The sequence below is a fragment of the Aulonocara sp. 'chitande type north' Nkhata Bay genome, linkage group LG4 (genome assembly GCF_057382095.1).
Source record: "Aulonocara sp. 'chitande type north' Nkhata Bay isolate Kocher_YH1m ecotype deep benthic linkage group LG4, A_spYH_male_GT1.1, whole genome shotgun sequence".
Taxonomy (NCBI): Eukaryota; Metazoa; Chordata; class Actinopteri; order Cichliformes; family Cichlidae; genus Aulonocara; species Aulonocara sp. 'chitande type north' Nkhata Bay.
Genome location: NC_141347.1, coordinates 26,439,671 through 26,583,849, shown reverse-complemented (window position 1 = coordinate 26,583,849; position 144,179 = coordinate 26,439,671). Strand labels below are relative to the sequence as shown.

The window sequence follows — 144,179 nt, the reverse complement described above, 5'->3', positions numbered from 1 at the left end:
ATCGTTTTTGAAGGATGGGTTAAACCTTGAAAAAACTATGGTGCTACTGAGAGTACAGGTACAGGTATGAAAAGGCACCGAATATTTGTAAAAAGAATCTGTATCTCAATTATCTTAACAAACATGTGTCTGAAACTACTAGTGAACAGGTGATAAGCAAAACCTCAATACTGAAAGTACAACATATTTCATTAATATGACTGTTACATGGCACTACCTCCTTAGAAGGTACATACTGGGCAAAGGATATTGAGATCATAATTACTGCAGGACAACTTCCTTTTCTTAGCTGTAGAAAATTACTATGCTGAAAAAACCATTACTTCTTTATAACAAATTATAAGGAGTACTAATATGCCTGTCATCAAGCAACCAGCTATTGGGGAGCATGTGTGCATTTAAAGTAAAGTAGTACCAAATCTTCTTATGTCTTTTTTTATATAGGCTGGCACACATGGTCTTTCATATTATCTTTTTCTCGTGACTACATGCTGGAAAATAGTAATTACTGGGACTCTTTTGTATCCCTGTTGTCCTGCCCAGCTCTCTGCATGGCATATAGAAGAATCTGCATAATGTTTAATTAGAGTGCTGGTGTTCAGAGCTGAGACTCCGTCAGGGAATTGAAGCTGAGCAGAGGACCAGGGGCCCTCAGAGCCATCCTGATTCTGCAATCTACTGCCTAATTTGCCGTTATTCACTTGGTGCTGAGCTTTAGCCCTGAAGTCCAGAATGGCCTAACATTACTGCACCAATCTCTCCCTTAAATTTGGCTTTGCAAGGTGAATTGGACACCTTCTTTCTAGAGGCACTGTACATATAAAAATGGTTTATATTTAACTATATTGGTCATTTTGGTAGTTTGCAAAATAGAGATAAACCACCTTAATAATATATATTAAAATCGTATAGTGAACCAAACGCCACGCTCTGGACCAAATTTTGTGATCCTCTACATAGTTCGGCTCCAGTGTCCTGCAGTTTTTTGGTGTTTCTTTCCATTTTCTTCTTATTTCAGTATTTCTATTTACAGTGTGTTGGTGCACATACTAAAGTATGGAATTAAAATCTGCATGACTGGACCCTGGCAAGTGTTTTATTTATTGCTGTGATGTTGTTCAGAAAGAGTCTGTCTTAGCTGCTAAATGTTTTCATGATGAATGCCAGCTTGCTAACCCGAATGACCTCAAACATTTGTATAACAGTAGTTCATCCGACGCTAGAGGAGCAACTGTGAATATAAATATGAATACAGGAAAAAAATACTTCCAGTGTGATTTATTTTATTAAAATCTTTCTAGATAAATGGTTTCTAATGGTTATGATCATGCTTAGACAAATGATTGATTTTAAGATATGTTCCTGATAAATGCTTTTCCTAGTCCAGCAAAATACAAAAGATCAACATAATAATAACAATCAACATCCCTGACCAAATTAAACATGATCTCAAAATGAATTGCCACAGTGCAAGATTCATGTGTGTGCCCACTGTGCACCTTCTTGTTGTTGGACTCTGCGGTTCCTCACCTCCAAATATAAAAATCACATCAACACATATACTCGATAACATCTTCTATTGCGGAAAATATGCCGAGAATAATTTGTCAAACCACTTGACCTCTGTAGTTTTGTACGCTCCTGTGGTGCCTGCTGTGATACACTCAGGTCCAGTCTCAGCTGGGGTCTCACAGCTTGCTTGTGGGGTATAGATCTGTTCTGCTCTCCAAGGATCCCGTTAACATGGCTGACCTCTGCCTCCGCAGGTTGTGTGCTCTTAGAGATTTCTGCCTGGGACTGTCTGGTTGCACTTTCAGGAACTACTCAGGAGAGCTCTCTCTGTTGTGACCCCATCTTAATTGAATTGCCTAAATGTCTGTATCCACAGAGGCTGCTGAAGACAAATTCTAATACTTAGAATATAGTGTATCCTGATTATATTAAGTCAGATCATGATGCCAAGTCATAGATTTGCCAGTTTTATATATTAAAATTAATCATCTGGATGCTAATAAAGGTAATTAGCATCTGACATACTGAGGTAATTAGTATGAAGCAATAGGTTGGTTGGTTCATTTGTCGTGTTTACTTATGGTCTATGATTAGCCATTTTAAGGGTGCGGGTGATGTATTATAGCTGTGCAATCCAGTCATTAATAATGAATATGTCTCACCTTAGCAAAAAATGCTCATGATCTGCAATGCGATAGAATCCACCGAATGTTTCTAAAACTTTAAAATGAAATCCCATGTAAATCATCCAACTCTGAAAAACGCTGTAGGCATTACTACCTCTGTTCTCATAATCGCTTTTAATGTAACGATTAAACTGTGATGTGTTTGCTTCATTTTAAATAAAACAGAGCAAAGACACACCAAAGGTCTAATGTTAACTGTATTAATTATGTAATAATTAAAGTGTTAGATCTATCCCCATCAGTGCTCAATTTAAGATAAACACCTGGTTTATCCTTGATTATCTTCTAATAAGAAATTAATTAATGTTTTTCAGAGACACAAAACAGGAGCACAGGGTCCCTTAATTATAATCTACCAGTTGGCTGTGACAATCTCAAAAAACATCTTTACAACACAGTGTCTTCATCATCAAAACCAAGAAGAAACAACAAGAGACATAGCAAAATACTATACATAAAAAGCAAACACAAGAGGCTCCAAGGAGAGGCATTATAATGGTACCTACTGTGACAGATGAGTACATTGTTCCTACCGAGACAGAATTCGTTCAAACACTTTACTGTATTTTTTCCTCTCTGCCCTCAGTAAGTCTCCGGAGTCCAGGTGTCGCCTGTGGGTGTATAAGTATGTGTATGATTTTTTGTTTGTTGAAAGTATTATTTTTTTTTCTTCTTGTGTAATTATATGGCACACTTTGCAGAATGGTGCTGCTGCTCCAGCTGACCAATCAATGAGTAATGAGAGGCCCAGAGACCTGTAAGAGATTGACTGCAACCACAACCCCTTCCTCTTATTCAGATCTTAATCACAGTGGTCCCCTAGGATCCCGTGATGCATGCCTGGAAATGTTTGGACCTGTTTGACTCAATGTGGGTATGAACTGCCCAGACCTCATCCTTCTTTCCACTCTTTGCTGTCCCCCTCTCTCCTCCCCCTCCAGTGCTTGATGGAAGTAGGAGGATGGAATTGAAGCCAAGAGCTGGACTGTAGTATACCTGAGGGGGGCAAAGCGGTTCTTTAAATGGAGAAGTGAAAAGGCTCATGAATAGCATTTTAACCTGCGGACAAAGTCTGCAGGTTAAAATGTCCACTTTGACAGGGTCACGGTCAAATCAAGAATGGAGGAGAGATTCAGTGAAATCCTTAATTAAATCCACTGGTATCTACAGGCAGCCTAATTAAATCAGGGCAATAGTTTAATTGCATTTTCAAAAGGCTTTTCATTTGATTTCGTCTTCTTGAAGCCGAAAGAGAGTAGACTGTAAATTCTCTTCCATTCCGTCACTTCTTATTTATGATTAATATTCAGTGTTGGTTCTCCTCATGCTTTAAATCGCTTTGGTCATTACGGCACACCCACACACATAGAAAACCTTAACGGTGCTGTCAAGCAATCATGGGATTTCCATCGGACTATTTAATAGCCAATATAAACAATGGAAATTTGAAGCACTATGATAAAATATGTCACTGTCAGTGCTGTCAGTCCCCAGCTCTGCTGCTGATGTGGTTCATTTCGAAGCATGGGGAGAGCTGGTGGTGGAAAATGTGTGGCTCTTTGCCTATAGAAGGTCAGTTCATTTTAAAATCATAATATGTTTTAGACTTGAAATCTTACCAGAGTTACAGCACACATCTGTTGAGGGTGGACAAATAAAAGACTGGGAGATAAGGATAAAGAGAGAAGACACTGTAAAAGTTGCTTTAAGTGTTCAAGAAAAATTAAAAGGTATGAAATATTCAACAGTTAAGGACCGCAGGCAGTTTTATTACACAGACTTAGACACCTGGTTCCTGAAAATAGAGTGAGAAAGAAGAGAGAGAGAGAGATGATTGAAAGGCAGAGGGGGAAGGGGTGAATAGAGTGTGTTGCAATGAGCCAGTCCCTCAGGAGCACATTAAGTGAACAGTTCTTTGGTGTAGGTGTGTAATGTCCCTTTGTAAAACCTGCCCTTGCTTCTATAGCAACACGCCTCTGTGGCTCGATGCACCAACGTGTGAACTCGGCTTTGCACGCTTTCTGATGGACACCATCCTCAAGTGTTCCCACACTCCTTAACAGAAATAACACTCTACTCCATTGTGCTTGTGCTGCTGCCGCCGCACTGTTGTCACTTCATTCTGACACTAGAAGTGCTTATGCAAGAGCTAATTTGTAAGTTTTTTGGTTTTGTTTTTTTGTTTTTTTACTCATGCTGATTCATTTGTGCGCATTTACAGTTGCAGCCATAGAAAAAAAAACAGCTCTTCTAGAAACAAACAAGATCTCTACAGTATTATAATAAACGTTTTCCTCTCAGCCAGCAGAAGGATGATTTAAAGGTCTGTAAAATAAACTATGACCTCTATTGGCAACCAGCATTATTAGAGCTCATCTTCTCCTACACAGTCAACACGCCTCCCTCCCCCCACATGTTCATTCTCCTCAGTCCACCATGGTCTATAACTGAAACAAACAACAAACCCATATATTCACAGAAAGATGAATAAGGTGGCTAATTAGACCAGAGATCCAACAGAAATAGCTTGTACATAGGTAATACATCATGATGTAAAATACAAAACACTGCAATAATAATACTGCTGCGTCATTTGCTTTTTTTGTGCCTAAGCAAAGGGCTTTTCAGCCTTTGTGGCTGAAATGTTAAAGCAGATGTTAAAGCACTATTTACTTGATTGTAGTGCTTTTCTGACGATATTTTGCAATTGAAACGAGAGTAAAGTTGACAGCTAATCAGGACTTTCATTTTCCAAGAAATGTTATCAGCTGGATAGTAGCTAGGTAATTTTTTTTTGAACCAGAGATCATGGCCCTAAAAGGAATGATCAATGAGTCAGTTGTATTGATCAAAAGCCATTTAATCTGCTTTGTGGATATGTTTTGGTGCTGCTGTGAAAATATGACTGCACTGTTTGCACTAACCTTCATTAAAATGTGTCACCCTTCGGTGAGTTAAAGCTGCAGTAGGCAGAAATCTAGACCAAAAAAATCTAAAATTGAAAATAGACAACCCTCCTACATCTCTCCCCTCGCTTATCTAAGGTCCTCCTACTAGAAAGGTTTAAAATACACTTAAAGTAAGTCAGTGCTGATTTTTGGCTTCACACAGGACTATAACCCCAGGTGAGCCTCTTTTGTTTAACCCATTGTGCCAGTACATCTTACTTCCTATGTGAACTTTTACATTTCACATAAAGTTAGGGTGACCATATTTTGATTTCCAAAAAAGAGGACACTTGGCTCAGTCATGAAGAACTTGCTTAAAGAAACATATTTAACATATTTAAACGATTCCTTCTCTGTGTGGTTAATGGATTGTGAAATAAAATAGGTCATACAGGCTTTTGCAAGTCAACAAGTGCAAAAAAATAACTTAAAAGCCTCTGGAATTAAATAATGGTACAGAAAAAATGCCTCATCTGCATAAGAAACATTACCAGTACTGGGTTGGTACGAGGGAAATTTCTTTTGCAGTTCGTCTGAAAACATGGACTTGCGCTTTGGGATCTTTTAAACATCATTAGGCGTGTTGCTGCACGCTGTCTGTCCCGTCTGTGAGCGCAGAGCAAGCACTCACAAAGCAGCAGTTTGGGGATGATGTCACACACATGGGTGCTCTGTCGGAATATAGGAAAACCCGGACATTTTTATCAATCTCGAAAATCCCCCCGGACACCGTGGACAGAAGAGGACATGTCCGGGGAAAAGAGGACGGTTGGTCACCCTACATAAAGTCCAAGGAACAGAGACTGACCAAAGAACAGCTCGAGTTCCCCGAAATTACAGTTTGATGATAGATTATCATTTAGGTTTCTTTATTTTTTTTGCCCAGTAATGCCAGCTTTAAGAAACCCTACAGCACACACTACTGCATTGCGAGATGACTGATCAAACATCAGCTTAGTCTATGAACTCAGCTCCCAGAACGGATACATTTTTTTTTTTTTTGCTGTGAGCTGTCACAGGAATTTCCTGAGATTCACCCATTAGACAGCTTGCATGTTTTTGTTTTTGCAGCTTGCATTTTAAATTCATGAGCTTCTTTGACTATGAAGGAAAGCTTCAGATAAAGCCACTAAACTACTTCCGCAGATTCAATAGCCATTTTAATTTAATTTACCCTAAAATATGTAATGTAAGGTAAATCTATAAGCTTTCATAACAGAAAAACTATCAAGAGGTGGCTCAGTGTAACTCCTGCTTTTTAATGCCCAATCTGGTTCAAGAAGCTTTTTAAAATTGAAATAGCACCAGGGGTTTGTCCCATTTGTGTATTTAATAACTGATATTCTTCTAAAAGCAGAATAATGCATTTGCTTGAATAGTACCTCAAAATTAAGCGGATCCTTTACGAGAATAGATTAAGTCTTCTTCGAATCCCTACTTCCATGGAAAATAAACTGGTCTGTGGCATCTGCTACCAGCCTACTTGCCAGAATTGTATCACCAGTGTCCATATGGTCACCACCACCCAGAGTCAGTCGCTTCATAACTTAGTTTTCTTAATTAAAATAAATATTTTCATTTCTCCTACTGTAATCATAATTAAATTGGAGTGAGGGAGATGATGAGACAGGACAAGCAAGAGAGAAAAAAAAGCTTATAATGAAGGAAATGTGTAAAAAGCTGAGAGGGCACTTATTGAGTGAAGTATGTGTGAAAATTGAGTCTGAAAGCTTTGTCTGTCGCTGGCAGTTGTGTTGAAAGGGAGCTTGCGTGCCATACTAATAGATTTGTCTGTTTTTTGGGGAAGATGAAAAATGCATCACGGCCAAACTACACAAAAAGTAGCAATATTATACAGCTACAAGATAGGTTTGCTCTAGCATTTTTTGGAGTATATATTCCTGCAATTTGACTGTCAGATGATATGATCCACTGCAGTTAAGTACAGTCTCGCATACACACTGACGTGAACCCATATATGCATGAACAGGCTGTAACTGCACCAGATATGAACACTGCTGGTGTCTACCCGCTGGGTTTTTGTAAAGAACAAATAGGTCAGATTAATTTCAGGGTTAAGTCTGTTTCATCCTCTTCTGCAGTAGTTTTAAGACAGCTTTGCCAAACCAGGCAAGAAATCTCCAATACCCCCTGCTGAAATGGACAGTTTTATCCTATTTTGTACATTAATGCAGGGCATAATGGAAAGTGAGATGCACTGACATGTGCATGCATGCACATTAAGAATATGATCAGACACCATCCTCCAGACAGTACAATAAAGGGCTTCAGATCAGGGTATTCTGTGGATAAAGATGTCTTCCATTATTATTATTCCTCTTGGAGAATTTCGCTACATGTTGGTTTCCTGTCAATTAAGTGTACAACAATGAAGACAAGCTCACCTCTATTGGCCTGCTGTTGCGAGCAAACTGCGTTTTTAACTTTTTTCTTTCCCAGGAATCAATTCTCAATGGTAGACTTCAGTAAGCTCATTAGGCTCTCACTAGGCACAGACTCCATTACAACTGCATAATTATCAGAGTTGTGCCTTCATCCTCGCTCTCTGAAAGAAACACCTTCATTCTGGGTCTGACAGTGATTATTGTTATGATACATCACCTGGGAACTGAGAGCAGAAATAATTCTTTGCACCACTTTGTGGGTACGTTTTCACTCACGTATAATAGATGTATTACAAAAGCACGGCCATTTCATAATCTGCTTTTGCATCTGCTTGCAGTCGTTGTGGTTATATTGTCATGCTTTCGTTGCATTTCCCTGCATTCACAAACTACAATAGATAATATCCTTTTGCAGATGCAATTTCATAGTCTACAATAGATATTTGATTTACATATGTTCCTTAGCCCTTGCATATGTAGTAACGTATAGCTGTTCACTCACGCAAAAGTGTGCATTTGTTTCTATTTCCACTGACGCTGTGTGTGCTGTGCGCAGTTTGTGCATGTGTGAATAAATGCACAGATGGGATTCGGGCGGCTAGAGCAGGAAAGGCTGCAGTGGGAGTAGCAGCCACGCTTTGCTTGTCTTTCTTTTCGCAGGCGGTGCAAAGGAAGTGTAACATGACATGAAGATAATTAAAAAAGCAGACCCATATATATTAAAAACTGAAAAGCCCATGGTAGGAGGACTAGATTGCGAATCATTAGGATTCTGTCCATGTTCTAAACTTAAACTAGGCCTTAACTAATCACCTCGAAAGGTATAGCAGCCTGGTAAGAGAGCAGATATTTCATTACTCTAGTCTGGAGGGACCGAGTACGGCCCTACCCCCCCCCCCCCCCCCCCCCCCCCAACCCTTGCTGGGTTGATCTGTACCTGCCTTAAAGAGAGCTGGACACTCCCCATGGGAGCTTAGCCTGTACTATCTTGAGTGGAAAAAGACATTTTCAGTCCAACCCACTCATGTGATGTGACTCAACAAGTACTTGAATCCTGTAGATGCTGCCTCTCCAAACATGTAATATTGAATGTTACTGCTTGCCAGGAAAATACAAAAAAATTCAATAAAAATTAATCTATCCAGGCCAGCTGCTATGAATATCAGCAGACTAAATTGCTACCAGGTAGATTTTTATTACTTTTAGGTATGAATTCGCATGAGACAGACAGAAATGTGAGCTTCAAAAAAGGTGTGAAAGCTAACACTGTAAACCAACAAGATGTATGTCTGCTGCTATAAGCTGCTGCCATCTTGCTTGCATGTAATGGACAGTAGCCTTTCCTACAAAATGGACCTTTGCTCCCATTTGTGTGTGTTTGTCCTGAAGTGGACCGTTGTGTACATGTAGCCCCTGGCCACCCCGAGAGCACAGGAATTGGCCATTATAACAGCTGTAACAACAGAGTATGTGATCTAATAGGAGCCCAGTTGTTCGGAAATGAATATGTTTCTTGAGGGGATGATTAAATGAGAACATTGCAGAGGAGGTGATAGATGAAAAAAGAGATAGAGATGTGCTGGGAAGGAGTGGGAAGCCAACAGATAGTGAGGGAGAAAGGCAGAAAGAAGTGAAAATTAGCAGGTGGGAGTAGGAGAGCTGAAATATAGAAAACGAGAGTGAGGCAGGCTGAAAGTAATAGACAGATCATGGAGGAAGAGGGAGGAAAGAAGACGAGTCTGATTGCCGGGCAGAGAAGGCATAAGAATATTAGCTGTTTCATTACACAGAGCAAGAGAGGCTGAATCTTTCCACAAAGAAAGGTTTAAGTATCTTTCATTAGAAGGCTACAGCTTCCAAACTGCTCCCAGAAAGGGCCTTTCTGTTTGGCCCTAATTTTCTTTCCCATTCACCATGAAAGCAGGGTCACAGTGGTGAACACTGTAAGAGTTTCTGTGTGTTACAGGCTATAAATGTGAAGTGTTTATGTCGGTACATTTTGGAATAAAAGATATATTATTCTGTCAAAGCAATGCAAGTGCCATTTTTCTGATTAATGCTTGAAAAATGATCCTTATGTGATGTTAAATAGGATATTGTAAGGAAATAAAGGCATGGTTTTGCCTCTGTGCGTGTATGTGTGTGCGTGTGTGTATACTTCCATGTTACTGTATCTGTGAAAGAAATCGAGTGAATGAGAGTTGCAGGTGACTTCATCAGTCAGGGAGACGGGTGGGTTCCGTCAGTGTGACGGCCTCGTCAGCGGCCCATATTAAACACATTAAACACTGGGCCGAGCTCCTCATTAATCAGCCCAGAGGGATGACAGCCAGCTCTGCTATCGGCCCTATACATCCACGCATGCCCAGGGCTGTCTGGGCTCCAGGTAATATACCCTTCCCGCAGATAACACCATGATAGATCGACTGCAGTCGTTCTGATTGGGGCTCACTAATGTAATACCACCTTGTCTGGCTTTATCAGAGAACTCCGTTGAGCAGTCATGGCAGATTGGCTTTTCAAAAGCGTCATGATTCAACTGATTTTTGACTGGAAGGGAGTGTCTGGATGTTCGTGTCAGCTGATTTAGTGTTAGACCTATAAGGTGAGACGGGTGCTTTAAAGGGACCTTCCAGTAATAATTGTCATGACTGCACGCTCGCAGAGAGAATAATGATGTCCTGTATGCAACCTGTCACATTAATTATAAGATTATTATTAACCCTTCAAGAAACCCTCTGCCGGATTGCGATTTATTCTCAGTTTCCTTCAATTAATTTGATACACAACAAAAAACATTAGGAATCATTTAACACAACGCAGTTCAAGCAACAGAAAATTGTAGTACATGTTTACTACATGTTAACTTTTGAGTCTTGCCTTTATCGGGCTTCTCCAAAAGCGGCCTGACTTTAATTGATTTGTGATTATGCCACATACCTGAGGGGCAGCTTTTAATCATCCTTGGAAGGTAATAAGAGTCTCATTCTTCTTACATACCACACACGTCAACCTGAACAGCCACCAAAGATTGGACCTCATCCATAACAATTTTGTCCTTTCTCACAGAATCCCTAGCACTACCCCAAAAAACAAAAACAAATCCATTGTCTAGGAAAGAGTCTGTTGCTGACAGCAAGCAACGTGGAAATTACACCAATAATTGCTGTAGTTGGTGTTTCAATTAGATTAATGTGGCTTTGTTAAGGGTCCTAAGAGAGGAGACGGCATAATGGTGGTGTGCGGTTAAGTTAGTTGGCATAGAAAGTGTTGTCCAGGTCCAGCTGTTGAAGGGGTTTCTTCTGCACCACTAGGTGTCTCTCTTCAGATGGGTTAGAGTCCGAGTTTGAAGCTCACAGAGTAACCGAGGGGCTGAGAGAGGTCAGACCTAGAGAAGAGGGTGGAGAAGAAAGAAGCAAGGCCAACTCTACTAGGTCCTCTGCTTCTCTTTGTGCCCTTGTTTGTACATAGACGTGACTGTTTTTCAGTTCCCTGTTGAGTAACAAAGCTTCCGCCTAGTTGTTGAACTCTTAGTTGTTTTCAGGAGCAACTCTTTAAGTGCATTCTGCTCATCTATTTGCCTCAACTCATTTGTGATGTAAAATGCAGAACGCACAACTGTCATCTATAAATTCTGCAGAGATAATATGTTGCAAAGGTCCTGGAGCCAGTGAGTAAAATGTCTCATTTTCATGTATTCATTTACTCAGGTACTTTGTATGTGTTATTTATCGCCCTTTTTCACCTCCTCGGGCCTTTCTTTCTGCTTAATGCGCATTGTCTTTCTCTCCCTCTCTGGTTTAGTTGAGATATGCTTTCCCATTGCTTTGTCTCCCCCTTCTTTTGGAGGAACTCATACATTTCCTCCATGCTCTTTGTTGCTCTTCCATTCTCTTGTATCAAATGCAGTTCTGAGTAGCAGAGGTTACATTGTTTTATGTAAGGGTCAGAAGTGCAGCAGTATGCTTGCCCATGGGCAGCTTATCTCAGCAACGCCATAAGACTGGATCCCAGCAAATCTTACTAAAACCACATAACATATTTGATGTTGGTAAAACACTTGCAGAATGAACCCGGGATAAAAACCACAGCACATAAATATCCACAGGCTTTTTATCACCTCTTTGCATATTTGGTTTGCTCTTTTCACAAATCCAAACGAACAGTATTTTATTCCCAGTGTCTGCTTTTCCTTGTGACAGCGTACAGGCCCTTCCACTGCGATTCTCCAGAACGCGTCGAGAATGTGGCCAATCAGCAGTGGGCATCATGTTGCCATAGCCTGTCTTTGCTGCTGTGGTGTGGAACAGACATGGAGCCAGTGTAATTACTTCCATTATCGCTGCCACACAACACAGCGTGACACGAGGAAGACAAGGATAGAAGTTGACTCGTAATGGGACATATGAAATCTACCTTCAACTTGGATGCGCTGGCAGACAGAGAGAGTGAGGGTGTCATATAGAGAGGTAGGGTGGTAAGGGGAAACATGATGTGAAGGGCGCTAGACGAAAACATTTTCTGGTGCGTGTGAGTTTAGCTGTCTCTCTGCTTTTTTCTTTTTCAAGTTTGCACAGAGAGCGGAGCTATGGATGCAGTTTCTTCCCTGAGCTTGTAATCAGCAGGCATGTCAGTAAACACTGTTAATAGGGGTGGACACTTTCTCCCTTCTCACCCAAGACCCCTGCAGTAGCTAATTGGGATAAATGCAACTCCATGCTTCATTTACTGTCACCCTCTTTGTTTCTTTTTGTCTTTTCCCCTCCTGTTTTCTTCCTCCCCCTTCATTTCTGCTTTAACCTCATCTTTCTCCGTGGCTCTGTCTTGTGTTGTTCTCTTCGCTTGTTAATAGCTTCCCGGCTCATTGATACCCCAGATGTTTTTTATAATCAAAACACGAGAATCTGCAGAGTGGACATGATGCCATCTCGTCCACCACGGGTGATTTGAAATGAGTCATTTGCTGCATGTGTTCAATGTTGACGGACAAAAAATGGACTGTGTAATGAATGACATATGAGCGTCTGTGAACAACTGGTAATTCAGGTCACTTGCTTCCATTTTCTATCATTATTGTAAAATACCCTGCAACCAAGACACGCTGTACCAAAAGTTCCTGCATAATACATACTTCATGTACCTCAGAGTAAAGAAATAACTATTTGATTTGATATTATTCATTATGATTTATTATTTCGCTGCTGCTTTCCACCCATACTTTGTGTATATATGATGGTGTAATGTATTCATGGGTCTTGCTGCACCATCATTGCTTTTGTGATGTAATCTCTTTTCCCTTGGCTTGGACCCCACCTGTGGGAGAAGGAGAGAGAGCTGTAAGTGCTTGTGTGATGTAAAATGCCTAATTTAGGGGGTGATTGATGGTTTAATATTGCAGCCTGCAACCTTGCTGCCCCCACCTACCCAATGAAGCTGCAGGCAGGTGTGAAGCTGTAGCACTGTGTGAGTATAATGTCACTTTCTATTCTCACATTCAAACCCAGTTGGTGGAATTAAACCAATTCTGAGTTTGTTTGTTTTGGGGTGTGTGTGTGTGTGTGTGTGTGTGTGTGTGTGTGTGTGTGTACACTGCGGGCATGCTGGAGCATTTCTTCTATCGTGGCACAGCTAAAATCCACTTAGATGTATTGACTGTGGTTTAGAGTCCGTGGTCAGTTATTGCAGCCATTTCAGCTTTCTTCATTTTAACCAACCTCCCCTCATTTCGTCTGTCTCCTCTCATTTCCCAAAGATACAGTGAATGGTCTGTGTCATTGCCATTTCCTTAATGTCATGAACACCCCCATTTTCCTTCTCTTCTTTTTTTTGTTTTCCTTTTTGTTGTCTTTGTAGTGTGGATGCATCTTGTTTGTGTAGTTTTTGTTAGAATCTGGAGTCCTACAAAAGATATACAGTGATATACTAATTTATTTCCAAACCCATTTTGATTTCTTCCAGTGAATGGATTGACTGATTGGTATTTTTTTTTACTAATCTGTATGACCATTGATGTGGTTAAAAATTAGTTATTGAGTCATTTTGATGCAAAGTGTTCTATCTTACAAATACCAGTAATCAACACTTTTAGGTCCCTGATCTCAATCAAATTTTATAGCTAAACCTAGCCTTAGTGGGGAACAGTGTAGAGTTATATAAAATGTAGTAATGACTCTGGGCTGTGTATTTTGTGACAGAATAGTTAGGGGGAAGACGAAGTATTTAGAGAAGTATTTTTTTTATAAAGCTTATAAAACAAAACAGCTATACTTTAATTAAATGTGGTGTAAATGACGTTCAGAACCCCTGCAGGGCTAGGATCTCAGCCCATAACAAACAGAACCATAATTGAAACCAGAGCTTTGTTGACCCTTTTGTAGCTTTTACAGCTCTGCATCTCTAAAGATGTCTTATCCTTCTTCTTGTTGGAAGCCTTTTAGTGAAAGACTACAATTTCTTTATTGAATGAAAATCTGAAAGGTTGCCTCCAGCTGAATGTTTCAAACTACAGTCTGCCATCTTGATTTTACGATGCTGCGAGGTCACTAGCCTCTTTATAAGCACAGGGAGGGACAACAGATTCAAAGGGATGGATTCATATCCCCTAAACGTGCATGTACTGCTGGACCAGCTTTAAAAATATAACACAAATTTTATTTATTTTACACTAGTCATATGTTCCACAGTAAGTTTTACCGAACCAGATTTTATCCGACATCCCGACTTTAGATATTACACTCAGTTTTAACGGACAAAAAGAAAATATAGAATCCATTTATGAGAGGTGAATAACTGCTGTAAAAGAAGGTGTGGGAGGAGAACAAATGAAACTTTATCCAAAAAATGGGCAATGTCAGTCTCTGCACGTCTTACTTTAAGAGAAATGGGCTAGCAAAATTTTTTACCAGATGTGGAAGAATATCTTTGCAGCAGAAGATGATTAAGTTTCTGGGGTTTCTTTTTTATATGAACCTTGTTACCAAAAAACAAAAATAAAGTTCTGTCTACCACAAAGTCATGCAAATTCCCAGGAAGAGTGGTGGGTTGCTTATTTACTCAATACTTGCTAACAAGCAAAGTTTACCAAAGCTTTTGAATGTTGTCGTGCCCACAGCGACAAGTGAGAGGTGGCAAAGGTGGTGCAGCTCGATTCAATCTTCTTATTAATGCGAAAGCGTTGTAATTGGGAAACTCTTAAAACCTTTTCCCTTCTGCATATGTTGATTTAGTTGTTCTGCCTTTCAGTCTTTCTGTAGTTTTCTTTTTTTTTCAACCAGCTCTAGTATCCAGTTAAAATGGACAATACCTGAGGAGCAAACAGAAAAATGATGATCAGTATCATTTTCAAAAGTTAGATAAAGTGCCTTTAGATCTCTGTGGATGTGTTGATCTGTATTCTATAGAGTTCTCGGTGGGGAAATGAATCATGCTATGCCTCTGAGTCATCTAGCCGTGCAGAAACTATGGTGTCATTATGTTGATATTTTGTCTACTATTAGCCACAAGGAACAACTGCTCACGCTGATATGCATAATGCCAGCCAGTGTGGACAATTGCTAAGAAATACATTGAGCATACTTTCTCTGAATTTGAAATGCAGACACGCACACACCACATGTGCATGTGTATGGACACAGTCTCAAATGGTTGTTGTGCTAATATGTTTTTAATGTCTTTGGGATGCAGTCGACATCTCTAATTTGTTTTTGTCTAAGCTGTGTGCTTATGTGGATGGGGACATCAAAGCAGTAAAAATAGCATTTCTCATTAACCACCCTTTCCCTCTCATTTATTTTCCTCGTCCTCACTTGCCAGTTTGTCCACATAAGTGTTTTTTTTTAGGGACAGCTTGTGAAGTTGTGAGGAGGAGTTGCTGAAGAAAAGATAATGGGCCGATGCTTGGTCTCCGTTTACTGTTTCCTATATTCAGTCCTCAGCAGGCTTTCATTAGAAACTCATCATCATTTGAATTTTCTACGGCAAAAACCTTGTGTGAAATCAAGTCGCATAATGTGAATGAAACATCCAATTTAGTTATTCAAATTGACAGATAGTATGAATAATGTTTGAGACAAACATTAAAAAAACATTAATTTCATTTGCACTATTGATTTCAGAAAGACCTTAACCTCTGTTCACAGTCAGAAAAACTTGGAGGGACAACATTTATTTTGCCTTATAAAGTTAAGTTCTATAGTTGGGATTCAGTTGTATCGTTATGAAAGACTGTAAATCACTTGAGTAATTCATAAGCAGAAATTAATTTCAGTCAGTTGTCCACTGTAGAACACCCTCGATCAAATAATCCAACAATGTCTCCAGCAATCGGAGCCCATCTCTTGTCTCACTTTAATCTTCAGCCTCACATTATTCTAATAAATAAATCACCATGGATGTTGCAGATCCTTGATAAATTGATGCGTCTATAAAGATGGAAGAGGCGTGGTGTGCAGCCTTGAGTTTTAAACATCATATTCTAGATTTTAACAGTAAAGGCATGTGGAAGTTTGTGAGCCATTCTTCTCCACCACCATCATCAAATATCACATTAGGGTGAGACGTTTTGGAAACATGTTGTCAGAGTTCTGCAGAGTTGGAGAATCAATGGCAAGAAGCTGTTTTGTTGGCACATGAAGGCCTTGCACTTTACTATTGTAATGCACATTTTTCACTCATTGCGATGACTAAAAGAATAGGTCGGCTTTAATATATTTCTGTGGTTAGACAGCAAATAAACAGTGGCTATTTCTCAGTCATCACCTTTTGTCCTGTGATGAGATATATCAATCCTGGAGGATATGATCTCTTTGGGCTTGAAGGTGTACCCTTTAGTTCTTTCTATCCTCTTTATTTATCCATGAAGCCAGATAACACACACCAATTAGTTCAACTGCAGGAATCTCTTAGGGACATAAAGGCTTAGATGACCTCTAATTTCCTGCTTCTTAATTCAAACAAAACTTAGGTTATTGTACTTGGCCCTAGAAATATTGTAGAAACATGGTGTCTAGACAAATACTTACTCTGGATGACATTACCTTGGCCTCCAGTAACACTGTGAGGAAACCTGGAGTCATTTTTGACCAGGATATGTCCTTCAATGTGCACTTTTTCATCTGCACAATATCTCTAAAATTAGAAGCATCCTGTCTCAGAGTGAAAAGTTCATTGTTACTTCTAGGGTGAACTATTGTAATACATTATTGTCATGCTGCTCTTAAAAGCTTTCAGTTGTTCCAGAACACTCCGGCAAGAGTACTAACTGAAACTTGAAAGAGATACCATATTTATCCAATTTTATTTTCTCTTCACTGGCTTCCTATTAAATTCAGAATTGAACCTAAGATGAATCTACCCTAATACAGAATCTCATCAAAGTGCCGTATTATTCTTACAGACATTTCTCTCTCAGACTGGTGGCTTACTTGTGGCAGCTAGAGGTTTCTCCCATCTCCCAGTCTGGATTTGGAGGTAATCGTTAGTAATTATTAAACTCTGGGGTTCTCTCCTGTAGAGTGGCCTTCGTCCTGTCTCCCTTTACTTCATTCTCTTCCCCCCCACCCCCCACCTGGTCAGCCACTTCCTGAGCCTGAATCTGCCAGAGACTTCTTCTTGTTAACCAGAGCTTTTCCCTCCCACTATTACCAAACGCTGCTCATAGGGAGTTGACGGATTGTTGGGTTTTCTCTGTAATATTGTTGGTTTTCATACTACAATATAAAACACCATGAGGCAACTCTTTTTGTGAATTGCTCTTGTATAAATAAAATAAAATTAAGCTGAATTAAAAATTTTATAAAGTCAAGAAGAATCTATCTGCTTTAACGTAGTTCTTTGTCTAGTCATTGTTGATTTTTGACAACAAAGAAAATGTTAGCTAGTGTTATAAACTGGCTAAACATAAGTGACAAGGAGGATTAGTGATAAGATAACTTATAAAACATAAAGTAACAAAGATACAAATATCAGGGATGTTTGATGCCATTTGGAATGGAGAAGGAAGAATGAACAGTTCATTTGAACTGGCTTTATATGCCAGAAGGCACCGGGGAGTTGCATTAGCTGACTACACTCCCATGTCAGCCAATTACCAGTAAGAGTAGGCTTAGTACTTTCTTGAGACAGTGGGAAGACAATTGCCCCACCCCATCCTGCCACGTAAATTCCAACTGGCTCTACTCATCCTACCAGCTCTAGCTTTCCGACCCAGCAACCATGTTTTTAGGATCAAATTAAGGTTAAGGGAAAACTACTACTACAGAAAAATGGCATTGTAGAAAAAGTTGTTTCAAAATGTTTAACTACCTCACAGAAGAGTGCACGTAGTATCCACTTCAACTGGCAGATCCATCCTTGCAGGTATTACAACAAGAAATTAGTAAACCTCAGAACAGCAAGTCCAAATCAAAGTGTTGCTCCCTGAATGAGCACCAGAGCACATGTCTAATACCACATGGCCTGCAGCTACAAACAAAAACACCACAATGCCTTGCCAAAATTCAAGCAACCAAAAAACAAAAGTGGAATTAAAGTGTGGGCATCAGCCAAAGTAATTTATTCAAAAACATCATCCAACCAAAACGTTCCCAAGATGCCAATCAAGAGGGACTCAAGCTTTAACAAAGCTCAGACCAATTCAAAGCACAAGTAATTACATCTGATCAGAAAAGGATTACTCAATAAAAAGTGATCCAAAAAAACAAACAAGAAAACAGCAGGTGTAACCATGTAATAATATCTATCTATCTATCTATCTATCTATCTATCTATCTATCTATCTATCTATCTATCTATCTATCTATCTATCTATCTATCTATCTATCTATCTATCTATCTATCTATCTATCTATCTATCTATCTATCTATCTATCTATCTATCTATCTATCTATCTATCTATCTATCTATCTATCTATCTATTGTTAAGGTTCAAAATTGAGGAGGGAGAGTACAAACCACCCTTGGTCCAGAAGGTCTTGGTCAAACAATGATTTTAATGACTACACACGTGTGGGAAGAACACTCTGTACGCCGACAGCAAGTGATCTCCAACTTAATCAAAGCATGAACAGATATTTTATAGCATCAGGGTTTGATTTACTGACGCCCCTTCATGCGTCACAGATACATTTTATACATAGATCAGATCAACACCACAATGGCTTTTAACCCAGAAGATCATCTTCTATTTTCATGGCTGGTACTTTCCGTTCTTGTCTTAAAGTAAATTGTTCCTCTTTCTTGCCGAGACAACAAGGACGGTTCCTCTTTTACCGAGACACTTTTGCAGTTACAACCAGACATGACTAATCTCTCCTCTAAATAAATTTAACTCATGTGTGTGTGTCACGACCTCACATGCTCTTTCTCAATTCACCTGTTGCACTTCTGACCTTTCACCAGACCAGAGGCTCACTGAGACTATATGTATGTCTTCTACTAAATAAATGTTTTAACCAAGAACTTCTACTAAAACCTTAATATGAAATGACCTGATATATAAGTGTTTTGTAAGCATGTACTGCAATTCCTTCTATGGCTCCAAGTCACTTGCACAATAGATTGTCCGGACATCGCGCCGAACAAAGCTTCCAACCCCCAATTAATTGACCGGGCTCCAACTCTTTAATAAGCACAGATATGCATTGTGTATAAAATAGTCATAACTGCTTAAGGCCTTCTTAAAGCTATCTGTTACATTGTTAAAGCCTCGTCTTAGCCTGCTGCTCAAAATAACTTTCACTTCTGCAAAACTCTCCAAGCCTGTTTCCTGTCCTGTTACTTTTAGCCTTTCTGAAAGACACACACTGTTCAACCCCTGAATGCAATATAAACTCCAGATTATATTATTAATGCAATGGTAATGATGACAATTATTTAACAATAGCAGTAAAATAATTTCCCTGCTCCACACTATCTATCTATCTATCTATCTATCTATCTATCTATCTATCTATCTATCTATCTATCTATCTATCTATCTATCTATCTATCTATCTATCTATCTATCTATCTATCTATCTATCTATCTATCTATCTATCTATCTATCTGTCTGTCTGTCTGTCTGTCTGTCTGTCTGTGTCTCTCTATCTTACCTCTTTTTTTCATAATCTTAATTTGCTGTAGCTCTATAGCAACATAATGAATGTTACAATATTTGCCAAATAATTAGGAAGTTCCCCAAAATGCACCTGCTCAAGGTCTATATTTGGCTGTGGATCGGAAGAAAGGTGTAAAGTTTCCTCTGTACTTATTTTGATTTTTTTTTAATTCTAGAGTTTAGCCAAGAGTGATGTTACAAACCTCTGCTGCCTTTCAGACAGCTAGAGTTTAAAGTCTAAATTTCCGCAGATTTTATTTTAACTTGATCACCTTGAACATTTTTATATAATTTAATAAGGAAAGTTGTATTATTTGTGAAATTGTTGAATTGCCCACACCTCAAGATGAATTTACACTACCTCTGGAATGAAGAAAAAGGAAGTCAGTTGAATGCTGGACTGTTGAATATAAATATATGCAAATGTTGGTTTGATTTAGTGTCTGAAAAACTGTTTATTCCTCTTGTCACAGATTCAGCCTGGTTGTGAGTGACTCAGTATGGTCAAATGTTGGAAAATAGTCAGTTCTGAAAGATGTGATCTTGGCCTAAATTTCTGAATTGGATTTGGTTACCATAGTAATGGCCACGGACTAGTCCATCCATTGAATAGTGCCAGTGGGCATGCATTTTTATGACTGTTCAGCCGGTCTGTATAGTTTTGCATGCTTTCAATCTAGCATTGCTATTCAAGGCAAACTGTTGCTCATTTTAAATCATATATCCATGCTAATGGCTGTATTATTGCAATGATTAGGTTTCAGTCAACTCTGAAGTTTCTGTAAAACAGTGTGAGATGAGTCTAACACTGATTCTAAAACAGAACAGGATAATGCTAATCATCCCCAGCCATAACTGAATACATTATTCTTAGCCACTTCATGTTGCTGTGGAAACTGTTTTAGAGTCAGTAGGTCTGCCAAGGGTGTGCAGATAAACATGTCATTGTGGGTATGTGTGTGTGCATGTTTGTATGGCTTGGCATACTATGTGTTTTATCAATTGAAATGTTGCACAACCCAGCTGCAATGCATGTTTGACAGGTTGAGTTGAAAAACAGGAACAGATTCACAGAGATTCTTGGTGGGTGAGAAATAAATGAAAAAGTAATGATGGAGAGAAACTAAAGTGACAGATGATGATGGGGGGTGTGGGGGTACACAAAGACTTGCAATGAACACACAGCCAAAGGAGGACCGTGGACAGATCTCCAGACAAGGTGGTGGGAGACAAAGACACTGAGAGAGAGAAAACAATTGTAATATGATTGTTGTGGCATGTATGTGCACTGCACGGGGGTGTCTATTAAACCATCGCTGTGAAGTTCGATGAATTGGCTCTATTAATGAAAGTGTTAGCCACTGTGTGGTCACAGATCCAGGACATACACACACAGACACACACGATGCCCACTCTTCAGGCTCATATCATTACCCATCATTACACCCCCCATTTGGCATCAGCCGGCCAGATCGATCATGGCCGATAACTCTGTCTCACTCCAAGCCGGCCTATCTATCTCTATATCACCCTCTCTCATATCTTGCTCTCTCTGTATCTCTTTTTCACACCATATCTCCTCTCTTCCTGTCTCAACCCCCTCACACAACTCTCCTGCCTACAAACTGTATCAGTTTCAAAATTGCTTAAATCGTCCGCCTACTCTATCCTCGTTACTTTTTAGCTTTGCTTTCTCTAAAGTATCTCTTCTCTTCGCCTCTGGATGAACAAATCTCACTAACTAACACTCACCAATCTCCCCCCAACTTCTCTTCAGGTTCTGAACCATATATTCCTCACTCATAGCTGTAGCTTTTACCCCTCTGACAGACATAGCAGTCACCTTGTATTTTCATTTGTCACTGACCTGCTTTCAGTCTGACTTTAGTACGCCTCTTCTTCTTCTACTGTACCCTGCCGCATCCTTTCATCTTTTTCTCAGTCTCAGTCACCCATCTTGCTTTCACTCAGGCAGCACGGTCACACCAGCTGTGTCTGCATGTGGCTCACCGTCGCTTCATCCTCTTCCTTTTCCTCCTCTTCCTCTTCTCACTCTGCATCTTCATTTTTTCTACTAAAAGTAAGTGATATTTATATCATTTATAGGCTAAAGACTAGGCTCAACAGTCACTTGGAAAACCTGGGAGATTTTTCTGTGTGTTAACATGTTTTGTAAAAAAAAAATACACAAATAACATACAGATGTAATGATGAACACTCCAAGAATAAAAAAAATAAAATATTTATTGCTCTCATTGGAAGGTTTGATAAGATTGTTGGAAAGGAGAAAAGTGATGCCCTTAGTTTTGGCTCCTTCTATTTCACTGTCCCTCTCTTTGCTTACATCTCTTCATCTAATGATGCTCTTGCTTGTGTATGCTCCACATTGATTCTAATTCAATTTGGATGGAATGGGTCTTTCAGACAATTGTCTGCAGCGATGGCCCCAGATGGATTTTTAGCTTCCTCTGCAGGCATTAGAGATTAATGGGAGGAAGGCCACACTGGACAGAAGAGAGCAACAATCAATTTCTCAATAATTCCATATTTACACATTCTCATGTAAAGAGAGTAGTAAAGAAGTGAGAAAAAAAGAGGGGGATGTGCCTCAGCAGTGGAGCACTGCTCTCGCGGGAGAAAAACGGTATTCAAAGAAGAAATTAATGCAACATTGTCACAACAAGGCGAGTCATTCTATATTTATGACCTGCCCTTCTGTGCATGTCATAAATATGCATGCGTGCGAGAAAAATCCTTTTTCATGAAACATGCTAAGAGAATTTGATAAATTGGTATTCAAGGGTGACTAACGTTAACCTATAATAACTCCAGCTTACTCTTCCCATGTATTATTTTTCTTCAATGTATTAATTTCACTGGCTATAACATGTTCATTGCTGCTTGTAGCATTTTTGTGAATCACACTTTTTGTGATTACAGCTGCAACACCTTCGTTTTCAAGCTGCATAACAAGCAGACACATACATCACATAGATTACGAAATTGGTTGTAACTTGTGTAAATGTTGGCTAAACAAATTCAAAATAAAACCCTGTCTGTAAAAGAATACGTGTTGGAAAGTCAGAGCTGTGGCTATTTGAATTCAGTCATGCACTCACATGAAGCCTTTGTTCAGTAGATTTGCTTCGACACAGTGTGTTTTCTTGACCACTGTTGTGACACTTTTGCCATAGGGAACTAAGTCCGCGTGTGTCCCTTTGTACAAATGTGCACAAGTGTGTTAGCGAGTATGTGCACTTGTCCTGAGGCATATCACTATATACTACATTTGTCTCACGTCAAAACTCTGGTGACTTGCCAGACGTGAGCTGTGTGGTGATGTCTTATAAAGCAGAGTAAAGCAGCTCAGGCTCGCAGAATAGCAGCCCTGGCCCCTTAATATCTCTGGCTGTCTGTAGTGGCTATTGTTTTCTTGCTTTCCAACTCCTTGAGCATCTGGCTGAGATGGTCTCAGGAGGCTGTGCTATAAGCCCCTGACTCGCTCCCTGCAGGCCATCTCTCTGACAGAAGATCAGACTACATCAGTATGTGTGAGAGGTACAGCGGGATCTGAGGGATGGATCCTATTTCAGCTGATCCAGCACACTGAGAGAGACTCACAAAAACGGACTTTCTGCACCTTTGTGTGTGTGCGCGTGCATACGTGTGTGTATGGACATGTGCGTTCCCAGTTGTGTGAAGTGTGTTAGATGTCAGTTCTTTAAAAGCAGTGAAAGACAGTTGAGAGAGTGTGAGAGAGAGTGAGAGAGAGAGAGAGATGGAAAATATGTTTGCCCTGTTCACACCGATCTGTTTGTGTGGGAGTGAATTAACATCTATGTGGGCTGGAAGGGAGGCTGAATATGCAAAACAGTTGGAACAAAGGCTAATAACTCTGGAGCTGCTGTGCAAAAAGATGGTACATTTCCTTGACTTTTGCGGTCGCCAAACAGGCTTCGTTTGGAGGAGGAAGATGGGTGTCTGTTATTTTTGAGTAATTCAGAAAGCATATCTGAACCAAAGGAAGGAATTTCGCGCCTCGGTGGTAATCGAGATGGTTGAATTTGAAACTACTTACCCTTCACTTCATTTTAGGACTAATTCTTTTTCAACAGAGTTCACCCGCTATCCTCTGAAATATGTTTAAGTAACATAGAGCGAATCCGAAGCTGATAAAAAGGTTTTAAATTGCAGCTTCTATTGCAAGAACTCTTCAAAGGCTAGGACAAATGAAATGAATGAAAAGGAGGTGATAACAGTTATAATTGGAAGGAATTTGATTGTGTGATGTAAATGTTTGAGGGCACAAATTATTAATTCAATTAAATAAATTAAGCAATTTGAAGGTGCAAATCACTAAACTGAGGGAATGAGAAAGGATACTGTGTGCATAATGTGTTGATACAATGTGCTAATTTAAAAGACTAATTCATGAAGAAGATAAAGCCTAAATCCCACCTGGCTGCTTAAAGCTTGATTTAAGCTTCTGCTGGACATAGATTTATGTCCTAACTTAGGTAGTAACCAGAAACTCCTTTTATCCGCTGTGTAGTTACATTTTAAGGATTGTAGAGTTAAAATTGCGGTTATGGCGCAAGTTGATGCAGACGTATAATTTGAGTGTGACAGACCATTCACTCATTGTTTTCATGTTCACTTTTTAATTGTTTTGTTATTACTGATTTATTACTGAATTATTTTCCCAGTCATTCACTTGAGGAGTGTGAATGGCATCGCTGCCATTTATGCGTGAGCACGATCTAAAAATGCCAGGGTTATGTAGCATTTTGTAACACTGCCTGTGAATGGGCATCTTTGTGTTTTTGTGCTCACGTTTGCCACACAACAGGGTGTAATAACGTGTGTGTGTGCGTGTGTGTGTGCCTTCTTTTATTTCAGTAGTGGAAGGTTGCTGGCAGTAAAGGGATTTGAAAAGTGCGATTTTGAACTTCTTCATGTTAGAAGTCAGTTTGATCAATGTCTGCTGCAGCTCTCACTTGCTTCAGGGCACAGTGAACCACTGATAGATGAATTCCTCTGTGTGAGTCCATGGACTGATGTGTAGGTGTACAGTGAGAAAAAAAGAACAAAAGCAAATCAGAGTCTAAAATTTGTGTGTCTGTGTGTGTGTGAGAGAGAGCGAGAGAGGGAGAGAGCATGTACAGATACCATAATATCTACATAGTGTATCATTTTAGCGTGGAAGAGGTGTGGGTGTTGTGTATCTGTGAACTTCTGCATCTGTGTTGCTTGCTGATTCAATCACATATTGAAAGCCTGTAATTAGTATCATCTTACTTGTAGACTTGTGGTGGCAAACAAAGAAACTGATGATTCTCTGGACTTTATCAGCCTGTACAGCGACAGTCCGCTTGGCAGTCAGGCTTCAGTGCCCAGTCTGGCCCTGGAGCCCAGTGGCGTAGCGAGGAACCCATGTACAGAAAACCTTTTAGAGCTCCAGCAATCCGATTATGGCAGCTTTTTTTCTGCAGCACTGTTGATGCTGAGATAAGTGTTCTACTGGACTCCTCAGATTAGCTGCAAAAGCACTATTTCATTAAAGCAAGAACTCGAATTTGTGAGTGGATCATTTTTGGTTTTCTTCATACATTTTCAGGAGGTTAGATGAGGTTGAAAAGCTTGCGCATATGCACACACAGAGGCACACACAAACATAAACACCGGGCATCAAAATGTGAAATAATGACGCTGGATAAAAGGTGCTGCTGACAAAGTGAGAAGTGCCTGATGAATAGGCATATTTTACACTTTAGATTTGCAGAAATAAATTTGAATTATGATTCTAGCATGCTCTATGTTGGTTTATGTGGTTTCTAAAAGACAGGTACAACTTGAAAAGCCTCCATATTTATCTCCAAGTGTTCTGGCAGAGTGTCAGTAGGATGATGGATGATGTCTTCATCGGTGGCCAATTCTCTGAAGTTGTGGTTTGAGCGCTGGACTGAAAAACAAGATTACATTTAATGGACATTCACTCCCATCCAGAATTAACTGCAGGCTAAACACATACAGCTGCTCATAACACTGCATCCAATAAACCATTTCAGCATCCAGTGTTTAAAGAAATTGCTAAGCAATGGACAGATAAATAAGATTACTTACAATGTTCACAATAAAGTCTTAAGTGAGTATTTTAACGGAACATATTCTCGACTCTCATGTGAGTGAAGTGAAATGTATTTACTAAGCATTTAAACATGTTTACTCAAAATTTTGATGCAGTATTGTAAACATGTGCCTAACAGTGCGTGGCGCAGTACACTGCAATTGTGTTTATTGTGTAGCAATATGAACTCAACCTTGTTGTAACTTTGTTCACAATGTCAAAATGTGATTTGCTAATAATTTGCTTTTTCTGCAGGATAATTTAGAGACAGTGAGGGACAGAAAATTCAAATGTAGTTACCGGAATTGATGTGTTACCTTGAACCGAGCAACTAGCAGAAAAAATTAAAAGCATGAGGAGCTGCAGTAATGGATGGGTGACAGAAAAGCTTTGTAATGTATAATTTGTTGCTTAAAAATAAGCAATAACTTATCTTGATCATTTCTGGACTCTGGGTTACTGCTTTATCCACATGATCATAAATATTCTGTAAACAATTATTAATATATTATTAAAATATTGATGGTTTATTTTTTGTTTTCCCTGCCCAATTTTCTGGGGCAACAGAATTAATCACTACACATAACTATGCACGCGTGCATGTATTTCAACTTAATAATAGTGCTTGAAGCTAGTTAAGACATTGGCATGCATAGACACTTGCAGCTCCTATCTCCATCAGAGGGTGACCTTTAGCACGGCTCGTTCCTGTATAGTTTTCCTCAGGGTGCAAGGATGTGGGCAGAGCTTGGCTATATACAGTAGGAGTACTCAGTAGGATCAATACCTCTCTCTAAAGCTGTTCCCAGACACATTTGCAGTACCTAGGGGTGGCCTTTGTGACACACAGATAAAGAGAAAACACTCCCCAGGCTGTTAGTGTCTACCGATCTCCCCCTGTCCCTGCTTTCCCTCCTCCTTTTCTTCCGCAGCATGCTCAGAGGAAGATGGATAAATCAAACTCGCTTGACAGAGAGGGAAGTATTGCTAATATTTCTATGATCCACAACAATATTGTTGTGACTTAACCTTTTCTTAAAGGGGGAAAAAAAAAATCCTACCATCCATCCACGCCAGGCTGTGCTGAGACAGCTGAAAGAGCTGGAGGGCGGGGTCCATGTATATTTACTAACTCTCTGCTCCATCCATCAAAAGACACACCATGTTGGCTCCACCTGTCTGTCATTGTCCTCTCACATTCCTTGGCAACTTCCTCTACCCCAGCCACTTCATGGTCTCATTCACTTGATATGTGCATTTTTAAGGAGAGCGCTCCTCTCTATGTCTGCACTGACTCTTTTCTGTCTCTGGTCTTTTGTTGCTGACTCCAGTCTTCCACCTTATACTGGCTTCTTCCTCCTTTTCACTCCCCTTTTCTTGCATTTTCTGAATGCTCCTGGAACTCTAGTGGTGTGTCATATGAGTGTGCTGCCCAGGAAGGTTAGAGAGGGTAATTTGAGGCTCCGAGGGTGCCGCGAGGCTTGGATTTAGTTTTGGAAGGTGTGCTGACAGTCAGCAATCCAACACTGATCACACCAAAGTCACACAGATTGGTAAGATGTGTAAAATCCTGGTGGGAAGAGGGTAAGTGTAAATGAGTTAAGGAGAGAGTGCAGAGGAAGGAGTGATTGTAGTTTTATCCACACAGACAGAGTCGACAGACATGTCACTTTCACCGTGGGCTATGTTAGCTATTGAGCTGAAGCCTATTTGCACCTGACACAATGGGAAAGCAAGTTTTCTGCCTGAATCCACATGTGCGCAGGATGGGCACTGGCTCAGTGCTACCCCTGCAGCGAGTGCAGTGTGAGCATATTTAGAAAGAAATAACTCTGATGCGGTCTGCTGTTTAAATTTGTTTAAACACAGAATATCACATCTCAGCTAAGAGCCGACACTTACTCAATTGCACAACACAAACACACCCAGAAAGAAAGAGAGTTGGAGTTGAAGTTAGAGTTTGAGTGGAGTAGACAAGCGTCTGGTATAGAAGCAGTTTTAATATGTTAGCCTGTCTCCCTGCTGGCTTCCCCTCCCCCTTTCAGGGACGGCACTAATGCCATTAAGTGTGGGACAGATCTGTTCCATGTCTGCAGGCCTGCCAGTCTACTGGTCTGCCCCGAGACCACTCTCCATCTAATCCTATCCTCTCTCTCCCTCTATCCTCCTCCTCCCCTCCACACCAGAGACAGGAAGAGGCGGCTGGGAGAAAAATCTAATAAATAAATGAGAGGATGCAAGAGGAAAAAAATATATAAATTAAGTTCTCCGTTCTCGTAAATCATGTTGCCAACTTCCAGTAGACAGGAGGGCGGAGCTTAGGGTAGAGTGAGCGAGACCATAGGTGGAAGAGTGAGTGAGAGGCAGTGAGTAAGAGAGAGGGGGAGAGACGAGCGATTGTGAAAGGGAGAGAAAGAGGTGCGGGAAGCGTTTCTATTCCACCCTCAACCTAGCCTCAGCTCTGGAGACTCGGCGGCGAGGTGTTTTTAATTGATTTTTGATTAGATAGACATGGGGGGGAGGGAGTTTGTCCATTAGCATGAGGGGAATGAACCTCTGAGAGGAAGTGAGTGAGAGAGGAAGGTACAATGAAAGAGAGGGAGAGAGAGAGGGAGTAGCTGATATAAAGGTTTGTGAAAGACACAGAGGAAAATGACAAGTCAATAAATGGATATACATATTTGATATGCACCGATGGGATGTAACTTTTTTAATTTAAACTGCTTTGCAGCTTAATTGACTAAATTATATGCTTTAATTATAACCTATTACTCAGGGATTTAAGGTTTCTACTGATACAGGAACATTTTCAGACTTCAGGAGGTCAGACGCAATAAAAATCCACTCTAGGTCACTCACGATAACGTTAAAAAAAATTCAAGTTCTTTCCCCAAGTCCCATAGAGACGTTAAGAACAATCCTGGTAGACAATAGTACTGATAATTTGAATAAATGCATTGTGTGCATCTCCAGCACTAAAAAACATCCACCTACTTTTCTACTTTTCTCAAAGTTGCATGCTTTCAGAACAGGTGTTGGAGGGTGTTAGTGGGAAAAAAGCGATGCCATTTGCCTTAACGTAACTTAGAGTACCACAAAAATATTTTTTATTTTATTTTTTTGTGAAATATATGCATATTATTACTTTTGAGTGTAGTGCGAGGATAACTCTAAACCAACCTATATTTTTCATATAAATGAACAAATTTACATGATTTTTTAATTTACCCCGTATGTTGCCTGGGCTGCATCGTCTTCACGGGCTTCATAAGCACATTTACAATTTTGATTTAAATGAACAACTTCTAATAACTTTATGTTACTACTTTTTAACGAGTCTTTCACTGTGCTTACATTCATTAATGGCCTGTACAGTATAATAATTATGTTCGGAGTCCACCATTGCACTGGGATAAAAAAACATTCACAAGGTTAACAATCCAGGGTTCCTTTATTTTTATCTAATTGAATTCAGCTTCACAGTTTACTGTTTGCTTTCTGTTTCCGAGCTGCATGCAGTTACAGATAATGTTAGCCAAACTTTTTCTAATACGAGTGCAAAGAAGCATTAAACAGGCAAAACATGCAATGGTTTATGTGTTTGAGCAATTATAGGAAATAAGCTTTTCATGTTGATTTTTAAAGATGGCTCCTAGGACAACATACTTTATACCATTTTCAACATTTAATCAATCTCTGGATTATTTTTGTTTTTGTAAGTAAAGGAACAGAAAATAGTTGCTGATTAAAAGCTGCAGGTGACAAACTGCTCTTTAAACTCCTCAGAAAAGTTAACCAAGTGTTTATTTTGCACTTCTGTTGTGTGAAAAAAGCGACTCAAGCAATGCGCGGTGTAAAATCACGCCAAGGTTCCAGTTATTATTGAATGATTTCTTTATTAAACCAAGGTTAGTTTTGTTGGGCTGTGCTGGAAACAAATAAAACAGCTCTTCTGTTCTCAGAGAAGTTTCTCCAAATCAAACAGGACTGAAGTCAGCCGCAGCAATAAATGCAGGGCTCGTCACCTATACTGGAGTCTGTGCCGCAGCTTACACATGTCTGCTGACATGAAGAGTCACTGTGAGTAAACTGCGAGGGTTTATTGCACAGAGATCATAAAAAATTGTCTCTTTCTATCTCATAGTTAGCCCTCCCTCAGTCTCAGCGCAGTTATCTGCTGATCAAATGGCATTGTTTTTGCTCACAGTAACTGTTCCACAGTTCCAATAAAGCGCTCCAAACATGTTTGGTGTGATCGCACTGTAAGTGTCCCTTTATGCCAATAGCAATCAACACAGAAACTCCTGCCTCAGTCTCTGCTAACTGAGAAGGTGCTGAAGCTAAAACCTGGCTCACTGTTTTATGCAATTGATTGTTCTTTAGCACATTTCTGCACATTTTTGCTTTTGAAATATGGACTAATAATAAAACGTTTTTGTTAACATTTGTTGTTTCTTACACATGAACCTAAAGACTATATTAAATTAAGATGCAACATACACATCAAGAGGCAAAACATATTAACTTTGATAACTTGTCTCTTGGGTACAAATCTTAATGTGCTAATTATTTTTATCCCTGAGACCATTTGCATTAATAGAATAATAACATAATTAAAAAAAATCAGCATTTATTAGTTGTTGCATTACTGTTTGTGTAATTTGGTTGTATTTTCCCCGAGCAATAAGTTTGTAATTTTATTTTATCTTGACCCCACCTACTCGTAGATAAGATGCATAAGACCCTGATGAAAACAGAAGGTAATATGCTGCAATTATTAGAAATTATTAGAAATCCAATATAAGATGGCTGTATTCCCATCAAGAAAAATGAACTACCTTCACCCTGGAAAAGGCACTGACAAATGACCTCTCACATATTGATCACTGCACACCCAGAGCCTCACGCACAGCATAATAACAACCAGCAGCGAGCGTAGCAGCGTTGATATTTGTTGTGTTGTTTTTTTGGTTTGTTTGTTTTTTTATTTCTTATTTGTCCTCGGGTTTAGTTTTAATGGCTGAGCGAACTAAGGCGAGAAACACAACACGGTATTCTCCAACCATAAATTAGATTTGCACCTCCAGCAAACTTTCACTTTGCTGCTTGGTAACTTATCTCAGTTCTCATAAGTTTTGTAGTCTCCAGACGCCCACCCCTCCCCTCCTCAGCTCTCATCCTCTTGGTCAGTGAAACCGGTCCCAGCTGCACTTAAACAGAAACCCAGAGCTGCGGACGTAGACACATTCACACACTCCCACTCCCACACCGATTCCCTCAGAGGCACATAGGGTTAGAGTAATATCCAAAGTGCAGGTGGGACTTCGCTTTTGTAGCGATGCTGAACAGAGCAGGGCCAGAGCATGAGCCAAGTAATGGAGTGATGATCACTGCAGAGATTGAACAATCAAAGTAGGGAGGCCGTTGGTGGGGGCACTCATGGACTTAGGGAACTTGCACACTAATTGTATCTTATGACTAATTGGTAAATTAGTGAAACCTATTTCAAGGCGCCAGGCTTAGCTTTGGGGGACACCCACAGCTCATTATAGACTCATATTCTGGGCAGAGGAGGAGAAAAATAAAGGAAATTATACAATTGCTCAGGTGAGAATGGCAATTAAGCAAGTGCTTAAGAAGAGCAGGAAATGAAGCCTCATACACGCATAATTTACTATACTCTCCTGTGTCTGGCCTTAAATCACCGCTGATCCAGGGCATATATTTATGATGCCACGAGGAGGGAATAAGGACTGTGTTTTTGTGTACTTGTTTTTGTTTGTGTGTATACTAACATGCAGACATGAGCATAATATAATTATGTGTAATAACTTAAGTTGTTGTTGTTTATCCTGCCGCTTTTAATCAATTAAATAAATTACAATTACATTTTTTTTAATTAATGACACTTCAATGTCCGTAAACGGCAAGTTCGCTCTCCCAGTGAAACTATGATGACCCTTCATGATCATTTTTACCACATTGTGATTTTGAACAAATTAGATTGTGTGAAGGAGAATTTCTTTTCCAAGTCCTGCAGGGACAGGACAACTTTATTAAGAGCGATATACCAGCTGATGCAATTTTCTGAAGATCTGACAACTTTTTTTCTTTCTTTTTTTTTAACATCCATGCATGTTAGATGAAATAAAGTTAATTTAAATCTCAGCTAAATGTTATCAGCCCCTGAAAATAGATGGGCATAGATGAGATCATTGGCTCTCAGGTTTGAGAATTAGCAGTCTCCTCTCCTCCCCACTTTTTTTATACTTCTTTTTTGAAGATTGGAAAATTTAACTGCAAAGTGGGTTCTAGGGAAGATTTCCACTGCTCCCACTCCTGAGAAAACTGTAAGCCAAGTAAAATCCAAAAATACACATACTGGTACTGAGGCTTAGCAACAGTTCAGCTATTAAGAACTGAAAGTAGAATTGCTAGGAAGCAGATAAAAATAATAACCGGGAGGTGAGATTTGTGTACAAGAGACTTATTTTCTGTGCCCTTAATCTAAAGGCGTACGTATCACACGATCACCCAGTGTCTGTAGAAGCTGTAGAGGTCAGAAACAGGGTTGTTCTGGTTGAATTCTTAATCTTCAGTCCTGCTCGTCTTATCCCTCTTCCTTCATTCCCTCTGTAGCATGCCTCTGTTATATCATCACTGCAAGCTGAGTGTTTGTTCACCTGGTTCTGCCTTTGCTTTATGTTCCATTGCTTCAAGACCATTTTGGGGATATGTGCAATATTTCCATAAGGAGACAACTGAGCCATCCAAAACCCTCTTACCAAGCCTCCCTAACCAATTTGCCAGGAGTAAAACTAATATTGTCTTTAATCAGATGCAATTAGGTCTGCAAGTTAAGATCTTCTCCCAATTAAAACTCATTAGGCCCATAATGTCATTAGGGGAGTCCTGAGTAACCACCACTTGCTTTGGCAGCCTACTTGTCACAAACAACAGTGCAAGTCAATAGCTTTGTACCGCATAAAATGTCCATTTCAAGACGGCACAGAATAAAGAGGCTTGAGTGGAAAGGTTCAAGTTTTGTTTGTTTTTTTCCCCATAGAGTCATTTGAAATTTAACAGGAGAAACACAAAAAATCAGCCTTAGTCTGAGATGTGGAAATGTTGAGCTGCACTCAGGAAGGCTTTCTATATATGACTACAATGTTTGATGAAGGAAAAAGAAACATGGCTGTTAGCATGTGTTCATTACATAACATTCATGACATATGAAGTAAATTGTGGGATGCTCGTGAACATTGCTTTAAAATGCCGTTTTATTGTACAACCGGGACTCTGTCGGGATTGTTTTAGACACTTATTAAGTTTACAAATGTGTGTTCCCGTTACTTTATGAAAGATGTGTCCTTTACAATCACCAAATAACTATCAAAATATATCTGCCAACTTAAGATACTGTGACTCAATACACTGCGTGTCATGTGCTGTGCTATCAAATGTAGCACATTGTTGTGAATGACAGATTTAAAATAAAAACGAGTTATTATACAGCAAATTAATTTAGAAAAATTTATTAAATAGTCACCTGTGTCTTCTGCATATGCGACCGTGTTATGTGTAATTGTCTGCATATATTTACTTGGAGAACAAGCAATCAATAATGTGGTAGACCATAACCTCCGGTAATACAACTTCAAACAAAAGCAGTAGTGAGGTCAAATTTTAAATTTTCATTACCGTCTACAAAATAAACAAAAAAATGGATTATGGCGCACAGAAACTAATAACACATAAGATAACCACAGATGCACAACAAAATGAAAATATATGAAGTAACTGATTTTCTGTTTTGCCTGAACTACCCTACATTAAGCTACTACAATATGGTGAACAAACTCAGACAGCAAAACTGCTGAAGGTATATTGAATTTGTGGGTCTTTGTCGTGCTCAAAAGCAGTTCATCATTGATTTCTGTGCACACTGCCGAAGAGTTTCTCTAAAGCCTTGAGACAGAACTACCTTGAAGTTAATGTGCTAAAGGCACACAGACACGGGATTCTTGCTAGACAGAAATTCATACTGTCTCAGGCGTTGCTTTGAAAGCTTTCCCAGTGCACTATATTCACTCAACATGTAAAGAAACAGTAAAGCATATTAAAATTCGGCAAAACTTTAAATGACCTCAGCAAGAATCCATTTTAATTCTACAGTATGTTTGTGATAAGATACAAGAGGCTGCACTGTAAAAGGGACATTTACCAATATCAGTGTGTATGGTCTGTAAAATGTCTGTGTGACACCAATCAACCGTAATTACCATAAGGGTTAGAGTTTTCCTCCTGTCTCTAATTGGCCTTTGCTGTCAATCAACAAGTGATTTCTGTTCACAATTGAACTAAGGGGAATGATAGAAGCAGCGATGGCGGGATAATTGAAAATAATTGAGCAAATTGCAGATTTGAGAAGTTGGCTTCATCAGCTCTGCGGGGGCGAAATATGAGCATGTGGAGAGAAGAGAGGTGAACAGAGGAAAAGCTAGATCTTAATGATAATGAACAAAACACTCATCTCCATTTTGTCTTCACCCCCGAGGATAGATCTGCTTATCTGAATAATCAGCCTCTATGTGTCTCAATGTCACATGCACTGGAAAGGATGAGCATCTTTGATCTCTGTATCCTGAGTTTCAGCAGCTATTCACCAGCCCCATGGCTGGCCCATGTGAGAAGTCCCTCAAACATGTGATGCAACCGTGTTGGTGGACCTTCATGTAGTTAAGTGTGTGTTTGGCATCAGTGTGTTTATTTATGGTGCACGTGCGTATATCATGCTTTTTGTCATAATTCTGTTTATCAAGTTTTTAAAGACAAATGAACAAACAATATATATATATATATATATATATATATATATATATATATATATATATATATATATATATATATATATATATATAAACAATCCTACAGAGATGCTACTAAACAGGTACATCAGGCGAGAAATGCTGTGACATCAATAACGCAATGAGACAATATTTTGCAGTTGCACAGTAGTTTGTTTTATGTAGCAAAATCCAATTCATGATTTTTTAGTCTAAAGATGTGGCAATTGTCCAATTCATCAGTTTAAATTCAGATTATAATCAACCCCAGAAGTTTCAGTTGTCCCCATTTCTGCTGAAGAAAAAGAGTCCTCCTTTTACTGATGTGGCGTCCAACTTTTTCCATATTCACAGCCTCTGAGATTAACGATTTCCGCACAGGGGATCATTTCCAACCCACTTCACCATTACGGCTTTTCTTGCTAGCATTATAAGAGACTGGAACACAGCATTTTCTCTTTAAGAGAGGCAGGAGCCTTCCCAAGCAGACATGGTTGTGGATTTGCTAAAAGATGCTGACCTATAGCTGCACTAACACATGAACATACGGCCTTCCAGAACATTTGACATTTTATGTATTCCTTCATGCCTACATGAGGTTTACAGTCTGGTGTTTGGTGATGTTTTCAGTGTGTTGAGGTTCCCTTTCCGTACTTACTATAGATATATGGAGATATGTATACTTGATATGTCAGTTTTATTCAAGGGACTTCATCCAACATGAAGTTATATTTGGGTGTATATAATATTAAAGCTGTAAATGTATACTCTCTTCTATGCAAACTTTTATTTGAGCTTCACAGTGTGTATGTATGTAGCAACATAAATCAACTTCAGTCTACTATATTTTCTTCCGTGGGTGGATTTGTATATCTGATAAAGTAGCAATACTGACAAGCTATTGGGACTAAAGGCAGCCCCTCAGTTTCAGTTGTTTGTCATCGCTTTCTTTTCTTCCTCCTACTCTCCCCATCCTCAAGAGCTGCTTACCTTCCACATCTTTCAAAAAAAAAAAACAACAACTCCATCTTGCCTGTAATTTACATTTCCATATGCTGCCAGTGGCGCCAGGGAGAGTGGATAATTGGGTTGAAAGTGGTGACGGTGAAAGCAGGATAGAAAGGGATACAGAGAAGGCCAACTGAAAAAAAAAACAAGCCATTACAGGATGGTTTCTTTTTTTTCCCCCTTCACTCGTCATTTTGCCATGCTGCTCTTAACCACTTGTGCAGCTGAAAAGATTTACCTTGGCCTTCCATTCTCTCTCATTCTGTACTCGCCTCCCCCAGAGCCTCGTTCCCTCCCTGCGTCTGCCTCATCCATATTCATCCTGCATCTCTCTCTCTCTCTCTTCCTCTTCCTCTCTCTTTCGGTCTCTCAAGCTCGCTCTCTCTTCCTCTCTCTCACTGTGTCACCCACAGCATGGCGTTAATACACCAATTAGTACTAAGAGCAGATAATGGACGATGTCATATTGCAAAAGGGAAACCGAGACACAGAGCCACAGTGAGTGAAAATTAGCAAAAGAGCAAGATTGAGAGTGTGAGTGAGAAAAGGGAAACGAGAGAGAGGGAGAGGTGGAGGTATCTTTATGGATGCAGTCTCTGGAAATGTTGAAATACTGCTTTTACAATGATCATCCCAATGGAAAGAGAGTGATAGGAAGAGCGCTCTGGTGGTCACAGGTTGCTATATAAAAGCAGAGGTGGTACACCAACGCTTTGCTGGCTCCAAATACCGATGTCTGCTTTGTTAGACTCTTAAACCCTTTTCATTGGTTTCCTCCCCTTTCAGTACTGGAAATACCATACAATTTCTTTCCTGCTATTGTGTTCATTTGTACGCCCACAGGTCTTCTACTCGACTACACTACACAGGGCACGCATGAAAGGCAGTAAAGACTTCCTCCAATAATGGTGGCTTTCTGTAGTACTATGTTTTTACTTGCCGACAATATGGCAACATGCTGAAAAGAAATGCAGGTAATATCTTGATTAATTTTCATTCATACACAAAGTGAATAGCAGTGATTTGTATGAAACGGATTAATTCTGAAGTAATGCATATCATGTTTTAATATATTGCTAAGTAGCAACCTTATCTGTACAAAAACACACACAACCATTATTCGGCTTATTATTTTATAGAGCACATTGTGAAATGTGATGTGCTTTGATAACAAGTATTGCAAAAATAAATTTTGGTTTTGTGGTTTGTGGTACAGGAGATAATTTGTCAATCAGTGGAAAACACAAAGCCGTATAACTGTGAAAATAGGAGCTATTTGCAAATAGGGTAAGGTGTTATGTAAATATGGTGCCGCACAAACACGAGCTCCGACTAGGAAGAATTGGCATTAATCAAACATGAGCTAGAACAAATTAAAGTATGCCAGCTGTATGAGTCCATTTTCTCTGCCTTTTCGGGAGAACACATGAAAACATTCAGGCAAACAGGACCACTGATGCTTTGTTGATAAAGTCTGTCTTATCGAGCAAGTCATCGCTGTATTGAGAAACTAAATGCAACATGGAACACAAATGAAGAAAAAGAATGATTATTAACAGTGACTGAGATTTTCAGTCATGGTTGAGCCTCAATGAAATTATTCAGTGCTAGAACATCCTCACACATCAGCACAAAAACCGCTACAGTGCTACACAGGCGCTCACGCTTATCTTGGATTTTCTTTCATTTTTTTTCATGAGCTCTGTGTTTTAACCACTGCCTTTATCAACACTTATCTGGATCAATTTATTTAGGTGAAAGCAGGAGAGTAATTACCATGTGCTGTCTATAAAGTGCATTTCTGAATAAAGCTGGGCTTTTGATTTGCACTCAGCTTCCTGTGTGTTTCTGAGTTGCATCTATTTGTTTGAGAGCCTCTTAAAACAACACAACCATGTGTGGAGAGACAAAAGGCAGATCATATATTTGAGCACCATGAACTTTGCACTATAATGCACTACAGTATAATGTAACTGTGTGTTCTGTTTTGAATGCACATATATTAGTTTTGTTATAAACTATTCATTGTATTTATTATGTATTTCAACACCAAACAACATCCCATCATAACTATCTAATGCACACCATTCAGTTTCTCAATCAAGAGCTTGTGTAAATCTTTGTCATTCTTTATGTTTATTTATCTTTTATATCATTTGACTTTCAGAGATCATATTATTTATGAGCAGCGCTTACGAGGCCAATCAGCACTTAATCAGAGTTACTATTGTTGTTGCTAAGAGACCAGTGTGCAGTGAACAACTGTTCAGATTTTGCAAAGCACAAAGGAAAGACTTGATGCTTCAACTTTGTCGACATTTGTTTTTTTTAGCGGTCCAGAGTGGACCAGGTGGCACGGTTTGCCTGCAGCCTAATTATACAGTGTACTGTGACTTTGCATGAATAACATCTGTTTCTGAAAAAATACTGATAAAGTGTGAGACCGCCATAGAGCACAAACTACATTATGCCCTGTGTTTATTGACACAATGAGTCAGACAGCCTGTGAAGGTCAATTGCCTAGATTTGAGAGTGGTATAACAGAGTCGGTACTGTGTAACAGAAAGCTAAGTGGCAACGGCATGTAGCGCCTATTCAATAGAGTCCAACATTAGCTACCACAATAGAAACTGCCAAAAGGATTTTCAGAGTAAAAAGAAAAATTGCAACATGCACCCCAAACTGGTGCAATTATTGCATGTGATATGGAAGTTAAATAATTTCATCTGGCACTGGAGAACTTAGCCCATGTTCACCTGGAGACAAAGAGTTCTTGGGATTAATCCAGAGTTATTACTCATGGCAAGTTCAGTCTAAAATAAAAGTCAAACAAAACTGCATTTTTAGTAGTTGGTTCAAATTTAAATCTATTTAATGGCTTTCAAGCAGACATAGCAAAACAATTTCCACTGAACACACAGACACACGCGCCAATATCCACGTAATAAAAGTGCTTTTAGTGAGGATACGTAACTTTTTTAAAACAGGTGCATTTGAATGATAATAGCAGATTAAATCGTTCAGTTTATTTAAGGACATAAATGTTAAAGCTACTTCACTGAATGCCTGTATAGTTGGACGACGGATGAGGAACTGTAAATATATCGCATGTCTGCCTCAGATTCTTATTATAATGTCTGTGGCTGTCTCCATGGGTAACAGTAAAGTAATGCTGTAATGTAATTTATGTTTTAAGGCATCATTAGGCAGTGTAGGAATGTTGCCATATAAATGTCATCGACTGCTACTGGTTTGAAGCCAGTGTTATTTTTTTAACTGGTGAGTACCATATTTATTTGGAGGATAGCTCTCACTACCCAGTCCTAGCCCTAGCTTGCTAGTTTGCTTATCAAGGTGCAGCTGTAATTCTCGGTGACCTTAAATGGGATGCTAATTTTGGCCCAAGAGAAACAGGCTTAAAAGAATAGGCCTACACTTACCGGAAAAAGTGAGCAGCTGCAACTGCTTTTAGTAGAACTACCAAGAAGCTTCAATGCCTCCACTTAGTTGCTGATTTTTTTCTTCCTTCCTTCCATACACTTTCACCCCCTTAAACCTGTACCCACCTGTGAACGTCCTGGAGAACACCTGCCAATGTACTCACTCAGAGCCGTATAACACGCTTTCTTTTTTCAACAAACTGTCTGACACCAGAAGAACCAGAAAAGCAATCTTTTGAAAAATCCATCTATTCCTGGGCAGCAGACTGCAATCTTAAAGATGTAGGTTTTTTTTAATGTTGGTGCTTTGACATTATTTAGAAACTTTTCTTTAAGTGCTTTGAAACTAATGGAAAAAATAAAAAGCCTAGATACATTTTAATACATGGTGCACATAAGTGAAGAATCTACAAGTCTTATATGAGCACAGAGAACTTGCTGTATGGTTGATTTAAATGACTCCCACACAAATGGCTGTTATCATGGCGGTTTTATTGATTAACTGTCCATACAGTATAAAATTGTTGGACTTTTAAAATAAATCTTTAACACACAGTCAACATAATGTCCTGCACTGAAGCTTCAGCTCCATCTTGACATTAGACATTTCACCTCTCTAGCAGCAAGGTTCAGTCACCTCGACTTCATGCTGACACATGGATAGAACTTTGTCTTTAATGACGTCTTTTCTATTTAAAAAACTTGGACGATTTCTAAGTGAAACACCTCTTTAAAATTAATGCAGTGAAAGCATTTCAGTGGCAGGCTAAGTAGCTGGATTAGAGCACTGGCTGTTTAATTTTAAAATACAGATGCATGCAGTTTAAAATGATGCACAAATCAGTTTACAGTGATTTGCATATTATTTCCGTATAGAAGACAAAGGCAACATATCAAATTAAATGTGAAAACTGAGAATTTTTTGGGTTTGGGTAAAAAAATAGACCAATTTTATGTCTGATGCAGCAACATCCATCCCAGTTCTTTTCTCCAAAAGTTGGGAAAGAGATGTATTTACCATTGTGATGATCATCGTCTTCATGTATGTATGTATGTATGTATGTATATATATGTATATATTGTACTATTCTTAGTTAGCGTATTGTCTGTCTTGTCTTAATGTTGGTTTAAAATGGAGCACTGTAACAAAAAATAATTTCCCCCAGGGATCAATAAAGTATTCTGATTCTGATTCTGATTCTGATTCGTTTAAGAGAACTCTGTAAGTGTTTGTACTGAGGAAGCAAATTGCAGTAGTTGTGTTACTTGTAGTTTTACAAGCAAAATGTCAGCTGCTGCAACAGTTCAACAGTCTTCTTTGTCATATTTTTTGTGTCATAATATGCCAGGTGTTATAATTGGATGAAAGGGTCATTGGGTGGAAAGCTACCGGCATACGTGCAGGATCTGGCTTGGCATTGACTTGAATGAAATAAGGAAGTCACCTGAGTAGTTGCATGTTCTACCAAAATCAGTATATATCAATCAACAGTCACGGGGCCTTTACAGATTTACAAGTTCCCCGTGCCATGTGCACTAATGCACACCCATGCCATCACAACACTGACTGCTAAACTGTACTCTGATAACAAGATGGATGGCTTCTCTCCTCTTTAACCAGGCAAATGCAGCATTCATAATGTCCAAAGCCAGTTTCCAATTTTGATCAGTCATTCCACAGCAGTTTTCTGCTTTTCCTCAGTCTTTAATGAGCTCTGGCACCGAGAAGGCAGCAGCGATTCTGGATCTTGCTTGTATTTGTGGATGTAGTTACACTCTGTTCACTGCCAGAGGTTTGAGGAAAGTGTTACTGAGCCCATAGAGTGAGCTCTGCTTTAGAATAAGCTCTGTTGTGAATGCAGACCCACTGTGAATGCCCTCCGGTACAGAGATTTATGTTACTGTTGATCATGTCATTTTCAGTTTTTTAAGTTTCAGTTTTTTTCTTATTTTCAAATTACTGATCTATTATCTCTTTAGCTTTTTCACAGAGCGGTGCACCGCTATAACCTTTGCCTGTGAAAGACTCAGCCTCTCTTATATATTCCTTTTATACCCACTTATGTTTGTGACCTATTGCTAATTAAACTAATTAATCACTTAATGTTCCACTAGGCTTTTTTTTTTAGAATTTTTCAGTCATTATACAACCAGGTCTTTGATGACCTTGCCCCAGCGTCTTTTAAACATGCTGGCATAAGACAAAACAGTCACAGCATTTTTGGAACCGTTTGTATAGTGAAATATATATCAGAGAAAGGTGGAAGGTGGTTCTGAGCAAAGTTAATGTAGGAATCAAATAGTCAGTGTCCTTTTTTTCTTGCAGGTACTTCAAGACGATTTGCTTACACTGTGTGCAATTAAGCTACACCTAATTTGCAGGGCAATTACAGATGACCATTTAGAGGACCTCTGGCGGTTCCTACAATCCACCTTGGGAAACCACGTGGGTTAGGCATCTGGAAAAAAAAAAGAAAAGAAAAGGTGCTAATGTTATACAAAAAAAGCCGTTTCATTAGTGGGCGGGCAGACGTGGTATAGACTAAATTTCCCTAACTTAGGTCGACTAAGGCTTGTTTATAAAACTGTCATGAAACTGTCTTCAAGGTACCAAACTGTATGTGAAAGCCAGTGACGAATGCGCTAGGTTGTAATTGGCCTGATGCAGAACTGCAGAGGTTGAAAATGCCGTGTGGACGGTCCTGATGAGAGTGCGCGCTGCCTGTCGACAAAGAGGGAAACTAGAGTGATCCGTTCTGTGCGTCAAGACGCACGAGATAACCGCATGTGACTTGTGTAGACTGTCCTAATTCCAACGGATGATTTTTACACTGTAGAGCTGCACGAAGTCAAGGAGTCGACAGTTCGGGGGGGGGAAGCGTGTAACAGAAACACATCAGGCATGCAAGAGTCTGGTCTGTATTACGCAGACGTTTTGCGACGGTGACACATTTGCTCAAATGCTCACCACCAAGCCAGCGGCGGACGGACAACAGAATTACAACTTAATTTTTCTTACTAATCAACTATAGTTTAACATTTCCGTCACCTTCATCGTTAAAGTGTTCCGCATGCTCTAATATTATTTTTCTACCAGGATGGTGTCGTCGCCGTTATTTATTTTGATGCCCACACGGGCGCATTTTCGTGAGAATCTGTTTTGTCCGTGAGGATTTTCCCTCCATTGGCTTTATCATATTTTTTAGTCGGGTGGATTTCCCCCCCCCTGTCTCCCGTCTTTAAGATAGCAGGCTATTAATTTTTAATTCTTATGCATCCGCACGAAGACGGCACCAGAGAGGAGAAAAAACGAGTGATAACCAGAGGGGAAGAAAAGGAGAAGGAGGCAAGTGAGGAGAGAAACGAGAATGAATGAGACACACTGAGAAAACAAGGAGAAGGAGATTGGAGGAAACAAGGTAGGATCGATGTCCAGCTTTTTTATTTTACACGTGCTCTAAATACATGTGATACGAGTGCGACAGTAATAGCATGTAATGCGCAGCAACCTGGCTTCTTCTGTGAGCCTGCGTGAGGTGTTCAGACGTGGTAATACGATTTATTTATGTAATATTTTATGTTTTGACAGGTAGCGAAGTTCATGTTTACGGTGCGTCAACAGCAGTCGCCTCATATTTAAAATGCGTGCTGGATGTTCTAAATTAGTCGCATCTGCGAGTATAACTCTCGTCTGTGGGCCTGTGCGTTGCACCGTGGCCTGGACAGTAACAGATTTTGGCAATTTTAATTAATACTTAGGGTCTGCGAGCCTGAAAGTGACAGTGTGCATGTCCTATAAAAGCGAAGAAGCTGTGAAGTGTTTTCAGTTGACATTGGGAAATCGAGGCAAATCACGACTCTTTTTAGACAAGAAAAAAAACAAGATGTTCTGGGATATTTGTGACAGAAGTGATTTTTGTAATCACTCTGTTCAGGTTTTGCTCCGCAAGTTCCTTCAATTAGAGAAGGAAATGAAGTAACCAATTGATTATTAGAGGAATGCATCAGAGCAAGTGTACAGCCTCAGTGTGAACTACTCTGTCCAACCCCCTGTCCAAGACTACATCATTAATCCTACCTTGTCAAATCATTAACTATAGGCTAGCTGTTGGGGAGTCCTTGAGTGTTTCTGGGTCTCCCAAACTATGTGAGAAGTTCTGTTAAATTTAGCCCATCTGACATTCTAATAATAGCTTGTGCACAAAATGGCAACAGAATATGTTATTATGTTATTGTCTTAATATCACCTCACTACAAACCAAGCCAGGAAGCATACTGTCATACATCCAAATTTAATCAAATGTGACCCCCTTAATATTTAGGGGTTCAAATCATGATAACCCCATTATAATGTTACTACGCTGAGCTAATTCCCAATTTAATAATAAAATCTCTAATAAAAAGGCATCAGCCGACTGTATTGCAGCTCTGATAGATGAAATCAAACCTTTTGTCTTTGTGTGTTATTATGATAAAATTGAACCTGAGGAGGCAAACAAGAAAGCCCCTGAAAACAGTTATTTTCAGTTTGTAATCCTTTCCCTCATTCTTTCCCTCATTTCACTGGGGTGCATTGTGTTTGCCCTGCCAATTCTTAGGGAAAAAATTGGCATGTCTACTATTCTGAAGGGGCTGAATGAAATTTAAATTCTTCAGGTGGTAAAACAGCAATATTGCAACTGTCTGATTGCGTTATCTGGGCATTCAAGAAGCCAGACTTGGAATTGGTTTACTGCCAAACACACTCCTCGGGAAGACAGAAGGATTTATTTCCCCCTTGTCTGTGTGTCACATCACCATCAGAAAAATTATTCCCGGCTTTCAATGGTTGAATAATAGTCATATATTAGCATGGCATTAATGATTGTCACACATTTAATAAGTCACTTATCAGAATTAGATTTACTTGAGTTTTTCGAGACTTTGAAATGTTGTGGTCAGGATTTGATCATCGTTTTATTTTATTTAAAACATCGGCTGTGAAGAAGACACTGTATACAGAACCTGGTTGATTTTTTTAAATTCTTCTATCCATTTAGGTTTAAAGTGTAGTCATTGAGTCTATATGAACATGAGAAATGCACATACTCATGTTTTCGTTTATAGCATGTATGTCTGTGCACGTGTGCGAGCGCCTGCACACATGCACAGACACGTACACTTGATCTTTTTTATAAATGGGATTAACAGTGCTAAGTTCCCAAAGCGACTACACCTTCAGATTTTTTAAATTCTTTTCATTTTGCTTTCTGCTGTTTAGATCCCTACAGCTCTTTGACAAGACTGACTAAATAACTTTGTTGATAGAAAATTAGCGGAAAGGAAAAAGAATTGATGATTTTTACAAAATAACCTGTGTTATTTCAGGACAGTTCAGCATAATTCTGTTTCACACATTAGACACATTAGAAAAATAACATTGACTGGATTTACAAAAAAATGCTGACACCTGTTCTGTCACTGTAATACTTGATTTAAAAAAAAAAAGAAGCTCTTGTCACGATTGTTAATTACTAGAAGCAATACATATTGAATGTTACATGCCAAAAAGCTGGATTGTTGATTTTGACACTGCATGGAGATTTATCCTTAACCTGTGAAAGCCAGTGACATCTTTTTCACACATAAGATGGTATGAAATGAAACTGAATGTGGCTTGTAGTAACAGTATAGCAGTACATTATTCTACAGTTTTAATGCCCTCTGGGGTAGCAAATAACATAATTCAAAATGCACGTATAATACAGATAAATACGCAATTCAATTCAATTTTCTGTTTTGCGATCAAATTGTTTTAAATGTTGGGTTCTCAGTGGGCAATTACACATGTTATTAAAATAAAAAATAAATGAATAATCACTAAAGAATAGAAGGGAGCCGTTTGCTATGAAAATCTGTTAATTAAAGCCATCCGTCAGTCAAGTCAAGACACAGAATTTCATAACATTGTGCGGCAAACACAAAAATTATTTAGCTACAAGTGCACACGATAACGCATGTAGCCATTTCTCTTTTCATTACAAAGTGAATAATTTTAATTAATTCAAATTGTTGCATATGTGGTGATGGTGTTCTAACATGCCCACTTAACAACACACACTTTACTGTGCACACATAATGCCACTATAAGCTATTTCAATCTCCAGGAGGGAATTAAAGGCAAATATTTATTCCAGTACAGAACAGAGGAACTCTACTATGGCGTTGCAGTATATTCAAATGATAAACTTAATCTCAGAATTGTCTTTTGATGATGGAAGGTTCCCAGATATGATATTGGATTAGTAAAATCCTTGCACGTACAGCAGGCCATTGAAAAAATTTATTTTCGGATATGTGCGTGGTCAATATATATAGATTTATCATAAATCTGAAGATTATTTTCCATTGTAATACATGGCTAACAAACATTTTTTTCTTAATCTGATTTCTGCATAGCACACAAAAAGCATTCAGATGAGTGATATAGCATCGTTACAGTATGAGATTAAGAAGCGCTCTTCAGCCTGTTCAATCTTATTAGGGTGGAGGTAACCAGTGAGGGTTGTGGCAGTGATGGGATCCATGCCCGTTATTATTGTCTCACGGGATGCTGCCTGGGTACCTGTGCGCCCCTTGTGAATGGGCAGGAGTATTCTTTTATTACCCTTTTTGTTATGTCCAAATTCTGCGTGTCTGTTGGGCAGTTTTTCTCTGGACTGACCCAGAAGCTCTTTATTGTGTAGTGCCAGGTAGCTTTTCCTCGCTCCTTGACTTTGTAGTTAGCAGTGTTTACCTGGCAGTGGCAGTTCTGGGGTTGTCACTAGCCTGATAAGACTTGTCCTGACAGGAAAACCATTATGATTATGACAGTTATTGTGTTTCAGTGTTTTACCACTGCTGACAAAATACACTGGAAATGGTTTTTAACAGCTTTTGTTGGACTAATTATTGCAATCAAAAATACCATATTATGTTTTCTAAGCCCATTTGGCTGTTTTCCCCTTAAATGCTAGATTACATTTTTGGAGGATAAACATGCAATAATGGATTGGATATAAAGCAGCAAAAAGAGGGAGACGGGAAAGGAAAATAGAAGGGGTGAAGAGTGGAGGTTGCACTGGCCAGGGATATATATAACGGCCAAGAAACAGTGCCTTTCTTTGCTGTGGCAATGAGGTGCAGAAGTGATGGGCATTGAATGTCCTTTGTGAGGCTACCGGGCTTTGTGCTGTGGAGTTATCGGTGATGTAGTCACGCAGCTGTGCTGCAGCCTGTTGGTTATCGGCTCTGGCGTCTCTGCTACATCTGGAGAAAGTCTGGAGGTGTGGGTTTTGAGGAGCCAATCTTACAGGAACCCCACCACACACTAATTCAATTCACTTGCTGCCAGCCTTGAGCACGTGTAGGCGCCGGCGTGGCGAAAATGAACAGGAGCAATAAGAGCACACGAACAGAAAAAAATCGATGAGGACTCTTTTTCATAAATGGAGTGGGTGTTAAATTAGCTGGATTGGTCCATGTAGCAACACATTGGATTGAGTGTCTGGTGTATTTGGGTTGTGTCTATCGACTGAGAGACGACTGGGTGTACAGCAGGGGAAAGACTCAGTGATGCTCATTCAATGTGACCAATCAGCCTCACCAGCAATTCATTCAGTTTTACACTGATTTGTCAGAGAAAATGGGATCTCTGTTTAAAACAAATGTGTCGCTGGAGTTTCAGTGACCATATTACAGTTGCTCTTTTTATTTTATGTAATTTTCTGCCTTTATTGGATATTCAGAGTTTAGATAGGTAGGCAAACATATACCCAAACTACTTGAGCTGTCCAGTCACCTTTGCTTCTAAAAAAAAATTAATGGAAAACTTTAAATCCCAGGTATCAAATCAATTTGTTTTCCAGTTTTCATTTATGAACATGCGTTTTACAGGTTTTCAAAGCCCTGTGGCAGGATATAATTTTAAAGGTACTTGAAAATAATGATCACAAATCAGTATAATTTTGCCCTGTGGGTTGTCTGGCATTTTGGAAAGTAAGTTGTGGCAGCTCTTGCCAAAGGTGTATAATGGCAATGGTGCCATTGAGATCAACTTCAGTCCTTCTGCGAACCGTGGATGCGGTCACAGAAAGCTCTATAAATGCAAATATGTGCAAGTAAACCCAAATATTTATAAAATTCTAAATGCAAATTTTCACCTAAAACTAAATACCCAAAAGGAGCATATGGGAGAAACTTTGACTAGACAAAAGGTGAAACTTTAGGTAATTGGAGTAGGTTTCCACATCTAAGCTATCCATCTGAAAAAGGAGGAGCACACAGATGAAAGGAAACAGGGATCAATTGACCTAATAGCTTGTCCAATCAATCCTTATGTTTTCTGATAGCTTGATGGAGGGTGCAGAGCGGAGTGGTGGATGAGCCCCTCTAATTGGCTTGGCCAAAATGGACAGAGCGAGAGACTGAGTGGTAATGGCAGAAGTAGTCGTCACTCCTCCTCACACCTGGTGCTCTCATTCTACCTGCGTCAATACTGACACCTTTATCCTCATTACCTTCTGCTTAGTGCCATGTCCAGACCCTTCATCTTCAATGGAACTTCATTGTTCCTTTATTATTTCTCCGTTTGCACAATCCTCTTCCTTTCTCGCTTTCTGCCACCGACCTCTCGCAGTCAATGACTGCAGGAGTTACTCGGTGTTGTCTTTGCTATACCGGCATTCTGTTGGGCACTAGAATTAGGAGAGACATGTTTATAAACAGGATCCTTGCAAGCTGTGTTCATGCGAGACACACCTGAGTCATTCCACAGAGGGACGGCCCTAGTGGGTTTGTATTTGTGTCAGCAGCACTCCCATTGGAGTATATGGTGTTGGACTGGTGTGAGCATGTTTGTGTCTGTATGTCTCTGTGTTCCGTGCTGTGAGTACTGAGAACACCAAGAAACAACATGGGACTGAGAGAAGCTGCTTGTTTTCCTGTCTGCCAAGATGGGAGCTGGAGGAAAGCAGATTGAGAAAAAAAGAAATGAGGTAGGGGAGGAGGGGAATGGGAGAAGAGATGGAGCTCCTTGAGAAAGGTATGAAAGGGCACGTATATACATAAACAGCTGCAAAAACACCCAGAGCATTTTACATGATGCCAGATAAGACGGAGAGGGGGGAAGTGCACCGTGATGGAAAAAGTCCATAAACACCTAGAGCAATGGACTTCAAGAGAGAGGTAGATGAGTGAGTGAGAGAGAGAGAGAGAGAGAGGGAGAGAGAGAGAGCATCCGAGGTGGATTAATTAAGGATTATAATTATGTTGGGACTATGCATGCCTCACCTGAGACTAGCCTGTGCTGCGCCTCTCCAATCCTCATGCCCTCTGCTCCTCTGCACATATGGACACAAACCAAAGTACTACCCACACTTGTGGTATCATAGATTCACCTCCCTGACACTGTATGCAAAAGTGAATGAGTGCAACAGCTTATTAACCTTTTTGCCGCTCTGGGTGTGTGTGTGTGTGTTTTTAATCGGCCTAGTACAATATTGTTGTTATAATGTTCCCTTTTGTACTTGTGCAGCGAACATGCCAAACTTATCTGGACAGAACGCGGCACAGTCCTGTAGGAATCGTCTTGAGGTAAAAGTGAGTTTGTGTCCAGGCAATTGTTTAAATTCCCAACAATTAGCTGATGGCACTAAAGAGCAACTACACAAGTCTCAGTTTTCACATGCTTTGCTTAAATTAGCATCTGTAAACAGTGATTGAGTATCAGTTGTTACGGTGAACAAGTTAACAAACACCTGCTTATTTACACAGCTGGTAGATGCATAACGGGAATAATTATTTGATATATTTCTGGCCACCTCGTGAAATTTACTCTCTTTCTAGCAGCTAATTGCTTCATCATGTTCATTAGCGAGCAAGGTACTTTTCTGTCTGTTGTGGTAGAAGGCAGGTAACATAAGCCGGGTCTATCAGCATGCTTTCAGAAACACCTGAGATGCATGTACATGGGGTTGATGAGAGTGATGGGAATGAACTGCAAAATCCAAGATATTTCTATGCTGATCAGCTATAGAGGCACAAGTACAGTTTCCTCTTTGCATTGCAAAGATAGTATTGAGGCTGCAATGCTCATGCCTCTGAGTGGATAAAGCTTTGTTTTTTCCACTGAAACAGTCAACAACTAGCACCCAGGTGTGGTATTAACAGAATCAATGTGAGGTAAGATGCTGCTAAAAATGACCATGCATGCTCAGCAAACCCTCTGTGGTTATATGGAGGGTTCTTTCTTTTTTTTCTTTTTTTGTCGTTGTTTCTAAAAACTACACTGCTGTGCAGCAATTTTTAGTTATCGAGTGCTTTGTTACCTTTGTCTGAAACGGGGACAAAAGAAAGTCAAACGTTTTTATGAAAAATGAAAATCTGAAGATGGGGACCGCAAGAGGTTACACTGTGGATGGTGAAGGACATGTCTGTAATTGAATAGAGTAGCTAGTCTGTCTGTCCGAATATGATTGTACTTTTAATCTAGTAACAATTACGTTCACACCGCTTGTCCTCCTGTAGTGCTTTTAGTGTATGATCACGAGCCGTACGTCACCTGACCACAATAGGACTTCGCTAAAGCACAGCTTGCCCCCTGATCAGCTCACATCCCCAAGTTGATACAGAAAAGACACACATAACACAACATAAACTGATCACCAAAGACACAAACGCACACATGCTTTCTGCAGCTGCAGAGGCATTTAGGAAACAGAATGGGAATGGATTTAATTGAGTCTTTGATCATTATAGAATTACCATGTGCCTTCTTGGCACCCTGGTTATTGTTTCATGGATTAATCATTTTCATTCAACAAATTGTGGAATCCACACAGTAAATCAGTGTTCTGCCTGCTTGACACAGATATGCAGTTAGAGCAAGGGAATTCTAATGTGCCCTTGCCCTCCAATTGGCTGCAGTCGGCCATGCGACTTGATTTATTTGACGGATTGGTTTTATTGATTTACTGAATTAATGTGGTGCCTGTTTAATCAGTGTGCTATGGAACTATGCGGAATTTGACATCTCTGTGAACTCAAATGAATTGAGTGTATAATATTGATTTGGTTATCTACAGTATTTATTCAGCCATTTGTCTAAGAGCTGATTAATTCAGTGTTTACGAAATAATTTAGGTGTGTGTTGGCTGTGCAGCTGTTTATACATGTATCTGTGTGTGTCTTTCTCTCTGTAGCAATGTTCGGAAGGTATAACTTTTCTGCAAAAGCATGCTGCCACTGAATTGTGTCTAATGACTCATCACATCAAGACTCGGCTCTTGTGCGATTAGTATTAATGCATACACACACTGCGCAGTACAGTATATGCATATATGGGGACTGTGCCACATGTGAGGTGTCCCTGTATTAGTACTGTGCTCTGTCATTGCAGATAATATATCGTAGGGCTGAAGTAAAATCATGATCATTAATATTTCAGACACTGTTGTGGTCGAGATTACATAACATGACGTAAAATGCATAACGTAATGCATTTTACCTATCCTGTAAACCGAGACTTCTCTTTCCTTTAACTGAGCTGGTGGTAATTTTAACCTGCCACAGTCCGGTGTGAATGGAATTGCACCACTGTAAATGAAAGGGGTGCACTAGATTTTTATGACGCCAAACAAAAGCGTCTTGTTATCTCAATTATCGCCTTGAGGCGACTTTTGTTGTGATGTGGCGCTATATAAATAAAATTGAATTGAATTGAATTGAATTGAATTATCATGCCTCACTATGGACAGAAGCCAAAATCGTAAATGAAAATAAAATTCAATTTAATTGCACTGGCCTAGCTGGAGCAGTGCTCAGCACCGGTGTGGTGATTGAGCAGTATCTGTCAAAGAGGGCCAGAAGAAGGAGAACAGTTCTAATTAGAGCTAACTCAGGATGGATATGGATGCTTTCTGACAGCTGTCTCATCTGATTCTGCTGCCCCATGGAAGAAGCAGTTGTTTGGAGATGTTTGTTTAGGCTCATTATGGATAAAAGTAGAAGCTTTGCACATCTATTTTCTCCCATTCTATGTCTGCTGTAATCATCAGCTTTGCTGTTACACAGATATCTCAGCTGTCAATTGGTTTCCTGTGTTTATGGAGCATCTTGTGTGCTCACAAGACATTTTGCAGTCCCAGATGTGATCCTAGAATGGATCCTGCAAGGATAAAAAACCATTTAACTGTACTGAGAAATGATCAATGATGCATTTCTGGGGCTGGGCATCAGTCTACAGTAGCACTAAAATACATGAAGGTATAAGACGCTACATGCGATCGGAGATCTATAGCTATTGTCGATTGTAGGAGAAAGTGCTAATTTATTAACGGGGGATACAGTGAACCATGCACTGTAAACTCTTACTCGATGTATTTATTCACTCATATGACATGGACCACTGCTTAGGTCATAATTACCATTCAAGTTCAGACGAATGCAGCATTCTGTATTCCACTGACATTTCTGCTGTGCATATTACACTGTATATTTAATAAGGTGTATGACTAAAATACACTGTATTAAAGAGGCTTAGGGACAAATAAGGTGGGCGTGATGGGAGGGCATTTTTATTCATTTTATAAGAAGATTCCATTATGTTTTCTATTGTTGGTGTTTCTCACAAAGAGTCATGTAATAATTATACTGTAGAGATTTCTGATGGCTGAAATTAAAAAAATAAAAGCAAACACCAGAATCAATGTAAAATACCTCTACACCTAACCTGAAGAGGTTACATGAATGCTAATAACGTGATCATAACCAAATTATTGCAGCAGTCATGTAGTCATGCTAACTGGATTATCTTAGCTAAATTGGAGCCACAGTTGAAGAATGGCTGACTTAGGTGACTGACCTCAAAATCAATCTTTTGCTTTACTTCACTATTCCTTGTTTCCATGCAAAGCAGTGGGTTTATGTACAACACCAAGGTACGGCTGGAGGTAGACAGTCAGCTGAAAAAGCACAACACGTTTCTGGGTGACAGAGAAGTGTCTTTTTGTGTTTCAAAGTAAAGTAACAAAGCCTGTGTTACAGGGCTCTGTAAACTGATCATCACAGCAAAACAGACTTGAACATTTTCCTTGTGGTGCAAAAAACATGTTTTGCTTGGCTGCTTTGCATCAAACGCATCATGCGAACATCGTCTACCGAGCAAATCGAGTTACTGCAAACCATAATCGTGCAATCACCTTGAGGTGGTTGCACATAGTAAACAGGTTATGGTTTGTATTTAAACAAACTGCTTCCCACAGATCTAGTACTTAGGGTCTCTTTTGAGCTCTTAGACTACATTTTAGACTTTCACTTTTTTCCCTCTGTAATAAGTCTGAAAGCATCTACATTAGCCTATTTTTCTCTGCTCTTTTTGTTACCCTCTACATAATTTGCTCTGCCCTCACAGACACAGACTGTTTGTCGACTAGTCTAAATTATTATGCTGCTTCAGCCCACATACATACCTGTTTGCTCACCTACCATTTGCAGTTTACAGACCTAAATGTCTGTGTGCTCACTGGTTCTCCTAATATGTGCCTGTTTGCACTCTCTTGCCCCTTCATCCTGCGCTTCATGCACCTTTGTGAATTCTGCTTCCTTTTGCGAGTGTACTAACGTTTGCCCTACACTCACCTTCTCTCCTGCTCATGTGCCCCCCTAACTCACCTTTTGATTCAAGCAGATATGGATGGAAATACAAATGACCCCTGATGAACCCAGATATTGAGCTGTTTTAAAGCCGGAGGCTTTAGACAATATCCCTTCCTTGCTCCAACATGCTAGAAAAGGAGGGGCTAGTGTTTCTCACTTTAGCTGGGTTTTATGGGATTTACGACCCTCGTCCTAGCAGACGTCTCTCCCACCACTGCCATCTCTCCCATTGGGTAGAATTAGCAGGCGAGGAAAAGAGGCAAATTAAAAGGAAGAAAACACAACATCTAATAAGCATGTTGTGAAAGCTTTCAGCAGGATATGGGCTGAGGGAGGGAGAGAGAAAGAACAGCAGTTTATAATCTTGACTCTCTTTTTGCATTTCCCTCTAATTTCCTTCTGCCCCACTGTCCCCTCCGCCCTCTGTGACTTGCTGGTGGGGCTCTCCGAGGAGATCATCTCCGAGCATGGGCAGTGTGAGACAGATGGGCGGATGATGGATCTGACGTGATAGACAGCAGGGTGATGGATGGCTGGCTGGCTGATAGGGGATTAATGCAGTGCTGGGGCCGCTGCCACACAGTGGATGGCTTAGTGATAGATAGATAAAACTGACGAGGAGATAAACAAGAGAGCACTAATCCACGCCCCCTTGATGGACAGAAAATCAAAGTGAAGGAAAAGAGCCACATAGGGAGAGGTGGACCTTTGTAGTGGCGTTGCATGGTGTAAAGCTTTCATGTGAGGGAATGTAAGTTGATGCAGGGTGAGATCAGGTAGAGCGAGGAGGAGAGTAAAGGAAGGGCACTGTGTTACAGTAGTGTGTGTAAGCAGTGTAGATATATATATATATATGGTAAATGGTAAAATGGCCTGTATTTGTATAGCGCTTTACTAGTCCCTAAGGACCCCAAAGCGCTTTACACATTCAGTCATCCACCCATTCACACACACATTCACACACTGGTGATGGAAGTAGGGCTGGGTATCGTCACTGATTTCTAGAATCGATTCGATTCCGATTCACAAGGTCCCAAATCGATTCGATCCACGATTTGATTCAATTTGATTCAATTCAATTTGAATCTGGGAAACTTTTCCTCAGACAGTCAGAAATATTATAATTCAGATCAGTACATTTACATTTATTTGTATCTATAAAAAGGAAGCTGACACTCGACAGACTTTATCAAAGGTGTAAGCATCACAGCAGATGCCTTTGTGTCAAAGTAGCTGAAGATAAAACACAGAAAAACATGAAATTGATTTTCCTGGCCTGGGATTTTATAAAAAATATTCTGCAGTACATCAAAAACAAAAGAAAACCATTAATCAACATATGAACATTACCTCTGAAGTTACAGAGGTTTTATTAGAGACACGGCTAAGCGTTTTGCATTTTGCATAATTTTAAAAAGTTCAAATTAGTTCAGAAGCCTATTGAACGGCAGAAATTAGGTTTTCTTTTCGGAAGTAAGTAAAAGAAAAACAAACAGCGGCCGACAGCGCTGTAAACAACAGTAGAATTGTGCGTAACAAGCAAGCGAATAATGCAGAAAACAGATTTTTAGATGGGAAACTGTTCTTGAAGTATACAGAGAGAGCGAGAGAGAGAGAGAGAGAGAGAGAGCTGTGCATGAAGTGTGATTTTATCATGGTGGAAGCAAAACAGCAAAAGTCAGAGGGAATTCATGACAATGTTTATGTGAAGCGTAGTTTGGATCTTCTTTTGCTGTTGGTTCGGTCAATATTGTTTGGAGAGATATAAAACCTGCAGCTTTAGAATCAGCGCAAAAGGGTGTAAACACAAAGCGTGGGCCGCCGAAACATCAGAATCAGCGAGCTGTCGGCTTTCAGCCCCGACCGTGCCCGTGCCGTCGGGTGAGAAAGGCGACATCTCACTGATTCAGATCTGTCGGCGGGTCCGCGCTTTTTAGTCAGTGCTTACGTCTTTGTGCAGAATCCGTGTTCCTGCTCTCATTTACTGTTTTAGCTGTTTGGTGGTTGTTGAAATTTTGTGAGGTTTAACCTGAGATTCTGGTGTTTGGGCAAAATAAATTTATATTAAAAAATCGATTCAGGATTTTAATGAATCGATATCACGATAATCGATTTTAATCGATAAATCGATTATCAAAACCCACCCCTAATGGTAAGCTACATTGTAGCCACAGCCACCCTCAGGCACACTGACAGAGGCCAGGCTGCCGAATACTGGCACCACCGGGCCCTCTGACCACCACCAGTAGGCAACGGGTGAATGGGCAATGGGTGCCCAAGGACACAACAACCGAGACTGTCCAAGCCAGGGCTCGAACTGGCAATCTTCCGATTACAAGGCGAACTCCCAACTCTTGAGCCACGATCGCCTCTAATATATATATTTAGAGAGCGAGAGATGTGTGTTGATATGGCGTTGCAGGTGACAGTGAGGGTTGTTGGTACACTTTTTCAAGTGATGGCGAACAGTTTGACTTCAGGATTAGGCATAGCAGCAAATTGGCCATAGTGGGATATGATGGGATGATTGGCCAGGAGAGAGTGCTGCTTGGGAATAGAAGATAACTGTGCTTGTTGTGTCTGTAGGTATTTTTTAATGCTCTTCCATCAGTGCAACAGCTTAATCTTCGGTGTAATGTACAAAAATAAAGGTTTTAGGTGTCAGATTTTAGGTCTCTGTGTTTAAGTGGTGAGTTGAAAAGGTCTGTCATGATAAAAGGATGAGGAAAAAAAGTGAGGAGAGTGGAGGAAAATCCCAGGGAGAGTACCTCTGAAAATAGGGAGCAAGCTACCTATCCTTGTGTTATTATCGAGCGCTAAGCTTTGTCTCTGTTCACCATTTCAGGGGACCCCAGGGGTTCTGGCATCGATCTAGTGTGCTTAGAATGCACTCCAGTGTCACCTATTTAAACACAGTGAGCCGCTAGCCAACAAAGACAAGCCTTTATTTATCAAGCCTCTGATTTTGGCTGCACGGATGACAACCTGATTAGCACTTAAAGGAGCTCTTAAATCTAATATTGGAATAAGTGGAAGCAATCTATACATAGAGGGAGACAACACACTTGGTCAGAGAGAGTTAGAGTGGAGGATGAACAGAGAGGTGAGTGAGTGTGTCATTCATGAGTTTAATGAAGGGACAGGGTGGGATGGACTAGATGAGGAGTGTGTGACAGAGACAAGCGAATGGGGATGAGAAAAAGAGTGTGTGCGACAGAGACCGATGGGTGAGAAGTAGAAGGAACAAGTGGATGAGAGAATGAGCATGTGATGGAGGAGTGGTGGCAAAGATTGAGGGGACCAGATGAGAGCATGAGTGGCTAGGACAATAAAGGAAAGTCAAATGAAGGGGCGAGGATATTGTGAACAAGTGAAGGCCTGAGCAAATGAACAAATTGCTAAGCAAACAAGTGGGGAGTGAGTGTGTGTTTCTGTGTGTTCATGCAAATTGTGGGGGCGTTGTTGCACATGTGCGCTTGCAGGCAAATGAATGAGTGAGGCATGATGGAAGAGACTAAGTGAGTGAGTAATGGGGGTTAGTGATGGGTGTGTTGACAGAAAGTGTCAGCTTTAACCACACTGACCTGCGAATACAGGCTGCATGCACAAGTGGCTGAATTTGAGTGCCAGCTTGGACGTGAACTGACTGTAAAATTGGATGTGAATTTCGAGTTGGATGTGGAATGAATGTAAATAGGAAAAGTAGGTGGATGGTGTTTGCACATTTATATCTATGTGTCAGGCTACTGTCGTTTCTACATCATTTTAGATGAGCCCAGGAGATGAGCATCTTTCTAGCCTCCTTGGCACAAAAGCTCAGCTACATTTGAACACCTCATTTCATCTTCTGTGTAATTATAGAAAGTGGGTTTGGGCTGTGTAATTTTTCAGGGAACCTCTTCTATCCTTGCCTCTTGTCACCCAGAGAGTACCAAAATTGAGGCTTGTATTTTTAGTTCAGCTTAAACGCCATTAAAAAATAATCTCAAGCTTCTTGGCATGCTATAACTGGGAACCATTTTGTTTCATGTAATAGACAAGTTTATTTACTCTCCTAGGGAGAGGAACACTAAGTGATGCCAGTGCTCGATTAGAGAGGAGCTGTTACTAGAGAGCAGCAAGATAATTTATTCTTGCTTTCTTTCCCTTGGGATGCCAATGGCCGATTTGCTTTCGACGCCAAGAAGTGTGTGGACGTATTTTATGTGCAACACTGTCACTGGGATGATGTTGGGACATTTGTGATTAGGCTATTGTCTGTCCAGCCTGTGCTGCACTCAAATCCTTCCCCCTCTTACCTCTTCTTCATCAGTAACCCGCCAGCAAGACAGTACTGAGTATAAAATGTCAGGAGAATTTGCGTGGTATAAATGCACATACATTGTCTGCTCTTGCTGCTCCTTCATCAGGCTTTCACTTGTTTGGCTTGCTTGTCTCTCTCACCTTCTTCATCTCGTGAACTCCCCAGCATCCTTGGCTGCAGCACTCTTTTCTGACCCTGTCGTAGTCTCCTTCAGGGTCTGTCTCTTGGTGATCAAGCTCCATTATTTATGCTATATCGTGTATCACCATCAATTCGTGCAGTGTAGCAGTGAACAATTGAGACAGATTTCCTTGACTGTCACAACAGCAGTGAGACCCGGCAGAGGTTTGGAAATGGGATTAGCCCTAAATGGAATTTAATTTACACCGTTGTTGTCTGTGGGACCTGTCTACCACTCAGACACCATGATTCACTCTGGTAGTGCTTTCTCCATTGTGTGTGTGTGTGTGTGTGTGTGTGTGTGTGTGTGTGTGTGTGTGTGTGTGTGTGAGTGAAAGATTACTGTTTTACTGCCCAATGTACACTGTAGAATTTGTAATGTGATGCACATGCGCAGCTGCTACATTTCTCCAAGGTGCTGAAATGCTATTCCTATTGTTGTGCAGTTTTGATCAGGTTTGTTAAAGAAAGTCTTACTTTAACAACTCGCAGTTGTCAGTGTTATGTCTATCAGCTTAGAGACCGAAAAATGTCTCAGTCCATAATAAGGCAGAAAATGCTTTGTTTTTTCCCGCTTGATTGATGGAAAAAGACACACCGCTTCCACAACAAACAAAATAAGATTTTTATGTCTAATTAGTGAAAAAAAAAAGAAATAATAATATCAAAATCTTACATGATTCAATTACCAGACCTTAGCCACGGCAGCTGGCAGGTCTTTGACATGAAATGTATAAGTGAATGAATGAGTAAATAGATAAAATGAATAAGAGCGAATCGAAGTGTGAATCAATGTTTATGGATCGGCATCCAAAGACCTGCTGTGCTACAGATGAAATGAATGTGGTAGCAGTTGTGTGTGTGTCAGCATATGTTTCTAAGTAAGGCAGCATCTGGGTATGAAAGCTGCAGTGATGCTTTTCAGTTGCATCAGTGTGCGTTCAGTGTGTACTGTGCATGTATGATGCATTTGTCCTTGGTACTTGAGGGGTGTGTGTGTGTGTGTGTGTGTGTGTGTGTGTGTGTGAAGGCGTGCGTGTGTGTGTGAGCAGTGTTTTTTCTTGTTTCCTGAATGGTAATGGTGGCTTCTGATGAATTCAGTTTCGTGTTTTTCTGACTTCCCAGCGCTCTTTATCCTTGCGCTTAACACAAACATAATCAATACTTGAATTAATGTGTAAGTAAAGAGTCAAAACATGTCACACTGGGCTTGGCGCAAGCTGTTGCTCTGCCCCCACCCCAGCAACCTTCAACTCAGCTGGGCTGAGCAAAGTCAAGAAGGAAGTGAGGAGAAAGAAAGAAAAACGTAAGTGTTCATAATGAACACATTATGGAAGTACATTGGAAGAATGTGTTCTGCAGTCTTTTTCTTCTTCTTTTTTTTTGCTGCTGTATTTATTTTACTAATTATTAGTCAAGAGATAATTATGACTTGCTGCATGGATGATGCCTCTTGACAAGGAAGGAAGCACTGTAGTGAATGATGTGTGCATTCAAGTGTTCAGGTGAATGTAGTGTTAGGTATGACGGGCACTGACTACAGAATGACGAGACAGGCCACAGGTGTGGGTGTCGGCTCAAGGCAGAGTGTGTGTGTGTGTGTGTGTGTGTGTGTGTGTGTGTGTGTGTGTGTGTGTGTGTGTGTGTGTGTGTGTGTGTGTGAGAGAGTGTCTGTGTGTAAGCATTAGCATTTGTGTGTTGTGTTTGCAGACAAGTGATGGGATGTGAGGCTCAAGAGGCAAAACGGTGAGTTTGTGAGTGGTGTATTCCTGTAATCTGCTCAGATCAGATCAACTAGAGCCAATAATGCCACACTGCTTTTCCTTTATCTCACACTTCTTTCTCTCTCTCGGTCTCTGTGCCTCCATCCTCTCTCTCCGTCTTTTTTCTTTTCACTGCAGTGGGAGCCAGCTTTGCTGCAGAGGGAAAGATGGGGTAAAGATGGGGGGAGAGAGAAAAGACATACTAGAAAGAGTCTGGAAGATTGATGGTGAGAAATGGAGATAGGAGGGTGACTCGGAGAACAGAGGAGGAAGGTGGACGGGATTGAACAATAAACGATTACTGCTCTGCTTGTGTGTGCTCCTGTTAGAGCCTGATACCGAATCAAACAGTGCTCTTTCTTTCTATTGACACACGCACACTCGAGCACAGCCACGCACACACAAACACACACACTGGCCACAAGCATTTGAGTTTGTTTTTGGCCAGTTCTGGGTGGTGCTTGGCAGAAGAAATTAAGCCTAACAACCGTGGCATCTGTCTCAGCAGCAGGAGAGTCCCGCCTCCCCACCCACACATGACCTGCCCTGCTTTCATTCACTGAACTGCCTGCTGCCAGCCTCAGGATGGGCTGCTGCCTCCGCCACTGCCCACTACCCCTCCCGTCATCCTCTCTCTACCCCGGCCTCTCTGTACTGCCAAGCACTCTATGCCCGCACCCATGTTTCCCCTCAAGCCACAACCAGGAGTCTAGCGATATGGTTGCTTCAAATATTCATAAAAGCCACGCTGCAACATAGAGCTATCCGCTCCCCTCCATTTTGAGAGGCAATTCTCATGACGTAGCTTCTCCTGGCCCTGAACACAGCGCTGCGAGTCAGCTACTCTACTCTGCGGTCAGTCTATATGAACAGTACAGTATATACGCTAAGTAATAACCAGTGCTTTCAAAATTCAGTCTAGTGTGTAGCTAAATATAAACATTCCTCTTTTCTCTTTCACACTATTCACTATATTAACCCTCCCCCTCTCTCAGGGATGGGCACAACCATCAGTCGCTAAAGGGGTCGTGCTACTTAAACTACACTGAAGCATAGCTACAGCCAGTGAAAGCAAAGCTATTATGCATGCAAAGAAAGATCCATTCCATACTTAGGCAAAGGCAGATTGCTGGGCCAGTGTGTAATTCATGCAAAGACTATTAGGAACAGAAATGTATTTCAGTTTTTTGTTTTGTTTTTTGGCACACATGAACACACAGGACCATAGAGTGAAGTGAGAGGCACCTTCCGGTGAAAGAAGTTCTACTATGAATCTGTTAGGAAGCCACAGGCTGGATAAACATCCATGTGGAGCAGCAGCAGATGCCTCCGTCTTCCTCTAATGCTTGCTCCCCCTTCTTCTCCTCTTTCATCACCTCACATGCTACCACCTACTCATTCCTCACGCTCTCCTTTCTGCTTCCTTTAATGAAGCCTCCCCCATCCTGCCTTTTCCTCATGCCCTCCATTTCTTTACTCACTTTCTCTATTGTTGTCTCCTCTGTCTCTGTCCCTATTTATTTTATTTCGCCTGTCTTCTCATCGTGCAGGCTTCCTGCTAGTGCAGGGCCATGCTGCTTATCCTCCTGTATTCGCTCATTGTATCTGCAGATTATTTCTCGTGGGAGCATCCTGTATGTGCTCTCCACCATACTGTTTTATCTACCTCATCAAGTGGGCTAGAGTGGATCAAGATGGGCGAGGGTTAAGACATGATGCTCTGGGTTGTGGCAAAAAGGTGCCTCATAGGGATGAGCACTATCAGTCATAGAAAGGCGTGGAAAGATGATTTCTGAACATTAAGGCATTATTTGTAAGCATGTGCCACTGTTATGATGAAGTTGTTAAGCAACAGAGTGAGTCAAACAGCAGCTGGTGAACTAAAGATAGATGAGATGGCTACTGGAACTAATGTGGCAGTTAAGTCTCAGAGCATGAGCTTGAATAATATTAGCTGTTAAGTTCTAGAGATCACCTTTATGTGATTATTTCAACTGCATTGGGTCACCCGCAAATTGGCATTGATCATTGTTGGTTGGCTAGCTTTTAATGGCTGGGCCAGTGTTTAATGTTCCTGTCAGGGAGGGGTTATCATGTAACCTGTTTCTCCTGTCTCCTGTCCTTGCAACTGCTAAATGGCAAGCCATCTTCCTAAGAGAGAAGGCGAGAGAGCATGAAAAAGAGAGCAGTGCAGCACAGACCCCTTATTAAAGCTGTCCTCGGAGGCTGCCCTCTGTCTGATTCCCCCTGTAAATCTCACCTTTAATTGGAGAGAGTACAAAAAAAGGAGGTGGCTCAATCACAAATCTGTGTCTAGAAGAATGAGTGCGGGAAGGGAGACAGGCAGAGCGTGAGACAGTCAGATAGCCGTACGTGTGAATGTAGGGATTGTGCCCAAACATAAGTCAGCTATAAATGCAGTGAGCCTTTGAGAAGTGAGATGACATATTTACATTCACCTGGGATGTAGGAGCCTGGAGGTGAAAAGATGAAAAGGTAGCATAGTAATGGAGAGAGACGGGCAGAGAGGTGTGCCAAGGGTGATGCAAGGAGAGGAGGAGAAGGACAATGGGTGAGGAAGGAAAAAGTAATGGAGGGAGACAAAATAGAAATGGCTGGCAGTGAAAGAAAGGGAAGGTGGATGCATGTGTGTGAAAGAACGAGAGAGAGAGAGAGGTAGAAAGGAGACAGGATGATTTCACCAGAGTTGTTGCCTGACTGTCCTCCCTTAATGGGGTTGCCATGACAACAGTGTATAAGAGAGTGAGGCACCAGCAGTGTGTGCGGTATGTGGATGTGTGTGCGTCTGCCCTGCTCCTTTAGTGACTGTATTTAGTATTTATTTATTTATTGTCATTGTCAAGAACAATGAAATTGCGTTTGGGGCTTCCATACAACCCAAAAAAAAAGAAGAAAATAATAAATACCCCTTAAAACCCAAGTGTACATATTTAACCCAGTGTGACTCCAATGCAATAAGACAATCCTTAGCAATAATGTTCGTAGAAATTCAGACAAAGACCTGAGAAACATGACAAAATACAACAATGCAACCCATTCAATATTATTGTACTGTGAGATATGATATCAGATATGATAGTTATCTATTTAAGAAAGAGGGGGGGGGGGGGGGGGGGCAGGAGGGGGAAGAGAATAAAGATATGATGCACCAATGCAGACCAGTTCATTGCTATTAAGAAGTTGGATATGGTTATTGTCCGTGAGAGGGGGGCAGAGAGTTCAGGAGCCTCACAGCCTGTGGATACAGGCTGTTGGCCAGTCTGGATGTTCTGGCCTGTATAGACCTGTACCTTCTCCCTGAGGGCAGCAGATGGAAAAGGTGGCGCGCAGGGTGATGTTGGTCCCGCAGGATACTGTGCACCCTCCTCAGACAGCGAGTGGGGAAGATATTACTGATCTCTGGCAGACTTGTTCCAATAATTCTGCCAGCTTCTTTCACCACCCGCTGGAGTGCTTGCTGATCGGCCTTGGTGCAGCTGGGGAACCACACTAGAAATCCATACGTCAGAACGCTGCTGATGGCACAGTTGTAGAAGTTCAACATCAGAGATCTGGGAATGTGTGCGCTCCGCAGTCTCCTCAGGTAGTAGAGGCGCTGTTGGGCCTTCCGTACAACTGAGGTGATATGGTTGCCCCAGGACAGGTCCTCGGTCACAGTTACCCCCAAGAATTTAAAACTGCTCACCCTCTCCACCGCCTCACTGCCAATGAAGAGAGGCAGATGGTTGTTATGGCCCCTCTTCCAGAAATCTACAATGATCTCCTTGGTCTTTTTGGTGTTTAAGACCAAGTTATTGTCGTGGCACCATGACTCTAGTTGTTGCACCTCTGTCCTATAGTTTGTCTCATCATTGTTGGATATAAGTCCGAGCACTGTAGTGTCATCTGCAAACTTAACAATGAGATTGGACGCGCAGGAGGAAATACAGTCATGGGTGAAGAGAGTGTATAGCAGAGGGCTCAGAACACACCCCTGAGGGGCACCGGTGTTGACCACGAGGGTGGAAGAGGTGTTCTTACCCACTCTGACACTCTGTCTACGGTTAGTGAGGAAGTCCACAATCCAGTTGCACAGAGAGGAGTTAAGTCCCAGTTGGTGGAGTTTGGGACGGAATTTGTATGGCCGGATGGTATTAAAAGCCGAGCTGTAGTCTACAAAGAGGAGCCGTGCATAGGTGTTCCTGTGTTCCAAGTGCTTCAGTAATGTGTGCAGCACTGTGGCGATCGCATCCTCGGTTGACCGGTTCTCCCTGTATGCAAACTGGTGCGACTGATTATCTGTGAAACAGTATACAATGTGATACCATAACACAAGTGCACCTTAGTCGTTTTTTTTTGTTAGAAGGTGGGTGGGAGTGTATTTTCCCTAACTGTTTATTTGCTTCTATATATTTGTTTGAATGATGAAACGAGGGAGAGAGGCGACGAGAAAGAAAGGAGAAGGTCTTCTGTTTGTGTCGCTGGCCTTACTAGCAGAGCCAAGTAGGTGTGCAGTAGCTGTCGTGCAGTGGCCATGTCACTTGTGCCGCTGGCAGCCACGCTGAATGAGGTTAGGTGATGTCACGCCAGTCAGGTGACAGTGTTTGGAGGACCCAGCTGTCACAGAGCAGAGGCGGTCCCACTGGAACGCCGATCTGTCATCATTATATTAATGACACGCGTAACACTGCGGTGTCATTCCTTACGTGCGCCAAAGCTAACGAGCAGTGCCTTAATTGTAAAATTAATTAAAAAACATTTTGATTAAAGACCAGTCTCCGCACCCAAGATGCCTCCATCTTCATCAGCTTTCATCCCCCCCCACCCTTTGAGTTTGACGCCCAGAGACGAGTTTTCTCACTTTCTTTCTCTCCGTTTCCCCCTACATTTGCATCTCTGACCTTCTTCCCTTTCATCTGTGTGCTGTTTCTCCTTCAACCTATTGCGACTCACCAACATGTTCACTAGCCCATCATTTTCTCCTCCTCTCAACATACTCATTTTCCACTATCTGTCACTCTCTTCTTTCGTTAGGCAAATTACAACTCTCTTATGTGCTCAATCTCTATCCTCATCCCTCCCTCCCTCTCCTCCTCTTTGTCTTTTCCCATCAGGCTTCCCTCTGTGCTGCTGTCTCTCTTGTTTTTCTCCCCATGTCTCCATTACTCAGTTTTACTTCCCTAGTATGCCTCCTTATATATGTTTATAATCCTTGGCGGAGTCATACAGAAAGGAAAGTTGCTTTCGTTGTCTATGCTCAGGTTTGCCTTTTAACTTTGCCCCCACTACCCTTAAGTCCTTTGTTTCCTTGGAGATTGGTCAGCTCTTTCTCCTTCTCCCCTCTTTTCCAAAGCCCAAGAGCCCCAGGAAAGAGGGAAAGAGTGATATGGTGAGTGTATGTTCTCTAACATCCCTTCTCATCTTTCCTCTCCTTGTGTTGCTCTCCATTGTTCTCTACACACTCCCCTTGTGTGGTATGAGGTCAAGTTTATCATTCTTCCACAGACTCCACAAGATTCTTGCCTTTTTCTTTCTCTTTGTGTGTGTAAGCCTCAGAACATACAATGTATTTGAGTGGAAAATTTAAAGGTGTGTGAGTAAGAATATATATCTATGGGACAGGATAATAGGCACACCATTCCTCATTAATGGTATTTGTTGCAATAATGATACTGAAAAGTAGGAGAAATTGATCATCAGTGAGCAATCAATAATGGGCTGTACCGATCAGACCAACAGTTTGTCACCATGCAGATCGACGTCCCTGTAGGACACCAGGCTCTTGGGGGGAGGGTGTTACTTCCTCACCACAGGCTGTTATGTTCATTTATTCAAGAGGAAACACAGGCACAAACAAATGCCAGTCTGATGAATGTCTGTTTTGTGCATAATTAGGTAAAGATAGCTCTTAGCCAATAGCGGAATGGATTCATGAATTAAGTCTTCCTCTGTGAATAATGTGCTCTAAACATGGGTATTGAACAGCTCAGGAAAAGCCCACAACTTTTTCATGTTCCCATGATAACTACGTAGGGAACATGAGAATGTGAGAAAGGTAAGTTTGGGAAAATCTACAGACAGAAAACAAAATCAGTTGCCTACATGGAACTGGCTTTCTCTTCTTGGCTAGCTTTTCACAAAGCACTCCTGTTGGCCCTTTTTGCAGGGCCTAGGCTGTTTTTGGAGAATAGCTGGCAGTAAAAGAAAAGATAACAAAATGACTGTAATACCGGGTGGAGTGTTACCATAGAAACACAGCGTCACAGCTCCTAAGCAGATAAGACATTCAGTGATATTCCCTTCATCGTGATTCCCACATCTGAGGATGAAGCGGGAACAGGTGTGATCAACAGCTTTCTTAAATATAACAGGGGAGGGGGTAAGGGAGTGTTTGGCACCAGGGCGGACAGTCTCTCTCTGAATTTTAAAGCTTGTTTTGTTGGAATGACAACCTTGGGGAACAAACTTGAGATAGGTACGATGCTGTGCCTGCATGTGCTAAAATGCAGAAACAGGTGATGTCAATCTAAGTACATCTGCAAAGCACATATTACATTCTAGCACAAGTTAAGGTAGTAATGGTCTCTCTAACAGTTTCTGTTACGTTCTGCATGAAGCAATTTCAAGTCAAACACCATCTGTTATTTACCACCATCTGATTAACTGTGGCCATAATTTTATTTATATTCCTTCCTGTACGCGCGATCCCTTTTACACTACTTTTTTTCTATTCATGTCTAGAGAAAAAGAGGAAATGGCAATGTTGGACAAGATGTTCAATGTGTTACTCTTCACATTCATGTCTGTGAGGGGCTGGCCCAAAGGCAGCTCACCAAACAGCTGTCTGTTAGCGCCAGCGAGTACACATTTGGACCACTCGACCTGTAACGCTGGCACAGAGGGTGGGGAATGGTGTCCAAGTCTTCCTCTCAAATCCTCAGTCCATCCTCCCATCCCTTCTCATTGTCCCCGGGGCAGCAGGCGGGCTCAGCTAAATACTGATCTGCCTGAACGGGCACAGGTGCAGCAGGGGGTCTGTTCCTCTGCCAAATTTGGTGCTTCTGTTTCCTTTTGGCTTTTGAGAGGGTGTTGCTTCACTCTCTCTCACTTCTGGAGGGATTGAAAAAGCTGCAGATGCAAGTGTTTGATCAGCCGGGCGATACAACAGGAAAGTGCATAAAGAAAACAGAGGATATTGAAACAACAGAGAAGGGAAATTTTGATGAGGATTTTGAAGGACCAGAATAAATAACAAGAGTAATGCCACTGTTTGAAAAGTGTGCAGCCCTGGGACTGAAGATGTGAAACGGTGGTCGGGTTGTATGGATGGACACTGCAGAATGCCTGCAGCTGTCCTCCGGGAGCTGTGTTTGGTGAGGATGTGTGTGCCAGGGGTATCTTTAGAGACCTGCGCTGCAGGCATCCCTTTGGGTATGCAGGAAGAGGAGGGAATAGAAGAGAGCTCTGGTTTCATGTCTCAATCAGAGAGGCTTCAGGAGTGCTTCTCAAGGCTCAAGTAGAAGCTAACGTCCATTTGTACTGTATTTAAAAGAGAATGCCTGCACTTAAGGGTTGCTGATTGCTTCATGTAGCCGAACAGAGACAGTGAACGAAAGTAGATACATGCGTAAAAGCCTTGATACACTTAGAGATGGACACATAGCACAGCAAACCACTCTCTCTCTTTCTCTCTCTCTCTCTCCCAATGCCCTTGCTTTCTCATACGCTTTATGTCTCCCAGGACAGTGCTCAGAAATCTTGAAATGAGGCCTAACCCACGAAGCAAAGAGGGAGAGTCGTTTAAGCTAAGTTAAACAAGGGCACTTAGATTTTAAAGGGCCATAATCTTCAAAAAGGAGTGCTTTAAAATCAATTGACAAGACATATAAAAGGTAAAGACAGATTGAAAGGAGCAAGATATAGTTGTTGGCAGTTAAGTGACTTATTTTTATGAATGGACATCTTTAATTGAATGTCACCCATACTTGTTGTGCGCTTGTATCTTTGCTCATGTGCAAGTGTTCTGGTTGTGTGTGTGTGTGTGTGTGTGTTTGTTGGGCAGTGCAGGTGGGCTGGATCAGCATCCAGAGTAGCACTGAGCCAGTGATTCAGTCGGCACAGTTTGGGCCAGAATCCAATCAGGGCAGACATCTGGTGACCAATCAGGGCCCTGGTTGTGATGTCACAACAAAAGAGATCTGGGTTCCATGGGAGCGGGAAATGCCATGAATCACACTGGACCTCTGTGCTGGTGGAACTGGCTAGTTGGGCTGCAGCTCAGACCATCAGGACATAGCTATGTGAACGTCAGCAGACTGGATTATGAGACATGAGTTTGGCGGACTCTGCTGCTGAGGAGGAAGCTGTTTTGGGAAGTGATGTATTTGTGCTTCTGCACTGACAAACACGCATTGTTGGCCTGTGTACAAGCTATTTTTTTGGTGGTTGAACAGCATAGTACACATGTCTTTGTCTTGTGGAGAAAATATGGCATTTCCGTCTCTGTTTCACATTGCAAATGCTGAGAGTGACACTGAAGCCCATGCACGGCCACAAGGGCAATTTACTGTAGCTGTTGTGATTGACAGATCTGTTAATTCTGAAGTGATTAATATTTCAAGACTCTTCTCCGTTTGCCCTTATAATGTTAAACAGTCTAAAAGAGCAAAAGCCACATCTCTGGCACTCAGTGAGTCACCCTGACCCAGGCATACAGTAGAAATGTTGCCAGCTTTCACACTACATGCATTTAGCAGGGAAGGGATGGCGGATGGCTGGGTGACAGAATGAAGTCACAGGAGAATGGCTGTCACTACCAAAAGGCCTTCTACAGGATCTGTAGGCAAAACAGGACAGCCTGGCAAGAGCTGGTCTCTGTGAAAGCTGACCTTAAAAACCTTCACAGCTCCAGATATTGCTGTAACACACTGGTCTGTGAATATTTTATCAACCTTTAAGCAAGCTGTAGAATGTAGCAAGTTGGCTATGATGGCACACCTAGTAATGAAGTGCTATACTGTGAAGTCAAATCTTATGTCTCTGTATATTTAAAAAAAAAAACAGGTTTAAATTGAAATGGTAGTGGACAAACTATTCTGTGGGTTGAATGCAAATCCCTCAGCTGTGATGTACACTAGGATCAGAGGCGGAATGGACTGTTGTGCATACTAAAACCAGTTAAATCCATCCGCCTTCCCACTGGTACTTATTTGATCAGTAGAGTAACCATCAAGCCCCATAGCATGGGATTTAATATCAAACACAGGATTTAAACCATGTTCAATGGGCATGACAAGGATAAACATCAGTGCAAATGTGCAGTATAGTGATGGCCTTGCCTGCAAATGGGCAGCAGGGGTGAGGCAAAGGCAGCGTCTTGACATCAGTGTATACGTAGGTAAACAGGGGAGAGCCTGCAAGCTGGACCTCACTTTATACTTCACGCAGAGGGTGTGACTGCAAAAAAAGAGGGAGAAAAAATTAGGGAACAGTAGAAAAAGAGGAGTGCGAGGTAGAGGCAATCATGCAGAGAGAGACAAATCTGAAGGCCTTGCATGGAAGTGCAGGAGGTGGGAGGTGTATCAGCTTGTGGGACTGGCTGTGTGTGAGTATTTGTGTACTATGTGCGTGTGTGTGTGTGCCTGCTCTCCACCCTGGTGACTTCAGGTGTTATCTTCTTAGCCTCCAGACGTGACAGTGAGATAATTAGAAATGTTAACACTCACTGGAGCTTGTACTCCTATGAATTCTCAGTTTCGTTCTCTCTCTCTCTTTCATTTGCTGTGGCTTTCATAAACACACACACACACACACACACACACACACACACACACACACACACACACGCATTCTCTCAGAATTATATTATCTCCCTTAGTCCAAGCATGTGTTATGAATGACACATGCAAAGCATGGCATAACTTGGCCATGTGGCAGTGGAAAGATATCTGTGGAAATAATGCCCTGAGTCCCACTCTTTGTTTATGTTTATGAAGGGAAATGCATTTTAATTTTCTTTTATGTCTTTTTCTTCATTGGGTAATAATGAATTTGGTTAATTTGAATTTTGAATGAATTTTGATGGTATTTTGATCATGTGTTAAAATGATGATAGATGATGTAATAATACAACAACAACAACAACCTTTATTTATAGAGCACATTAAAAGCCTAGGCATACCAAAGTGCTTTACAGAAAAACAATAAAATAATACAGTTAAGAGGATTAATATCAAATATAATAAGAACAGCAGACAATGTTCACAGTAGAAAGCCACTAATAAAATGGACTGCAGCACATAGATTATAGCAGACCCAGTGCCGCATGATAGAGAACACCAAGAATAAGGAATAGTAAAAAGTTAATGCAATAGGTCGCAGTTAACAGTCAGCATTTAACGGGTAGAAAAGGCAAGTTCAAAAAGATAAGTTTTAAGGCGTGCTTTAAAAGAAAAAATAGAATCAGACTCCCGAATGCCAATCGGGAGGCTGTTCCATAACTCAGGTGCAGCAAAGGCAAACGATCGATCGCCTCTAGATTTCAACCGAGATCTGGGCTGAACTAACAATAACTGCGAGGATGACCTTAAAGCCCTGGCAGGGACATAAGGGTTTAAAAAATCCCTTTTAAAACCAACAGTGATGTGGCATTAATTGCATTCGGAGTTGAATTAATCACCCTTTAATATAAGATTTAAGGATGGTAAATAGCAGATATTTTGTGTTTGCTTGAGTAGACGTAGACAATAGACATGTTTTTCTAGGCAGCCAACAAACAAAGCTCGATTTACTCAAGCAGTGGACACTGTTGAAATTCTGACAAATGTCTTGGCTCACAGAAAGGGAGAGGGATACAGAGAAAGACATGCTCACTGGAGTGTTTCACTTGGAAAAATGAAAAGTGACAGAAAGCTGACGGAGGGATGACAACCTTGTTTGTCCTTTACTGGATGATCAACATGTGTTACGTGGATATTGGTCCCAAAGGTGGACATGGGGCGGCTGATACAGATAGTTCCACGCTCCACTGGAATTCCCCTGTCTTTAAATTAGCATCCTAACTCCGCTTACTCAGCTAGCAGCGCAAGCTGTGGAGCAGTGTGTGAACACCAGTGAAAATGAAACTGCACACCGTTGACATCATTAAAGATAATCTTGGCTCATTTTGTGCTGGGACACATAATCCTAGGAAGATGCCATGCACAACAGGAGGAGCTAATTTTGTCCGAGCAAGGCACATAAATGCCTTCCTACTATCATCTCAGTTGCTCCCATCACCTTCCACACCTCTCATGCTTTGTTGGCATAATGAAGTACTATAGGTTGGTGTGCAGGAAACAGATCCCAGGTCAAGGCAAAGGCTTGTCTGGAGGCGTCTCCAGCGTGTGTCTAATTGAGCGCTGTGTAGTTAATTGTTTGTGTGTGGGAGGGGAGAAATCAATCTGTTTTCACACTGCCGTGACTTCTAGGCCCTAGGGTGAGAGACTGAAGCTGGCAGACACAGACGCACACACACATCAACAACTCTGCCAAAAAAGCCCAAAACCATGCCTTGCAAGCACAAACTTGCACATGCAGACCCAGAGCCTTCCTCTAATGGCACACGCACTCAAACACACACATGCGCATCCACTCCTTAGAGGAAGAGGATGTGCATGAAAGGTTATTGAGTCAGGGTAAAGTCAGATCCATCTATCGATTGGATGCTTGCTGCGAGAGCCAGAAACGTGAGACCTGCACAGGTCAAAGGGGCCAAGAGAAAGTGGGGATTAGACACAATAAAAAAAGAGAAGAAAAGAAGGGGAGAGAGAAGGAGAATAGAGAAACCTACAGAGCTTCACAGCTAGCATCACTCCCTCCACGCCCATCCTCTCTGAATGCAAAGCAAGCGTTCTGCTTTGGAGTATTCGTAGAAGCTCTGTTCAGCTTCATGAACATGAGAGTGAGATTTTTCTCAATTTGTACTTTTGGTCAGTGCAATATGTCAGATCAGAAAGAAGAGAATAAAGACACATAATTGTTATCTTTTTATCTACATGCATTTTAGTAAATTATTCTATGCTTAATGTATACTGTATATAAATAATTAATCCTCAGTGAGCCATGTGTCAATTAACATATAAATGCCTTCTACAAATAATGAATTAATTTGCATATTTAGCTAATCAGCTCATTTGCATGTGTTTAGTTATCTTTAAGGGTGTTTCAGTTTATGACTGAGTGCTGTTGTCAGTGAATGCCTATTTGCATTTTAAATTTTTCACTTTGTGAAAAAAAATTTTTTTTTTTTTTTTTTTTTTTTTTGGTTTCTTGTTGTTTTTTATGCTCTAGTCTTCTAAGCAGAGCAAAAGTAGACTGGTTTAGGCGACTTTGCTGCAAAATAGAATGCCACCTGAATAATTTACTTTTTCTTTCAGTAGCCTCATAGCCTACACACATCTCTTATATGAGCCACCAAAGCTCTGTCTCGCTTTGGTGAAAGCATCTGGTGGAATGTCTGCAAGTCCCCACTTGATTGGCTCAGAGTTATTTATTTTCACCCAGTCAGAATCTCTTTCATTATTTATGGGAATGAAGCAAACTGGGATATGATGATGAGATGTGAAAATAGGATGAGAACCAGTGAGGGATTCGGGAGCATGCAGGCACAAAACAGGGGGATTACGGTGTGTGGAGGGGGAGAAATGTAAGGTTGAAGGGAGATGGGTGGAAGGGGAGGGGTGATAAGGTGGATGAGTTCAAACAGTACTATACTTCACTTGGATAGCAGGCGCCATGAGATGTCTGTTGATTCATCTCCCTTTATGCGCTTGGTTCCCTTTCTCTGCCGAACCTTTTTTCCCAAACAAAAGCAGACGGAGGGAATGATTCAGAGTGACCAGATGCCTGAGACTCCCAGAACGAAAGGGCAGAAAGGTCGCATCAAACAGGAGGCTCCATAGAGCCCACCGACCAGACCGACCAGACTGTCGATGAACTGATGTACTCGGGCCTCCGGGGACAGGAAGGGATGAAGGGAAAAATGAGTGTTTGAAAAGAAAAAAAGAAACTGAGGAGAGAGACAGAGCTGACTTCTTGTGTGTGAATGTTTTTGTGTTTAGGTGTAACCATTAGCCCAGTGTCCGTAACTCAGAAATCTACCACTGCATGTGCTATGAGTGCATAGCAGCGTTTGCAGTTCTGTTGTTTGAATTGACTAGAGAAGAATGCATTTTTATTGTCATTATTCGCATGTACAATGAGATTAAAAGCAATTCCTATCCAGCACAGACATGTAAAAGAAATTAGGGGTGGATGGGGGGGGGTGTAAGGTGCACAGTTTTGCAGCGCTATGTACATATTCAAGAATAAACAAAGATTAGGAAAGGTTACGGAAACGTGTTAAATATTGCACAGTAATGATGACTGAATGCAGTGGGTTGAGGATATTTGGACAATAAGAGTAATGGTATTACACAGTGTGGATACTGAACAGTACTTTCGCTAGCATCTAATTTCTGGGTTCATGTGTGTATAGTTGCTTAGTTTCACTCCATGATTTGTAGTTGGAGAGGTGGTCTGTACAGACCCTCTGGGTACTCTCCATGCACTAATGGGTGTTCACCTGGTGTGAATTCCGGTAAATGTTTCCAGCACTGCTTTGTTGATAATTAACAGAAGCAGACAGTGTAAAGTAGCACCTGTTATGCCCGGATTGACTGAACCCCCAAGCTTTGGGCTGTTTCTCCCAGAGGTCCTGTCTAATAATCAGACCACCACCACGTTTTCCTCCTCAAGGACCTCATAGCATGAATGCATGCACTTGTCTGATTGAAAGGGAATGTGTCAGAAACATGAATGTGCCCCTTGTCTGTTTGCAGCACTTGTATTTAGCAGTGTTTCTTAAAAAATGATCACCAGTTTAGTTCTTTCAGTTTACAGGTACATATTAACTTGACATTTAGTTGAATAGGATGCATGTGTTTTTGTTTGTGCACATGCCCGTGAATGCTACTCAGTTATTCCTAAGTGGCTATGAAGACCGCTGGTGTGCTGTGTCCATGTCTTCAAATATGTGTGTGTGTGTGTGTAGACAGAGAGGTACAAAGAGATGGGGGAAAAAGAAAGAAATTGACTGACAGCCATGTTTTAAAATTGGGGCAGTCAGGCCTGCTGTGTCAGAATCTCCTGATGCCCACTCGGCACATCCCTAAGCTGGATAACCTTGGCAGGCAGATTGGGGTCAGTACTATCAAATCAGATACATCACTCATACACACACATAAACATACACTCACCCCATTCCACAATACAAATCACTCTGACATATGCATTTGGAAAAGGTAGATATGTTTGCATTGGGATAACACACACCCGCACTCTAGTCCTGTGACCCACAACAGAATAATCTCTCTGGATAACTCCAGACAGCTATGGATGGGCAAGGGAGTACAGTTCAAGTTAAATTTTGGTTTTATTTAAATTGGCATAAACTAGTTAATCTACTTCTCGGCTATCATGAGGAGAGAAAGCAGTGTGGTGATAAATGTCCAGATGTAATCATCTGAGGTTTAATTAATGTCCTCTCATTTGAAAAGCTAAAAAACACACTGAAGTGCTGCGTGTCTTTGTGTGTGTGTGTGTGTGTGTGTGTGTGTGTGTGTGTGTGTGTGTGTGTGTGTGTGTGTGTGTGTGTATGAGACTGCGAATTAGACATTAGGGCTGCTAAAAACAGCACTCTTGAGCTATTGTGTTAGAAACTCAAACCATCAGCCTGGAAAATGAATTAAAAGGTGGCTTTTTCAAAGATATTTAGAAATAGAAGTACAACGTCTCATAAGATGACTGGAAAATTGAACACAAATTTTTGTTAACTAATCACGGTACAACAATGTACAAAACAAAAATCTATAAAAACAAAATGTTGGTACTTTTCATTACTCACCCTGTGATCACAGTCCTCCACAGACTTCATTGGAAATGATTCAAATAGTTCATCTGTAACAAATAATTGCCTTTTCCCAATAAAATGCGTACATTCGTAGATTTTAGTAGGCCTTTCTGACTAACTAGCTTCATTCAACCCAAACTGATGCCCGTGTAAAGAATGTCGGTCTCTAAAGTGGCAGGTTGAAGATGTAACGGAATAATTAGTGGATAGTGCCACTGACACAAAAGATGGATACTTCCATTGTATGGGCCTCAGCAATGAGATGAAAAGAATGTCAACCTATTTTTAAATGTCACTGTCTCTTTTTGTTCTGAATCCCTGCTCTACTTTGTGCCACAGATCTAAACTGGGTCAACATCACATGTGGTGCCCCAGTGGGCTCTTCAGTGTGTGTACATGTGTGATTGTGTGCATGTGTGCGAACATGTGTGCAAGTGCTCCGAGCCCTGACTATGTGCATCTTAGCATAAACCAGCACTTGGGACGTGGTGTCTACAGTTTGCCTCGGGTGAATCCCAAAGGTAGCTAAACAGCTATGAATTCATTTTTTCCCACCTCACTTTGTGTTGTCTACACAATATCTACAAATTGTTTAAGTCTGTTATCATTGTTACTTTTAGAGAGAGCGAGCTCTGGCTAGCGATGACACTCACACTCTCAGTGTGTCTGGTTTGCATCCATAGTGTGCTTCTTCATTCCATGTGCTTTGCTGTTGTGAACTGTAGTGCAACAGTGAGACGGGGATTGCCTTGTTGGAGCTTTCAGATTAATAGGCACTGATAATAACACACACAACTCACAGCGCTTTTGTCCTTAATGAAGATGGATCTAGCTGGGCCTGGCGGTGCACAGGCACTTGGGGTGGCAACCTGCCAGTCACAGCCAAGTGACATCTGGGAACAGCTCGGTGAAAAGGGTGGGATGGAGCGTCACTAGAGAGTACAATTTCATAACATTATCATGTTATATCATAATCCATTGTTGGTGGCTCAGAAGATTAATGTCGGAGCCGGCAGTTATCACTCTTTTTGTTTAGACTTAATGGTCATAGTGAATTATTCATTTCATTTCATTGATTTGCAGTGCAACTCACGCTGACAAAGTTGACAGCGCAGGTTGACAGATAGTGAGTATATCTAATCTGACTGTGAGGTTAGGAAGAATGGGGAAGGAAAAAACCCCCCATTAGAAACAAGATAAAGTTATGTGTTGTATAAAATAAGGCTTTGCCATTTGTTTGGTGCGAAATTGACTGAATAAAGCTGAATAAATATTTTTGAAATGGTTAACATTGGTTAAGGGATGGATGCCAAACTGGGTCAAGGGTTTAATCCCCGTAAGATATTAGAGCTCATTAGACTTTGGCTGCAACCAGTATTTGTGTGAGAAGACAGGTGGGTGCTAAGGTCACTTCCTCTGGCAGCCATGGCAGGCATCACAGGGCAAGCATTGATGGGTAGTGGCATTGCCTCCTGTTGCATCAGTAATAATGAACAGTGACAAGCTCTCCACAGCCACAATAAATCACAGGCCACACTGGAGACACTGAAGACCAGGCTGGGAGCATGCTTCTCTTCAGCGCGGTGTCAGTGTTGACGAACAGACTGACTCGGTGGCTAGCAGCAGCCTATCTCTATCGCTCATTCACAGATGCTGCACTGTTATCGCACACAGTCGACCCCCTTCAGGTATTCATGTACTCTGGTTAGCATGTACAGCTGTCCCTCAGGAATATTGGACTCTTACTGACTGCTTTATAGGTACTGTGACTTTTTAAACATCTACTACTGTTGGAGAAATAATATTAATAGTCAAAGCATATACTCTAGAGATGAGGAGGTGTGTGGGTTGGGGTTTGTGGAGAGTTACATCCAAGGGCTGATACTGAAGCAGGAAATAATGTAGAGGAGTGTCTGTTGAATAAAGTGAGAATGGCTCTTTTTTTTCTCACTCCCCATTCCCTTTGCCTTTACCTCTTTGGCAGCCACACTAGCCATGTAATATCTCTCCACTGTGTTCTGCAGCTCTGCAGATTCCCTTGTCTCATTTGCATTCCCTTAAAGCACACTTCCATTAAAGTCTCCCCCTGTTTTTTGTCTCTTCCCTCTTTCCTTCTGTTTCTTCAAATAGGTCTTTCTTCACTGGGTTGCTCTTTTGGAGAGAGTCTTATTCCCTGTTGACTACACAGCCTATCCCTGCTCTCCCTGAGTCAGTAATCAAACACATTGGCCCTAATACACAGGCCATTACAAGAGCTCTGATGTTCCATCTGCACACAGACGGCACAATGGTGTCATTATATAAACAGCCCTGCTGCTGCAGCCAGCAAGATACTACCACACCAGAGCTTCGCCCTTAACTGACCTACCCCAGTAAATGGAGGTGTTGGGATGATCTGACCTGAATGTGCTTGTGTAGCTGCTGCTAGCTTAACAATATTATCCATCCTAAATTACTGCTCTCGTGTTAACATAACAGGAGGCTATCATTTCTCACTATGGTCAAGCAAGTGGGCTGCTCAGCATCAATGCAAATGCAATAAAATCAGGTTGTTGTGTAGGAATAATATCTAATGCTATTATGTTGTCGTTGCTAGCATGCTAGCTTTACCAAAAAGGATTAGGGAGATTAACGATAGGCCCAACTGGAGGATAACAATGAAGAGGTTGGGAGGGCAGCGGTTTATTCAAGGTGCTATCAGATGTTAAGTGTACCGAGCTCATATTGTACTTTGTGGAAAATGCCACAATTCTTATGAAATGAAATGAAAATTTCATGATTTCCTTTTCTTTCGAATCACTTTTTCTCAATAAAGCAAAATTCAATCCATTCAATTTAAATAGCACTAAAATTAAGAGAAACTCTTTGTCAGTACCAGATTGATATGATTGCATGTTCTCTATTAATTTTGACATGCAGATGTAACTGTTAAGTCCAACTTACCAATTGGGCTAATTTGGATAATCATTTAATCATTAAATTTGACTGTCATACCTCAGCATCTTGGAAGACAGATTTGTCAGTAGAAGTACAGACTCCCACTCAGCAAAGCTTGATTGCAGATGGTGGCGATAATGATATTTCATGGTATGTCTGGTACATTTCGAAAGGAAAAGTAGGATAATTATATTCACTTTGGCGAGTGATTAGTTTTATGGAGGTGAAGAAGTAATTAATGAATTCCATCTCATCCTAATTTATTGTTACACTTCCTTGTATGGCTCCCTCTTGCCTAACTCAAGAGAGTACAAAGGAGTATCGAGTGTGACAAAGCTTCGGCACCAATGAGTCAGAGGGAGAATTACTTAGAGGCCCCCAGGCAAAGCACAGGTTTTTGTCATTCTTTGCCATCTCATCATACTATACACAATACGGCATAGATAACCTCCGCAAATAATACTTTCCTCTGAAATGAAGTGCCTGCCTTGGACATGACTGATGCCAAACCCAAGCAGCGCAGAGTAAATACAACATGTATTTGTTTTCAATTTATTCCAATTTAATCGCATGTCTTTTTGAACTGAATTTTTACTTGATTACAAATATTTAATGCAGCAGTTTGCATCACTTTCTGATTTGTAAGTGAGTGATTGCCATTCAGTTTCGCACGCTCGGCTGTGTTGGTTGCTAGGAGGCAATCATTTCCTTCATAGCGGGAGCTTTGCTACTGAACCAACTATTTGTTGTTGAAGCATCTGAGGCATAAACATCAATCCTAATAGCACGGGAAGCGCTTGTGCTTCATCATCAGATGGAAAGACTTCTCTTTGCATGAAGAAACTGACCGTCATAATTTATGACTGTCAAATCTTTAAATCAATCACGAGTGTTTTCCCAGCTGAATAAATTTGTGTTTGTGTTATCGTGATCCCCGCGTCGCCCCCCATTGCCATGCATGATTTTGGCTTGTTCTCTCAGCATACCTCATTTTCGAATGCACTGAAATGCTAATTAAGATGTTAGGAGGTCCCAGAACACTTTATGGGTACAAGCTATTTTTGGAAACCTCAGAAAATTTGCTTTAAAAGCTGCAGCGTTTGTTCAATCGAGTTGGAAAACTTTCTGCCGAGGCGTTGGCCAGTCACACACACACACACACAGAAAGTGATTTCACTCACACTTATCATACTTGTCTCCTCCACCTTGATATCAACTTCCCTTTTGTGGGAGAAAACAGGAGAGAGAAAGCCTGAAGCTGTAGCAGCTCTGAGAGTTGCACCAGCTTTTCTAATTATGCAGCAAAAACTGTCTACGTAAACTCTTTGTTCTTCTGTCTCTTGATTCTGGTCAGGTAATGTTACTAAATGCCTCTTTCTTCTGCACAGAAATGATTTGAGTGATGGGGTTAACGTGAATGGTTCATGTGACAGACACACACAGCTTTTAACATTTCCCCCACTCTGCACTGAAAGGACTTGTGTCACCCTGTTCTTGATGAGCATGTCTGCCATAGCAAACAGATTCTAATGATCATGGTGATTATCGTAATGATCCAATAGAAGTGGATAATGAGGTTATTTGCTTTGGATCAAGGCGGCCTGTAAATTAATAGCTAAAGAAACAGAGTGTAGCATGTGAAACAAGATAGCAGATCTGTGCACTTAAATGTAAATCTGCCGCGTTTGTCTTTGTGTTAACACAAGCGATCGCCATTTGCCCGGCTTTGCTTTATTCGTCATCCTCCTCACCTTTACACCAGTGCTCTGAAATTGCCGTCCACTCTCGCTTTTTGTGGGTTCCAGTCTCACAGGGATATGATGTTCTGCTCTATTAGAAGAGAAACAGTGATGATAATAATGGTGGATGTGATCAGTGCAAAAGGGCAGGCTTTGGCCTCAGGCATGTAACATCCTCCAAGTAGGGAGAGCACAAAGAGAGAAGACACCCATCTCACACCCTCCAAAGAGTCCTAACCTTCTTTCACCCAGAGGCACGCTGACTCATAGACACAAGCAGAAGAAATACTTTCCCTTTTGCCTTTACTCGTCCATTTTTACTATTCCTTTTGCTGTTCTCACTTGGCTATTTTCAGCTGTTTCCCCTCCCATTCTCTAGAATTTATTCTCCCTGTACAGAAAGTCATCCTTCACTTCCCTTTCTCTTTTTGTTCTTTATTTGTTAGTTACTCGGTCTGTGTGATGCTTCCTCTCTTTTCATTTCTTGATCACCTCATTCCTTTGTTTTGTCATCTCTTTTTGTCTCATTTCATTCACTTTGGCCTTGCATTCTTCCTTTATTCCTTCCATTCTCCCTCCCCATCACACTGAAAATGAACATTTCATAATGCCAGCTTTCTTTTTTGTCACAAAATAAAACCAATTTATCCACCCAGCTCCCTCTCTCTCTCCTTCTCTCCCTCAATCACCAGCCTTGCCTCCCTCCTTGCTCTCTTTACCCGGCCCTCTTCAGAGACCACAGGAGAGCTATTGTTGAAAAGCACAGAAAGAAGCACAATCAAAAGAAACAGGAGAAAAGACAGATTTTTCTTACACTGAAGCACAAATGTTGGTAGGAAAAACAAATGCGTGTCATTGCAGATTGGGGATGAGGTGGGGGCTGCGGGATAGCTTGAGAGTAAATGCCGTGAGAGCTGTGGAGCTGAGTAGTACATTGCATGTCTATTGCTGTTTGTTTACTGCTCTTCTACTTTTTCTTTGTCCCTCCTGCCCTCCCTCTGAGCATGTCCTTTTCTCTCAACTGCTGATCATAGAGGGTGGTCACACAACACTCAAATTAAGGCACAAGCTGCATTAGTTCAGAGGTTGTGTGTGTGTGTCTGTGTGTTGTGCATACAGTGTATGATAGAAATAAACGCTGGTGCAAAGAACAGCTGCTGTGAATGTGCTTGCCACTCAGTTCTGCTTTTATTCTCTCTCCCTCTTTGCTATTTGCTCTCTGCATCTCTCTCTCTCTGCCTTGCTTGTACTCTGCGATATCCAACATACTAATCCATGCAGCGACACCCGGGCAGGTTGTGGGCCTGCATTGCCACTGGGGAAGAGGTTAAATATCAGAGAAGGTCACAAAGAGGCGGGGCTGGAGAGGTCGAAGGAAAAACCAAATCAGCGATGATAAAGAGAGGGGCGAAGTCGCTCACGCCCTGCCGTCTTTGCTACCAGATGAAAAGCACTGCCATGCCTGCGTGATGTTGTGTGTGTTGACATATTTAGCAGGATGAAAAGCTTTGATAAATGAAAAATGCAGGGACTTTTATAATCCCAACTGTCTGTTTTGTATTCTAAGTTCAGGTTTATAATCAAGATTAGGATTACATTTATTTTTGTACAGATATACACATAGTATGATAAAAATTTCTCTGAACTATTTGAGGATGTCACATAGTCTGCAATATGCACTAAATCTGTCATCTTAAAGATTTATCACAATCATGCATTTTTATGTTTGATCTTTTGTGTGTGATTAAGCGAGATTTATTTTCTTGCATTTGGAAAGTTTGGCTCTAGATTAGGATTCGTTTTTTTTTTTTATCTCACACAAATATGTGGAGCTAAAACTGTCACAATAGACCATCGACCACAACATTAAAACTGTTGAAAGCCAAAGTGAACGGAAAAGTTGATGCTCTACATCTGAATGTTACATTGACACATCCCAGAAAGCTAAAAAAAATTGAGCAAAGCATCCTGCTCATGGTGTTGGCACCACCAAGCTGGAAAATGCACTCATACTGCAAAAAAGTGCCTGAGGAAACCCAAGAAATACAACCAGAAAAGCCAAAGCACTGATCCCAAATCCAAACTCAACAGACCATACCATGGAGCAAAGCCATCCATGATGTCCCCAAATCTACTAGAGCCCCAATGCCACATACTGCAGACATATCTTGTATCCAGACCCTGATAAGTCACAAGTGTGTATTCTGGTGGTGTTCTTGAGTGGACTTAAATAATATTCAGCATGCGTTATGTTATGTGGCTGATTGGTAGCAAGAGTGAAGTGCTGACTGTAGGTTAGTTGAAACTGGTATAGAGCACAGAAAATGAATGGAGTCAATAAAAGCTCCATACAGTATCCCAGCGTGTGTGTGAGAGAGCATGTGTGTGTATCATGCAGTAAATGAAATAAGACAAAGCAACCGGCTCCCCACTAAAACAAACAAACACTCATACAACACAAAGAGATGTAGACCAATCTGTCTGCTCCATCAGCAAACTCAGCAGGAGCAGTGTTAGCTATAACGATACCATCTTTACTGTTCTCTGCCTTCTAGCCCCTGAAGGGGCAGAGCAGGCTCCACTGTCAAAAAATCAGAGCTCAAGTTCCAGATTGTGATTTATTTCATTAGGCAAATGAGATGTGTGAACCCCGCAGCACCGCTGACTGAGTCACCGCTTTTCACTGTCTCGATTTGTATGCACGCCTGCAAACACAAACACACGCACACATAGAGAAGACATGCATTTTTCACGTGAAAATAACTCTGTTAACAGCCCCAAAACATATGTAGCAAGTCTGATTCAATCAAGCGTCCAAACACTTGAGAGTGATGAGCTGGTAGTGGCAACAGCTGTTGCCAAGCCATCTTGCACAAAATGGCCTCCGATTTCCCAACTGATCATTCTACCTGACCACCACAGGGGGAGCCTCTCTCCTCTCCTCTCCTCTCCTCTCCTCTCCTCTCCTCTTCTCTCATTTAAATGCTGTACAGAGAAGAAAAAATAATTTCCTTTTTCTTGACGTATGCACATACAGAATTTAAAGAGGCTCCTAATTCCGTGTTTTTTCTTTCCCCTTTGCCTGCAGGTTCACCCTCAAAGTGGGTGTAAGCTGAGGAAGTGCCCCCCAACTCACCTGTGCCTGCTGACCACCTCTGACCACCTAGACCAGTTCCTTACACTTCTCGGCCTCAAGCATGGCTCTTGCAGTCTGGATCGTCTTCACTTGTGCTGTGGCTTCCAGCAACATTGCTCCATCCTCACAGGGTATGTAATATTAAAATTCTCTAGTGTTGTCTATATCATGACGAGTGCACATGTGTGCATCTGGATTCAGAATTTATGCGTTAAGATTCTGTTTTAACTCAACGAGCCAGCTTAGACTGTTTTACACACTGTAAGCTTCTGTTGGTTTCACCGTTACTTGTAGTCGGCCTGGCCTGAGGTTACTGCAAATGAGGATGCAATATTTATACATGTGATAAAGGTTGTAAGTGTATTGACTTGCTGACCAGGCTAGAAAAGCTGCACTTCATTAACTGAACTCTCTCTACAGGAGACAGAGAGAGAGAGTGTCTGAGCAAGGTGGATGTGAGAATGTCAATAAAATTTCTTGTCATCTTGATGTTAGTTGGAGCGTGGCAAGAGAATAAGGGGGAAATCCGTGCATGTAATGGTGCCATATGTGTGACCTCCTTGAATGTGCCATGTACCATAAGATGTTTCATTTTGTGTCGCATGTGCGCTAGCTGTTGTAAGCTTGGCAGCAGGTGACCTGGATGGGATGAAGTGATGCTGGAGGGTGTTGTGTATTTGTTGGAAGATATGTATGAGGGAAGGAACGGGAATTGCAGGGGTAGGCAGCGGGCCGAGGAGGGAAAGGAGGGGCTGCTGGGTGTCCTGCTAGTGGCCTGCCACACAGACAGCAGCACACCATCTGCTGTATGTTCTCCGTCAACTCTGTGCCAATGAGCCGCTGGGTGATGGACAGCCAGAATGAAGAGGAGGAGCTTAAGGACACATGGTTACCGCAGGGAGGAGCTAGCGATGAAGAAAGTGGGGAACAGTAAGGTGTGTTTTCATATTAGTGCTGATATCAATATTGGATTTAACAGTTCCCCAGTGAAAGCTATGATTGGACAGGTGTGGCTCTAATTTGAGAAGCTATTCTTTTTTCTCCTTTGGTTGCATCAGATCTGTGTGGCCCATGTTGTGTTCCATTAGGCCACTGGCATCATGTTGCTTTGTGTTTTACTTGTGGGTGTATATATTTGTATGAAAATAAGCCTCCACCTATCTGCATGACCTGGCACTTCGGGAATAGTAATAATACAGCAATAATCAGTCACAATCACTATCAGCGCACAGACAGAACATTTGGTTGGATGAAATTAAGAAGATTTTTTTTCTATTGGAATCAGGCACATTGCACATTTACATTGGCTCATGTTCACCCACACTGTTTTGGTGCACATAATTTTGGCAGTCAAATTTTGGCTGAAATTCATTCTCTCTTTTATAGTGTGACCAGAGGAGCAGGAGAGAAAAAGAAAGGAGAACAAGGGAAGTGGAATTTAAAGGAAGAGCGCAGGGTTTTGATGTGATGAGATCTGCTGAAATCCCTCTTAGACTAATCAAAGCTCATTTGGAAACCTGCATGATCATCACACATGGCTTCACAGTCTAATGTGTACTCCCTGCTCATCCTCCGTGTCCCAACTAATCTGCGATGCTTTAACCTCACTCTGCTCCTGGCTGCACATTCTAATATTTACCCTTAACACACACCCATTTATTCTACTCTGGAAGTAGCTCTTTAGTGCAAATGTTCTTAACCAGCATGAGCTTTGTACACGTACGCCTCACATAGTGAATATTTATTCCCTTAAATCACTGTGCAGTTTTTCATTTGTCTTTGAAATCCAATGGCTGCGTGAGACAAAAGACAATATTTTCATCTGTGAATACAAACTCATACTAACACAAGCAAATAAAGTCATAATCATACTGGCATATAGAAAATCCCTCCACCCCTTTGTCCCGGCAGTCTCCCTGACAGCCTGACATGCGTACCTTGACAAACAGAATGTCCCGCTGATTCCACAGAATGCTTGAGAATGTACCACCCTTCATACATAGTGCTGCTGATCTGAAAGCCCATTAGGCTTGCTTAATGTGGCAGGCATTGCAGGCAGCTGCGCTGTACGTGATGAAGCCCTGACACAGAACTTTCATTTAGCACAGTGTAAAGCGTTGCTGTGTGCATGTGTATTCGTATTTATGTGCACCAGTGGTGGCAGGAAGACCATTACAAGGCTATTTGTAGGTCCTTTCAGTCTGCAATGTGATGGGTATGAATTTGCAAGCATACAGTATAGTGCATAATGTGCCTGTATGTCCATGAGTGCATGGTGATGTGTGCATGCGAGAGTCTGTATGGATCTTTGTGTTTATGTGAGAGTGCTGACATATCCAGATAGATGTGCGTATGAGCCTTTTTGTGTGTATGTGTGCGTGTGTGTGTTTGTGTGTGCCACTCATACCAGGATGGCAGTGCCAGCTGACTGGTTGAATCTGTTCTCATCTCCCCTGTATTTAAGCCTTTGCTCTCAGATCAGTCGTGTGGAAAGGCCCCTGGTCCTTTAGTGCACACGCAGACATTTTTATCTGTCTTCCCCTCCTCTGCCTGGCTTTTTTTCTTCCCTGCCTTTTCCCCTGAACAGTAGCTATTACTTAAGGATAGGGGACTAGCTGTTTTTACACATCTTCTCAACAAAGTGCTTAGTCTCTCGACTGTTCTCCAAGGGTGACACAATGTTTGAATGGGGACTGTTCTCAGTGTATGCTTTTGCTTTCTGTAATGCAGGGCTCGGTGTTTTGTTTTGTTTTTTTTGTTCCATGGAGAGTAGGGCTGTTCGATATAACGATATATATCGGACGACGATATAAAAACATCTATTGTTTGTTTCGTGGTGTCGCAAAATAAACTGTTTACGGCAATATTTTTTCATCGTTTTGATGGTCACTGTAGTGGCTATATTAATTTCTTAAAGTTCTCTCTTTCTCTTATATTTAATATAACCACACACAAGCGCCTGTTTTTATGCGTTGTGCTTAGCAACAAGACGGTAAAGCCATCGCGTGTCCGCTTGTTTATTTTCCACATAAACCTTTCACAATAAAGCTCAAGATCCTGTTGAGACTTTTCAAAATAAACTGAATCACGTGAAAGAGTATGCAGAGTATTTACGGATGAGAAGCAAAAAAAGAGCCGTCAGGTGCTAAAAAATAAACCTTAGACTCAAATGTTAGAACAGGCTTTTCCCCGCAGCACGCGTTGTAATTAATACTTATATACGTTACAACTTATGTCTAAAAATGTATAGTTTCATACATCGTTAAAACACTCGACTCCAGGTACACGACGCCCAGCTGGAAACACTTCACGCAAGTCGAGCCGAGATTCACAGAATTTACAGAAAATGTTAAATTTTTGTGATTTATATCGTTATCAGGAGGATACATGTCTTATATGATATGGATATGAGCTTTTGGTCATATCGCACAGCCGTAATGGAGGGCTACATAAAGAATTCACTATGCTGTTGCAAGACAGATGCTTTTTTTAAAATGTCTGAGCTGACAGTTTTTTCCAGGTCCAAATGTTGCCATATCCTAAATTTAAAAGTGGGAGCAAAGATTTAAAAAAAAAAATGAGTGAGTGAGGGTCTTAAAATCCAATATTGAATTTGCACAGTTAAAGACACGTCTTTCAGTCCTGCAGAAATATTAAAATTGTAATTTTAAAACAGTGACCTACTCATAAATTCATAAGAGCTGACTCTGACAGGCTTATGCCAATAATATCTTTAGAGGAGGCAATAAAAGAGTGCTACTAACACATAGCTTTTTGTCGCCGTGTACTATCCTAAACAGCATGTAACTTTGAGGCTTCACAAGCAGCATTTTGTATTTCCTTATTCCCTTCATTTTGTTAACTCACAGCTCTACACTTTTCGCTTGAGTATATGTCAAGCAGAGCACTGAAGCTGAATTAGTTGAACTAAATCACTGAATTAGTTGATTAGATTCAGTTGCATTTAAATGAGTCCATGACGGGAACATAGTAAAGATCCTTTCCTTGTTGAAATTAATTCTGAATGCAATTAATTTGCATTCATAAATACTTTTAGAACTACAAAGGCGCTGAGAAAGTGCATCACTCACCAAAGTCAGCGCTCTACCTCAAAGATTTGAAGAAAGTGATCGACTGCTGTGACAAAAATGTATTAGCTCTTCCTTTTGCTTTACTTCAAGTGTCACTACAATTATCATAGTGGTTTGTATGTTCTTGCTCATATGTAGTACAGTACCCACTCGCTATTTTTATGGTCATATTTAAGCACTCACTGCACATTTTTGTGGATAGAGATCTGAGACATGAAATGAAGAATATATATCTGTGTGTGTGTGTGTGCGTGTGTTTAACACACTTGTTAAATAGCCTGTCAAAAAACAAAAAACATGTTTTAGAAATCTGTCAAAAACCTATATATTTACCTTTCTATTTATTTATTTATTTATTTGGCAAATAACACATTGGACATCTGTGTAAGTGTAACATTCAGTCACTAAGACAAATTTTCATCTCAGGAATGCAAATAAAAAATGGCATCTTAATCAAAAAATCATAATGTGCTTCACATTTTTTCTGCTTTTTTGTAAAACAGTAAATTTGAAAATTCATGGATAACAGCAATAATTACATTTTAGCATTAAAAATATCACTTTGATTAAAGACCTGGTGTGTAATATATATATATATATATATATATATATATATATATATATATATATATATATATACTTATTCAGCCAAGTACATTTGTTGTTTGAACTTAATTCAAAATTAGTCTCCGGTGTTACCTCAGCCACTATCCTGGCAACTTCAGCATAGTTTAATGTAGTTATTTTTTTTAAGGTGCCTCTGAACATAATTCAGACAGTGACTGATTACATGAGCAACCACACTGTAATTGGAAAAACAGAATTTCTTAGAGACAGGCATGTTGTATCCTGTCAGGTTCACATTGCTCCTGCTTGCAACACCTGGTACTTTGCAGTGATTTATTATTTGTAATTAATTCTACACGGTAACTTTGAATCTCGATCAGTCTTGTGTATTTCACATCCCCGTGTTCACATGGGAAGGATGCTCAGTAGAAGAGTACAGTTACTAACTTTGACCAATTCTCCTTTGACACAAATATTAGTTGCAGGATCACAGAGGCAGTTGACTATTGCTGGACTTAAATGACATAAATAATAAACTATAGAGACAAGTTCATTTCTAATAGCTTGGATTTTTATAGACCAAGGCCATCCAAACTGCATGTTGTGTGTTCACTGAGACAAGTAAATGCTCCCATTTTGTCTGAAAATGACCTTTGAGTATGCTTTAGCGTGGCTTTTCTCTTTCATAAAGCTGAAATCCACAGCCTTTACTGACACTAATTGCTAATCTAGTGGCTTGTGAATATTGCATATCATCTGGATTTTGCAATAAAGAGCTGCTCTAAAGCCTTTTTTCTCCCTATTCTCTCTCAGTGCCCCTTGTGTGTGTGTTTTCAAGCTTCTGTTGCTTTCTCATCTTATTTGCAACAGTCAGTTCTTCTCACTTCTCTCCTCTCATTTTCATCCAGTCTCTCAGCCCCCCCCCCCCCCCCCCCCCCAAAAACCTTAGCTATTATACCCCCTTTTTGCGCTGTGATATACTTCCTCACACACTCCCTCCTATCTCTTTCCTGGCCTCCCATTCTGTTCGCCCATCATCGTTTCTGCTCTCCTCCTTTTTAAACTCTCAGCTCTCCCCATCACTCGACCCCACTTTCTATCGAGCTTCCATCATTGAGATTAACCCCGCTGCCTCCTGCAAGCCACATTTTCCTCCTTTCCTTACCCTCTACCTCCCGTCCGTTAGCAGCGCACATCTCTTGTCGTTGTTATTTGTTTCTCTTCGCCTCTTTCTGCCTTCTGTCATATCTCGTTCGCTACCTCCCTTGCTCGCTCCCTGGTGCTGAGAGTTACTGTGCTCTTCAAAGCCCTTGGCTGAGAGCAGTAGATCACAGAGAGGCCTGTGTGAGTGAAAGGTTAATGGATGGCCTTTGAACATATATTGGGCGTTGGGGGGGGGGGGGAGAAGGAGGGACCGACGGGGCGGTGTGGCGGCGTGTTTTTTCAAACCTCACTTTGAAGATGACGCACGCCGCTCTCATGTGCTTGTGACTGTATACGGGGTTGTGCCTTTTTGTTTATTCATTCATGTTAGTGTATGTGTGTTTGCGCCCATTTTGTTTGTGTGTTTGTGTGTTTGTGTTTGCTTGTAGTCGTGTGTATGCAAGGGCATGTTAGTTTGTGTACATTGATTTGTGTACTGCAAACAAGCTTCTACATCAAGGATTGAGTACTGTGTTCCTGTTTGTGCAGTCGCGTGATAGCTGCCTCTGTTCTCTCCGGGCCGTGGTGTGTAACTTTGAGGCTTTGTAGCCGTACAGGACTGCATGTGTGTGTATGTGAGACGGCTGGTTTGTGAACATGTACAAAGGTGTGTATGTATCAAGCATGTTATGTGATTAAGAATGTGGGCATTTGCTTATCTCGTGTTCTGTGGAATGCAGAGTGATAGTTAATAGCAGCAGCTTACGGCTGGAAACCAAGAGCAGAGAGAGTAGAGAAGTGAAGAAAGACAGAGCTAGATCACAGCAGAGAGGGTGGCAATACAGTGAAAGGGAGTAAAGGAGGAGAATGGAATTGAAATGAGAAACTAGAGGTAAAGGGCTGGGAAGGAAGGTGAAGCTAAGAGGTGGGGAGAATGAGGGGAGTGTGTTGGGGACAAGTAAAGGTAAATGAGATCGTTTCCAGGTGGATGAAATTAGATGAGGGATTGAGGGATGGTGCGAGGTGAAAAAGAAAAACACAGAGAGAGGAGGAAACTCACAGTGTTACTCATTACAGTGCAAGTGAATACAATGGCCTGTAAGTGTAGGAGGAATATTTTAATTCATGCTGTAGCTATGAAAACATGAAAGTAGAGGAGCACACAAAATCCTCCGTGCTGTAGTTAACCACATAAGTATACTCGCAAACAGATCGATCACCTCATAAACATGCAGAGTGAAAATACACTCAGGCGCACACACTGTCCAAGCGTCCGGACCTTTGGCTTAGTGTATAAGGAGGTTAATTAAGTGTCTAATGCAGCAGCGGGGCCGGGCTTTGACACTCATCTTTCCTAACAGGTCTCCGGTTGCGACTTACGACTTTTTCAAATCCACACACACACACAGACTCATACTTGCACACACCTTTTTTTCTGACAGCACTCCGCACAAGCTACTCACTCCGTCTTCCCCTCTCTCCTCCACACTTTGACTTTCTTTTTTCTCATCACTTGCTTCTGCTCTTCATTTCCTCGCCAACTTCCCCGCTTTCCTCTCTCTGCTTCTCTGTCTCTACTCCATTCCTCCCTCATCCCTGTGGCTGTTTCCCTGCAGCACCAGCAGTTTTACCCCAGCACAGTGTTTATATGAATCTAGGTCTGACTCACTGTCTGCTGGCCTGCCTCCTCTGATATGTGCTGGAAACATAGAACAGAATAGAGTTGTGCTGGGCCTGTAGCACTGCTCCCTTCCCCAGGGAGATGGAGGATATTTTACACCCGGTGAATCTCCTACTTTTTAGGCAGGCTGATTTTTATTTTGGGCTATGCCGATTCCCCGTGTTGAGGCACTTTTATTGCATAATTAGGCGCCAGGGCTAGCAATGAAGTGGTTTGACAGTATGAGCACGTCCCGTCTCGCCTCCCTCCTCAAGTTTGTGTGTATGTTGTTCAGTGTCTCAGCGGTTTTTTTAACCACCCGTCTTAATATCTATGCAATGCCTGCTAGTTCCCCCCACAGCAAAGTTTGTCAACGCACAGAGCGAGAGAGAGTTCTTGAGGTTGAGGATGGATGATGGGTAGAGCTTGTGTGCATTTGCCTGCGAGAGTTTGTGTGTATGTGCTTGTCCGTAATTGCAAATGCCTGAGTGTGTGTTGTGTGAGAGTGTAAGTATCCCGTTTCCAACAGGGGCACATTTAATTCTCTTATGAATGATGTAATGTTATGGGCTATGTTGTAATTCAGTTCTGTTAGAGGACGGGGCTGCTGAGGAGAGAAGCTGTCTTATTGAGCAGATCCCAACAATAGGAGGCCTCCTCTCCCACGAATCTGTCTGCCTCATTTCTTTTATGTCACTGACCTTGTGCCTCCACAAAGAATAGTCGTTATGCTCATCTGCTGCCAGCACTTTGTTTGAAGGTTTCTATCTTTTTCCATTGTTACCCTGTCTCATTTGCTGTGCCATTCCATTTCTTCCTCCTGTGTGCTTGTGCGACTCAGCTCCATCACAGTGGATGTGTGTCATTTTGGCACTGCTTTGTGTTCTGACCTTATAGCAAGACTGGTGACTCCCTATACAGTCACTCCTCATCTCATCTCTTCTGTCTCCTTTGCCTGCAGCAGACAGGCGGAGGAGTCAGAGATGAGATAGCATCCTAGCTTTGAGGCCAGCATTTCTCCCTCCCATCCAAAGTCACACACACACATGCACACGCACTGTCCCACAAGCTCAGGCTGCCCCCACCCCTCGCACCCTCATGTTAGGCCTTTAGGTTTGTCTCAGCATGTCACTTTGTCACAACTCCTCAGCTTGAAGGCTGCCTGGATGTGACAGTTCTGGCCACATCGCCTCAGCCTGTCTGTGGTGACAGGCCATGCTCCAGTGAGTCATTACGCTAACTCGCAGTGCTAAGTGAGTCGCTAAGATGCAGCACTAAGCTGATAAGGAGCTCTAGAAATTGGTTGGGATCAGCTGGAGAGGGATCCCCATCACTGGGACCTCTCAGTTCTGTCCAATGACTGTAAAATTACTTGTTCTTCCTCGCCAGCTTTACTAAAGAACTAACCTAAAACTTATGAGGGAGTTAGCTCTTTGCGTTAGCTCTAATGCTAAGGGTATATGTAGATGTAAGGGGTGTTTTAATAATACCACTGGTATATGTGGGCAAAAATAGGAAAATGACCTATATAACAAGAAACCTCCCCACTACTGGACAAAATGTTTCCAGTTCTATGCTTCAGTGCTAGGCTAATGAGTAGTACTGGGAGACAGAGAGGCTAAAAGGGCTGATCATATCATCACAAAAAAACACTCTTCCAAAAGCACACACCACGAGCCACAGAGCTCCACAAGTATAATCTCCTGTTGTGACTCAGTCGCATACTTGCTGGATACCTCCAAGGCCAAACTTTCACAGAGAAAGACACTATAGTTTCTGTGAGAGCCTCGGTGATAATACATCCCAAGGTCAAACTGTCTGAGGTGGTGAAATGAAGATGCTTTTATGTTTGAAAGCACATCGCTGCTGATGAAGACAAATCTTTGTCTGTTCGTACAGAAAATGTAAAATCATTTTGAATGCCACCTGTTTTAGTCAGTACTGACATAACAGACCAAACATTTTCTCTTAACTTTTCTCAAGTGTTGGGCATGGCTCTGGTTGCAGGTAAGATTTTCTTATCGCTCCTCATCAGTTATATCGGATTTGCGCGCAAAGTTGTTATGTGCACTGCAGCTACAGACGTAAGATTAAGAATAGATTTAAAGACTAACAGGAGTAGAGAGCATATGAGCATGCAAAGTCTAGATTGACTTGTGCAAAATTATGTTCTTGTCTGATGGTTCAAGCATCTATCCACCCTCAGGCTTTAATTACTGTGTGAGGATAATGAGTCAAATCCAATCAGTTCTCTCTGTTGCTCTTAATTTGTATGGAGCTTCTATTTGAAGCCAACCGCTTCAGCCCTTCACACCAGCTGCCCTGGAGTGACACCAGGGCTCTGGCTGTGTGGCTGTGTGTGTGTGACCTCTGTCACTTCCACTCTGCCACATCCATGAAAATCAGCTCGTATAATTACTGAATTGGCCCTTTATTGGTATGTGTAACAATTGGTAGCATTTCTTGAGCACGGTGGCTGTTAATGCAGTTTTATACACCACAGGAGATAAGTCATAGTCTTACTGCGAGGGATTACATCCAAGTATACATATGGCTGCTGCAGAGAAAGTCACTCCATTCAGCTATTATGAGTCTGACAGACAAGACTAAATGCCCATGTGTGTTATTGTGTGTGTCTGTGTGTGCTGGCTAAAGAGACCCTGAAACCTTAATGGATTCCTGCAGAGTGAAGGACAATCATAGCCCATGGCCAGGCCAAGCTTATCCTTAGCTCATCTCATCTCAGCTCAGCTCAGAGCCAGTCACAGCTCCAGCTAGGCCTCAGGCCATCTGGCTGGCACGCTACCACATACACACACCCTCTCACACACACATAGACACTGAATCCATCCCTCAAGTTAATAAGATCCATGCTTGTTGTGAATACACCATTCAGAAATTTCTGTATGGATGCAAGATGAATCCTTCTGTATATCTAAACTTTAAAACCCACCTTAGAACTGCAACTTGTCAAAAAGTGGTTGCGTTGCTCTGAATTATGTCGGTGTGAAATATGATATATTAATGACACAAGCAGAGATTTGCAGGGGTGCTAGAAATAGGATAGTTATCTAGCTGCCACACTGAAATTTACTGGCTCATAATGGCTGTGCTCAATTAAGGCTAAATATATGCTGTAACAGCTGGGCCGGAGAAAGTTATACCTGGGAAAAAAGACAACGGATTTAGGTCCATACAACAGTCTCTGCATAAATTTGGTAATGTTTCATAATCAAGTACATATCATTGTGATTCAGCAGACTTTTGCCTAGTCATTGACTATATAAAGTGTAACTGTAAGATCTAAGTGAGATATCCCACATAATGTTTCACAATTATATAAAGCTTATGAAAGGTACATTGTTGAGCTTTGTGCAAAAAGTTCTGTGCCAATGTCTTGAGCCATTATTATTCACCTTTTTGCTACAATACAGCCTGAACTGTCTTAGGCAAGCTTTCTTGTATCTTCTTTAAGCAGTGTTCAGGAATAGTTTTCGAGGCTAGTTAAAAGAAATTCTAAGGTTTTTTGGGGATGTTTGCTGCCTTTTGTTCTGTTTTCTGTCATGATGATGCCATCCTGCTTCAATAATGTGGCGGTCTGGGCTCTGGGGAGGTCAGTCCATAATTGATAGTGTTCTGTTGTACGTTTGTATGTGTGTGTTTTTCTATCCAGATGTGTTGCCATTGCCAATCAGTTGCTTTCCAGATGGTGTTGCATGGTGATTCAAAATCTAATGGTACTTTTCATAATTTCGTCATTTTTGACAAGATTCCCAAAGCCCAACTCCATTTCGGGCAGTGGTGTCTACACTACTGCCTGAAATAGAGCTCAAAAGCCTCCATTAGCCTTCATTGTGTTTTACAGAAGGTTGTGGACACTCACTGTTGCACCTCTCTCCTGACCTTCCCTGTACATACTGATCATTCCACTGATTTTCAGTCTAGTTCTTGTGTTATGTGGCGTACCTCGCCTCTTTTCCCTGTTTTTTTTTTTCCCTTACCAACTACTTTTTGACAGGTGTCTATTGAGACCTTTCCTGATAAAGGCTTAGTGAACTGTGGATAGAGCCCAGTTAGTTAGTTCTGCCAATTCTTTTTTTTTCAATGTGGTCAAATCTTTTTAAATCAGGAGATAAGCCAAGTTGTCTGTTTTGTGTGGACTCAACACGTTCATTCTTTAGTTAGTTGTCTTTTATATGCCTATAAATTATTCATAGTGCAATATTAAGTGCCTTTACAAACAAACAAAACTAAATTCTTTGAAAAGGGTGAAGGACTAGACTGAAATTGAGAAAATAGAGTCAGTGTCCAAATTAAAAGTTTGAAATACCATCAGAAAGCCTGGTGCTCAAGACCACTTTTAACAAAATTAGAAAAAAGTCTGGCTTCTTAGAGGCAAAATATAAAGAAATGACAAGTGGCTCAAGATGTTTACACAGTACTGTAAATATATGCACTTCTTTTGAAACTCTGCTGAAGAAATAGCTTAAAGGAGATCTTCGCAGCTCAGTGGCAGTATATGGAACTGAAAAGCCAGAAATGCTGTATTTACCATTTAAATTTGCTTGGTATATAAAGTGTGGTTAATGAGTGAGCTGCTGCCTCTGGTAGGGACTAATATTCTTTGCGCCAACCTACAGTGTAAGCTGACTAAGTGTGATCACTCCTGGTGGCCCGCTTCACTTTTACTTCCCTCTTGGCTCATTGTAAGGTTATAATCACTGGCCAGCTGTACACTGCTGCGTATTCACACCACAGGGTAGTTAAGACGACAAGGCCACACACTGACACTACGCATTGTATCCCCACTGTGACACAAGAACTCTGTGTGTATGCATGGATGTGTGCAAGTGTATGTGTGCTTGAATGTGATCTTGCATACTCGTCTGCACAGTGCGTCTGCGTATGTGCTAATTTGCTTCTGTGGGTCTTGTGCGTTTGAGTGTGGACTTGTTTGTCTGGCCTCGCCTGCTGTTTGCATCTCCATGTGCTTTAATTAGTATGCGCTTTTGCATTTAGGCCTTTGTGATTTGGCACTGGCACTGTATTCTGGCGAGGCATAAAAGATTTGAAGTCTGTCTGTGCTAGTCATTCAGCCTTAATGGCGTTAGTTACACAACTGAACTGAAGTCCCTGCTGCATAAATGGGTGGCATTTAGAAATATGAGCAAGTCTGATGGCAGTGAATCATGTAGCACAGTGCTGCAGAGCATGTCTGGGATGACTGACATTGACATTGACCCAGATGGGCACTCCTTCTGAATGGACAGTGGCTGAAACTTAAGCACTGCTAGCTCAGTGTCAGAAAAGGAAAACAGCCCTGCTCTGTGGGTTTCAGCAATAAGAGTAGTGGGGGAGAGGGGCTGACTCAGTGCCCTTGTCTGCTGCTGAGCCTGTCTGGCAAGGGGAAGCGCTATATAGTGAAAGCCTTGGTTTATAAAGAAGTTGCACCCTGTTAAAGTACACCTACCGCCACTCTGTGTAGATTTCACAGGATTCCCACCATCTGGGTAATATGTATCATGTCCTCCTTACTGACACTGCAAAGGAGATCTCGGTCAAAGCCTTCTGGTCCTTCAGGACAGCGGACAGCTCCACACCTAGCTATCTCTGAAGCAGCTCCAAATCTAAGGATGCCATTTTCCCAAAAGAAGTTTTAAAGTCAGTTCAGTACCACGGATAGCAGCTCTCACAGGGCCTGGCATGAGGCTCACAAAAGGAGCGTTGGCTGTCCTTCAGTTTCACTTCCAGATCACTCACTCTACTCCTGTCTACTTCTGTTCAGTCTCTGTGCCCCTGCCTCCACCTGCACTGTAAAGGAAGCTGGCAGCCTTTTTTTTTTTTTAGGCTGAATGGAGAAGCAGTTGGAAAGGTATGCAGTTATGGAGAGAGCTGGAGAGGCAATGAGTGTCTCTCTCAGCACCTCTTTGCAGGCCTCTTTCATGCCTCTCAGCCTGGCTCAGTGATTAACCCTGAGTACCCCGCTTTCCCTGCTGACCCTTCTCCACACAGAGCCGCAGGAGTACATTGACATGCCTCTCAGACAGCTGATTACCAGCAGTGGGTGTGGAAATGGTGTACACACCAGAGTTGAAAATGCATACAGATGCTCTCTGTCTCTCTTTTTTTTTTTTTTTTTTTTACTTCTTTCACCTCTATTTCCTCTCTTGCTCAGACCTAATCCAACATTTCTGATAGGTAGAATACACTAAAAGATGCGAGAAAGTACATTGGGATGAGTATGATAAGCTGCTGTCTGGCAGTGTGTAGGAGTTTGTTAACATTTGAAACTCTCACAGTTTGTTTCACAAGTGGTGCAGTATCTCATTGCAAAAGCTGGTATGTCTCCAAATCCTTCATGCCAATATGTGGAAAGTGGTCGGCCAGGCTGTGCATCAGTAGCACTGCAAAATTACCATTCAATGAAGGCAAGTCAATAATGGCTCGTTTGCAGGAACCACTTTCATACCACCTGCTCCTGTCAAACATGCATATATGATTTACAATTACACGGAACAACGAGGTGCCTCCTAAAAGTGTATATTAAGGTTCAATGAGTTATCAATAACTTTGCCTCTCTCTCTTTCCTCTCCAGCTCTGAGCCGGTCAATGATGCCCTTCGGTTTGATGCGCCGGGAGCTGGCTTGTGAAGGCTACCCGATCGAGCTGCGTTGCCCTGGAAGTGATGTCATCATGATTGAGACGGCTAACTATGGCCGCACCGATGACAAAATCTGTGACGCAGACCCCTTTCAGATGGAGAATGTGCAGTGCTACCTGCCCGACGCCTTCAAGATAATGTCACAGAGGTGACTATTGATCTGTTTAGATCTTGTGTGTGTGTGTGTGTGTTTGTGCAGAGTAAGAGCCCGGTATTGGCAGAGGAAACAAGATTTTATTTCACAACACAGTTCCTCTAGATTTACTTGCTTTTCCTCTTCAGATGCACAATTTGGGCACCTTGTGGCAAATTGTAGATCTTTTTTGTAATAACATTAAGTAAAACCAATGTCAAACTGAGGCTTTCCTTAAATGTAATTTAATGTTTCATTTTTATTTAATTAAGAATACAAAATGACAATAATTGTAGCAGGTGGCACAATTTGGGAGGAAATTGTTATCAACTAACTATTCTTAGTGACAGCTCTTGCTAACATTATAATGAAGTTTGAGACTATACTGGTGGAATTGTTAGTAAAGTAACTTCCAACTTTAAGTACATGAAAGAAGGGGGAAAAAGCATTAATATTTGAAGGAAGTTTAGTTGTTTAATGTGTGTTTGCTCCAGGATTTTATTTACTTCTCTTCACTTAAAAATAACTAACAGGCAATTTGCCGGGGGCCACTTGAACTTGTGCATTCAAACGTTTCTTTTGGGAAACACTGAAGTCAGCATACTTGACTAATGCTGCTGTGTCTTGGCAAAACTTTTATTTGTAAGGAATTGTGTGTGTGTGTGTGTGTGTGTGTGTGTGTGTGTGTGTGTGTGTGTGTGTGTGTGTGTGTGTGTGTGTGTGTGTGCGCGTGTGTGTGCGCGTGAGTGTGCGCGTGAGTGTGTGAGTGCGCTTAGTTTCATGTATGCATGAGAATCTATATGTTTATTGCTGGAGTATTTGTAGCGCTTCCTACAGCTGCTCTCTGTGTTTGTGCTCAGCATCTGCTTCCTTTTAGCTCAGATCAATGGAAGCTCTCTTCCAGCTATCCATCACGCTTGTAATGGAGGCACAGGGTGCTAGCTTGAGCAAGGGAGGGAGGGAAGTAGTAGGGGGTGGAGGAGAAAATTGAGGGGGTAAAGGAAGAAGAAAGACTTGTAGAAATGATAGGATGATAGAGAGAGTGCAGCAGAGATTTGAGATATGAATGGAGAGAAAGAGTGTGCAGTGGGGAAATGCTCAAAGCTGGATAGAGAAGGATTATGTGGTGAGAATAACTAAGTGCACATGCGTGTGGATGTGTATCGTTTCTCCTGTGTGGATGTGTTTCTCGGTGTGTGCAACCGTGAGAAGGCATGCAGCGATGCGGTTTAGATGTAGGTATTATGTGCATATGAATGTTTTCCCTGTGCGTGTGGTGTAGAGTATCTGCCTTAGCCCCCCTCGTCCTTCCCTGTTCTCTCACCTCTAATTGCTCCCACTCACAATCCCCCAGGAGAGGAGGTCTTACGTCACTCGCCCTCTCTCTGCCTCTTCCCTCCCTCCATGCTTCTCTGTATCCTTCATCCCACTTCTCCCCCCCCCCCCCCCATTCTCCTTCCCCCTCTGTTTCCACCTCCCTTCGGGTGCAGCTGTCACATGATCTAGTCTAGTGTGAAATTACTCCCATCCCTACCGTTCCCTCTGTCTTTCAGAGCCTGAAGATATTTTTTATTTTTTTTTTGGAATACAACCCCTCCTCCCTGTCTTTCTTACAATGGCACTCATCATTATTTTTATTACTTGCTTCCTCCCTTCTCTCTCTTTTCTCGCTTCCTACCCTGCTGTCTCATCTCACAGGTGTAATAATCGTACTCAGTGTGTGGTGGTTGCGGGGTCAGACGTGTTCCCAGACCCCTGCCCAGGGACCTACAAGTACTTGGAGATCCAGTATGAGTGTGTCCCCTACAGTGAGTACTGAGACCCTGTCACACCTTTCCACCTCCCCGCCCTCCCTCACCCCATTCACCGCCCCTCCCATCCTTCCCTGTACCCTCACCTGAGCCTCTCTAGTCCTCTTCAACCCCCCCACCCCGAACCCTAAAAAAAGATGACATTCTTATACTCACTCGTGCTCACTCGCTCTCTCTGGATTTTCTCAACACAGTCAAAGCAAAACAAGACAGACAGCCATCCTCACCTGCTCTCTCTGTCTCTCTCTTCTTTCTCATACACTGCACAGGCACATACACACCCACACTCACAGAGCACTAAACCTTTTTTCTTCATCGACAGATTGACGCACCAGTAGCTGAGAGGGATTTTCACATGGGGGAAGGTGCTCCACAAACACAGGGTCCGATAAGCACTTTACGCACACCCACAGCAAACACGGGGTCAGCCCTTATTGGCAATCACAGCAGTGTAACGCACACCGCCCCACACTCATGCACTGATTAACCCAGGGGCAGGCGACTGCCTTTATCTGGTGCCAAACACCTTTGCTGTCCCTCTGATTTCCAATAAAAATTAAAATTGGGCACAGTGAGACTTTAAGGCAGGGGGTGTTGTGTGTATACCACACCTTTTTTTTTTTTTTTTTTTTGGAATACCACACCTCACAATAGGAATGTTAACACAAACAGCAAAGGGCTTATTTTAGACAACATGACCTGGAGCGCCACACAATTTAATGTCCCCATGGTAACGGCTGGCTTCCTCACTGCTTTGCTCAAAACTATGTGGCAGGTGTGACTCTACACATGCCCACACACACATACACACAAGTCTACCTTACACTTGCAAAAAGGGAGGGGGGGAGGGGGCACCGTTGCTTTTTTCTCTCTTCTCTTGAATCTTCCATTCTGAGCAAGCATGTACACACAAACAAGAGCACACTCACACCGCCAAAGGAGCAGACACAGCAAGGATTATACGGTGATGTGTTGATCCTCACTCATGTGAAAATCTCCGCTCAGTCTCCCCTCCTCCCTCTCATGTATTATTACTCTCAGCATTGATCCCCTCACTGTGCAGGTGCACGTGGCTGGAGGGGAGGAGCAGTGGCGCTCCCCTCCACTGGGCAGACGCAGAATTTGGGGTTCAGGAAAGGGTGGTGGGGAAGTATGAGAGTGTTGTGTCAGAGGGGTGGAGGACAAGAGGACATTACTGGGGTGGGGGAGCTATTTATTTCTCATGATAGGGTGTGGGATAACTGTCTCTACTTTTTCCTCAGGTGCAGTTGAAGTGAACCACAGGATCAAGACTACACCAAGCTGCTAACTTCCTTTTCTTTTCCTCTTCCTCACCCTCCTCTTTATCACTTCTCTCTGAGGACTCCAACTCACACTCGCTTTATTATTTCTCACAGTCAGCATCACCTCTTTTTTTAGCCCTTCTTCTCTGTCTTTGACTTTCAATCTTCACTCCACGGTCTTAAATCTTTATTCTTTGTCCTGCTACGCTTATTCTTCCTTTATTTTTACTCTCTGACCACCAGTTTGCCACACTAGCTTATCATTCCACTCTATCATTTTTCTTTTGCTGTCCCTGTTATTTATTTATTTGTATTTTTACAGGTACAAATATGCAAAGCATCCAGGGTTTTCCAGGTGCCACTTTTCAGTCCTCACCCTTCCTCTGCTCAGTGCTATGTGCACTTAGTTTAGCTTATGAGAGACTGTGTTGACTCAGGTTGCGGCTAGAGTCATATATGAGAAGGTTGGTTTCTTACATTGGGTGATATTTTCTGGTGTGGATTTTATTCATAGCCTTCCTAGTGGTAATAAGAGTTCTTCTCAAGTGTCCTCTACATTAGGTTTCCCTCTCTTCCAGTTGATATTTGTGTTGGCTATATTTTTTCCCTCCACACTGATATGACTTTGCTTGTTAGTCCTTTAATAGTCCTGTGCTGTTGCTCGGTTTCCTGCATTGTCCACAGAGGGTCAAGGTAGCATTACTTAGTTGTGCCTGCTTTCCTCTCCTCATGCATTCTAACCTTGTCTTTTTCCCCCTGACTGCACAAGGGAGCTTGTTCTCTCACTGCAAGGCAATCAAAGGGATGATTAAATAGCTGCTGACTTGCATTTTTCCTCCTTGTGTTTGGGGGAAAAAAACTTTCTTGATTGTGCCTGAAGTATGGCACGACTTAGAAAATTGGAAGCTGATCCTCCTATGATATAAAGTCTCGCTTGTCTGAGGTGACAAAGAAGAGCCAATTACCCCTGTCCTCTGCCACTCTCCTCCACTGGAGAAGCAAAAGCACTTAACTTGCGCACCCTCACAAAAATAGAAACACGCGTGCGTACACAGGCGATGCACGCTACTCAAACTCTGCAGGCTGCTCTATGTATTTGTGCTCATTTGACAAACTAAATACGACCTGACACATTCAGACTCAGAGCTGGAACTGTTCATCCCAAAACCTAGTCACCGTCGCACCACACGCCACTCAACTCGGCCACTTTTAATTACCAGGAGAGGGGGCGCGTCGCTCTCTTCAGTTCTGCCTCAGCAGAGATTTGTCAAGATTAATTGAATTTGCTGCAGCTAATCGCTCTGGTAATGCCCCATCATTTATGTCTGGTTGGGATTGCTGGGCACTCTGGTATCATCTAAACCTGACACATGGTTTTCATTGGTTGTCTTGACAAAAAGGTGAACAATTGAGAGATGATATGTAAGGGCTGTGTGGCATGGCAGCTGAGATGGTGTGCAGCCATGTTGATGGCTACGAGCGATGTTTGCTTTTGACAGGGTCCTCTGTGTGAGAGCTGTGTTTCCAGTCACCTGAAACGGCACGGTGACAGCCAGTGCTGAGCTGACATACCCACACACCTCAGCTGGCAGAGCTCAGACAAGGGTCTTGCACAAGTATGTGTGTGTGTTGCTGTGCGTGGGACTGCCTTGGCAAAATACAACAAACCGCCAACTAGTCAAGTCATATCTCATCGAGCCAAAAAGCCCTGCAAGGCCGCCCAGCCGTTGCCACGTAGCATTGTTTTTGCCATCCGGAACACAAGACGACAAAATGGCTCAAATGAACTCTCATTTCACACTGGCACAGCCTGCCGTAGCCTGCTAGATCCCATTAAGACATCACAGATCCATGGATACAACTGCAGGATGTGTTTACTGCAGTTAAACCCCTACACTGCAGTTTTAACATAGATGTACGCAGAGTTAAAATAAATCTATCCCACGAGGGAGCCCTTACCTGTTCCCGCTCTTTCTTCAGAACACTGTGCTACATCATTATTGATTCCTAATGCTCCCTATTGGGATTATCTATGCTAGCCATGCCAGAGCTAGCAGACCTTCTCCTGTGGCTCTTTTGTTTCTTCAGCTTTTATATATCTGGTTAATATGCACAGTGCAGGTGGCTGTACAGGCTTTACAGTCGAGAGTTTCTTAGCTTAATTTTATATCCTCCAGTTTTTCCATTTATATTTTGGTACTCTGCCGCTGTTTCACTTTATAAAATTGATTCTTCCCCACAAATGTATTCAGCACTGCCTATTCATTACAAGACATCACTTTTTGGACACAAAGCCACTGGAAATGATAGTTGACTTGTCGGAAGGAGTTTGTCAGTTGCAGGAATAATGGCATTGTAATATGACAAGTTTTGAGGGGAGGAGGGGAAACACTTTGATGTAGCTGAAAATGAAATTCTATTAATATGTATAGGGACACCATTAGATGAGTGACTCATACATGTCTGGTGAATGAGAAGCAGGAAGCTTTGCTCGGGCCATGGAAAGAGATGGCTCTTTACTGTGAAAAATGCGAAGTTTGAGAAGGAGACAATAGGAAGGGGCCGAGGAAGAAGAAGCAGAAGAGGACACGCTAGAAGGAGGCCAAGTGTTCCTGCAGTGCTTCAGCAATATGTGTGCGTATTTGAGAGCGTGTGTTTTAGCTGTACTCATTAGTGTGGGAGTAATTGATAGGGTTGTAGAGAGCGCTGAGCGGAGTGATTAAGGGGAGAGGACAGTGGCTTATTTCTCAGAAGATCCCTGAAAGAGAAACGTTGAATGAATCAGACAAACAACCAAGGTGGCCTTAAACTAACCTCCAACTCACTGTGAGGACAGTTTGATGAGTTTCCTTCTCCTTTCTCTGTGTTTATGTGCGTGCGTGCGTGTGTGTAGGCGCGTGCGTGTGTGTGTGTGTGTTCTTAGAAATCTGTAAAGATCTTGTGTGTGTCGTTTCTTTGTGTCTATTTTTCAGGACAACCAAGAATGGAAGAACAGTGTCAACAGAAGTCTTCCATCTTCTTTGTTTTTAGTCTTTCTTTTTTTTTGCAGCATTGAAGAAGTTTCATTCCCCTCTCTCACTCTCACTCACTCTCTCTCTCGTTTTCTCTCTACATGTCACTGCATCATTTCCCTCCTGTTCTGAAAAACATACACAGTGGTGCATTTATAATATTGTGTTTAGCACAACAACTTTTTAAGGACTGCAGTGTCACACTTGCATGAAGAGCTGAGCTTCTGCAGTCAGTAGAAACCTGGAACGTGGAAAAACTCTGTATATTTGAATTCTGGTGTCCTCATCTACCCCCTGCAGCGGTTTCACAGAGAGGATGAAAGCTCTGGATGCTCTGTGGCCAGTGTCAGCCTCCCCTAACCTTGGAGCTAATGATTGCACTCACAGTTGGTGGCAGGCATGTAACGTGCCTTTTTTTTTTTTCTTTTTTTTGGTCCCTGCCCCAGCATCACAAAACTTGCACTAGTTTCTTTCCCTTGTTTACCCCTCTAGGCTGAAAGTGGCTTCCACTCCCCAGGTCTTCGTGGAGGTTGTTTGTCCAGTTTGATCTTGGCATATGATGATAAATGATCATGTGGCTGCTGATGCTGATGCCGCCTCTGCCGAGGTGCATCCCCCACACAGCTAAGGCAACCGCTGCTATCACTCTTTTTTCTTTTCTATTCTGTTTGTCTTTGTAAAACTCTCTTTCTCTCTCTTTTACCCTCTCTCTTGCTATCGCTTTTTTCCCCTATCTTTACGGGCAACCCGGTGAGGTGTCGTGACAATTTCACAGCGCTCCCCGGGGACTTTCCACGACACATACATGACAATCACGCTCACAGCGGGGATCCACCAGCCATGTGGCTTTTGACACGCGTCTTTCTCGAGACATTAGAAGAACAACTCTCACGGCACTGGTGCCTCAGCAAACATGGAGAGAAGCTGAGTGCTGTAATGTGAAAGGCGGAGCTGAAATTTTTGCTTGCTTCTCCAATAGTCTCCAGCTGCTCGTGAACCTCCCTCAACACCCCAACACAAGCAGACTCCTACCAGCGTCATGGATATTGAGGGAACCACGCCTTACCTGCCCGTGTCAGCTAAGGCCTCAGTGTGACTCAACACACCAATCTATTGATTTGTGTGTGATGAGCCCGCTGTAGATATTTCTCTCATCTCTCTTTTGTGTCTGCCCTTTTTTATTTTCCCTCCCCTCCCCCCCGACTGTGCCTCTCAGTTCCTCTCTGTGTTTCTCAGGCGTTACACTCTGTCAAGCCCTCCCTTTCCCCTGTTGTTTGTTCTTTTTTTCTTTGATGAGCCAGTCTCGGCCAGGCAAGCCAGCAGCTCCCCATTGATTAGATGGTCGATGGGTTGAGTGTTTTTGCTGGCTTCTATAGCAGGCATCCTGACTCTGTAAATTGAGCAAAGCCAAAAGCACCGCTTTCTGTAGATCAAGGGACCGCTCTAATGTCAACACAAACTGCGCTTGGAGAGAGTGGAAGAGAGACAGAGATTCAACGATCTCTCCAAAGATAACCGGTCACAGATAGAGGCATATTCATCACCATCTCCCATTTCTCTATCTATTTCTCTGCCTTCTCTGCTCCTTGCTTATTTCCACAGCAGAAGACGACTGTTGCACAAAGACGCCCGTCTCACTTTCTCTCTCCGCCAGGTTTCTGAAGCTGCACGAGGGCACGAGGGAAAGCAGGGCTGCAGAGAGGGAGCGGTGTAGCAATAAGATGGGTGGAGGTGGGGTCGAGAGTTTGTGGTTGGGGGTGGATTGTGTTGTTGGGGGATTATTGATAAATCTGAAATGAAATGGAAATGGATTTCAACCCAGGTCAGGCCATTTTCCCCTTCTCATTTTCCATTTGAGCCATCCTTTCTCTGAGTAGCCAACCATTACACAGACAGATAACTTGCTTTAAAAAAAACAAACAAAAAAAAACAAAAGAGAGAGAGAGAAAGGACAGCGCTTTATTTAATCTCAATTTTCTCTTTTTTCCTGCACCTGTTTTTTCTTTCATTCCCTTTACTTTCCCCCCCTCTCTCTCTCTCTCTCTCTCTCCTTCTTACTGTCTTTCTCTTGTATCTTTCTATCTCCTTCTGTCTCCTTCTTTCTCCTTTTTTCCGATGCTTGAATAGAAGTGGATCAAAAAGGTAAAGACCACAATGAACATAACAACCACAGCTCGCCCCTTTCTCCCTCCTCCTCCTCCTCCCTTGTCTCCCTTCCTCCCCCATATTCCCTCCTAACCCAGCACCTTGTGTAGTGGTCATGTTTGATGTTGATATCCCTCCCTTTTCTTTCTCGATCTCTAATCGTCTCCTTTGCTCCTCTCTTTCTATCTCTCTTTGACTTGTAACCAAAACTCTAAAGTCCTTCTAGATTTCCTCCTTGGTTCTGATGACACCAGCCTGACCTGCACTCATGCACACACAAACACATGCACAGACAAACACACACACACACAAACGAAAAGAAGCATCACAGAAGGTCAGTCCCGTATCTAAGAGAGATAAACGAGAATTTAACATCATTCCTTTCCTGTATGAAGAAGCACATCTCAGCCTAAATGTACAGACAACATGCATCTGTGTCATTTCATGGATGGCATATTTTCCTCTTTTCCCATCCTTTTTAGAAACCATATTTCATATTCACTCTGTTGCCTCACACGCCTGACAATAGAACTGTCTCATTATTCAAATCTCATATATTCGCATTTCGCAAGTAGCTGTTCACTCATTTCGATATTTCAGTGCATCTGTCCCTACAGATCTGAGAGAAAAAAAACACGTTCTCCTCTTTCTCTTCACATTATTCAGCTGCTCTTTTTTTCCCATGCTTTATCTCTTGCCTTCTTTTTTTTAGTTTCTCAGGACAGATTCAAAGTTTGCTGTTGTTGAAATCTTAAAGCAAAACAAACAAACAAACAAAACAAATCTGTTAAGATAACAAAGTAACTTGGCAAAGTTGCTGTCAGATCATTGCCTCAGTGTCCCATTTCCAGGTACTTCAGTGTCCTTCTCCCATTTTTCTCTGCTCATTTTTATTTAATCACGTTTCCATTAACTCCTCTTCTCTCACTACCCCTTACTTATAACACATTTTCTCCATTGTGTTTCTCACCCTTCCTTTCTCTTGTTCTCTTCCCACTGCTTGGTTTATCTCTCAGATCACATCTGACCATCACAGGCAGCTGCAGGCTCTTTTATCTTGTCTTACACTGCTCTTCCTCCTCTTCTCTCTGCCCTCTCTACCTCTTTGCAGACTTTATCCCCGCCACCTCTCTGTTTTCTTTATTGCACATGCACAATAAACTTGTCTTGCCCCCCCCCTCCTCCCCTCCTCCACCAGTACATGTCCACATCAGTCCATCCCTTCCATCCACTTCCTTATGTGTTCAAGGAGAGGGGAGGAGATGGTGGAGGGAGGTGTATCCCCCGTAGGGAGGGCTTCGGCTTCTCGTAATGGCTTCTCTGATGCAGCCGGGCCTTGCCGCAAGCTCTCTTAAAAAGCCCCAATCAGCATGGCCAGGAGCCACAATCAGAAGCTACTAAAAAGCAAAGATAGACCTGGCAGGGCACACATCAGGTAGAGAGCAGTTTCCATGAGGCTGTACCCTCCCCCCGCTCTCAGGTCCCCACCCTTCTCAGCACTCTCTGAAACCCTACTTACATCTGTCTCAGCCGTTTCCCTGCCTGGCACCGTATCTGGATCCATATGTTGGAGGAATTAACTCCTTTAGAGGTTACCATTACCTGGTTTATGGACTCCTTTGTCTGTTGTGTCTGTGGTTTTCATTAGCATAGATCATTGTCACATTTTTCTCTCACTGCAAGCAGCCATTTTAGCTCAGTCTGCTGCTTGCAGTGGAATAGAAAGCATCAAAACCCCCCTCCTCCTGCTTCCACCTCAACCAACTGGTTCTATTTATTTACTGCTCTCCTTCCCACTAACACTTAAATACATAACCCTTTCCCCTGTCTGCCCTCCTACCCATGTCCACTTTATCCATCTCTTCCTTTCTCTGTGCGTGGCTGAAGTAATATTCCAAAGTTGTGTTTTGCCCATGTCTGTCACAAATAATCTTTACTGATTCATCCGCTGATTGACAGATTGGGTTCTTGGGTTGATGACTTGTATCTCTTGGTGTTGATGCCACTGTTCAATGAATGTCCACCACACTGTCAACCTACCTATTATGAGGCAATTTTATGACTGTGTCGGCATTAGCCGCCTCTCCCCTCCTATCATTCCCTCTGTCTCTTTTCTCATCCTTTTTGCTGACAGTCGAGCAGCCCAACAACCCACGTCATTGTAGTATTTCCTTTATGACAGGACCAAACTACTGTCTTTTCTTACCCCCAGTTTGTTTGCTGATAAAGGAAAAGAAGCAGTTAAAGGAAGCAGTGTTAGACTGCTGAGCAGTATCCCAGTATCACCGTGGAGGGTGGAGTTGGAGACCATCTGAGGACAGAACCATTACTTACACAAACAACCCTACATGTGACTTAGAGAAGTGAGAGGGAATGAGTGGGAAACCACTGCATTGTGTGACAGGAAAAATACAAAGAATGGCTGTGAATGGCAAAAGGGAGGAAAAGTGGTTGCTATAGAGACGATGAGTCAGGCAGCATCCCCTCATTAGGAATGACCCACCACACACAAGCACGGTCATGTGACCGTGGCAGCGCAGACACTCTTTTCAGTGGCACAGGGAGAAGATTGCGAGGATTGACTGTATATGTAGAAGCCATTGCATTGTTAGAGCCAAAGAACAGAGACGTGAGTGAGTGAAGCAGCTGGTCATGAATACAAAACACAGCGGCTGGTTTCAGGGCTGTTAGGGAGAGACAGTGTGTCTAGGAGACCTGATTCAGAGCAGAGGGAGGGTGAGGGTAGGTAGCAGGCTCGGTTAATGTTTCAGCTGTGCAGGCTTGTTGTTTCCTTACCTCTCAAGCCTCAGTCAGCTTGTTCTGGGTATGCCCCTCTGTTTTCTACAGTATCTGCTGCCTGTATCCTTTGCAACCTCGTCCTGATCAACTTTCCTGTCACTCAGTGTCAGCTTCACGCCATAGAAAAGACTTTGCTTTCAGTGGGTGCTATCTCTTGCTGTAGCCCTCTTTTGGTCTCAGTGAAGGGTATTCTCTGGGGTGAATGTTTGGGTTGATAAAGGTTCAGTTTGATACCTGCCTCTTCAACTGTCTGGATAGTGTGTACCTGCATGCATTTTTCTGAGAGCGTGTGTGTCCTCAAGCTTCATGTCTGTGTATGCTTGTTGTTGCTGTACTGTGTTTTTACTCCCAAAACCTTACGCCCCTTATAGTCTAAAAGGAAGCGGAAACACAAGGCGAGCCCCTCCCTTCTCTTTCCTTATTTTTCTCTTCTCTCTGTCACTATTTGTCACTCCTCAGCAAATTAACTCACTCCTAATTCTCATTTCACAGGAAATAACCTATTTACTCTCTCTTACTCCACTCTCTTCTTGTTTGCACACACAGAACACGCTTGCATCCTTCTTCACACTTCTTCTCTCTTTGTGCTTCTTTCTTTCTCTCTCAACATGCATGCCCACCCACACAAGCACACGGACATCCACATACACACTGAGACACATCTACAAACACTTATGGGCTAATGAATGCACCAACATACCATCAGGAGACTCACTGCACTGCACACTCATGCGCACACACTAACTCTTAAAGCCCATTAACTTGTCCAGCATGGATGCGGGTTACCATGCCATGCTCCATCCTGCCCCCTGCTGCCTATTTACTGCACCTGCCAGTAACAGGTGGGGGATTCAATTAGAGCAGCACGCTCTCAGCAGTCAGTCCTGTGAGCACGCCATGACTGTGGACTGGACTGGGCAAAGGCTTGGGCTAGCAGAGCCAGCACAGCCCTCAGATCCCTCTAGGTAAAATAAATATAGATATATATAGTGGGAATAAAAGCACCCACAAGGACACCACTTAAGAAACAGCTGCCAACTATTGGCAGGGGGTGTTTAGATCATCAAAGTCAGACATTAACCATCACCATGACGCTGTCACATCGAGCGTTGAAACAGCATGCTTAAGACAACGAAAATGAAAAGTCTAAATTTAGCCTAAAGCTGTCAGCGTTCACTTTTAATTGTGTTAACAGTCGATCACAAATGGGTGAGAGACACTAATGGGAGAAATTCACTGTCATTTTCAGGAAAGTTGCGGAGCTTTCATCACTTTACACTCTAGCCTCATATTGACATGTAACAGCTGACCTGTGCCTCCACGGGAAAGGGATTATGGAGATAAATAGTCAGTTATTACAGCAGCATTTCCTAGTATGTGCGGTGGTAATTGGCACGCTAGAGTATGATAGCTACAGCCTGGGTTTTAATCCTGATAAGGTAAGTTTCATTAGCCATCTGGCTAGTTTATAGGGTAAAGAAGTGGTTTTGTCTTCGCTGCCTAGTGACTTCATTGGGATAATCATGACTCCAAGATTTCCATCCTCACCCAAACAAGAATTAATCTATTTATCTCACATAATCCCAGATGGCTCTACTACAGCTAACCTGATCTAGCCAGACTAGGATAATACCTAATCTCAAGACTTATGCCTAATGCTTATTGCCTAATGCCTAATACCTCATTCAAACTGTGGACATAATAGCCTATTGTACTATACTCTACAGCTAGATTTTTGCTGCTCTGGCTCCCAGCTGCTACAATTCCCCTTCACAGTTAAAAGGAGCGAGAGAAAGGGAGGCAGAGCAAAAGAGGCAGAAAAAGCTGGTAAACAGGAGAGCAGTCGGAAAGGCTGAGAAGCGCAGGCCAGAGTTAATGAAGCCCCCTAGGCAGGGTTTGCAGGGTGTGAAGCGTGGCCACTGTTTTTGTTTGCCCTGTGAGTGTGTGAATGGGTGCGTGTATATGTGTACCTCATGGCCTGTGTATACAGCCTAAAGGCCCTTGAAGAGCCCCTTTGACACTGAGCCCACCCAACAGTCAGTTCATTAGAATAAACTGACGCACACTGATTGTACAACAAAGCAGCAAAAGAGTGGAACGTGGAGGAGGAAAGCAAAGAATGACAGTCAGAGAGAGACACTCTCTGCTGAGCTGCAGTGTTATTGGGGTGATGAGTCCAAAAGAAAATAGACTACTGCCAATTTACCCCATGGCTGGAAGGTTAGGTGCAATAATGAGCAGAATCACATAGTATTTTTGGGAGAACACTTTGGTGGGCACAATTTATTGAGAGTAAATTGTATTGCAGACAGTAGCTATATTGGAGACATAAATGATTCTTGTTCTTCTCTGTCTGTTACCTGCAAGTAATAAAGCCAGCCGTGACTCATCTCCACATAAGTCATCTTCAACCAAAGCTCCAATCTCAAACCTTTCATTACTGTCTATCTGGGATTTTAATATGAATGCTTGTATAACAACGGATTAAATTCAAATACAAGAGAGGTCAAAGCTGGTATTCACAGGTTGTATACCAAAAATGCTAATATGTAATGTGCAACAGAAAACAGTTGGTTGACATTTAACATTTATGATGTTAATTCGCTGTTAAAGCCAGCGCAATTTGATGATAGCAGCAAAGGTGGTTTGTGTACCAATATACACTGACTCAACAGCATAAATCCAGTAACTAAGATATATTTAGTCTTAGCTCTTGCTCTGTCCATCCATCCATCCATCCACCCACCCATCCACCCAGAATCAGTGTTATTTTGTGACGTTATTTAAATTCCATCCACCCCCATTAACTTGTGTCACTCAGTCAAGTGACAGTCCAACACATGTGCTGCTTCTGTGTGACTATAAAGCTGTTACCCTGTGGAATCCAAAAATTATAATTTGGCCTCATTCTGTCATATGTGTGTATGTATATATATATATATATATATATATATATATATATATATATATATATATATATATGTGTATATGTATGTGTATATATATGTGTATATGTATGTGTATGTATATATGTATGTATATATATATGTGTATATATATATGTATATATGTATATATGTATATATATGTATATATATGTATATATATATATATGTATATATATGTATATGTGTATATGTATGTGTATATATATATATATATATATATATATATATATATATCACTTTACATATATATACTAGGCGGCACGGTGGTTAGCACTGTTGCCGCACAGCAAGAAGGTCCTGAGTTCAATTCCAACATCAGGCCGGGGTCTTTCTGTGTGGAGTTTGCATGTTCTCCCCGTGTTTGCGTGGGTTCCCTCCGGGTACTCCGGCTTCCTCCCACCGTCCAAAGACATGCAGCTTGAGGGGATAGGTTAATTGGAAAATCCAAATTGCCATTAGGTGTGAATGTGAGCGTTGTCTGTCCCAGTGTGTTGGCCCTGCGACAGACTGGCGACCTGTCCAGGGTGTACCCTGCCTCTCGCCCTATGACAGCTGGGATAGGCTCCAGCGCCCCCCACGACCCTGAAAAGGATAAGCGAATGGATGGATGGATGTATATATATATATATATATATATATATATCAGAATCAGAAAGGGGTTTATTGCCAAATGTTGAGCAGGTTTACAACATATATATATATCTCCAATATATTTATTGGATAAGGGACTATGAGTCATTACACATTTACATTGTCCTCTGCTCGACTGCGCCTTCAATTTCACTGTAATATGGCAACAGGGATGGATGCTTGCATGTCTTTTAATACTTACTTCTCTATTAGGTCATCCTTTCTGTAACAGTAGAGACTAGGCTTACATGTTTGTTTTTCTTTGTCCTTTATTTTACCTTGAGGCAGAGTTGTTCCTGGCTTTGTTTATGGGTCACCTACATGCAGAGCCTTCCTTAATAGAGTTTATTTCTCTATTTACAGTACCATTGCACTTTTAAGGGGATGTCCTACTTGTGCATAGCTGTTTTTCCCTCCACACTCATTTTTATCTACTCCGATGATATTTTACCCTTCGCAGCCTTTGTTTGAAAATATTTTGGAGCACAGTGCCAGATTAACCATTGCTCTCAAAAATATTTTGCATATTTCAGTCACCCACATTCATATTTGCAAAGCAAACACCTCAGGCATCAGTACTTTCTAGCAAACATTTTGGTTTGACAGTGGAGCATGACAAGCTTCCCTCTTGTGAAGAGTCTGTATTCAGTGTTTGTTTATGCCTGAGTTTGATTAGATTTGTGTTTGGCTGCCAGTCTCAATCCCTGTTGGACCTCTCAGACAGAACAGGCTAATTCCTAAGTGGTCCAGCACCACAGAGCACCATCCACTATCAACAGCAGTATGACAGAAAGCAGAAAGAGACGGCTGGATTTCCAGAAGCCTGAAGTAACTCCTCCATCTTACTGTTGTGATTCCCCTCCTGCACCAGACTCCATGCAATATTCAAGACAGTTTGAGCCTCGTCTGATCCATCACTCTAACAGTCACTGTGTGACAGTGCCTGTATGGCTTGTGGGTGTGTGCGTGCATGTTGTGCACCATCCTTGTGTGAATTCCAGTGTCTGTCTGGTATCCATGGGCTCTTTATGTCATCTGTTCCGAGTCCAGTTAGGCCTAAGATGTGTTAAGTCTTTAGGTGACCAACCAGTGTCCAGTTCTGTTGTAACCCCAAGCCAAAGAGACTTCATAAATAAACCAGTGGGGAAATGTGGCAGGCTCGTCAGATGTTTTATTCTGTAGTTCCACCAACATTCTCACTCTCTTGCCCTCATGCTTTTTTGTTTTCTATTGCTGTGATGTCACTGTGCCGAGGATGCCAGCAGCTTTCCTCATAGATAACCAGACACTCCCATTGGTCCCAGGGTGCTCTCGCCATCCAGCAGGATAACACAGCATCAACCAGCTAATTTATAGCAGTCCCCTGTGGGTGACCTCCACCTGCCTGAAGTAGACTTCCTTAGTGTGTGTGTGTTTGTGTGCACTTGTTTGTGTATGGATGGTGTGCAGGGGTTCCACTTGTTTTTGTTTGCGTGTACTTGCCCGTGTGGAATAGACTTTGTGTATGTATTTGTTTGTGTGGAATATTTGTGAGTGGGTGATGTTGAGTTGCAGTTGCAGAGGAAGGGGAGGCCTAGCCAACCTCACATCTTTACCCCAGGATACTTTTTTTGTTCTTTGAGGTATTACTCTTGACTGAGAGCCAAATTTGAGTCCTAAGAAAACAAACTCCACAATTACTGTTTTACCACCCAGTGGCAGAGCAAAGAAACAGAGGCCTTTGGAATAGAAAATGCACAATCAAATAAAAAGTAGGCCAAGATAAATTAGATTAGAGACTACATTTAAACTGCGGCGGCAGCCAGAAATCTCCCATTTATCATATCCAAATGGTTTCCAACCACAATGCTGAAGTTCTACAAACGAGCTTTTATGTTTTCCTTCATTTTAAATCTGATAATGTACCTCACCTTACTCCCCTTTTCCCATCTCTCCATTCTCCCCCTACTCTTTGTCTCCTTTTTAATTCTCAACTTATTTTTATCTCCTCATATCTTTCTCTCGACCCCTCCATGTCTTTTTCTCCTGTTCTATTTTCAATGGTCTTTGGCCTTTTCCCATTTCCTCTCTCCCACCCCTCCCACTGCCTTGATATCTTTTATTTCTTTCAATGCTCTGTTTTCATTTTCTGTCTCTTCCTTTTATTCCCTCTTCTCCTCCTCTCTGCACCAATGCTTCTCTACTGCTCCAGTATTTGTGTGTCCGGGGACACTGCTGCGGGTGCAGGTGCCCAGCTCTCAGCAGGAGGCAGAGCATCAGGCGGGGGCATGGTGTAAGGACCCGCTACAGTCAGGGGACCGTCTGTACGTCATGCCCTGGACCCCCTATCGCACCGACATGCTGTATGAGTATGCCTCCTGGGAAGACTTCAAACAGAGCCGAGCCACCACCACCTACAAGTGAGTGCGCCTCCCACTGTCTTGGATGATCAAATGGCATCTGCTGCGGTATCGATTTATTGGCTTTTGATGTGGATATGGATGGCGATAGCAGAATGCTCTTATTGTGGTGTCTGTGTGCCTGCCATTAGCCATCTTGGGGGCATCGCCATGCAGAATGGAGAATTGGAGAAGTGATTTCTTCATCTGGATTCTGTCTCAACAGGTTACCCAACAGAGTTGACGGCACGGGGTTTGTTGTGTACGATGGGGCGGTGTTTTACAACAAAGAACGCACACGAAACATAGTCAAGTATGACCTACGTACGCGCATCAAGAGTGGAGAGGCGATTGTCACAAACGCCAACTATCATGACACTTCACCTTACCGCTGGGGAGGGAAGTCAGACATTGACCTGGCTGTGGATGAGAATGGCCTGTGGGTTATTTACGCCACTGAATCGAACAACGGACGACTGGTGGTCAGCCAGGTGGGAGAGCAGTTTGCACAGAAGGGGATGAGGTGTGGATTATAAATGCGGGAGTGGATTATGTTAAAATCTCATCTGACTAGTCAGGCAAAAGGTCATATGTCACACTTGAATTGAGATTACACAAGTGCACTGACAAATAAGATTAAAGAGATGTTGTTGGCCCCCAAAAATGAATCACAAAAACATCATCTGCAAAAGGTTAGGCTGAATTTCAAATCCAATTGTGAGAAAGAATAATCCCCTCCAGCATGGTAAATATTTCATTTATTTTGTAGTTGCCCCGCAGTGTTGGATTTAATAACTTACAATCAAAAAACTGTGGGAATGATTTAGAATTGTTTTCTGCACTTTAAACATATAATACTCTTCATCCTCTGTAATACAAAGTCACATTACTTTGCCCTGCTCACTCTGCAGCCTCAAAATGTGACCGTAAACGTGAAGCATTCGTATTTTAATGCCAGTTGCTTCTTTGTTTCTCAGCCAACAAAACCGCAATCAGGCAGAAAGTTCCTATATAAACAGGGTATAAAATTAATGTGTAGCTCAGATAGTCGTGTCTCATTTATTATCACTATCTTTGACCTTACCAGGAAATTGTTTTTCAAAGCGTATATGTTAAACTATCAATCTGAAATATCAAACCCTGCATGAGCTATTACAGTGCAGAGTAATGGAGTGACAAAGTAGCAAACAAGAAAGCGATAACTTTCAACAGAAATAAATGCTTTATTTTGTGGGGAGTTTTGCTATTTATTACAACGTTTTGAAAAAAAAAAGCCAGACGAGGAGTATATATATAATTTTACCTGTTATTTTGAGTACTGAGTCGTATTTAAGAGGGTTTTTTAAAAAAAACAACTCAAACACAGTACCTAATACAAGGGGAAAAAAATATTAGTTTAAGAGGGCATGGGGAGCTTTTTTTCAAAATCAAGCTGGGCTTTGGATGCACTGATCCAACTTCTTCCATTTCTAATCTGATGCCTTGTACCAAGCTAATTCCAGTGCTATATTAGTAATCTGTATTCCTCACTATAAGGAAGAGACTGGGAATTATTCTTATATGTGTACGGAAACATCAAGGTCAACTTAAAACAGCTTGCCTAAAATAATAAAATCTAACTGATTTACTGAATTGTTTGTATTTATTAGTGAAATCAGAAATGCCAAAAAAAAACCCCACAATAAATTTCCTTTTATTTGAACATAAGAGTAATTAAGCTACTACGTATTGCTGTCATTCACAGCTGAGCTCCTTTCTGCGTTTTCCTCCTCACACACTAGAGCTGAAAAGATTCAGCTGAAGTGAAATAATATAAATTGAGTTGATGACAGGTGTAATGTTAGTGTAAGCATAATAAAAGCTTCCTGTGAGTGTTACAATGAGCCAATGTCCTTCTAGTTTGTATAATGCCTCTGAGCAGACATAGTGAGAGTGAAGGTGAATGAGCAAGCAGATCTTTTCAGTCATGTGAACTCAATTTGACCATAGTTGGCAGTTAAGTGAAGACTTTTCCAAACATACAAATAGAAATTATTAATAAAAACTTCCAAGCTGCTGACCCTTTATTAAAAGCTTCTTTTGCTCTATCTTAGGTATGTCACTGGATCAGCTCATTGTCACCAATATCCGAACCAGCTTCTGGGATCAGTATCAGACTGATAGTCGATCTAAATAGCAGACTGGCGCATCCTTAATTAAGGCTATCACAGGCTTAGTCTTCAGATTCACCATCAGTCATCTGATGTGTCAAAATTAAGTGACTGGTGATGGACAGGCTTCAGATTTTTCTGTCATTGCCAAGCTGTCGGAGATTGACGATGACGTCATCATTACTGTGATGTTACACGTCGGTTTCTTCACTTGTTTTCAATCTCAAGTTCTGTGTTTTGGCTTTCGGCAGATCCACTGAGAAACACACCTAGCTGCATGCCTAATTCAGTAGTGAATTTTCAGTCCAAGCCCTCAAGCCTAACTTGCTTTATCCAAGACTGTCTATTCAACTTTAATAACAACAAAATAAACATTATGCTGTGTTAAATCAGACCTGAAAATAAAGAAGGGGATCACAAAGTCATTAGGCAGCTATTTACATTTAGGTTACATCAAGTAAGAAGCGGGGTAATTTTCTCATAAACCTCAATGCAATTGGTCTTTATTTTACAACAAGATGAGTCACCCCCTGCTGGCATTAGAAGGAATGTAGGATTAAGGTACTTGAATACTGACTCCTCAGACCCAGAGGCTACATCCATCTTTTATATAGACTGTGTTTCCAACATCTATCTTTCTGTCTTGATCTTAAAACTTCCACTAACTGAGTGATGTTAAGATATTTAAAACGAACCATTGAACTAATCTTAAATGGCGCAATTTCCTGAACCTTTTTAACAACCATAAAAAGTAAAAATCCCTCTAAAACGTTGCTGATTCAAGCCTGCTAAAACTAGCCATTTGAATACTTCCTCTTTGCCCACAGGTGAACCCTTACACGTTGCGCTTTGAAGGCACCTGGGAGACCAGCTTTGACAAGAGGTTGGCGTCCAACGCCTTCATGGCTTGCGGAGTGCTTTATGCAGTGCGATCAGTCTACCAGGACGATGACAGTGAAGCAACGGGTGACCTGGTGGCGTTTGCCTATAATACCAATCATGCTCGAGAGGAACGTGTCACCATTGCTTTTCCCAATCCTTATCAGTATATTTCCTCTGTGGACTATAATCCTCGAGACAACCAGCTTTATGTCTGGAACAACTATAATGTGCTGCGCTACCCGCTGGAGTTTGGACCACCAGATCCTACCACTGGTAAGAAGAGATCTCACCCCATCCCATAGCTTACACAGACGAATCATGTGTACAGTACAGTTGCAAATACTGGTGTGTGGTATGTGCATTTTTTTCCTATAGATGTTTAGCTTTTTGATTATGAGATATTTTGAGTCATGAGTGGTAAAATATGAGATTGCAACAACAAGTATACAGCGAGGTCCATAAGTTGTAAATTTGCCTCTGTACACTACCACAGTGGACTTTAAATCAAACAGTCAAGACTATTAGCTTTAATTCAAAGGTTTCAGCTAAGGTATTAGATTAATTATTGCGGACATTTTTTTGTTTTTAGAGGCTCAAATGTAATTAGACACTTGACTAACAAGCAGTTCTGTGACCAGATGACACCTAACCCCTTTGTTATTCCATGACAAGTTAAAGAGATAAAAGATCTGGAGTTGTTTCCAAATGTTTAAGTTACATTTGTTAGCTTTTCACTGGAGCTCTCAATGTAATGGTCAATTATATTGACAGTTCCAGTGAATGGCCTCCTTCATTTGTCGATGCAAGTGAAGGAGGCCATCAGTAGACTGAAAAAACAAAATAAACCTATCAGAGACAGCACTTTGAGAGGGGCTAAATCAACAATCTTCAAAACATCTTTTTAAGAAAACAGTTCTTAAAAAAACAATGAATGTACTGGCCAGCTCAGCAACACCAAAAGGCATGAAAGACCGCAGAAGACAGCTAAAGTCGATGATAATAGAATTATGTCCATGGTTAAGAAAAACAGCTCCACAACATCTAACCAAGTCAAGAACACTCTCAGGGAAGTAGGTGCATCATTATCACAGCCTGCAATCAACGACGCCTTCATGAATGGAAATACAATCGAATGGAAATACAGAGGGCTTACAACTAGGTGCAAAACACTGATTACACTCGAGAAAAAGAAGGCCAGATTAGACTTTGCCAGAGAGGCTGAACAGTTATGGAAAATAATTCTTTGGACAGATGAAACCAAGATTACTTTGAAGCATAATGGTTCCATAATGGTTCTAAGAGAAAAGTATGGAGAAAGAGAGAAACGGCTCATAATCTGAAGCATATCACGTTATCGTTCAAATATGGTGGACGCATTGTTATAGCGTGGGCATGTATGGCTGCCTGTGGAACTGGATCACTAGTGTTTATTGGTGATGTGACTGTTGGTAGAATTAGGAGGATGCAGGATGTACATGGCACAGTGCAGCGCAAATGGATAATGACCCAAAGTACGCAGCGAAAGCAGACAAAGATGTTTTCAAGGCAAAAAAATAGGATGTTCTTGAATTACCAAGTCACATGATTTCTACACAACAGAGCATGCTTTTCAGTTATTAAATACAAAACCAAATGCAGAAAGACTCACAAACAAGCAGCAAATGAAAGTGGCTCCAGTAAAGGTGTGAAAATGGCTATAATTCCTGGGCAGTTATTGCAGTACTTTTATAAAACTCCACTACTATAAAACGAAAACTACATCTTGATTTTATCTTTTGTTTAACTTCCACTTTGGTGATGTAAAGATGCAAAGTCACAACAATTGTGCATAATCTGTGCATACTGACATACATGTTTTCTACCGACAAGCTGATGATAAGGTTATTTCTTTCCCCCTAAAACTTGCATGACAGTTAACATTCATTTGGTAATTATGTTGGGCAAGATGTTAAACATGTGACTAAGTTGGACACGTTGAGTATTTACACTTGTCACTCCAAATAAACCCATATGCTCTTGACACAAACACTACTATGAATGTTTTCAACAGAAAACATTTTTCTTCCAGAAAAAGCAGGAAGATGAAGAAAAGCATTTAAAGTACAAATTCCAAAAACTGGAATCAAACGATTATAGTTCTCTCCCCAGCTATAGTTAAAGTAAAGAAGAGCTGCTCGGGTATGACTTCTGTAGCGCTTCATGTAAGCATCACTGTGTCATGGGTAATGAAAAAGCCATTCAGAAATAAGGCAGAGGATGAAATGGGAACGCCACACTGCATTTTGGCAGTCCATCAGTATGAGAAGGCGGTTTGGATGTACTGTACATCTGAGCTGCATAAAGGCCTGTATGAAGCTCGGATTAGGCCCAGAGAGAGATGAGGCAGAGACAGACGGGCGGCAGCAGTCTGAGTTGCGTGCTGACTCTGCGTTTGATCAGTTAGGATTTTGTAGTTGTGATGGCTTGCTTTTATCTTCGCATTAGGTTTGGTTGTTAGTGATGGTGACTTCTCTGATACATTTGATAAATTATTTACTTCTCCCTGACTTGTGATGCTGCTTTCTCGCCATCTCCTCCCTCTGCTTCTCCTCCTCTCTGCGGAGAACTGGCTTTGAGAGACTCAAAAAAGTATTTGCCACCCCAATTATTGTCAGACTAACTTTTGAACTCAGCTTCTGAGAGACATCTTACATTCAGATGCAAGTGTCCTTCATTATCTTGATCTTAGCTTTTGGCTTTTGCTGTCAGGTTTTGCTGTTCTCTAATAATTCCCTTACAAGCCCTTTTAAGTCTCTCTCTTTTTCCATGTCTCTCTGTGATTTACTCTTGGGTTACCTCAGGCCCTCTGACCACCACTCAAGTGACCACCACTCTTCCAGCAAGGCCGTTCACCTCCAGTGCGAGCCCCTCTACTGCCCGCCCGCTGGCCCCCACCTCGCGCCCAATCGGTTCCATCAACAAGAATCCCGATCTTCGACCAATCACTGCTACTGTGCCTGTCACCCGCCGGCCACCTCACCCTCCTCAAGGCTCAGAGCCACAATTTTGCGAGACGAAGCTCGTCCGCGGTGTCCAGTGGCCAACAACACAGCGAGGAGAAACAGTGGACCGTCCATGTCCTAAAGGATCTTTAGGTGAGAAAAACCCGCGTGCATTTATTTTCAAACATTTGTTCTTTTTTTTTTACTCATCATATGAGCTTCAAGCATACTCGTACATAAAGTACCATGTGGGTGTTTGCCATATATATCAGCGCATGTGCCCAAGTGATAAGCACGTTTGGGCACTCACACTTGTTTTTTTCCGCTGTTGTTGTCTTCCATCCTTGCGTTGGTCCCACCAGTAGGCACGGTCCCTGAGGACTTGCAGATGAAAGCTCGTCCTCCACAAATGAAAGGCTCATCTCCCAGAGAAACAGAGCTGATTGAAAGTGGCGAATAATAAAATGAAAGACAAGGCAACACAGGCTTCACCTCCCTTCATGCTTGCTACTTTACTCTTAAACATCCAAAATACCTAAAACAAAACAAAAAACTCTGTAGTTGCAGAAAAAAAGAAATCTCCTCCATCTTTCTTCCAGTGTCTTTTGCTGTTTCTTTATGTTCTCTCTGCGTTAAATCACCAGCAGGCTTAATTGCCTCGTCTTGGCAGCGCTCTCAAACCTAATCTGTGGTCGATAGAGGAGAGTATAGAGAACAGTAACAGCGAGGAGAGAAAAATCAGTGGGAGAGAGAGGAAGAAGGGAATATGAAATGCAATGCCACATCTGCTCTGATCCTTTCGACAACTATGAAACGTTTGCTGCTAGGGCTGTGCGATATGACCAAAAGCTCATATCCCGATATTAAGACATCTATCGTTCGATAACGATATAAATCACAAAAATGTAACATTTTCTGTAAATTCTGTGAATCTCGGGCAGCTCGACTTGCGTGAAGTGTTTCCATTTTTATACATAAGTTTTCTTTGTGAGTATTTATTACACAGTGTGCTACGGGGAAAAGCCTGTTCTAACGTTTGAGTCTAAGGTTTATTTTTTAGCACCTGACGGCTCTTTTTTGCTTCTCATCCGTAAATAATCTGCTCTTTCACGTGATTCAGTTTATTTTGATAAGTCTCAACAGGATCTTGAGCTTTATTGTGAAAGGTTTATGTGGAACAAGCGGACACGCGGTGGTTTTACCGTCATTGTTGCTAACGACAACGCATAAAAACAAACGCTTGTCTGTCTGTAGTGTGGTTATATTAAATGTAAGAGAAAGAGAGAACTTTAAGAAATTAGTAGAGCCACTACAGTGACCATCAAAACGATGAGAAAATATTGCCGTAAACAGTTTATTTTGCGACACCACGAAACAAACGATAGCGTAAAATGAAACAATAGATGTTTTTATATCATCATCCGATATATATCGTTATATGGAACAGCCCTATTTGCTGCATTGTCCCCTGTCCCATCTTCTCTCTTCCCTTCTCTGCCTTCTCTTCGCAACTTAACGTTGGTTATTTGTGTTAGCAGCAGACAGACCCTCCTCTGGTTTAATCCCCCCATGCTGTCCTTTCTCTGAACCCCCGTAACTGAACAGAAAAACTTAGCTGGAAATGAGGTTTGGTGGAAGGTGCTTTCCTTCAGGTGTTTGACAGTGAGAGATCTTACCTGATGTCTTTGCTGTACGACTGTGTGAACGGAGTAAGCATTATGTGCTACGTGAGGACGTATTCCTTTAAAGTCATTCTTTTTACATCATCGAAACCTTTTCTTACCCAGTCATTTTCTCCCTCACTTTCTCATTACCTGTACTTCATTATTTAACCTTTTTCACTTTTGACCCATTTTCTCTGAAATTCTGCTCTACCTCCTCCTTCCTGATTCTCTCTCATCTTCAAACACTTTGAGTAATTTTAAAATTCATTTCCTTCCATTTTTCTTGTTTAAAGAAAAAAAAATCTCCCACTTTTGAGACGCCTAATGCTTAATATATTTGCCCCCCCTCCCCCCCTCCCATTCTTCTGCTTTTCTCTAGGCATTGCTTCATTCCAGTGCTTGGCGGATCAGGTCATGTGGAACCCACGGGGTCCTGACCTTAGTAACTGCACCTCCCCCTGGGTCAACCAGGTAGCCCAGAAGGTGAGACCTGGAGTCAAACTCCCTGGCCATGGGTCTGTCCCTTTCCTGTGCCCCACTGCCCCGACTATCTTCCCTGTCCACCTCCACACACACATTAACATATCTCTAGGGCTGTCCTGATTAAAATACAGACTCATTTCAAGTGGCTCTTTATTACAAGGCATCTGCTCTTAATACTTAATTAACTCACTTTTTTTTTTAGGTAACATACCTTAATTACAGCTAGGGTAACTTATTTAAAAAAAAATCAGCCGTAGCGTCTCACAGCTTGCATAGAAGTCAGCCAATTCAATTTCATTTTGTCTTGCTTCGATCGTAGTCTCATATAATCCATTATACCTGTGCAGTAGCTAAACGTCATGGTCTCTAGATGATGCCCAGTGATTAACTTAGCTGACTGCTATTTAAATTTCCAAACTGTGTTACTAAATACTTTGCGGAAATCTGATCATTCCCCAATTTTGACAGTAATCAGATTTCACAGTCTATTCAAAGTGGAATTCGGAGTACTCTCGTTAACACAGCTACATTTCTGCTGGAGAAATTCTTGATTGTTTAGCCATGCATGCCGCTGAGCAGCTTTCCTAAAGGTTTTTTAAGTGTGTGCATGTGCCTGGAAGGGTAAGTAGCAGCGCTCTGAAAAGTAACATCATTGAAGAATCCATTATACCTTCTCCTTTTGGCGAAAATCAATCGCAATTGCAAGGCGGTTGCTAAGGGTGTAATTTGCAAGTGAAACAGGGTTAGGGAGAATAAAAACTTCATGATGTGTTGTACAAGGTCCATCTTTGTTTACAATGATGCAGGAAGAGCTGGTAATGAAGACGGAAATCTGATTACTGAAAAAACATCAAGCTGAGGGTTTTGTGTACAGAGCATGTGTATTGTTGTGGTTGTGGTACGCGTGAGAACATTTGAACAGTTTGGGGTTTGTGTGTTAATGTGCAGATAAAGAGTGGGGAAAATGCTGCCAACATAGCTAGCGAGCTGGTGAACCACACTCGGGGTCGGATCCAGGCTGGAGATGTTAGCTCTTCTGTCCGACTGATTGAGCAGCTGCTGGATATACTGGATGCCCAGCTTCAGACCCTGAGGCCTGGAAACAAGGAACCAGCTGGAAGAAACTACAACAAGGTAGAAGAGAGTGTCAACAGTATGTGCGTGAATAAAGACACACACTTGATGATAAGATATATTTAACTCAAGAATAAGAAAAGAATGCTTCGCGTCATGCAGATTTACTTAGCAGCTCATAAGCAAAAAAGTGGTTTCTGATTTTGTTTAGTTTTTTTTTTCTTAATTTCAGGCTTTGTTTTTCTCCCTTCTAGCTTCAGAAGAGAGAGCGGACCTGTAAGGCATACATCCAGGTAGCTTTCCTCTTTTATCTAGCTGCTTTACATGCCTGTGGAGTCGGACTGCTCTGTGACTTAGAATAGCTGAGGGAAGATAAATCCTTGAGCAGACTAGGCTTGTGGATGAAGTTTCTTCAGCTCTGTATTGTGATTGATAAGATAAGATAAGATAAGATAAGATAAGATAACCTTTATTAGTCCCACACGTGGGAAATTTGTTTTGTCACAGCAGGAAGTGGACAGTGCAAAAGTTATGAGGCAAAAATTAGAATACAATAAGAATAAATACAGTACACAACTGTACAGAATAGAATAAAATAAAATACTATATACAGTAGAATAAAATAAAATAAATATACAATAAGATAAAAATAGAATACAAATACAAATACTATATACAACTGAGTAAAAATACAACGATGACAGAAAGGATTATTGCACTTAGTATTATTGCATATGTATGGATGTGTGTGCTTGATCAGTTAAAGTCTTTATTATGGAGTCTGACAGCAGTGGGGAGGAAAGACCTGCGAAATCTCTCCGTCCCACACCGTGGGTGCCGCAGTCTCCCACTGAAGGAGCTGCTCAGTGCTGTCACAGTCTGCTGCATGGGGTGGGAGATGTTGTCCATCAGGGATGACAGCTTAGCCGCCGTTCTCCTGTCACTCACCACCTCCACTGGGTCCAGAGGGCATCCTAGAACAGAGCTGGCCCTTCGGATCACCCTGTTCAGTCTCTTCCTGTCCCCAGCAGAGATGCTGCCGCCCCAGCAGACCACACCATAAAAGATAGCAGAAGCCACCACAGAGTCATAGAATTTCTCTAGGAGTGGGCCCTCCACTCCAAACGACCTGAGTCTCCGCAGCAGGTACAGCCTGCTCTGCCCTTTCCTGTAGAGGGCGTCTGAGTTATGAGTCCAGTCCAGTCTATTGTTCAGATGAACACCAAGGTACCTGTAGCTGTCCACAGCCTCAATGTCCATACCTTGGATGTTCAGTGGTTGCAGTGGAGAATGCTTGTGCCTGCGGAAGTCTACCACCAGTTCCTTGGTTTTACTGGCGTTGATCTGGAGGTAGTTCAGCTGGCACCAGTCCACAAAGTCTTGAGTCAGTCCTCTGTACTCCTTGTCGTCCCCATCAGTGATGAGGCCGACTATTGCAGAGTCATCAGAGAACTTCTGCAGGAAGCACTGGGTGGAATTGTGGGAGAAGTCTGCAGTGTAGATGGTGAAGAGGAACGGAGCCAGAACCGTTCCCTGTGGGGCCCCCGTACTGCAGACGACCCTGTCCGACACACAGCCCTGAGTCCTCACATACTGTGGTCGGTCGGTGAGGTAGTCCAGGATCCAGGTAGTGAGGTGATGGTCCACTCCAGAGTTCACCAGCTTGTCCTTTAGAACCGAGGGAAGAATGGTGTTGAAGGCACTGGAGAAATCAAAGAACATGATTCTCACAGTGCTTCCAGCGGTCTCCAGGTGAGCGAGGGAACGATGTAGGAGGTGAATGACGGCATCATCCGCTCCAATGCCAGGCTGGTAGGCAAACTGAAGTGGGTCCAGTGATGAGCTTATTAGGCGCCGAAGCTGAGCCAGGACCAACCGCTCCAGGGTCTTCATCAGGTGGGATGTCAGAGCCACCGGCCTGTAGTTGTTGAGGTCCTTGGGGCGTGAAGTCTTTGGCACTGGTACAACACAGGAGGTTTTCCAGAGCTGTGGAACTCTTCCCAACCTCAGGCTCAGGTTGAAGAGGTGCTCCATCACCCCACACAGTTGGTCCGCGCAGGACCTGACGACCCTCGAGCTGATGCCATCTGGACCCGCTGCCTTCTTGCCATTAATCCTCCTCAGTTCCCTCCTAACCTGGGTGGTTGAGAGAGACAGGCTGGAGCCTTGTGTTGAGTGTGTATTGGATGCTGTTGTTGGGGGTGGGGGGGAGTGGGGGGGAGGGGGGGGGATGCTGCTTTTGGAATCATCACTTTTAGAAATTCTGGTTTGTTCTGGAAGGCAGTGTGAGTAAGATGTAGAATAACTTCTGCCAGACACCACGTACTAAATATTAAAGTATTTTCCAGAGCAGGGCAAGCTGCTCTTATAGTTTTTCTATTGCTCATGGTGTGCATATATGTAAAATTACATTTCAACTAATGAAGAAGTCATCTGTCTGTGATTTAATTGTGGCTTTTTTGCACTTTGAGTGGTCTTAAATGCATAGTAGTGCCCTTGGCTTCACTGTGTTTCACAATAAGGGACAATATCTGTCGCTTTGAGAAAATGTAATTTGACTATAGCATGAAAGGCAGCAGTTGGTGTTACTACACCCTTCTGTGCTTTTTCAATATTTGTGCAATATCTGTTGTTCTGAGGGAGCCGTAATCTAATATCAGGAAAAGGCCTTGTGTATGCTTCTCTGTAATGATGAAATGCGGCACTCTGCAGCGCAGTCTTTTATGTGCTTTGACCTGTCTGCAGCATATAGTAATATGACCCCACATCTTCTAATCTCAGTTGGTGCAAGATGAATGTAAAGGCTGCTGTGTAGTATGTTACTCGACCATTATTTTTTGTCACTTACTGCAAAGGTAGCTCACTGATCCGAGGATAAACGAAAAACACCCTCTGTCTTCTTCTTCTGTAGCTGATAGAGTGCATTCTGATGCTGAATTCATTTTCTTAACAGCAATGGTCTTTATTCCACGCAGCAGTCAATCCTTCATTTTGAGAGGCCTGAGCAAGAGAATTACATGATTCATCAAGCAGGCTACTCCAATAAATTGGATAGCTGATACAACCATCAAAATTGCCATTAAATGAATTGTAAGTGTGAAATAGAATGGTAATATGTCTTACATAGCAGAGTAATAAATGTAGTGCAAGGAAGTGGTGAGTTTCTCGGAAGTTATAGTGCAATAGACTTTGCACTTTGAGGTGCTAATGTTATACGGTAACACTTTACAATATAGCTCACAAAATGAATACTTACCAAAAAAGTGACAAACAAATCAGGAACTAACATGTTTAATGGCTAATAAGTACCTAAGACTTCTTTCTGAAAGAACACAATGCTGGAAACAGTGTTAATGAACCAGTGTCTAATAATTAGTTACTAGATAGAATTGGATTTACTCCGGATTGGGTTCTAAATGACACAAATTCAATAAGCAATAGCAGTTACTGCACAATAATGAAATTGTTATTTTGTGTTACCTGGTGTGCTATTGAGTAAAATGCTAAGTAGCTGCTAGGGATGCATCTGAACTTCATGATTACCTTGCTATTGCCTAACATTACATTTGTGTTCCTACTTGTGTTAAGTAGACAAAAGAATCAAAGCGAGAAACTTCCTGAAAAGTTAAATTAGTTCCTCATTTGTCACTTTTACTATGTATGTGCCATATTGTAAAGTGTTCTTGCTAATATCGATCATATTACTGATGCTATTGATGCTAGCATTAATGCTATGCCTTCTGCACGGGCCAGGCGGTGGTGCAAACAGTGGACAATTTGCTCCGTCCTGAGGCTTTGGAGTCATGGCAGGACATGAACAGCACAGAGCAGTCTCACACTGCCACCATGCTACTGGACGTCCTGGAAAAAGGAGCCTTCCTGCTGGCCAACAACATGTACGGGAAAAACTTTACAGACCGAGCGCCCAGCATTGGTAAGAAAACAGCAGTGAGGTCAAGATCAAGATGTTGTTTTTATTGTTACTTCTGTTATGAAAGCATAATCACGAATTTTTAAGGTAAAAAAAAAATAAATCAAAAAGTAGCATTTTTTCTCTTTTTTGCTTATATTTTATTTTATCAAAAATATGTAATATAAATCTTGTTAACTAGAAGGACACTCAAGAGTCATTTGCCAAGGACAGTGCCTATCACTGCCTTTTACAGTGGCTGTCTGGATCTGTACCAACATTTTATGGGTTTGTCTTTTGAGCATGCCCAGCCGCTGCAAATTTAATGAAATTCGCTCTGGTAGTTTATGCTTAATGGTGAAGTAAATTTAAAACAAATCAGTCAGATATACAGGCCAGCAAACAAACAGCACTGAAAATATACCTCTACCTCAGCTTCTACCTTGGCAGAGGATTGTTGTACACATGAATTGAGGCCAGTACTGACTGCTGTTCAAATGCAATGTGCAGTTTTAACTCCAGATTGTGGCTCTAAATTTGTTTTGTGGTTGTTGTTTTTTTAATTAAAAAATATGCACCAATTTCTGTGTTTCTACCATCAGATCTCCAGGTGCACGTTGTAAACACAGAGATGGACATGCAGGACTTGTCCTTCCCGCAAAATTACGCCAGTGACAGCACCATCCAGCTTTCAGCCTCTACTATCAAACAGTACAGCCGCAACGGTCAGCAACCCTTACCCCATCCCTGTCTGAAAAATTGCACTGTCCTGTGCAGCCTCTCTCTTAATGTTTCCATTTGCATTTTCATGCAGGCTTAAAACAATCTGCATGCAGTTGACTAAGTTATTGGTTCATAATAATAGGCTAATCAGATTAACAAAAGCGCTGAGACAATTTCTTTTCTTGATGGTTTCTTAACAGCAGTCTTAATAGAATAGCTGGGGAGGCGTGTAGATTACAATCGGCCCCAGTCTGACAGAGCAATCTCAGCACTCCCTCTCTCCTCTCTTCCCCATCCCATTCCCTCGCTCCGTCTCTCTCCACCATCTTATCCCCCGCTCCCATCTCTCTTGTTTCTAACCCAGCACCCCTACCGCCCCAACCCCCAACGCCATTGCTCCCCTCCTCCTTCCATGGCCCCCTCATCCCCCTTTTCTGTTTTCTGTCTCCGCTTGGCTCTGCAGTGGGAACGAGATTAGAATGATTGAAACAAACGCACATGAAATATTCATATGGAATAATAAGAGATCTGTGAATGCTTGAGGGATGAATGTTCCATTGCCCTCCACATTAAATCTCGCTCTCTTCCACCAGTCAAAATGAAACGGTCCTTACCATCATTCTAACCTTCACTAACTCACTCTCTCTGTCTCCCTTTCACTCACCCTGTCACTCCCCACTCTCTGTCGCTGCCATTCTTCCAGCCCTTTCCATATTATGGCCCTTTTTCTGTATTTGGTTTCCCCCTCCCTCGCTTTCTGCTCTCCCCCCTTTTAAAATTTCATTTGTGTTTCCCATTTCATTTAACATACACCTTTCACCCCACACTTACTTTACTTTTCACTGTTCTATTTATTTTCCGGTATTAATTTGTCTGTTTTTTTATGTGCAGGACAAGTCAAGGTGGTATTCATTCTGTATAAAAATTTGGGATCCTTTCTTTCCACTGAGAACGCCACTGTGAAGATGGAAATGGAAGGACCAAACCACGATAAGAAGCGCCTGGTGGTCAACTCTCACGTGATTGCTGCCTCCATCAACAAAGAGTCCAGCAGAGTGTTTCTCACTCAGCCAGTGATTTTCACGCTTAAACATCTAAAGGTAGGCAAATTCAAATTTCTCATTTGTCATTCTGAAAGATGCACCTCCACTGATGTTTTCCTTCATCCGTCTCTCTTTTTTGTTCTGCAGTCGCACAATTACAACACTCCAAATTGTTCTTTTTGGAACTACTCCGAGCGCTCAATGACTGGCCAGTGGTCATCGCAGGGCTGCAGGCTACTGGACACTAACAACACACACACCACCTGCTCTTGCAGCCACCTCACCAACTTCGCGGTGCTCATGGCTCACCACGAGCCCGACGTAAGTAAACAAGGGCGTGGCAGGCACACACTTAAATTGCAAGCCTGGTAATTTATGCAGACGTTCACTCGTGTGAGCATTAGCGCTCGCTCACTCTTAGTCACACACCCTCACACACATGCACATTAATGTTCCCTCTCAAGGCTGACAAGCTCTTTGTTTTGAATTTTCTCTTTTCCTCCTTTCACTCTGACATTCAGGGAGGCACAGGCTTACAAATTCATGTCCCTCTACTTCTAACTGACATTCACATGAATTTGAATGTCATGTATTTTTTTCAGGACGTCTTGTCTCTTGTCTTCACACTTTAGCTCCTTGCATATATTTGCAAATATTAAATAAGGCAATTTGGCTCTTTCTCTCCCCTCCCCCTGTTTTATCCATCCCCCTATTGTTTCTGCTGCTTATCTCCTATTCCACTATTCTTTGTTCTAAATTTCTCTCTCTTTATTTGTCCAATTCTGCTCCGCTGTCTCTTTTTCCCAATACTGCTTTATAACCTAAACCCTTGGATCTCCCTCCCTCCCCCCACACACCTTTGTTTCTTGCCACCGTGCAAACCTGAACACCAGGGACAGATACACGAGCTGTTCCTTTTTGTGATCACCTGGGTGGGGATTGTCATCTCCCTGGTGTGTCTTGCCATCTGCATCTCCACTTTCTGCTTCCTGCGGGGGCTCCAAACTGACCGCAACACCATCCACAAGAATCTCTGCATCAACCTCTTCATCGCAGAGCTGCTCTTCCTCATCGGCATCGACAAGACCGAAAACCATGTGAGTCGGTAGCAAAGCAAACGGATACTTTCTATGGATAGAGGTTTACTTGTTTTCTTTGATATAAAATATTTTTTACCACCTTTGCGTTTACTGTTACATGTCCCCCTTTAAAGCTTAGTGTTTGTGCCCATTTAATGATACTGAATCACAAGATCTAGTTACTTTTTACATATTCCGGTTTGAAAATGGCATTAAGCACAACACAGGCGACTTTTTAACTTTTTTTTATTGAATGACTTTGAAGCTGAAATCGAGGCACTGTGTCATTATCCTACTCTATAAAACATTTACTGCACTGAGTAATGAATTACCACTCAATAATATGCACGGAGCCTGTGACCCAGGGGCAGCTTTTCATTTTTCCCTTGTCAGTGTCCAGCACTACTTCCAGATAGTAACTCCGTTCTATCCTCTTGTGGTTTCACTCAGTTATATACCTTAATCTTAACTGTATCTCCTCCTCTAACTTCATATTTTCTCTCTCCTCCTCCTTCTTCCCCTTTCCCTCTCTCTGCTTTCTCCATGGCTGCCACACTCAGATTGCCTGTCCCATCTTTGCTGGCCTTCTGCATTTCTTCTTCTTGGCTGCCTTCTCCTGGATGTGTCTGGAGGGTGTGCAGCTCTATCTCATGCTGGTGGAGGTCTTTGAGAGCGAGTACTCACGCAAAAAGTACTACTATCTGTGCGGCTACTGCTTCCCCGCACTTGTGGTGGGCATCTCTGCAGCCATAGACTACAGGAGCTATGGGACCAAGAAAGCGTACGTGTGAATACAGGCCTTTTGCACCTGCAGATTGAGAAGTAGGATTATGCTATTCCCCCAGATGGAAATGTAATATGCAGTGCCATGTGAAGGGCTCTTGCACCTCCCCACAGACTGTGTTCTCTGAACACACTTAGCCAAAGCTTGATGATTAGCCTTCATAAGATAATCCGCTGAGACAGAGAAATAGTGTGTGCATTCATGTGCATGAGCTCAGTGTGAGTGTACAGTTGTTTGTTGGTTTAGTTGTGCATAACTCACTTGTTTCCTCTGTGCCACTCCAGATGCTGGCTGCGAGTGGATAACTACTTCATCTGGAGCTTCATTGGACCAGTTTCATTTGTTATTATGGTATTAGCTTTACTGTCAAGCAGTATTATTAGCTTCCATATTTCGATATCCCGCAGTCAGAAGTATTTCACCAGCATGCAATTTTGCAATGTTATTAACAATATGAAGTCAGTAATTTTGGACTAGAGTGCTCACTGCACATTATTTATTTCTTCCTATCGTCTTTCCTTAGCTCAACCTCATTTTCCTCATGATCACTTTGCACAAGATGATACGCAACTCTTCGGCACTTAAACCTGACTCCAGCCGCTTGGATAATATTAAGTGAGTTCAAATTACTCAGTGAGACTCACACATTTTTATTTTTGAAGAAAAAAGACATTTCAAATTGTCTTAGTGTATCTGTGCATCAACTCAGTGTTAGTTAATACCTCGTTCTCCGCTTCGATCAGGTCCTGGGCACTAGGGGCCATCACTCTGCTCTTTCTACTTGGCTTGACATGGGCCTTTGGCCTCCTCTTCATAAACGAGAATACAGTCATCATGGCCTACCTTTTCAGCACCTTCAATGCCTTCCAGGGCATGTTCATCTTTATCTTCCACTGTGCCCTGCAGAAGAAGGTAACAATTCCAAACTACATCTTAAAGGCACTTTATATAAATTCAATTAATTACGACTAAGCAGCTGAAATGTTGTGTAGATGAACAAATGGATGGATGTGCCAGTCTAATTGAAATTCAGTAGACGTGCTCAGAAATATTGGATTTTGTTTCATTTTGCTGTTGCTGTGCGATAAAAGGCTCTGTTGCTCCACATTCAGTTTAGCCTATAGAAACGAAAGTGTTTGTGTTTATGAGTGACTCTCAAACCTGTCCACTGTGCCGGTGGTGTTATTTTCTTTACAGGTCCATAAGGAGTACAGTAAATGTCTGCGTCACTCCTATTGCTGCAGCCGCACCTCTACCAACAGCTCCCACGGTTCGTTGAAGAACTCGGGCCTCCGTGCCAACAACCGCTACTACAGTGGCAGCCAAGCTCGCCATGCAGCAGCCCACAGACAGGTGCAGGCAGCACAGACCCACACATAAACACTCGCAAACATATCATCAGTGGAAAACACTGCTGAGTTTTAAAATGGTGTTTTTCTAAGAGCAAATAATGAGTAAAAACAGCCTGTGCAGCAACACGACTGTTTTAGTGGAACAAAATGAAAAATGTTATCTGTTTTTTTTTTTTAAACAAAAAAAAAAAGTAAAAACAAAGCAAATCTTTTCAAAATTAGGCATGGTTTCTCACTCTGCAGCTAGATTTTCTCCCTGTTTAAAAGGTCTCTTATGTAAGATTATGAAGTACAAAATGAGTATCTGCTGGGATTTGATTGCTCATCAATACCAGTGACTCACTGATTACTAAATGCTCTTGAATTTAATTATTTAACTTACTTGTCAGCCCACAGCCTAAGCCAAAAGGTGCAAAAGCAACATTTAAATAATTTTTTTTTTTATCAGTGCACACACGGAGCACATTTAAAGTGCGTTACATGATTTATGACGTGCAAATGATGCCCACTAATCAGTTGGCTTACTCTTATTTCTACTGTGAAAATTGAATCTTTATTTTATTTATTTTTTAAATGTTTGGCAGTTTTTCTAACCATTACTGAAAGCCGTTTGCTTGGGAGGCTTGATGACTCAGTTATAAAGATATCCTTTGTAGTCCACATGGTGTATATATAGACACAGGCATCATGCACGTCATTGGAAAATACTGTAGATGCTGGCATATGCGCAGCTGCACAGACACATACACAAACAATGGCAATTATTGCTCACAATCGGCAAACAAGCTTTTTCAAACTGTAATAACACTTCCAAACAACAATTACATCGGCTACTACAGTCATGTCTTACAAATCTCAAGCTTGTTAGCCTCCGTCACGATAACATGACAAAGCTGTGTTTCTCTTTACTCGACGCCTCAGTCTCTTTGTCTGGCGTGTTTGCCTATTGTTCTTTGCAGATTAGAGCGAGCCCCACAGTTTTGATTACAGCTGCCCCACTGAGTTACAAAGTCTACCCGCCGTGTTTCTATATTTAACTTGTTGTGTGTTTACTGCCACTCACTGCACCATGCTTCCTCTTCCAGAGTCGGATCCGCAGGATGTGGAACGACACGGTTCGGAAGCAGACGGAATCTTCTTTCATGGCGGGAGATATCAACAGCACCCCGACACTCAACCGTGGTGAGACCTCCCTCTCTATATTTCTCCCTCCATTAAATCATACTCGCTGAAATTCTCAGACACACGTAACGCACATACAGATTTACAGCATTTAACAAAGAAAATAGAGAATGGGAGTAGCGTGGACAGAGCCGTTATTCTTGGGTGTTAAATATGAACATAAAATGATATGTACATGTTCATGTCCTTAATGTGCTAAGATCAACTTTTAATGCTATTTGCCTTTTAGCTTTCCGGCAAGCTGGCAAAGAGCAGTCACCGGCAGCAACAGTTTAAACTGAATAACAAAATGTTTAAAGGCTGGTTGGTGATGGTTTTGCAGTGCAGTGGCAGCTGCTTGTCAGTAAAAGCACTTAGCAGCTGCAGACCTACAGTATATTAAGCTCAGCTGCTATATTTTGTGAATATGTGTTAAGTTCGTCTAAGTGAGTTCACGATCCTGCATGAATTTCTCAGTTGAGCTAATTAAGCAGATTTATGTGTAATCAATTAAAAGGAAAAAAGAGGCGGCGAAGACACTTGACTACAACAGTTATAGATTTTTTGACTTTCCTTTGCCACGAGAAAAGGTTGTGAAGACGTTCCCAGGCAATTATTGCCGCTCAACAACCAAGAGACATTTTTTTAATTTTCTTTTTCCTCATTTTACTTTGTAAATTAGACAAAATCACAAATCACCAGCTGTGTGATGTTTTTTTTCAGACACACGTGCTCCCACTTTTTGTGTTGCATTGCCAAATCTTGTATATTTGTGCTATATTCTCCTTTTAAAAATATATTTCCCACAAAATAAAAAAGAAATAGACAGAAATCTTGATATCTCTGTCCCAGTTTTCAACTCTTTTAGCTATTCCATGAGATCGATTTCATCCAGACACACATTAGTGATGCATGCAGTCCCCTCCGAACTCCAAGCAGCACACGAAGAGGGCAAGATCAAATATTTAAGACGTGAAGAAGTAAAAAAAAAAACAAAAAAAAAAACAGAAGCATGCATGGAGTCACTGATTGTCTCAGCCTAAGCAACTGGTGGCGTCACTGCCGCAGCAATCAGTGACACTGAGACGATCAAGGTTGGCTCAGGTTCAAGATTGGTTTGGGGAGGGGGGTGGGGTGTTGATCATGACACAGAGGCAGTCGCTAAATCAGCCGTCACTCTCTATGCTAATTTCATCCATTTTGTTTTTAATGAACTGATTAGCGTGTGAGCGAACAGGGGGTAATTATTCTAATTGAGGAGAGTGACAGGAGCAAGGCAGGGGGTGAGGAAGAGGTGAGGTGTGCTGCGAGTGAGCTGGATGGATGAAAGGTGGATGTGTGTGTTTGTGTGTTTGGTGGGTCGCTTTCTGGGTCTTTTCTTCAAGACAGAGCAATCACCAGGCCTGGAAGAGACACACACTATGTGGATCACTCTATGGTACTCTGTCAGAGACAAACAACTCTGCTGTGAAGCCTTTATTTTCTTCACTTCTCTGAAAAGTTTGGCAGAAAGCGGAAGACAAAAGGGAGCACGGGAGACGAAAAGAGAGATGTAGAATAAGACGCTATCATGGAGGAGTAATTAAAAAGGCAGAATCTGGAGGAGAGATGCTGTGTTGTTATCACTGGCATCTCAGATCTCTTTGATTTCCCCACTTCACTTCTCTATGAACCGCAATCTCTTCCTGACAATAGTAATCGGTCCCGGAAAAAAAAGGCCTACAGTATATGCGCATACACACATAGAGCCTCCGATGATTTGCCTTGCCCTACTTTTCCTCCACACTTAAAGCGGCTTTCTTTAATTTTCTACAGGATATTCCTGTGTGGTGCACACAGACAGCTAATCCCAACTAATTTGGTGGTGTTTGGACAAAAAAAAAACTGGCACAAGGAGCTGAGAAAATGTGGTTGAACGCAGCAAAGCAAGCCAGGGAATGAAGAGAGAGGGGTTTGTGTGGCACGCCAGAAAGATGGACAGAGGAAGTGTAAGAGGAGTGGAAATGACAAATAAATAGCTGTGTGTGAGTGCATATTTTACTTTTCTAGAATTCCCTGTTCCCTTTCTGTGTGATGAACGGGTTGCAGGAGACCTGAAGGTTGCACTTTGCCTTGGACGACTCTCCGTCATGCTGTCCTATTTTTAATTTCATGGCATTTCTGTTCGAGTTGCCTCAGGCCCGAGCCATACATGGGCTTTATACAACATTCTCAGTGTGCCATTTCTTTGAATTATATTTGTCTTGTAGTGGCATTCACGTTTCAGTGTGAAATTAACTGTTTCAATGGCTGCACCCTTAGACTACATAATGGCATGCATTACTAGTCTCTCCCATCTGACTGCATTGTCAGATGGAAAAAGCGAATAGCAACGCTCTAAACAGTAACTTTCCCCTGCAATTGTATTTTTACTCAAAGGTTACAATCAGCAGGCATGAACACGGTGGAGAACACTGTGAAATGCATTACTCCATAAAGCACTGGCATAACAAAAATAGCCCCATCTGAATAAACAGTAAATATTTTGGTGATTCCAGATGTTATTAGAGTCTGGAAATGTGCATTTCAGAATGTCACACTTATTGTGTGCCATGTTTCTGTGCTTACTTTGCATGCCTTTGGGGCAAATTTATGATTATTTTTATGATGATGTTTGTACTTTAAATGTTTGTGTCTTGCAGCAACCATGGGGAACCACCTTCTGACAAACCCAGTGTTACAGACTCGCTCTGGTACCTCTCCTTACAACACTCTGCTGGCTGAAAGCTTCACCCCACCCTCACCTGGTGTCTTCAACTCTACTGGTTAGCTCCTCGTGAACACTTCACTCTGTGTGTGCAGTTTTGTTGCTGTATGTGTGCGCGTAGAGTATGTGCTCAGCTTGCTGTCCTTCTGTCTGTTACTCTGTCAGCAGTTTGGCATGGTGTATACATCCAGTGTGTGCGTGCATGTGCGTGTGTCTCTGTATTTTTTGTTTTTTTTTATCCAGACTATGTAGCTGTCAGACAGATTCACTAGGCTGAGCAGAACAGAGCCAAACAGTGCCTACAGCCTAACCAGCCATCTGGTCAGATCTTGAATCTTCATGAGAATAGCCACAAATTGATTAGAAGTTTAGCTACAGCTGTGACTGCCAAAATCTTTAGGATGGTTTTCGCTTTCCAGTCAGAAAAAGTCGGCTTAAAGCATGCTGGCTGCTGAAGGCGAACAGACAGCTTTGTGAAAATGAACAGTCCATCTGGATGTAGGTTGTTCAGGTATGTGTGTATTTATGTCCTTGCTTCTGTTTCAGAGTGGGACTCAGCCTAATAGCTGTGTTATTGCATTGCGGTGTTCTAGCCCGGCTCTTTGAATGCCAGTAGCTGCAGAATAAGACATGTCTTGTTAATTGCTCCACTATAGTACCAATATTCACTTGGTAACTGAGAAGTATTACTGTGTGTAGCTGTTTCCTGCACACCCGCAGAGTATCAGCCTAAGTGTCTGAGGACTGAAATTTAAGGCGGCGTTTCTTTTAAATATTTTAAAGCCTCTCTGCACAATACGTCAAGGCTGATGGCCACAGGCCTGGCAGCCAAGTCATTTTTAGAAGAGAGTGGTAGAGGAGAGGGAGAGCACTTCATTAGAATGTCTAATTACCCACACCACCATCGAAGAAGAACGTTGATTAAAGTCGTACTACACATTAAATTTTAAAAATGAACATGCTTCTCACTTTTTTGTGTGACTTTTGCTTTGCTGAGATAGTGATTTGGTATGAGGGGGGCGGGAGAGAAAAAAAAGCACCATTTCTTTGGTGTGTGGAAAGAAGTTCATAAAATAAACATTACTGCTACTGTACAAGCTTTTGTATGAATTATGTATGTATCCAGGTATCACTGACAATACTAAATAAATATCCAGAATATTTTTCTTGAACTTAGATGTACGGTAAATGTTGGAGGAAGGTGTCAAAAAAACGGGACTAAGTCTGCATAAATCAGAGGTAATGTGACCGCGGATGTGTTTGGGTGTTTGGCAAGAGTTGGTTGGTGTTGAGAGCGGGAGAGACAGAGAGAGGGGGAAGGGATGGAGTAACAAGGATGCTTTTTTCTGCCACCTATGTTTCCCTTTTAGAAATGTTTGAAAAACAGTTGCTTAATACTGCCTTTTATTTTATTCACCCCGCATGACTTTCTCTGCAATGCACAGGAACCTTTCGTGACCCAAGTAAGTATAATGAACTGTTTTCTTGCCTCACTAGAATTTGATTCGCAATGAAACAAAATAACAATGGTAATAATAATAATAATACGAAAACCCTTTGTCCTTTTGTTTGGATCCAGAGACTACATTATCTAAGCCCCGTGACCCGTGTGGAATGGAAACCCTGCCCTTGAACGGTAACTTCAACAACAGTTACTCCCTGCGTGGTGGCCCAGCAGGTGGAGGTGGGGGCAGCTGTGACTTCTTAAGTGGTGGGAGTGGAGAAACTCCCCCACCCATCTTTAATCCCCGCAGCTCAGAAGCTCTGGGAGGCGGAGGCGTCAGAAGAAACCTCTCTGATGCTGCGGCCTTCGAGAAAATGATCATCTCCGAACTTGTGCACAACAACTTGAGAGGTGGTGTTGGAGGAGGAAGTGGAGGAGGTGGAGGTGAAGTAGGAGACAGAGTGTATGGCAGCCTGGCCAGAGGACATCCTCACGGTGGAGTTGGTCGGGGAACAGCAGCTGGGCCGGACCAATCTGCGAGTATGGACGAAGAGGAGGACTTTCTGAGAGAGGGGCGGCAGCGTACGCCACAGGATGTAGAGCTGCTATATAAAGCTCTGGAGGAGCCCCTGCTGTTACAGCGTGCCCAGTCAGTCCTTTACCAGAGCGATCCAGAGGAGTCGGAGAGCTACACGGCCGATCTCACAGAGAGCCTGGGCCACAGTGGCCAAAGTGCTGGTGGGCAGGGAGGCAACAGAGCGCCTGATTCTCCTGCCCATGACTCCCTGTACACCAGCATCACCAACCTGCGAGACTCACCCTACCCTGACAGCAGTCCTGAGCCCCTGGAGGTGGTGCCCCGCTCAGCTCAGCCCCCGGAGGAGCTGTACTACAGCTCCGGGAGGCCTGCCCTGGGCTCTCGTGGGGCCCCAATGCAGACCTTCTACCAAGCCCCACCCCGGAGACCAAGTGGGGAGGGACACCAGGCCCAAGAGCCTGTCCACAATGAGGGTGATGGACAGATGCAGCTGGTCACCAGCCTGTGACTGGAGGTTAAAGAGGAAGTTGGGGACTGATGTGATGGCCAGAGCCTCCTCCTAGCCCATCTCTCTCTCGGGTCTCTCCACTTTCTGCTTGTTTGGTTGCCTTTCTTTGTCTTGACTTTTATTTAACTAACATATGAGCAAACAAATTGACTTTCTGGGGGATACATGGCTGACTCTGCAGATGCAGGCTTTATCTTCAACCCTCCCCAGTCTTATGGAGATGAGGGATGGGTGTTTTTCCACAGAGTGTTCATCGGCTCTGTCTAACCCCAGTCGTCCCCAGTTCTTCTGGTACCCTAAGGCCAAGTCCAGCACTCTGAATGTACCAACCCACCCCCTTTACCTTTTGGATTTTTCAAAACTTTAAAAACTTTGTTAAAGCTTTTTTTTTAAAATGTAATTTCTCTTCGAGCCTGCCTCCGGAGATGGCGATATCATTTTATATTTTATCTCATTTCCCTTTCTTACCATCCATAGGTCTTTTTCAAGTCATCATTTGATAGGAGTAGTTAGCTGTGGAGACAGGGAATATAGTACACTATTATAATCTAAAATATGTCACACAGAAAGCTCTTCATTGTTGCCAAAAATATCTTTTATTGAGCCAGAACAGAAACTAGAACATTCACAAGGCAAACTCACGCACACATATATACTTTCACCCATCTACAAGTGCTCATTACTGAACATCAAAAGTTAAAAAAAGTACCCCGTCTAAGTAAAAGGGAGCAAGAGCTTTTGTTCCAAGCAGGCAGGGGGAGCTGATTTAGGGTAACTGCCTTCATTTTTGCGTGCTGTGAATAGACAGCTCTGTACAGCGGCGGAGTGGAGGTAAAGACAGAGACTGAGGAGGCACTGCACCACCCCTCCAGAACAGGAGACCCTGCACCCTTAAGACTGGCCAATCCTCTCCACTGTTCTCTTTGGTCGTTTGCTTTAGGCATTTTGAAAAGTTAAATGACTGTCTTGCTGTTGTTTTGAACAGAGTATTCAATTTGTTGGTCTACATCCTCGAGGGGCTGCGAGCGCGGATTGGTATTGCCCCCCTCCCCTTGTACTTTGCTGTTAGAGCCTAGCCAGTTGAAGTGGACTCGATCCCTGTGCGGTGCTGTGACAAGCAAGACTGTAAATGTCACAATCGCACCGGCCGACCAATTGGTATGACCGTGTACATAGGAACAACACATGAATCTACTTTATTCCTACTATGTAAATAGAGACACCAGATGATCAAAAGCAACAAAAAGTAATAAATACTATGAGAAATGACTTCTTGTACTGCAACAAACTGACAAAAGAAAAAAATAATAAAATGTTTTGGAGTTTGTGACCTGAATGATACACTCTATCTCTCTCCCCCATTGCTTGATCTCTCACTCTCTCGCCGTTCCAGTAGTGTTTCACTAAAATTCCCTAGTGATCAAAAGGCAGTGGTAGAGAGAGAGAGATTAAGATGTGTAATAGGTTTTATTTATACAAATGAAAAATGGAACAACAAAAAAAATCCTGGCACAATTTTTATGTGATATAATCCATTACATGTTGTTAATGCTTGACCTTTGACATTCCCTGGGTGGAATTGGCAAAGGCAGCGGGAGTGGGAGGTGCGGGGCAAGCGAGATAGATGTTGTCAAATGTCATTCTGTGCCTCACAAAGCACGATAAAGCATTGTGGGTGAACGACAGCATCCATAAAGTGATTTGGTTTGTTCTTGTATTATTTGGAAGATATAACCAGATTACGTACTTTTAACAACATGGGGTTTTAGCATGTATGATAATGATTTGCATTCAGAGAATATTGCATTTTGCTGTTTCTTAAAGATAGTTTCAGCATTACTCCATAACCTAATGTGACAACTCCTTATTTTCCTGTGTGCATGTGTGTAAGTGCGAATGTATCCGGGAGCCTGGGTGTGTCTGATAAGTGTCTGGTTTGTGAGCGCGTGCGTATGTGTGTGTGCGTACACATTTGAAAGGCTATTTTTGTGACTTGACTTGAATGCACATCAGAGAAGGAGGGATACTCATCTCAGAGAGCTGCCATTACTTTTCTGCCTCAAATGGAAGTTGCTCTTACCGCTGCGTTCAGGTACAAGGAGGACAGGAAAATTCAGCCTGCCTCGAGAGACAAGAGGTAACACTATAGCATGAAAATGACAAGCAGGGTTGACCGATCGCGAGGAACACGTTTCCAATATGCCACCTTATGCAAGCAAAATGAGCTGTCTAGGGAGAGCCACTTGTGAGACTCCTTTCATCTGGCTGAAATCTATTTGACCTTTTAAAAGGAAGAGTTTCCTTTCCTTTACCCTTTATTTAAAAGTATTTGTTATGGTTTATTTATCAGATTATATATCTATGGAATATTTATTTACATTGATTTATTCATGGCACTCTTTAACTATTGCCCCCCAAACCTGCAGCTACAAAAGAGTGTGATGTGTGGATACGACGTGAGCAGAAAATAGATGCATCCACTGCAGTGTGACATTTGGCTAGGGCCTGAGTGTCCCACTTCTAAGAGAACCCAAAGGACAGCTTTTTAGCTAAGGCTCCTGGGGCTGAAAGCGAGCGAGAGAGGGGTTAAAGACAGATAAGGGAAGGGGATTACACGGATTTGCCGCCGTTTTTCCTTGCTATTCTGATCATTTGTGTAAGTAACATTGTATGGGACACAGATCGTGATGAGGCTCAAAGGAAAAGGTTGCGGTATCATCACTTGAGCCATAGGGGAAACATGTGCAATACTGGTCTGATGATACATGCGTCACTTGGATTTGTAGCTTCAGAGCTGTCGGTTTACAAATGAAGAGACAATATGGACATGTGTTGGGCTCTGCTGCGGCGCGGGACTTGTGGCTGAATTAGCGGTGGGGGCTCGGTATCATAGTAGCACTCACTGGTCAACTGAGGACAACTTGAATGTATTTTAACAAGCAAGACTGAAGATAAAACAATTCACTCCAGGGTGGAAGTGTTAATGGGAATCTCAAGATGGCCATCATTATCCGTATCCTTTGTTCTCAACACCATCATCATTATCCTGCTCTCATTGTATTTGATATAACTTGCTGATGCTGATCTCCAGTGTTCAGCTGGGACTCGCCCCAGGGGGAAACGCTGTTTAGACAGACACTCCCTTTGCGAAGAGGAATGTGCGTCACCTTGGGCCTGCTTCTCTCTCTTTTTTCTTTTTTTTTTCCAGCACTACCCAGGGCCCTCCCCCCAAAACTCATCCACATTTTAATATCAATCTCAGTGGACTCCATTAGTGCAGCACTTCTTTGAGAGTGTTAATTTGTTTTGTCAAAAGCTTTGTTTATCCCAGATTAATATCTCAATAAACAGTGGAGGGCTGCACTGCTGTAAATGATGGTGATTATACAGGAGAAGGTTCGCGGCCCACGCTGTCGGATGGAGGCTCTCACGATGGGAGTTTCTTCACCATTCAAAGCCCTTCAAACCTCTGATTACAATAATAACACAGTGGGTACTAATTTATTGTTGTGAACTCACTCTCGCTCACCTCCATTCTCTTGTTTTCTGTCTAGATTTGCAAACCTTCCAAGCCAGTGGCAGGCCTGACGTGTGAGCTTTAGTGGTTATGTGGGAAGTTGTTTAAAAGGTTGGATGCCCAACCTTTGACACAGTGCTGTTTCACCCCTGCAGCTTGTGCCATTGTTCAGTCTATCATTAGACAGCGGTCCCAGCAGGACTTCAGTCTGTTCACTCACAGTTGACCCATTCACACGCAGACATTTTTGTGTGGACCATATCACACCAGGAGGGCGGTACAGAAGCGGCAGGACAGCGGTGTGTGAATTCAACAGCGCCAGAGGAGCAGAGGGTCATTGTGTCTGCAAAGACTGGCCCGTGAGGAGGACTGAGGAGGGACAGCATCAGCAGAGATGTCACAGATGTCACAAATATATAGCCATAGGCGGTGAGAGAGGGAGGGACGGCTGGTGAGAGGGGTTTGCAGTGAGGCTGTGCAGGAGCGTATCTGGAGATAAGGAGATGGATGTGCTACTTTGTTTCAGATTGCTTTCTGACGGTGGTTTGCAGACCAGAAGTTATTACTTTATGGTTTAAATTGATCAAGCTGGCATGTCAGATCTCAAGTTCATTCATAAAACAAATCTGCCTGTGATGGAAAGAAAGATGATGGGATTGTTTGAGCTAACGGATGCTTCCTTTAACAAAAAAAAATGTGAAAATGAGACCACTGCCGCATCAGCCAATTAAAGCACGATTTTTACAGTGCCTGCAAATGCACCATGATTTTCCTAAAGAGATTTTTAAAGAGCAAATATAAACAAATCATATGGTAGTACTATTTTGTTATTGATTTCTTCTTCTCCACATGACTCCTTTAAAGTAGTTACTAAGACTCTTTAGAGGTACTGGATGAACACAATAATGAACTTTTGCTCTTTAACTTTTGTGTTGAGTATGTGTCTGTGGAGCTGTGCCAGCATTTCAGGAAAGTTCTGATCTTTAATACACAGCGTGGTACCAGCAACACCCGGGGCTCCTGGACAACAAGGGTTTCTCCAAACGATTAAACATGTTGACATTACAAGGTTCAAGAATAAAACAATTGACACAGCTGGAGCAGGCTGAATCTGTCTTTTTCTTTCTTGCTTGAGGTTTGGGGGGAGTTGAACAGTTCCTACATGCACCTGTTCATGGCTGTAGTAATCTCAATCCATGATCATCCATGGGACAGGCCAAAAAATTCAGCCCCATGTGGTGTCTGTCACCAGATGTATAATATCTGGCTTCAGTGGTTATGGATGGGATATCCTGATGATCATCTGAGAGCTGTATTAATTAGCTCAGTACAATGGAACTTGGTCAGTATTACACATACCTGAAATGCTTAACATTAAGGAGGTAAATCATTGGGTGCTAGTGGTTATTACATAGCAAGCTATATGGCAGCGTGAGCACTGACATTGTGCCATGTGGGGTTCTACATATAGCACCATATCTAGAGCTTTCTGTGATTTTTCTATGAAATGGATAATTTAATATGTACTGCTGAGACATTTGTAAACTGAGGTAAATATAACACTTTGGTTTTCTTTTAGGAATCATGTTCATTTGTCTTATTTGATTTTTGTTTTCTCACACTCATTGCTTTGATAGCTGTTTGGGCCAAAGGGGATGATTTTCTGTGAGTGTTTCCATCATTGCAGGTCAAAGCGACCTTGTATCAGCACATATTAATAAAAAAACTATTTAAAATATACACTGTTCATGCTTGAAGGTTTCTTGGGGAATGTCTTGAAGGAGCTGTACTGTGGTGCACACTTGTGTGTATGTGGTTGTGCACTGATGCACAGCATAATTGCTTCTGTACTTGTGTATGTTCCAGCGTGCTAAAAGAGGTAACCAGCAGAGAGAAATTGTTATTAATCTTCCGCTTTTCTATATGCATATAAACTTCAATATATGGTTCAAACTGAAAATGAAAAGATGTCTTTAAGCACTAATACAGTGGCTATGTTTTATTCATGGGCTATCTTGCAGGTTGCAACAATATTGTGCTGTTCATTTGAGAACCAGAGGAAGCAGGGGATTGAAGCCAGGCAACCCAGCCCCTTCCTGAGTCAGCCCCTTCCTGAGTCAGCTCCCCTTTGAACCACACAGTATGTGCACACCATTTGACCTGGTGGCTGGCATGATGATTTTGTCAAATGCTGCTGTGTCCAAAGCATATTTGTGAATGATCAAAGACATGCAGAAAGAAGCAAGCTGTCAGTTTAAGAGGCAAAACTCCGACTCCTGGTGTTTGGACAGCTGCTAATAAAGGTCCTGAGGACTGATCCTATATTTGTCTGCAGAGAGCAAGGCTTTGTTGCACTACAGTAACCCCGAGTGAGTATTACCAGACTCCAGTGGTGCTTTAAACCATTTCATACGTATGTGTATGTACATGCAGACCAGTGGGCATACTTGCTCTGCTAGAGCCGGCTTTACAAAGCATCAGTCAAGGTTAATTAATCATACAGTGTGGTGTGATCCCTGATGTAATCATTTAATAACTGCAGTGTGAGTATAGATTACTGACTTTTGAACGCAACACCGTTTGCTGGCAGCAGTCAAGTAAGCCACAGCAGCACACAACATTAGACAGCCTTTAGCACACTCCAGAGCCAACTACACATTGTGATCAGCTACATCTGTCAGGTATGACACACTTAAGTGTCTGGGTTATTGCAGCCCATTTACTGCAGCTTCTCTTAAGCCCACTTATCCCCAATGTGTGATCAGTGTTCAGCTCCTACTGAGCTTTGTTTCCTGACTGGTCATAATCCTTTTCACAGTGAAGACCCATTGGTGAGTAATATCGAATGTGCATCCATCCATAATTATAACATATCTGCAACTTTACCTTGGCCGTTACAGTATGATGTAAGAAAAAAAGGTATGTCGTACATGTATGATGACCCACCCCCAACCAGTCCACCCATCTGCCCAGCCCCTACCTCGCTCCTGTCCTTTCAGTGAAACTCCCTGAGAGGGGGACGCTCTAAAGCCTTGACCATTCAATCACCCTCTTTTCACTGTTGCTACAGTAACACTTTCACACACTAACATATCAAACACGAGCAACAAAGCCTCTAACCCTAGCCACATTCACTTCCTGGCACTCAGTC

General features: G+C 41.9%; 1 protein-coding gene across 2 annotated transcripts; it reads left to right on the top strand.

Annotated features, from left to right (window-relative positions):
- The first annotated feature begins 41,810 nt into the window (after positions 1-41,810).
- adgrl1a (adhesion G protein-coupled receptor L1a) lies at positions 41,811-142,933 on the top strand. Of its 2 annotated transcripts, XM_086289478.1 has the most exons (25): positions 41,811-42,487; positions 81,682-81,860; positions 95,786-95,999; positions 97,683-97,792; positions 112,803-113,010; positions 113,216-113,480; positions 115,967-116,294; positions 118,862-119,155; positions 121,046-121,149; positions 122,098-122,283; positions 122,478-122,516; positions 125,977-126,157; positions 126,736-126,858; positions 127,748-127,956; positions 128,047-128,220; positions 128,793-128,996; positions 129,539-129,759; positions 130,047-130,113; positions 130,286-130,377; positions 130,506-130,674; positions 130,960-131,115; positions 132,200-132,296; positions 134,957-135,079; positions 136,467-136,484; positions 136,601-142,933. In XM_086289478.1, the coding sequence occupies exons 2-25, from the start codon at positions 81,791-81,793 to the stop codon at positions 137,509-137,511; spliced, it is 4,563 nt and encodes a 1,520-aa protein (XP_086145604.1). In that variant the 5' UTR covers positions 41,811-42,487; positions 81,682-81,790; the 3' UTR covers positions 137,512-142,933. The 2 variants fall into 2 exon arrangements, with proteins under 2 accessions (XP_086145604.1, XP_086145605.1); XM_086289479.1 differs by lacking the exon at positions 136,467-136,484.
- Positions 142,934-144,179: the final 1,246 nt, after the last annotated feature.

Coding starts and splice junctions, on each gene's coding strand:
- adgrl1a (XM_086289478.1), top strand. CDS start 81,791: ATGGCTCTTGCAGTCTGGATCGTCTTCACTTGTGCTGTGGCTTCCAGC. Junction 81,861..95,785: donor CATTGCTCCATCCTCACAGG/GTATGTAATATT, acceptor TTTCCTCTCCAG/CTCTGAGCCGGTCAATGATG. Junction 96,000..97,682: donor TTCAAGATAATGTCACAGAG/GTGACTATTGAT, acceptor CTCATCTCACAG/GTGTAATAATCGTACTCAGT.